Genomic DNA, 144,179 nt, shown 5'->3' with positions numbered 1-144,179 from the left:
GAGTGGCATAGAGTTGTGTAGAGTGGAGTAGTGGAGTAGAGTGGAATGACATACACTGATGTAGAGTGAAGCGGTGGAGTGGGGTGGCATAGAGGGGGTCACGCTGAGCTTTCTAGAGTGTTGTAGAGTGGCATATATGAGTGGAGGGGCATAAAGCGGTGTAAAGTGTTGTAGAGTAACATAGAGTAGAACAAAGTGTCTGACTGCAGTGGTGTGGAGTTAAAGTGGAGTAGTGTAACACAGAGTAGAGTGGCTTGCAGTAAAGTGTCATAGAGTGGAGTGGCATAGTGTGGCGTGGAGGGGCATAGAATTGGGAGCATCGAATTGAGTGAAGTAGAGTGTCATAGAGTGAAATAGAGTGTAATGGGGTAGAGTATCAGATGTATCGTGGAGTGGAGTGTTGTAGGGTGGAGTAGAGTGCCTAGAGTGAAGTGGCATAGACTGCAGTGATGTTGAGTAGACTGGCGTAGAGTGCAGTGGTGTACAGTACATTGGTTTTGAAGAAAGTAGCATGGAATGCATTGGCTTAGAGTGCTGTGGCATAGGCTAGAGTTGTATAGAGTACAATGGAATGACAGAGTAGAGTGGTGTAGCGTATATTGGTGTACAGTGCAGTGACAGAGTGCATTGGTTTTGAGTAAAGTGATGTAGAGTGCATGGGGGAGAGTATAGTGGTGTAAACTGCAGTAGTTTAGAGTAGAGTGGTGCAGGGTGCAGTGACATAGAGTGATGCAGAGTAGAGTAGCATGGAATTTAGTGATGTACAGTGGAGTGACTCTGAGTTCACTAGGGTGGCATAGAGTGCAGTGTTGTAGAGTGCAGTGGTGTACAGTAGATTGGTTCAGAGAAGAGATAAGTAGCATAGAGGCGATTGGTGCAGGGTAGAATGGAGTAGTGCAAGGTAGAGCCCAGTGGTGTAGAGAAGAGTGGTGTAGACTGCAGGGGCGTGCAGAAGTGTAGAGCACAGTGTCATAGGATGCAGGGGTATAAAGTAGAGAAGTTTAGAGTGGTTTGACCTAGAGTCCAGTGGTGTGGAGTGCCATGGCACATAGTGTAGTGATGCAAAGTAAAGTGGTGCAGAATAGAGTGCAGTGGCATACAGTGCAGTAATGCAGATAATGCAGAGTTCAATAGCTAACTAATGTACATGGAAAATCATTTTGTAGAAAGAGAATTCAGCATAATTTTACCCATATTTTCGTTGGGGTATAGGTACGCACCACAATCCTCTAAATCTAAAAGTGCCTGCACAAATAGCTCATTGAATTATTTCTGCCTCAGCTTCCTGAATTGCAAACATAATTCCCTTTGTGTCCCCAGTTTTGGCAGACCACAGAACTAAAGATTGAAGAGATATATTAACTTGCAAGGATTGCAAAGATAAGAGTCAGCATTTTATATTCAGGTTTCAAGGGCTCCCTACCTACTAGGCTATATCTCATCTCAATCAGACTATGCATCTTAAGTAGTGCTGTGCAAATGTTACCTCATCAGGCTGCATTGTTGCTTGAAGGAGAACTAGACTACCTCTTTGAACCCAGGACTACCAGAAGTGACTCTAAGGGCTAGCTGGCTGGATTCTTTTGTGAGCTACATGGAAATAACAAGCTCCTGAGGCCTCCAACCCTACACCTGCACTCTGATGGAGAGAGTCATAACCCCCAAAGTGGAATCCACCATGTCCTAGACCCTTGGAAATAGAGTTTATGGTACTACTCCTGCCTAACACTAAAACTTGAGACTTAGACATGGTTCATCAAAAACTTCCAGGAGAACCAACTGAAGACATGACCCTACCTGTAAGCCTATCTGCCCCAGGTGCATCTCCAGTTGGCCTGACTTTCCAGTAGCTCCCGTTACTTTCATCAATGCCCGTGCAAATTTGTTTCAGAGGGACCTCTCAGTGATAATATCGAGCCTCCTTAAGTGCAGTTCAGCTACAGACTGCAGCTTTATTCTGATGGAGGTTTTTGACTTCCACAATTGTCAACAACTTCACTGAGACTTTATTCAGTGGCTCTCTGGCAATAATGGCTCCTCTACAGACATAGCCTACTGCCTTGCCCCGCGCTACTCTGTCTTCCTTATGACTTTTCTTCAGAACTGTTTTTAATTTGAAAGGTAAGATGACACCAGGCCCAATCTACCCCTTGTATCAAACACATGGTCCATTATGGTCAACCTTAACTTTTGACTTTGCCCCAGTCTGCATGATTAGATACCTGTGTTTGGTGCTTTAATCTTTAAAAATGGAGAACTCCAGTTCTACAGATTGGATTTTGGTGTCATTTTATAGTGTCAGTTCATTAAAATATTCTCTATTTTTCTAAACTGGTTTGTGTAAGAATTTGGTTTGTTGTTTGACCAAGGTGTGAGCCCTAGTCAAGTAACAACCACAATCCTTGTTGGGGTGAGTTACAAGCCAACCCTGAATTAACCTGTCCTAAACCCTGTTGTAGCTTGGCACAGAACAGTCCAGCTTAATTTAGAGGCAATGCATGAAGTATTAGTGCAACACTGTAGACAGCAACACAGTGAAAAAACACCACCAAAAGATCCCACACCAGTTTGGAAAAATGAAGCAAAACTGAATAAATAAATTAAGACCAATATTTTAAAAATCCAAATGGTACTATAGGAGTTATGAGTTTTTGGAGCTGTAAGTGTACAATAGCTCCAAAAAGCACAAACCGGGTCAAAGTCTCACTTTCAGGCCGACCACGATAGACAAAGTGTCAGCTACGGTCACCCGGTAAGGCACACTGAACTTTACCTTTCCAGATTTGTGCCAAGCATCCCGTTTATGATGCAGAGGGCCACAAGGAGCAAGAAGAGAAATACAGTAGGCTACTAGAGTAGGCTGAAAAGCATGTGAGGTGTTGAGGGTAGGAGTTGCTGAAACTTTGCAGTGACAGATCCCGGTACCAGTCGATGCCACAGCACGAATAGGCAGCTGAAAGAGCTAAACATGCACAGTAAAGTCTGGAAATCAGCCTTCTCCAGTCTGTGTCAGGAATAAGGCCATGCATGGTGCAGGTCTCGCCTGAAACTCCACTGCGTGGCTCTGCGGCGCTTTATGCGTACCACTTGTCATCCCCTCTTGTTCCAAGGGCGGCCATCAGCATCTTATGCCCTGTGGCAAAGTTCATAGAGCTGCAGGTTCAGGACATTAGTGTACAAGATGCACTTATCAGTGCTTTGCCATGATGGGACTAAAATTCCCATGTTTTTAGAGGCAGCAGCCATCTTGGGGTGTGGCAGGCCTATAAAGCCCAGCCAGACCCAAGTACGTTGCTCACTATTTTGAAGACTTCGATGCAGTCAGACCTCGTGGGGGTTTCTCTGAAGAAGAGCAGAGTTCCTGAATGGCAGAGCGACATACAACCGAAGTATTCTTGTTTCCATGGTGCATTCAAAAACAAGTAGGTCGCACTCGTAGCGGTAAGGCCTTGATGAATCCAATTTTGGGGGAAGTCATTACTTACAAAGGTAAAGCGCCCCTTAGCACAACGAGCAAAGCGTTTTCAGTTTCCAGAGTACAGCTTCCTTGGCGCAAAGATCAAAGGCGTTTCAGTTCACAGGTGTAAAGCGTTCTTTGCACAGCAATTCAAGCGTTTCAGTTCAGAGAGGTAAATCGCTCTAGGCACAGCAATTCAAGTGCTTCAGTTCATAGATGTAAAGCGCTTTTGGCACGGCAATTCAAGCGCTTCAGTTCACAGATGTAAAGCACTCTTGGCACGGCAATTCAAGTGCTTCAGTTCACAGATGTGAAGCGCACTTGGCATGGCAATTCAAGCGCTTCAGTTCACAGATGTAAAGCGCTCTTGGCATGACAATTCAAGCCCTTCAGTTCACTGATGTAAAGCGCTCTTAGCACGGCAATTCAAGTGCCTCAGTTCACAGATGTAAAGCGATCTTGGCACAACAATTCAAGCGCTTCAGTTCACAGATGTAAAGCGCTTTTGGCACGGCAATTCAAGTGCTTCAGTCCACAGGTGTAAAGCGCTCTTGGCACGACAATCAAAGTACTTCAATTCACAGGAGTAAAAGGTTCTTGGCACCACAATCAAAGTGATTCAGGCCACTTGAGTAAAAGCACCCCCTTCGCATAATGAGCGTAGCCCTTTAAGGCAAGACAAGTAAAAGCGCTTCCTGGTATTATAAGTAAAGCACTTCAATTTCAATGAGTAAAAACCTTTCGGCCTTTATAGTTGTGAATGTGAAAGCATTTTTGGAGATAAGCAAATTATAGATTTCATTGTTCTTTGAAAAGCTTAAGATGTGAAAAGCATATTTAATTCTTTGAGGTTTTCTAGGTCATGATCAAAGGTTTATGTTTTGAATTCATAGATGTTACAGGATTGATATTCTGAGTATAATCATACTCCAAAGCTCTTGCCATCACTTGATTCTGAGGTCGTAGTTTACTCTTGTTCCATGTTTCAAAGAAGGGGCTTTGCCCTCATTTCAAAAGGGGACTCTATCTGATATCTCCGAGACGCATTTCGTGAAGAGTCTATTGATGAGTTACATTTCTATGAATGAGTAAATGTATATTTGTTCTAACCTTTTCTTTTCAGATCTCTCTCCCTGCTGTTCCCTACCCTAATACCCTTCGCCCCGACTGGCTAAATCATAACTCTGTGCTATAATAGCTTTCTGAGTTGATGACGCCGGATGGTGGACCTTTTGTTCAGCGACGTGCAGATCCTGATGAAAGGACACTGTGACAGTCTGTGTCCACCACTATCAAAGTTAAAGGAGGAAAACAATCTGGGGACAATGGGTAGGAGGGAACTGATGCCTTCAACATGCTGTTGAGTCATCTCAAGACAAAGAGATCCATGAAGATAGCATTTGCAAATCTAGCATCATTGGTATGAGAGAGCACTTGGCTGTTGGCTAATAGGTCCTTAAATGTATAGAGATTTTAGTGCAGAAGAGTGCATTGTACCAACTGTTCCTGAGGTTAAGGGAGATGTAGTGGATCCTGTTTAGTTTTATTGGGAACCAGGAGATAACTTCGCCATTTGGCTTGCAGACCTGTGCCCCTGTCACCTAGTGACTTTTAACCTACTTAACCTGCTCTATTTTAGTGCATTTATTGAATTATTTCTTCCAAGATGGCTGCTATGTATATAGTTGGGAATATATTTAGATTTCACATTATCAGTGCCACTCTGTGAAGATGTCGCTATCAGCGTCAAAGACAAGTGTTAGATGAAGGTATTCACATCGTGTCCCTTTCCCACTTATGCGTGACAGGAACAAAATGTACTTTTGAAGGAAACTGTTTATGTAAGTACCAGCCTAAGCATGCCTTCTTCTCTATTGCTTGGGAACATGCCTGTGTTACGGGTCCTAGAAGATCTGTATAAATACATCTCATGCAGGCAAGGTTATCAGGGGGATTCCTACCAGATGTCATCAATGCTATCTATGCTACATGTCGCCTTGATGCAGACCCATCCTTCGTCTCCCCACAGAGTCTAATCTAGAGACCTCATTCCAAGGTAACAAGGGTTGGGGGCTCTTCTCATGGACATGGTACTGGCAGATTAGATTTAACACACCTAGCTCACATTAGGTTAGAGATTAAGTTCTCCATGCTAGTGTACTAGGGCCTATTTTACATCTCATATTTATTTGAAGATGGTGGGGGTCTTTGTATGCATGACTCTCATCTTTTAAATTCTGCTTCTTGCATTGTTCATTATCCTAATCATTGCAGCTGATGTATTTTACAGTAGGTGGCATCTTCTTCATTGCCTGTGTATGACTGAGACTTATTGCTCATGTGAGAAAAGGATAATCTCTGTTTAACCACGACTCCTCTGAGATGTCGCACTCTTAAGTCAATGCATGAAGGCCTGCAAAAATCACCTTTTACTATTTGGGTTTTTGGTGAGATACTGCTTTGAGCCAGGAGGGATTGGCCGACAGTTGCAAATTGTTATAGGATTGGCCTAATCACCTACAAACAAAAGTGCTGTCATCCCTAAACCAGCAGTCTTGCCTAGAGCAAGAGTCCAACTAAGACAGAGCCTGGGACTATTAGCCAGCGGGAGAGACAGAGAGTATAATATCCCTCCCCCATGTGTTCAACTGAGTTTTCACCATGACCAGCTAGTGGGTGACAAAGTTCAGATATCAGCAGGGTCTAGTTTAATGCTGCCCAGAAACATGGACTACAAGGGAATTGGTGCTGCCTGGTATCTAGCGGGCCTGGCATATGGGAGGCAGCATCAACATGGTACCAATGATATGTGAACTGGCACTGTGCAACAAGATAGTAACGTGGAAATCAAGCACTCCAAACCTGCCTCTCCAATGTGTGCCACTTGATTCAGGGTCTGCACTCGGGCCAAATCAGCCGTAATAAGAGGCTCCGTAAGGTATCACAGAATCCAATTGTGAGGGGATAGATATATTCAAAAAGAGGTAAATAAATCAGGGAAGGACTACCATTTTAATGATAGCGATGTGCCCTTCCATCGAGAGGGTTAGGCGAAGCCACTGTTTCACCTGAGTAGACATCCTTTCCACGGCACGGCCAAAGTTTAATCAGATTGCCTGTTCCTTTTCAAAATGTAGCGTAATGCAGAGATATTTATCAGCACTGTCACACCAAGTTAGGGAGTAGTCACAGGTAATTGGGGTGGTGACATCTGTGAGTAGGAACAATTTGGATTTAGACCAATTGATGTGGAGGCCGGAGAACTCTCTGAAACAAATGATCTCACTTACAACAGGCACTAGGTTGTCCCCTGGGTGATGTAACAACAGTAGGATATCGTCTGCCTAGCCTACAGGGATATGAGCAGGGAGCTGGAGCGAACTGCAGTCCATGATGCAGGCGTTTCTCCTGCAAGTGGCAGACCTGGGGGTCTATGCCTATGATGAACAGGAGCATCCCTGCTTCAAGCCCCTAGTCATGGCAAATGTGTTCAAGAGGGAACCATTCACCCACAGTCTAGCCATGGGTTGTGAGTACAGGAGGATCACAAATGAAACAAATCCAGACGGGATCCCAAGCTTATGTAATACAGTATGTAGAAAGGCACATATAATAAACCAAACCTTTCTCTGTGTCCAACAGGATGATAGCCGCCAGGAAGGTCGGTGATGTTCTGTTCAGGACTGAGAACACGGTGCACAGATTCAAAGATGTGGATCAGTGAGGGACAAATCCTGACTGAGCCAGCAAGATAATCTGGGCCATCAAGAGTCTCAAATAGGTATCAAGGACTTCAGCAAGCATTTTGTTGTTGACATTTTGCAATGACAGTAGGTGTTATGAAGCACTGTGGCATGGATCAAGTGTAATTACCACCTCACGCAGGGAATATGGCAGGGCTCCTGACTGCCAAGCTCCAGTGTACATGTCTAGTAGGTGTGGTGCAAGTAGTTGCTTATAGGTTTTGTAAATGACCCCAGTACGTTCATCCAGGCCGGGGGCCTTAGATCCATCCATGGAATCAACCGCCTGCATTACCTTTTCAATGGAGATTGGTTTGCTCAGAAATTGTCTCTAGGCTTCAGTAAGCCAGACCATGGTGGCCACAGATACAAAATTCCACTTGCAGGATTTTATCCCCACCAGGTCATGAAAAGTATAATTTTGTATAATATGAAGGAGCTCAGCAAAGATGCCTTGGTTGTCTGTCTCCTGTCCATGAACCACCAGCTGTAACTCTAGTATACGGTTTCCAGCCGGCGGAGTGCGGAGTAGTCTTGCCAGCAAATGACCTGGGCGCTCACTCTTCCCATACCTGGGAGCGCTGGCATATTTCCCAAGGTAGGCTGTCTCACTTTCAACCAGGTCACAGTATTTGTCTATCAAGGCTGTTCACTAATATAACTGTGGCTTATAACAGCATTTTGAGTCTGGCTGTCGATATCCATAAGCTCAGTTTCAATGCACAAGAGCTTGTTACGAATATCTTGAGGCACTCCTGCGTGTTTAGAAATGCATACTTCCCACATATATGGTTTAAATGCATCCCATAGAGTAGTCTGATGGATAACTGAGTCCTCGTTAAGCTTGAAATATTCCACTATGGAGTCCTGTTTCTCAGTGTGGAACAGTGTGTTGCACATGGACATGCTCCGAAAAGGCCACTGCAGTTCCAGGCCACCATGGTAAGGTAATTCCCGTACTGAGTGTCCAAGAGAGTGGCCTGACAATGTGTGCCTAAGATTAATCACATCAGTCAGCTAGGGGGTGGAATTGATTGCCTGGAACCAGGAATCGATGCGCATCCACACATTATGTGGTGCACAATAGAAGGTATAGTCAGAGGTGGACGATTGTTTCAGGAGCCAGGCATCTTGAAAAAGATAGGTGTGGAGGATGTACCAGAAAACCAAAGTGCTCATCACCAGTGCTGCTATCCGATGCAGTGCTGGTGGAGTCTAGCAGGGACTTAAAGGTCATGTTAAGTTACGGTCCCAATCAAATAACATCAGCCTCCCAGTGGCCCAAGTGGAGGAATTGTGGGGTGCCTACATTAGGGCATAGGCGTTGATGAGGAGGAGGTGATGGCTGGCCATGTGCCTGCTACTAGGATGTACATCCCACTACCATTGATAATGCCATCAGTGTGGTGAAAGGGGAGGCTCTTATCTATATTGTTAGAAATGGGGTTTTTGGTTGGCAGTCAGGTTGCCCTCTGTCCAAGCAAGAACCCTCACTCTAGTCAGGGTAAGTCACACACAATCCAAAATCAGCCTGTGCCCACCCTCTGGTAGCTTGGCACGAGCAATCAGGCTTAACTTAGAAGGCAATGTGTAAAGCATTTGTGCAATAAATCATACAACACCATAGTATAACACCACAAAAATACACCACACAGTGTTTAGAAAAATATATAATATTTATCTGGGTATTTGCAGGTCAAAACGATCAAAGTTGCAATATGAATTTGTAAAGATATCACTGAAAAGTGATATAAAGTGTCTTAAGTCTTTAAAAAGCAAATGTCTTTCAAGCACAAAGCACCTGGTTTCTGGTGGGAAATCTCCTCAGAGGGCCACAGGAGAAGAGATACGTGGAAAAATGGTGTGTGCGTCGATTTCTCCCCAGCACACACAGGCCCTCATTCTGACCCTGGCGGTCGGTGATAAAGCGGCGGCCAACCCGCCAACAGGCCGGCGGTCCAAAATATGCAATTCTGACCCTGGCGGGAACCGCCAACACAGCCCGCCGCATTAACACTCCGCCCGCCACGGCGGAACAAACAAACAGCGCGGCGGTCCCCGCCAACAGCCAGGCGGCAGACAATGTACCGCCCACCCTATCACGACCCACCAATCCGCCACCTTTTCTGGGGCGGGAGCACCACCGATAAAAACACGGCGGAAACAGACTACGAACGGGAAAACGCTCACCTCCACATACTCCACGCGAGATTCCGGCAGTATGGAACCCGAGTTGCAGGTCATCCCCGCACTCCTATACCTGCTCCTGTACCAGGAGCACGCCCGGCGGCGCGGAAGACATCGGTGAGTACTGCACCTACGACACAGGGGAGGGAAAAGATTACCGGCACACACCCACCCACCCACACCCACTACAACACACACATCAATGCATTCCCACAGATCACTGTCACAACCCACAAACCCCCCCCTTCCGAAATAATGCAAAGACCAAAAGAAGAGATCTCAAACGGGCAGATATATTGAAAAATGGACAGCAGTAATCCAAATAAATAAATAAACTATGTACAAAATATATACAGCTACTAAATGTAGTCCAACCACTGTCCGTCCACCACAGGGGTCCTGAGCAAAGGGGCAAGGCCCAGTCCCACGACAAGAACTCCACGGAGAGAACACTGCAGGGGCATCAGAAAGAAAAAAGGACAGGCACCTCAGGGGGAAGGGAAGGGGGGCACCTCAGCCACTTGAGTACACAACGCCAGATCCACAAGGGGACTCCATGACCATTGCCCATCCTGGGGAGAGCAAAGCCACAGTCCAAACAGTCCATACAGTGGGTGGCCTGCCCACTGGGCCATCCTGGGGAGAGCAAAGCCACAGTCCAAACAGTCCATACAGTGGGTGGCCTGCCCACTGGGCCATCCTGGGGAGAGCAAAGCCACAGTCCAAACAGTCCATAACAGACTCCACTGCCACTGGAGGAGGCATGTTGGCCAGAGGACATCCTGCAGCCCTGCCCGAGACAGATCCTGCCCTGCCACGTCTGCCAAAGGGCCAGCGGTTCCTGCCTGGAAGGACCCAGTTCAGCGGTTCTTGCCTTGAAGGGCCCAGTTCAGCGGTTCTTGAGACGGCGGTCCCCAGCGGAGCGGTGCTGAAGACGGCGGGCCCAGTTCAGCGGTTCTTGCCTTGAAGGGCCCAGTTCAGCGGTTCTTGTCTTGAAGGGCCCAGTTCAGCGGTTCTTGCCTTGAAGGGCCCAGTTCAGCGGTTCTTGAGACGGCGGTCCCCAGCGGAGCGGTGCTGGAGACGGCGGGGCCCAGTTCAGCGGTTCTTGCCCTGAAGGGCCCAGTTCAGCGGTTCTTGCCTTGAAGGGCCCAGTTCAGCGGTTCTTGCCTTGAAGGGCCCAGTTCAGCGGTTCTTGAGACGGCGGTCCCCAGCGGAGCGGTGCTGGAGACGGCGGGGCCCAGTTCAGCGGTTCTTGCCTTGAAGGGCCCAGTTCAGCGGTTCTTGCCTTGAAGGGCCCAGTTCAGCGGTTCTTGAGACGGCGGTCCCCAGCGGAGCGGTGCTGGAGACGGCGGGGCCCAGTTCAGCGGTTCTTGCCTTGAAGGGCCCAGTTCAGCGGTTCTTGCCTTGAAGGGCCCAGTTCAGCGGTTCTTGAGACGGCGGTCCCCAGCGGAGCGGTGCTGGAGACGGCGGGGCCCAGTTCAGCGGTTCTTGCCTTGAAGGGCCCAGTTCAGCGGTTCTTGAGACGGCGGTCCCCAGCGGAGCGGTGCTGGAGACGGCGGCCATTCTATGGCCAACTGCTCATTGCCTGGTGGTGCCCTCCTGGGCAGCGGGGATGGTGCTCCTTCAATGCCCACCTGGGCTGTGGGTGGTGGGGCCCTCCTGGCCAGCTGGGCTGGGTCCTCCCTGGGCAGCGGCTATGGGGGTGGTGGGCTCTCCCGGGGCAGCTGTGCCGGTTCCTCCCGGGGCAGCGGCTATGGGGGTTGCGGGCTCCTCCTGGGCAGCTGTGACGGGTCCTCCATGGGCAGCAGGCCTGCTGCCTGACTTCTCCGCCTTGCTGCCCTTGCCCTCCTTAGTCGGGAGTCTGTGGCCCTTTCCTCCCTTTGGAGCTGTGGCTGTTGACGGTGGCTGGCTAGTGTCCTGGGGGGATATCGAATCCGGGCTCCGGCGGCGGCCCTTCCGCCTTCTGCTCCTCTTCCCAGGGGGTGGGCTGGCTGTCCCCTTGCTGCTGGGCGAAGATCCAGACCTGCGGGCTGGTGGGCTCCAATACCCCTGCACCCTTGTCAAGGGGGCTGCAGGGCTGGTGGTGGCTGAGGTGCTCTTTTTACCCCGACGAGAAGGAGGGGGGGGCTCAGGGTCAGGAAAGAAGGTAGCAGTAGAGAGATAGATTTTCTTGGGACAATGGAGAGTGGTAGGTACAGTGGGTATGGGAGTGGAGGGAGAGGATGTGGTTGTAGGCGAGACAAGTTTGCTGTCTTTGGGTGCAGGTGCAGGAGCGGGAGGCTGTCGTGAGGTGGATGGCTGTTGGGTGGGTGGGTGGCTGCGTTTGTGTGGTGTGGAAGAGGGGGTGACAGACACAGTGGGAGAGGACACAGGGGACGTGTAAATGGCAGTGGGGGTGGTGACTGCACGTGTGCGGACTGTAGTGGAGGGTATGCTGGTGATGGAAACACTGGCTGATGGTGAGGTGAATGAAGGTGTGAGTGTAGACGTCACAGGGAGGGAGGAGGGAGACGAGGAGGTGGGGGTCACAGAGGTGGTAGTGACTGTTGGCATGTCTGCATCGGAATGTTGCTTGTGTGAATGTCTGCGTGATCTGTGGTGCTTATGTTTGGATGAGCTGCTCTTGGGTGTTGAGATGTGTGCAGGCTGGTCTGATGGTGTGGGTGGGACAGGCAGAGGAACAGGAGACTGGGAGGAGGGAGTTAGTAGAGGGAGGTAGGAGACAGGGACAATGGCTGCCGTCAGTGCTGAGGCCAGAGCCTGGAACGATCGCTGATAGGCAGCCTGACCCGAATGAATGCCCTCCAGGTACGCATTGCTGCGATGAACCTCCCTCTCCACCCCCTGGATGGCATTCAAAAGGGTAGTCTGCCCAACAATGAGCGTTCAGGGGAGGTCAATGACCTCCTCACTGAGGGCAGCGGGGGTAACAGGGGCAGGGCCTGAGGTGCCTGGGGCGAAGGAGATGCCCGGATTCCTGGCAGAGCGGGCACGGGGCGAACGCTGAGGGGCTGCTGGGAGGGCGGAGATGGTGCGCTGGGTGGCGGCTGTACCTGTAATGGCGGGGGGCACGGATGGTGCCACCCCCGCAAGGGAGCTCCCTTCCGAGGACGTGTCCGTGTCGCTGCAGGGTCCAGTCGTCCCCGTTGTGGAGCTCCCCTCGCCCTCCGTCTCACTGGTCCAGTCAGACTCTGTGGCATGGCCCTCCTGGGCCATGTGAGATGCAGCTCCCTCCTGCCCCGATGCCACTTCTCCTCTGCCTGATGATGCTGATGCACACAAGAACAGAAAGACAAACAAAAAGGGGGGGGGGGAGAGAGAAATAAAGAGATTTTGAGTACATGGATCACTGGTACAGTTAGCGGACATGACAGACACAGATGCCCCCTGCACTAAGTTGCGCACTTGGGGTCCCCTACGCATTCCGTGGAACATGCCCTACACGCCTAGAGTTGACAACTGCACCCATGGATGACACGGCCCAGGGATGGCTGTACTGACACACTACTGAGGGTGGTGGCTGGGGACACAGGGGCTTACGGGGGTGCCCAGCCTACAGATATCGCCCTGGCCTAGGGGGACCCACAGCCCTCCTCCCCCACCCAGACACCTCCACTGCGCGACAACAGAGTAGATAATGCTTGTACTCACCCCCTTGTGTCTGCTGTGCTGCCCTCACGCGCCCATCCAAATCAGGGTAGGCCACCGCCAGGATCCGGAACATCAGGGGGGTCAGTTGACGGCAGGCACCCTGCCTACGTTGGGAGGCCATCCCCAGCAGAGACTCGGCGGTCTTCTTGGTCCCGCGGCGGATGTCCTCCCACCTCTTGCGGCAGTGGGTGCCCCGTCGATGGTGGACACCCAGGGTCCGGACTTCCTTGGCGATGGCACGCCAAATCCCGATCTTCTCATGGGCGCGGACCTATGTGACACGTACAGGGAGGGAGAAATACCACGTTCAAGTTTGTCTGCATTTTCGTTGCCAGTGGCCCAACGCCCCCCATCCCCGCCAGGCCCCCCGCCAGGCCCCCGCCAGCCCCAACATGCCCCCCATCCCCGCCAGGCCCCCCGCCAGGCCCCCTGCCAGGCCCAACATGCCCCCCATCCCCGCCAGGCCCCCCGCCAGGCCCAACATGCCCCCCATCCCCGCCAGGCCCCCCGCCAGGCCCCCCGCCAGGCCCAACATGCCCCTCATCCCCGCCAGGCCCCCCGCCAGGCCCCCCGCCAGGCCCAACATGCCCCCCATCCCCGCCAGGCCCCCCGCCAGGCCCAACATGCCCCCCATCCCCGCCAGGCCCCCCGCCAGGCCCCCCGCCAGCCCCAACACGCCCCCCATCCCCGCCAGGCCCCCCGCCAGGCCCCCAAGCCAGCCAGTGGCCCCAAATCCATATTGAATTAAACTCACTTGTTGGTCTGGAGGACCGTAGAGTAGCGCATACTGGGGGAGGACCCCATCCACAAGTTTCTCCAACTCTTCTCCAGTGAAGGCAGGGGCCCTTTCCCCAGGCGCAGCAGCCATTGTCCCTTCCAGACCGAGGTCACAGCAACACTTGCAGTATAGGTCCTCTCCTGTGAAAGTTCAAGTCGCGAGTGAATAAGTAGATAGAAAATGGCGGTCACGCCCGCGGCGGTGCGTACCGCGGCGGTGCGTACCGCCACCGCCGGCGCCCTTCGCCATTGGCTCCTGAAACCCATAGGCTTCAATGTTAACCAATGCGGCTTCGTGCCGCGGTCTTCTACCGCCGACCGCCGCGGTGTGCCACGCCAGCGCATTGACCTCACATCCCATTGTCACACTTCACAGGTCAGGCAGCCGCCATTTCGAGGGTCCACATGGCTCAATTTCAACTGCGTCACACAGGCCTAGGCCTTGCATATCCACTCAGACACGCCATTCACTGCATAGAGAATCGTTTACTGTGCAAGCTGTGAGTACGTACCTGTGGGTTGCTTGACTCTGTGCTCCATGTTGTCCTTCCTAGGCACCGTCCGCTGGGTTTGGCGAGGAGACGGATGAATCCTCGCGTGTACCGACCGCTGGTGGACCTGTCGACAATGGAAGAACGCCACATTATCCTGACCTACCGGCTTGACCGTGCCACTATACATGAACTGTGTGCCCAGCTGGAGCCCGACCTGATGTCCCCCATCCGCCAACCCACAGGGATTCCCCCTCTGGTGCAGGTCCTGTCAGTACTCCATTTCTTGGCAAGTGGGTCATTTCAGACAACAGTGGGAATTGCTTCTGGGATGTCTCAGCCCATGTTTTCGAAGGTGTTATCCAGAGTGTTGTCTGCCCTGATGAAATACGTGAGGAGCTACATCATTTTCCCTGAGGTGGGCGAATTGGCTACAGTGAAGGGTGATTTCTACGCCCTTGGACATATTCCCAACGTCATTGGTGCCATTGATGGGACCCATGTGGCTTTGGTTCCCCCAAGAGACAGGGAGCAGGTGTACAGGAACAGAAAAAGTTACCATTCCATGAACATCCAGGTGGTGTGTTTGGCTGACCAGTACATCTCGCATGTAAATGCCAAATTCCCAGGGTCAGTGCATGACGCCTACATCCTGAGGAATAGCAGCATCCCTTACGTGATGGAACAGCTAGAGAGACACCGTGTATGGCTATTGGGGGACTCTGGGTACCCCAACCTGTCGTGGCTCCTGACCCCAGTAAGGAATCCCCGGACCAGGGCAGAGGAACGGTACAATGAGGCCCATGGGCGTACTAGGAGGGTGATCGAACGCACCTTTGGCCTCCTAAAGGCCAGGTTTCGGTGCCTGCATATGACAGGGGGATCCCTAATGTACTCACCTAAGAAGGTGTGTCACATCATCGTGGCCTGCTGCATGCTTCACAACCTGGCTTTGCGCCGCCAGGTGCCTTTCCTGCAGGAGGATGGTCGAGACGGTGGTGTTGTGGCAGCTGTGGAACCTGTGGAGAGTGACGAGGAGGAAGACGACGGTGCTGAAACAGACAACAGGGACAGAATCATTGAACAGTACTTCCAATAGGACACAGGTAACAATTCAAACATAATTTAGTAAATGTGAACTACTCTCCTGCATCTCTGCTGCCTGTCTATTTGCCCCAGTGTATGATGACTGAGTTGTGGCTTTTCCCTCCCTATTTCAGATCTGGGGTCCCCACTACGAGTCCTGTGCTTCGTTTCCCCATGGACTACAGCTTTGTGGCATCTGTTTGTTGACTTCACTATGTACAAGGACATATTTGCAATGTCGTGTCAATTACAATATTTTGAAATCACAGCCAGACTCCAGATAGTTTTGTGCAAAATAGGTGTTTATTTCAGTGCTCAAAATGGGATGGGTGGTTTCAAGTGGGTGGGGGCTATGGTGAAGGAATGTCCATGGCAGAGTCCAGAGTAACAGTCACACAGGTGCATTGTCCAGAGGCCTGTGGAGAGATGGAGCATGGGCAGTTCAAGGATGGACAGGGTGACAATCTGGGACAGTGGGCTGACATCAGGTGGTATCCTTTGCTGGCGGGGGTCTTGACATCCTACTCTGTCTTCTTGCGAGATCTCAGGGCCCTCTTGCAGGGTGGTTCTTCTCCTGCAGGAGGTGGGGGTCTGGTGGGCTGCTGTTGTGCGGGGGCCTCCTGTCCACTAGCGCCGGCGGAGGTGGTTGGCTGTTCTTGGGCCAGGCTAGTGGCAGGGGCCCTTTGTTGTTGTTGAGTGTCCGTCCTGGTGTTGATGAGGTCCTGCAGCAGCCCTACCATGGTAACCAGGGTGGAGGTGAGGGCTCTGATGTCCTCCCTGTACCCCCGATAGTGTTCCTCCTGCAGTACCTGGATCTCCTGGAACCGGGCCAGTACCGTCGCCATCGTCTCCTGGGAGCGGTTGTATGCTCCCATGATGGTGGTGAGGGCCTCGTGGAGAGTGGGTTCCCTGGGCCCGTCCCCCCCTGTCGCACAGCTGCCCTCCGAGTTGCCCTGTTTCCCTGGGCCTCTGCCCCCTGGCCGGTGTGCCCACTACCACTGCCCCCAGGTCCCTGTTGTTGTTGGGGTGGTGGGTTATCCTGGGTGCCCTGTAGTGGTAGACACACCGCAGATTGACGCGCCCTGGAGACAGAGGCATGGGCCCGCTGGGTGGGAGCTGTGCTGGTGTTCCCAGAGGGGTTTGGGTCTGTAGTGGCCTGTGTGAGGGGAACCGACTGTCCAGAGGTCCCCGATGGTCCGGGCTGGTCATCAGTGTCCAGGTCGACAGAGCTGCTGTCATCGCTGACGGCCTCTTGGGTGGGGGGTGTGGAGAATTCTGGGCCCTCCGTGGCGGTGTGTTGACGGTCGGGTCCTGCAGGGGTATAGAGGTATGGTTATAGTTTCAATGTGTGGCATATGGGTGTATCTGTGGGTTCCCGTGTCCCCAAGTGCTGGCATTCGTGTGTGGGGGCTTTGGTGAGGGTGGCTTGTGGGGGGGATGTGTATATGCATTGGGCATGCTTTGGTGATGGGTGTCCATGCTTAGTGGACGCATGCAGGCCTAGGTTTTGGGATGTGTGGGTTGTGATGGTGAGACATTGGCAGGGAATAGGTGTGCTGGGGGTGGGGGTGAGGATGGTGGTGGGGGTGAGGATGGTGGTGGGGGTGAGGGTGAGGGTGGGGGTGAGGATGGGGGTGGGGGTGAGGGTGGGGTTCGAGGATGGGGGTGAGGGTTGGGGTATGATTTGGCATGCAGGTGGGGGGGAAGCAGTATTGAAGCTTCAACTTACCAGTATCCATTCCTCCGCCGACTCCTGCGAGGCCGTCAGGATGCAGGATGTTCAAGACTTCCTCCTCCCATGTTGTAAATTGTGGGGGTTGAGGTGGGGGTCCTCCGCCAGTCTTCTGCACGGCGATGTTGTACCTGGATACCATGGAACGCACCTTCCCCCGTAGGTCGTTCCATCGCTTCCTGATGTCTTCCCGATTTCTGGGGTGCTGTCCCACAGCGTTGACCCTGTCGACAATCCTCTGCCATAGCTCCGTCCTCCGGGCAATGCTGGTGTATTGGACCTGTGTGCCGAAGAGCTGGGGCTCTACCCGAACGATTTCCTCCACCATGACCCTGAGTTCTTCGTCTGAGAAGCGGGGCTGTCTTTGGGGTGCCATGGAGTGGTGTGTATGATGTGTGGGGTGGAGTATGTGTAGTTAAGTGTGTTGAGTGTGGTGGTGTGTGTTGTTTTGTGTGTGGATATTGTGTGGGTGATGGTGTAGTGTGCCTCTGTGTGATGGTATTCTGTGATCGCTGATGTGTCTCTCAGTGCTTCTTTCTGAATTTTTGGTCGTAGGGGTTTGTGGGTGATGTGGGTGTGTGTTTTATATTGTATTGTGTGTGTGGGAGTGGTGTGTGTATGTGTATCAGGTGTGTGGAATTCAAATCGGCCAATGTGGCTGAGTTTTGTTCGTTTGTGTGTATTCTGACCGCGGCGGTGTGTCCCGCCAATGGAAAACCGCGTTTGAAAGACCGCCGCGTGGATTCGTGGGTCGTAATGGCATGGGCGTATTTCTGTTGGCGTGACGGTGGAGGTTTGGTCACCTCCACTTTTCCGCCGACCGCTGGTCTGGCGGTCTGTTGTGGCTGTCGGATTTTCGGAGGTTTGGCTGCTGCGGGTCAGAATGACCGTGGCGGGTTACCGCGACCGCGGCGGAATTATGGAGGATTTCTGACCGGCGTTAGGCGCCTTTTACCGCCGAGGTCAGAATGACCACCACAGACTTGTGCCGTTATTTTCCATGCGTGGAAGTCGTGCGTCGTTTTCCGGTGCGCGGACAGTCTCTTTCTGTGGATCGCGGGGATTACCAGATGGCCCGGGTCTGTGCGTGGATTTTCCTGCTTGTTTTCTGGCTGCGCGTCGTTCTGCGGGGCTGCGCGCCGAAGTTTCGATCTCACGGCAGGCGTCGCGTCGATTTCTCCTTGGAAGTCGGGCGGCATTGTCCTTGCGAGGCCGTGCGTCGAAGTTTTGGTCTCACGGCAGGCGTCGCGTCGATTTCTCCTTGGAAGTAGAGCGGCGTTGTCCTTGCGAGGCCGTGCGTCAAAGTTTCGAGCTCACTGTAGGCGTCGCGTCGATTTCTTCTTAGAAGTCAGGCGGTGTTGTCCTTGCGAGGCCGTGCGTCAAAGTTTCGGTCGTTCCGAAGGCGTCGCGTCGGTGTGCGGTGTTTTTCTTGCCGCGGAGCAAGCTGTGCGTCGAAAATTCCAGCGCACGGAGCGTCCAAGTGAAAGCGAGAAGTCATTTTGGTCCTGAGACTTCAGGGAACAGGAGGCAAGCTCTATCCAAGCCCTTGGAGAACACTTTTACAGCCAGACAAGAGTTCAGCAAGGCAGCAGGCCAACAGCAAGGCAGCAGCCCTTTGTAGAAAAGCAGACAGGTGAGTCCTTTGAGCAGCCAGGCAGTTCAGCAAGGCAGCAGGCCAACAGCAAGGCAGCAGTCCTTTGTAGAAAAGCAGACAGGTGAGTCCTTTGAGCAGCCAGGCAGTTCTTCTTGGCAGGATGTAGTTTCTGGTTCAGGTTTCTTCTCCAGCAAGTGTCTCATGAGGTAGGGCAGAGGCCCTGTTTTATACTAAGTTATGCCTTTGAAGTGGGGGTGACTTCAAAGAGTGTCTAAGAAATGCACCAAGCCCCCTTTCAGTTCAATCCTGTCTGCCAGAGTCCCAGTAGGGGGTGTGGCAGTCCTTTGTGTGAGGGCAGGCCCTCCACCCTCCTAGCCCAGGAAGACCCGTTCAAAATGCAGATGTATGCAAGTGAGGCTGAGTACCCTGTGTTTGGAGTGTGTCTGAGTGAATGCACAAGGAGCTGTCAACTAAACCTAGCCAGACGTGGATTGAAAGGCACAACAAGGTTTTAGTGCAAAGAAATGCTCACTTTCTAAAAGTGGCATTTCTAGAATAGTAATATTAAATCCGACTTCACCAGTCAGCAGGATTCTATATTACCATTCTGGCCATACTAAATATGACCTTCCTGCTCCTTTCAGATCAGCAGCTGCCACTTCACCAATGTATGAGAGCAGCCCCAATGTTAGCCTATGAAGGGAGCAGGCCTCACAGTGGTGTAAAAACGAATTTAAGAGTTTTACAATACCAGGACATATAACCACACAAGTACATGTCCTGCCTTTTACCCACACAGCACCCTGCTCTAGGGGTTACCTAGGGCACACATTAGGGGTGACTTATGTATAGAAAAAGGGGATTTCTAGGCTTGGCAAGTACCTTTAAATGCCAAGTCGAAGTGGCAGTGAAACTGCACACACAGGCCTTGCAATGGCAGGCCTGAGACAAGGTTAAGGGGCTACTGAGGTGGGTGGCACAACCAGTGCTGCAGGCCCACTAGTAGCATTTAATCTACATGCCCTAGGCACATGTAGTGCACTCTACTAGGGACTTACAAGTAAATTAAATAGTCAATCATGGATAAACCAATCAATAGTACAATTTACACAGAGAGCATATGCACTTTAGCACTGGTTAGCAGTGGTAAAGTGCCCAGAGGTCAAAAGCCAAAGAACAAAAGGTCAAAAGTAGGGGTGCTGCCAGGAGATATATGTGTCTCTTGAAGAAATGCAATTTTAGCATCCTAGTGACTAAGGTAGGATTGTACCTGTTTCCCTTCAAAGGGATCATTAAGACCTCTAATATTCCAAGACAAGAAGGTGAGTTTAGCAGTGTGGTCCTTGCCTGTTCGTGGTGAAGTCATGTAATAGGGGGTGTGTGGGTATGCACACACATAACCATAGCACAGGTATTACTCGAGTAAGCAAACATTTCAAACATAAACAATCCCCCAACCAACCCCATCCCCTCTTCCCACCCACATTAGGTACATGATTTCCCAGTGAATCTCATAAACAACAACAAACAAATCAAAAACCCCAACATGTTCTAGGTCGGTATACACCGTAGGGCAGGAGCAACGTAGCAGCAATGAGGCCCTACTTTGGAATATAGAGCATTGACAACATAGGAATTGGGTATTGAAGGCAGGGATAATGCAAGTAAGGCAATGTCAGGGCCCCTGTATAGTTCTGCTGTGCAAGTAGAGGCATGAGGAGCAGTTCAAGCCATAAAGAGGGATTCCTGGGGATAAGACCCAGCAGTGCAATCAGTTTGGTGGGTGGAGGTCTGTATACGTTGAGGACTGTGTATCTGGGATGCAACCGCTACTTGAGAGGTGTTCCCTGACATATTTTATGCACAAGGCCATTGCATCAGCAAGCATGTTGAAGAAGCAGGCTTTCCTATTCAGCTCGACCCGGAGACAGGCCAGGTAGAGCATGCCATATTTTAAGCTGTATTAACAAAGAGGGGCTTTGGCATCTGAAAAATTGGGTTGTGCATCTTGGACTGCTATCGTATAGTCCAGATAGAAGGATACAGTAGGTCCCTGGCATTGTAGTGGACCTTTGTCTCATGTCAGGTGGAGGATTGTGTTCTGATCTTGAGATTTTAGTAGGCAAACATTGATGGGACAGGTTGGGGCACCTGGAGGTGAGTGTAGGCCCAGTCAGCGATGGGCTCTATCCATGAGGAATGTAGCTGTGAAACTGTGGAGATCAAATAGATCAGTCAGTAGTTGTTCTACTAATTGGTCCAGTCGGCACATTGCAGTGGATCCTGCTATGCCAAGTACTTGAATATTATTGTGTCGGGATCTGGACTCTAAGTCCTCATTCTTGACCACCACATCGTTGAGGAGTTTTCCAATCTTTTTGAGCCTGATATCTGCTCCTCCATGCTGTCCAGCTGGTTGTTTTGTCAATATGGGCACTCCCTCCTGTGGTCTAGTCTGCTGGTAAGTGAGTGGAAGTGGGCATCTATGAAACGTAAGCCTGTTCGTTGTTCTGCCATCATAGCTGCCATCCTGGTCAGTTGCTCCTAGTTCACATGGGTACTAGCTCTCTCCTCTGTGTCTGCCTGGATGTCCTGCTAGACCAATTTCTCGGGATACTCAAACGGGAGCTTGCATTGTTTTGTGTCACCCCACACCATTGTGAGGCAGCCCAGGGTTGTGTAGGCAGGTTAGCAAGTTTAGATGTGTAGAATCAATAAAGAGGGGACAGCGTGCCCAGGTCACAAGATTTAATGTCTCCTCCACACCCACTTGATGTTTTCACAACATTGGCAAAGTATGCCCTGCAGACACTGCTGAGGTTAAGTTTGTGTAGGGGACGTGACTGGCACAGAGCCACTCCAGCTCATGACAGGGGACAGGCACTACATCACAGATCAGTTGTGATAAGCTTAGGCCCTGATTAGGGTGCAGGGGTCCACACACACACACCAACATTCACCTCTACTGCACCATGCTATGAAAACTAGGAGGAGGTGGGTGGAGAAGCACCCATTGCCCCACCGCTCTAAGTGTGAAATATTTCAGCCTGTGGGCCACAAGGCACATGTCAATTGGGGAGACCGGCCCCTTCCTTCAGGCAAAGAGGTTGCTCCAAACGCACATTACTAGGATCTAGAGGGGAGCACTGCCGCAGAGTAAGCTAGGTGTCTGGTGACAGCAGAAGAGTAGAGTGCAGTCTCCTCCTACACGCCTCTGCTAGACAGTCATACACACGGCCAGCTTAGGCAAAGGTCTAGCCAGCACAGGCAGCTGGATCTGGGCAAAGCTGATGTCTCCCCAGGCTTCTGCCACCTCTCGAGTTATGGATCTTCTGTGGGGTGGTGCTGACGAATCAGCAAGGCCGGGCGGCCATGGACTGCAGGACCTCCAGGTTGAGTGCTGAGCCGCCAGTGATCTATCCTTTGCATATAGGATGGTGTCCCCTTCTCTCTGCGTCACATTACCACTGTAGTGGGTGTTAGGGCAGCAAAGTGGTGATGGCAAATGGTTCTGTTTTGGGCCCAATACCCACTAATTGAGGGCATGATGGGCAGGAGCTTCACTGCCAAGTGGCCACCTTGTTCACTGGTAAGGCCATGGCCCCAAGGACTTATAAGGAAATTAAATATGCCAATTGGGTATTAGCCAATCTAACATTTTAAGGAGAGAGCACACACATTTTAGCACTGGTTAGCAGTGGTAAAGTGTTCAGAGCCCTAAAGCCAGCAAAATCAAACTCAGCAAAAACAGGGGGATTGAAGGCAAAAGGTTTGGGCATAACCCTGCAGAAAGGACCGAGGGCCAGAATTAAAGAAAATTGGAGCAGCGCAGTGCTGCGCCAAAATTGGCAGTGCCGTGCTTCGTCACTTTAGAAATGCAGAGATGAGCCATATTTAAGGGAATACAGCACACCCCTGCTTTTCCCCCTGCACTGGCGCTAAATTTAGCTGCCAGCACCAACGCAGGCATCCTTGCACCATCCTGCAAGGATGTCTGTGCTAGGGGTGTGATTATTTATGTGCGGGAAGGTGTCTCTTCCTGCACATAAACAATCACTAGTGGCGCTTTGGAACTTCTGTTTGTGCTGCACAATGCAGCATACACAGAAGTGCCAAAGCGTCATTTTCAAATGATTGTTTATGTGCAGGAAGGGACACCTTCCCGCACATAAACAACAATTTCTAGTATTTTGCTTTTTCTATGCGTGCAGCAGAATGTAACACGCATAGAATACTTATACTCTCCCTCACCAAGGACCCAGCCAGCGCCAAGACCAACCTACAAGAGGGCATGAAGGACGTCGCAGATTGGATGAGGCTCAGCCGCCTAAAGCTGAACTCGGACAAAACGGAAGTCCTCATCCTCGGCAACACCCCGTCCGCTTGGGACGACTCCTGGTGGCCCATGGCCCTCAGCACCGCACCGACCCCCTCAGACCACGCCCCCAACCTCGGCTTCATATTGGACCCTCTTCTCACCATGACCAAGCAAGTCAACGCCGTGTCCTCCGCCTGCTTCCTCACCCTCCGCATGCTCCGCAAGATCTTCCGCTGGATCCCCGCCGACACTAGAAAAACCGTGACCCACGCCCTCGTCACGAGCCGCCTGGACTACGGCAACACCCTCTATGCTGGGACCACCGCTAAACTCCAAAAACGCCTGCAACGTATTCAAAACGCCTCGGCACGCCTCATCCTCGACGTACCCCGCAACAGCCACATCTCCGCACACCTGAGACACCTGCATTGGCTCCCAGTCAGCAAAAGGATCACCTTCCGACTTCTCACCCACGCACACAAAGCCATCCACAACAAGGGACCGGAATACCTCAACCGTCGCCTCAGCTTCTACGCCCCCACCCGTCTCCTCCATTCCTCTGACCTCGCGCTCGCTGCCGTCTCTCGCATCCGCCGCTCCACGGCGGGTGGGAGGTCCTTCTCCTTCCTGGCAGCCAAGACCTGGAACACCCTCCCCACCAGCCTCAGGACCACCCAGGACCACTCCGGATTCCGGAGACTCCTCAAAACCTGGCTTTTCGAGCAGCAGTAACCCCCCCCCCCTTCCCCCTAGCGCCTTGAGACCCGCACGGGTGAGTAGCGCGCTTTATAAATGTTAATGATTTGATTTGATAGAAAAAGCAAAAAGCGAGGAGGAATAAAAGTCCCCTGGGGTGGCGTTAGATTTTGGTGCTGCCTCAGGTTTACAAGATTTCATAAATCTGAGGCAGCGTCAAAATGTAATGGGTGTTGCTGAACGCCCACAACAACACCCATTCAACGCCCCTTCCACCCACAGTGCTGTGTGAGAAGGGGCCATATTTACACAGTGGCTTAATGCCACCTTGTAAATATGGCGCTGTGCTCAGCGCCACAGAAGCGTCACTAAAAGTATAACTACCGCCCCAAGTCCAACAGATGGGGATTTTCTCGTCTTGTATTTACACTTTATAATGGGTTGTGTGTTGCATAAATACTTTAAACAGTACATCTCTGCTAAGCCTGACTGCTTTTGTGCCAATTTACCAAAGGGTTAAGCACAAGTAAATGTAGTGGCTCGCTCTGGTGGTTCACCCTGACAAGGTATGTAGTTGTTCCCCAAGTGGGGCTTCCGACCGTGTGAACAAGCTGACTATCTTAAAGATCTTTTCCTTAAGGGCTGCATTTATTTAAATTTCTGTGAAATGAGGAACACATAGAGTTCAGTGCTTAATTTGTGCTTGTTGTTTCCAGTGCTGAGCACCTGCACTTATTTTTGAGGGCCGGGCCTTATTCTTATGCCTCAAGCATTTGCTGCTAGCAAAAGACACATATGGGAAAGACATAGGAAGGGAAAAACGAGAAAGCGTCATAAAGGGAGAAGGTAGAAAGCTGCAGGTTGAGCTGAAGGGGCAGGGGTGGCCGTAAATGGATTGAAGAGACCCGAGATGGCTTCAGGATTACGCTGTCTCAGTATTCAATGCTGGCAGATTTAATTACAGCAGCCTCGTGTTTAAGAGGAGGGCTTTGAGCACCGGCACCTTACAAATTAAGCCCTGATAGAGTTGGTCCCTAAACCCATAGTTCGCAAATCAACAACACCAAAATTAACTTCCAGCATGCCATATTGCCACTCTGACCGCAGAACATGTGTCAGGTAAAGGATGTTACGGTCCCCTGAAAGTACTTTACAGGGGGACGCTAAGATTCTTTAACGATTTTGGTCTCAAATATCGTTTCACCACTATTCCCCCTTGCAGTTACTAGTAGGAAATCTACAGACAATAGAATGACAGTTTTGTAAAAGTTATTTAGACCACAAAACATTAATTTGAAAAATATTTTTATCGATAATCTGACAAAAGAATGAGTGCTGCAAGTGCAGCAGGATTGGACGTCAAAAGAAAGACGTAGCGAATAGGAAGTCAGCCTGGCAAAAGTTGCAGGTGCACATCTTTACTTATTTGCTCAAGACCCCAAGACGTTCTTACAAATATTATTGCCTCTTCCTTTAGTTATACTAAAGTGAAGCCTGTGAGAAACATTCGAATGACTAATTTGCATCTCTTTTTTCCTTGATTGCCATAACACACGCATGCTATCTAATACAGAGGAGTTTCCTTTTCTTCTGCCAATCCCAGCTTCAGACGAAAGTGCGACCACTGCCCCCAGACCTTGACAGGAACAATCTACCTACCAAAACAAAAGAATGTACTGACAGTTATTAATAACTTGTTTCTCAGGTACCAATCGTAAATCCTGGAATACCAACCTTCAGATATACTAAGGGGCATATTTAAGAAAAGTGGCGCTGCACAGAGAGCCGCACCAGTTTCCTTGCACCTTTTAGCACCTCCCTACCGCCACCATGTTTGCGCCGAATTTAAAATACGGCGCATCATGGCGCAGGGATGGGGGCTATAGCATCATTTTTATTGCCGCTAGTGATGTACTCTGCAGGAGTAGCGCCAAATGATTGGTGCTACTCCTGCAGAGTACATAGGGGCCCAGTGTATTCAATGGTGTGCCCCCTTTTAACTCCTGCTCTGGGCAGGCGTTAAAAGCGCCGAAAACAAATTATGCAAGGAAATCTGTTAGATTTCTTTGCACCACTTTTTTGAACCCCCCCTAATGAAGAAATGCCCCCTTTGCATCCATTATGCCTGGCGAAGGCATAATGTTGAGTAAAGGATTACAAAGTGGCGCAATACATTCACTGCACCACTCTGTAAATATGGCGCTCGTATTTTGGTCAGCTAATGAAACATTAGCGGAAAACAAATGAAAGAAATGTGTCGAGAGATAGCTCTAGGGGCTCTTAGATATGACCCAAATTGTGCAAGGAAAGTTAATGGGAAAAAGAGGGTAATGAAGAATTTAAAAACTACTAAAGAAGACTGGAAGAAATAGCCAACAGTAAAAACTCTTGTATTGAGCAATACAGTAGTGTGCTCAGCAAATGACTATTTGCATTTAATATGGCATCTAAAACTTAAAATGCCACGGTTCCCACCTTGAGCAGAACTCATTTTATATATGGGCTTGGCTAACACTGAATTAGAAGGGTCTGAAAAGCTACCAAGAGAAATTCTAGACCATTTTCCTCCAGAAATTGGACAATGATCAGTTCTCTCAAAACTCCAAGGCCCTGATTTATACTTTTTGAAGCCAAACTGCACTAACGCAGTTTTGCCTCAATAGGTTTAAAGCTGAATAGCGCAATTTTTTAACGCCACCCGCTTGTCATATTTATACTATGACACTGGGTGGCACTAAAAATGGGTTAGAGTAATTTTTCCCGACGTTAACCATTGCGTTGTGTCGCAAGGCAAAATGACGTTAACGGAGAACAAAATGACTCTAATCTGTTCTTACAACATGTAAACTTGTTGCAAAATGGAAATGCACCATTTTTGCATACAATAGCGTCAAATACAGATGCTAATGGTGAAAACAGTGCAACGGACAGGCAAAATGGGCCCAGGAAGCCAGGAGAGACCCCAGGGAGACTCCAGTCTACCAGGAACCAGCCAGGAGGACACAGACAAGACCGAGGGAAGGGAGAAAAAAAACATAAAGTGTTGTTTCAGTGCAGAGGAGAACGAAATACTGGTGAGAGAGGTGACAGAGCATCAATATCAGCTCTTCATCGCCTCCAAATTGGCAATTGAAGGGAGAGAGGCAATTTGGCAGCAGACAGTGGATAAGATTAACAGTGTGGCAGAGGTCAGGAGAACTGTGAATGAGTGCAATAAACGCTGGCATGACTGTAAGAGGACAAACAAAAAATGGCAAGGAACAGGAAGGCAGCACTGCGGACTGGAGGTGGAAGTCCAGCACCACAAGAGGACTTGGATGAAATCGTAAAAGAAATCGCAGGACAGGACCGCGCAGACTACCAGGAAACACCACAAATGCAGGGTAGGTTGTATGGGGGAAATTTATGCTAAAATGTCATGTACAAGAAGGGGGAGGCACATAGGACTCACACAATGCATGTCAAAGGAGCGCAGAGGGACACAATGCACATTAAGCAAGTTTCACCATGCTGACGTAAGCTACACATGTACCTACGCCTTGGTAGTGCCATGCACCATAACACATACACAACCTGCACATATGTTGAACTCCAGGCCTAAAAACCTGCATGCACATATGCAGCACATGGGATGGATGGCATTTATAATCAATGTGCCACTAGTTGTGTCATCAAACATCCCTTGCATGTAGTCACATCAACACTACCAACACGACCAAGAACTCTGAGACTAGATAGTCAGCCAATATCATTCCTGGGGTAACGTCATGGTGGTGTCTCATGCAGTAACACCTTACAACTGCCTTGCTCCATTGCCCAAATGCATGTGTGATGCATCTCACAGCACACAAGTCATTGCAACTGTCCCACCAGTACCCAGACATGTGCCGGTAGGACCACCACACCGCACATTGACAACACACCCACATGAGGCAGCCACTACTCCATCATGCTGTCAGGGTGCCCCCTGGGTGCAGGGAACAATGAACTGAACAGGTGTTGGGTAGCAGGCTGATCCTATATCATTGGTAACATGCCACTACCCAGACCAACTAAGCTGCAGTAGTGTTGAACCACACATCTTGATGCTAAACTGAAATGTGCCACTACAAAATATATGTACCACAGATATCAAACAGTAGGTCACAACAGTCACAGGCTGAGCCCACAACTACACTGACACAACAAATTGGGACACATATGAATGGCGAAATGAAAACACACATACAACACATGGGTTATGACTGTGAACATAATGGCATATAATTCCACATCGATGGGCGGGGGATGGTGCATGGACAAGTCAGGCCATTGGCTCATGGGCATTCCACATTGACAACAGTTGCCACTACCACCTGTGCTGTTGGGGGTAGTCAAATAGACAATGCCAGTCAGGTGCCCATAGAACTGATGCACTTGAAATGCGGGATCAGTATGACTACATGCAGAATCACCTCAAACTAGCTTCAGGCCACTACCTAAGTACAACTCCTGTTAACTGGCTATGTCCATAGACTAATTTAGCATCAGGCACTGTCACATACATAATCATGTACACAGCAGAAATGTCATACCCATGCTGTCCATCTCTAGGTCTAACTCTCTGCTTGTGTCAAATTAGCTGCGCTGCACCATGCTGCACTCATGTATCATAGTGCACGGAGGGCTGCTTTGAGGGGGAAGACATAGGTGTGTAGGAAGGTAAACACACCTGCACAGACAGAAGATGAAATTGAACTCTGCTAGGTCCATGAGTGCTATGCAATGTAGCACACATACACAAACATCAACATGAGAATCCATCAATGGTAACAAGAGCATAGTGTCCTGGTTATGCCATTCCTGGAGTGGTGCAAGCTCTCAGCACCGCATGGGTGTATGTGAAACATGTATGAATGGGATAGGGGAAAATTGCCATGTTTGGTTCCCTGGCATGAGCACAGCAACTCCCATTGCAAGGCCTCACCATGCAAATGGATGCATATGGTGTCAAGCCACAAAAAGGATAGACATCACACCTGGAAGAAATGGCGCAGCCAATTGCGCCACATGGGCTTCCCTTCATGTGACATGCAGGTGAGGTATAGGGCTGATAGACTGCAGCCATGATGTACAGGAACAATGTTTTGGAACTAAGATGATAATGAGCTTCAAATAGCAAGTCAGTGACATGACATATCAACTGCTACAACACAGATAGACTGATTTTACATGATCTCATTGCAGAGGATGATGGCTGCGGATCTGCCTGTCCTGGAGTACCCTGATCACATGGATGACCAGCTGACAACCATCAGCCAAGAAACCCTCCAAGAAGTTCTTGTAAACCTCCAGACACCACCTCCATTCGTAAGGAGGAGTATTAATGTAGCAGCCATAACAGAGGCCCCACCTAACACCCCACTAGTCCAGCCTGCCAGCACTGACACATCTGAGGACTACGAGGACCCAGGGACCAGCTTTGAGAGGACAGTGATAGGAGTCCAGGGGGAGCTGGCCAAGGAGGTGCGGGTGGGGATGCAAACTACGGCAGCCAGCCTAGAGCATATGCGCACATGCATCGTTATGGCTATTGAACAGACTGCAGCCAACCAAGACACAGTCTCCAATGCTTGGAGTCCAACAGTGTCTGAGGGACATAGTTGCTGGCATGAGGGAGAGGCCACAACAACTGCCCTCCAAAACTGGCATCAGGGTGCTTGAGAACAAGATGGACTCCATGCACCGGGAAATGGCCTCCCTCAGGGCAGAAATGGCTGCCTAACACAGGGATGTTGCTGCTATATGAAAACATCAGCAGTTCCTCCTTACTGCAGTGATGCCATATGTTGTTCCACAGAATGCGGCTGCCGGGAATTGGGAGTCCACATCTCCAACCACTGAAATGTGCGGGGCACCCTTTACCTCCCAACTACCACCATCAAGGGCACACACATCAGAGGATGAAGATGTAGAACAGATCATCTTCACCCGTAGGAGTTCCCGGTAGCACCAGCCCATGCCACATGGGCAGTGTTTTCATTTGTCCTGTGCTTGACATCATGCCAGTGTTCGTACAGTTGGAGATATGCACTTTTAATCGACACACTGTTGACCTTTCTGCTATGGACTACAATTGTCTCACTTTTAAATTGGCAATTCATGTTATCCTGCACTGAATGACACTTTACCCAAGCATGTCCCATGACATGACCCTCAACCCTGGACTTGTGTTGTGTCACAATTCGATAAATTTCACTAATGGGGGTCACAAACCTGGACATTGTAAATATTTCACTACGGCACTTGTAAATAAGCCCCTCCTACACAAACAGCATGTCTTTGTCACGGTTTACACTGGGCTTACCATCGAAGTTGATGAGGGGTGGGGAACGACCCCGGTTCCGGCAGGTTCTGCTCTGGCCGAGGTAGGGGCGACCCCTTCCGGTAGCCACGGTGCTGTTTGACAATAGCAAGCCACTACAGTCCGTGCCCTACAGAAGGAGTCCCAGAGGAAAAACCCCAAAAGGGTAAAAAACCTCCAACAGGAACTCCCTGAAACAGAAGGAGGACACAAGGACGTTAGAACTGAAGATCCGAGAGTACAGGAATACTGGAGACGAAAGACAGGTCAAGAATAACTGGCTCCACAAGAGGAAACCAGCCGGAGCGTGACTATCACCAAAGGAGTGTTGCAACGCAATGAGCAAGAAGCTGAATTCCCCTCATATACCCCTAGACAGGAAGTAGAAAACAGGAAGTAGAAACACCACCATCTTGGATTGGGGAAGAGGTTATAAAAATGAATAAAGAACATGCGTCTAAACAAAGAGAAACAATGCATGCTGGGAAGAGAGGAAGTGAGCAGCATGCTGGGAAAGAGAAGGACATGCATAAAAGAGAATCATGTGCAAAAATCCGGCTTTTGCTTGTGTGGCCGGTAAGTGGTGGAAAAAGAGGGTTTCCTAATATACCTAATGTGCCAGAATGTTAAGCGCACTTAATGCGATATGCGCGGCAGGTTCGAGACCCAACTCGGAGTCTCATCTCCTGCCGCATCTGCCCTTGCAGTAAAAACTAAAGAAGGGGGCGCGGCGAGTGTTGCGACCCCTGGCCTGATTCTCGGCTTCCCCCGCGGCCTGCTTGCAAGCCGCGGCTTCCCCCGCGGCTTGCCTGCTGGCCACAGTGTTTGTCGAATGCCGCGGCGGCCCGTGCTTGCGGCCGCGGCGCGACAGTCTTTGTGTATTGTGACACATCTATTATGCTTAGGAACTGTGATGTGTGTAACATGTCTTTAGTCACATGAGTGCAGGAATATGGGAGCACATATCTACACACAAGGTACCTACATGATGAACTTCAATATTGGTCTCATCCCTTACAAGCAATTCACTGAGTATGTCAAAAATGTTGAACACATGTATGGTTCACCCACTACATACGGCAGGAATGGCTGTGAAACAGTTCTCTGACAATATCATCACCTGGGAGAACAGGTAGAACACATTAGTGTGAAACAGAGGTACTTAAACTCATCTGTAATTTGCACTGGTCAGTTTAGCAGTATAGATATGAAATGTAGGCTGTTGTCAGATGTCCCACAGTGTCCAACATTCCGACACAGGACCCAAACAATGACAGCTGAAATACCACACCTACCTGTCCAATACATGGTTAACATAGTCACCTTGAGTGGTGGGTACACTGGGTGGCAGATGCATAGACAAGTAGATGTGTTGTAGCTGCCAATGTGACAGCTCAGTTGTAAGAAGGTGATGACCATGTCAAGAGTGGGATCTGGAGGCAGGACGGAATCTCTAGGCCAACACACAATTTTCACTGTCCACTCATGGGAAGACCCTGAGACCCAAGCATATAACACATGAAGTAAGGGAGTACCAAAAGATTTTTTATAAGAATTAACCTAAACTAAAAAGAATGAAGAACCACTATCCTAACCTAACCTAACCTACCCTAACTATACATAACCAACAACTGACCCTAAACTATGCTACACTTACCTAACACATTTAAAACACACTCTAAACATTGGCCCCCTCACCCCCCTTATATCATGAGACACATGCAGAACAACATATACTAAACTACACATATACTACCTATATCTAAACAAATATATATATATATATATATATAGATATATATATATATATATATCTCTCTCTATATATATATATATATATTTTATACAACACATAAATGCCCCAACATTACCCCCACCCACCCACAAAGTAACATGTAAAAAGTAGAACACCCACCTCCAAACCTACTTACCCTAAATAAACTACTAACCTAATCTAACCCGACACTAACCCCCTAAAACCCACTATAAAACATAACAAAATGAGGAGGGAGGGGCCAGAACTGGGGGTAAGAGTCATTAAGCCAATTACAGATGGCCATCTGAGTTTTCGTTTTATGAACTTCAGTCTCTTAGTGTTCTTATCTACCTCCTTCTTGAGACTGTCCAACTTTTTAAAGATCAGTGTCACATCCCTCTGTAGCTCCTTTATTACATTAATGTCCATGGCACCAGGTGGGGTGGGATGTGGCAGAGATATTGAGGGTATAGCAGCTGGGCTGTAATGATGGTGGCAGCTGTGCCCCTTGCACAGCTGTGGTGCTTGGTCCTCTCTGTGTGGCCAGTGTGGGTCCCCCTTGGGTGAATGCATGCCATTTCCTGGTGGATCGCTTCCTCATCATCTGTGTCAATTTTCAATGCTACATCACCAGTAACTTGAATATGTTATTGGGAGAATGGGATGCAGTTGGGAACCATAAGGGGATCAGTGTTTATAGGTACACATGCACGCCTGATCACAATGACTGTCATCTACACTGTGAGAAACACCTCTACCTACAAATTTGTGGTTTCTTCCCCCCTGTGCCTCAGGGGGATGCCATGCAATCCATCATCTCAACTGTCCAGGTCATCCACCAAGGAGTGCCCTCTCATACATGGAGTCAGTAATGGACCATATGTTAGGAGGGCTGCCAACTAGGAAGCTGGCATCAATAGCTTTATCACATCTACATTCATGTGTCCGGGTGAAGACACCCAGGCTTGTGGTGCCCATTGAGCACCACAAGCCTCACAAGATATGATTCTCTGCTCATGCATGGGGAACCCTTAAATGGGACACAATGTCACCATCCAGCCTACTTTGATATCTGATCATTTTACAGCTCATCACTTCTAGCATTGTGTGCAACACACATGACTCACTCACACAAAACCCTCAATCACTATACAGGACAGACATTATCACACTTACTGGATACATCTAGGTCCTCAAATCTTGCCACTTTGCCGATGGTGTAGGGGGCAGGTCCACCTGTAAGATATGGATGAAAAACCATGCTTAGAGTCATATCACTGTCACTACTAGTGGACAACATAGTGTGTACTATTTTAGAGGAGTGAGCTAGTTATCCTGGTGTAAGACAGTGCAACAGACGCACCACTGCAAACTCACGATGACACTGACACTCAGATGAGTGAGAGCCACACATCTGCACACTTACACTGGGCCTGAGACTCATGTAGTGCTACACCCTGCAACAACCATATGTGGCCAATCTATAGTATGGTATGAGGGGGAGTTCAGTGACAAATAAATTACACTACCCTGGTGCTCTGCAAGACAACTGACACAGGTAGTCAGGCTTGTCCTGCAAGGCACCCAGAGGCACTTTGTGATGGACATGTGGCTTAATTTTTAGTCTGCAATGATCATGCGTTGTGTAATCCATGACTGATGTGGCAAAGTTGTCTGATGGTATCGAGTGCCCCATAGCCAGTGCCCCCTAAGGCAGGTAAGCCACCTTTGCTAACATAATGGCAGGGAACATGTGTGTGAATTGATGACAATGTAGCGCTATACATGGATTGCCCCACTTTGTTGATACAATCCAGTTAAATATGGTATGCTGGCGGTGTCTTTTACACACTTTTACACCAATTAAAAAAATATGAGTGGTGAACTCCCCAAACCAGCCATGCAGTGGCCGTGCTCTCATACTTCCCTTCACTCTATCTCTGTGTAGTAAGGGGACTGATCCGACAAAATTTGCTAGGGCTGCATTTGTCTCTCAGTCCAACCTGGCTACGACGCTGTTAATTCTGGCCTGTGACAGCGTTTTTTAGGGTCGAGCGCAAATCACTCTGTCCCTGGTGTAATCTCTCTGTGGAATTTATTACCACGCCCATCAGTTTGGGTGGTTTGCAGGTTTGCATTTAAAAATTTGCTTGATTAGTGAAAGGCATGCATACGTCATGCCTTTTCCGGTGTTTAGCCCGCCTAGAGCTCACCGGTCAGCTACTGAAAACATACAAGGCTCCATGTTTTCGGTATTGTTTTGGGACTAATTTTTCTCGTTATTTCTTAGGCACCGCAATCTCGCTGGGCAGAAGTCAAACGCATTGCATGACATCAACCCTGTTACATGGATATTTACACTTTTGCCAGTTACATGGATAACTACACTTTTGCCGGTTACATGGATAATTTCACTTTTGCAGATACACTTCACTGCAAGCGAACTTCTGTTTCCTTTCGTATGTCTGCTTTGCGCTCATGGCTGCTGTCCACTCACTTGTGTGAAACTGTTTTACTTTTACTTTTCAGTTTATGTGGCATAAAAGTCCGGTTAGGAATTTACAACGCTAATAGCTTTAACTAGAGCAAACGCGAGACCCATTGCATTGCAAATGGCTGTTTAACTTGTTTCTGCTCTGCAACATGTAAAAAAAATCGTCATTATTTGTATCCTCATCTTCAGCAGCCTGGGCACTTAAAGATAACTGAGAAAGTAGGACCGCGGCCAGACACCTGATACAAATATAGATACAAATCTGGCATTCTGTCTGCGATATAATTCAAATATAAAAGAGCTGAGACTCAAAGCCTTCCAGAAATGTGTTACTCATAGAATGGCACCGTCTGTAAACTTTGATAAGATTATGAAATATGATGCCTTGAAATATATTGCCATGTGGTGTACGCGCTACTAAACAGTTTGTGGTTATACAGGCGGCAGAAAGTGATAGAACCTTCTCACTTGCTCATATTCCTTATTTTACTGCCCGACCTACTCTTTGTGCAAATGAATATGGGGGTTATTCTAACTTTGGAGGAGGTGTTAATCCGTCCCAAAAGTGACCGAAAAGTGACGGATTTACCACCAGCCGTATTACGAGTCCATTATATCCTATGGAACTCGCAATACGGCTGGTGGTATATCCGTTACTTTACCGTCACTGTTGGGACGGATTAACACTCCTCCAAAGTTAGAATAACCCCCTATGTTTGTTGTTAAATACTATAAAAAGGTGTGGAGAGCGAGACGGAGTTTGATCAATGTTAAACTGTATTGGAGCTGCAAACTTACTACCATCTCGTAAATAATGTGTTAAGTGCTCGCCATCGTAGGCACCTTAAAGAGTTATACAGCATGAGTAACTCTACTATCAAACATGGCCGCGACCCTAGAGCATTACTGGCACCATCACAGAAAGTGCATCACAAGCAACCAGCTGATCTCTGGCACAGAGATAAGGCTTTCCAATCAGAAGCAAATGATTTGCTTTTTAAAACACATTGTCGATCTTTATGCAAAATTTGAAATGCGTTCGTGTGTTTATGGCACATTTGGGTAAAAGGCCACGTAAACGTTTTGTGCTAGTGATAGCTGTCACTGAGCACATGAAAAAGGGAAGGCAACGTGCAAGTAAATATAATGTGCCCATAAAATGCAAAGTTATCTGTACTCCCCTAACTCCACCTACCAGAGGACATACATTTAAGAGTTTGAGGGTTACTGTGAGAGAACAGGGCTGATTGCAGAGGCCCCCTAACTTTTTGCCCTCGTTTTCCCCTTTTTGCTGGTGTTTTCCTGACTCTGATGGTACCCTGGGTACTGCTAACCAGTCCCAGGGCCTGTGCTCTGTGTAAACTCAGTATGCGCATTAGGCTAATTATAATTGGCTAAGTCAACCTACCTATAAGTCCCTAGTATATGGTACGGCATGTAGGTTTAGGGACCTCAGCACAGGTAGTGCACTCATAGGTGCACTGCTGAGGTGCCCAGTGTCATTTTAAAGGCTGGCCTGCCTTGCTGGCTGCTTTTAAATTAAAGTTATATGCAAATTCGACTTTGGAATTAAAAGCAGTTCCAAAGTCTTAAATTACCTTATTTTTACATATAAGTCACCCCTAAGTTGTGCTCTATGTGCCCCTAAGGCTGGGTGCCATGTAACTATAAGCAGGGACCTTATAAAAATAGTTTTATAAGCTCTGGTGAGGTAATACAGCCACATTAGTTTTTCCCTCATTGTAGTGAAGAATGGGGAGAATTTATTTTAATTTTTAAAGTCCCCTTAAGTAACAGATACCAGAAGTTTGGTATCAAATTGATTGTTATAATAAATCCCACAACTTCCAGTTGTTGGATTTAATATACCTTGCTCAGGTAAAGAGTTTTAAACTTTACCTGAAAAGTTGCTAACTTCAGCCCTGCAGTGTTTTTGCTGCTCTGCTCTGATTGGCCAGCCTCTGGCAGCCTGGCCAGGCTCCACACAAAGAGAAATGCCTGGGGGAGGAGGTCCCCCCTCAGCAGATGGTGAAGCAGGAAGGGGGAGGGCTGCGAAACTGGACTACAAAGGCAGAGAAGGTCATTTGGAGCAACCCAGCAACACCCTCACCTCCTGCAAACCCAGACAATTAGGTGTCCCCTTGATTAGATTAGGAGAGGGCAGCAGAGGGATGTGTTTAGGATTTTTAGCCACACCAGTGGGTGGGCTCAGCCAGATGTAACCTCCAAAATCACTTTCAGCCATGATGGATTTTTGAGGAATGTTGCTCCCTGGGATTGATTTTTGCCACACTTCCCAGGAAGTGGTCATCACAGGGGGACGGACCCTGCCTCTGATTGGAGAACCAGGACCCCCCTGTTTTTCATGCAGGAGCAAGGATAAAAGTGGCAGAACTGCACCCACACCTCAGATCACTATCAGATTCCAACCAGGAAGAACTACAGGAGAAGAAGGACTGCCCTGCTGGACCTCTGACCTGCACCTGGACACTGCACTCTGGAGGACTGCACCAGCTGCACACTTGGGCTTCACCACTAAAAGGACTTTACCTGTCTTCTACTGCTTCAAGAAGGGACTCCCTATTTTCTACAGGTACAAAGGAGCTACCCAGAGTCCCCTGCATCAAGTCCTGCAAGCAAAGCCCAGCTGACCAGCGTCCAGTGGCCATTTGATGATTCTGACCAGGTGCATTCAGGGAATTGTAGTCCTAACTCCCAAGGAGCAACTCAGAGCTTCTGGAACCTTGGATCAAGTTGTGGACACTTCAAGGACACAAAATGGACCTCTGGAAGAAGATCCAGAAGTCTGGAGACGTTTGAAGCAACTCTTGAAGAGGTGCATTGTAGAGTTGTAGTCCCAGACCCCAAGAGGCACACCAGAGCCTCTGAACCCTTGGCTGGTGCTTTGGACCACTTTCCTGAATCAAACACTTCGGAAAGTAAGTGTGACAGTGTTACCCCTGTGGGCGGCCTGAACTGTGGACTTTGTTCCTTTCCAGTGTGACCTTTTTTTAACCCTTTGAGCGCTAGTTGCTTCTATGCGCTAAAAAGCATTAATTCTTTAAAAATTCATATCTCTGGTTTCCATTATCCGATTTTATTCGTTTTGGTGTCATTTTAAAGATAAAAATGTAATCTATTTTTATAAATTGATTTCAGATGTTTATACTGTTTTCTGTGTTTTATTTAATTACTGTTTTTTCATATTTGAATGCTTTACGCTTTGTCTCCTAAGTTAAGCCTTGCCGCTCGTTGCCAAGCTTCCAAGGGTTGAGCTGGGTTTAATTTACTGAGACCTAACTGGACCCAAGTGGAGGTTAGTGGCCTATTGCTAAGTGTAGGTACTTACCTGCCCTTACCAATAACCCATTTTCCAACAGTTACTCACTGCGTTGTCCTCCTTTGCACCTCCATCAAGAAGCTGGTGAACTGCACCTGGGATGCCATGCAGCCTACTGGTGCACGCTGAAGCATCCTCTCTCGCACCACACAGGAAACGGACCTGTGGAGTAAGACAGGCAGCCCCCAGCCAGGAATCCCAAAGCACAGAAGGAAGTTAAACAACACTTTGTTTACCACAAACGGAGGTGGTGAGCAAGGGAGTAGCCAGAAAATTAAAATGCCTCCCTCTTTGAAACAATGCTCTCTTATGGCACCAAGCAAAGGAAGCCAGTCATCAGGACCCTCTGCAGAAAGCTCTCTTCCATCCAAGCATTTATTAATTCATTCTTACATTCACCTACCGATATCCACAACTTCACCTTTACATTCTGTCATCCACTCCTTCCTTCATCTATCATTCAGTCTTTTGCCATTCAGTCTGTCTGCCCATCTATCTCCAAACCTATGCATCTATCGCGAAGCACCAGGCCTCACTGGGTCCCGGTATCTGGCTCCCACTTCATTGCATTTGCACTGAATTTTTAACTTTGTCCTTGTCCGCTGCCACCAGAAATCCCGGGTTGGTGTTTCATTCTTCTAAGTACTATTCCACTGTTTAATATTTGAAAATTCACAACTCAAGTTCCACTTATTGTATTTTTGTCAATTTAGTCTTTTATTTATTAAGTTAAGTTCCATTTTTTAAACTGGTGTGGAGTCTTTATGTGTGGTGTTTTCACTGTTTACTGTTTTAAGTATTGCACAAATACTTAACACACTGCCTCTAAGTTAAGCCTCACTGCTGTGTGCCAAGCTACCTAGGGTGAACACCTGTCTGTAATTTACAGGGACTGCCCATAATTTAGCCCTACTGTCCATTGCCTGTGAGGAAAGGCTTAACACACAGCATTTGTTCCTAATTTTAGCCATTCAGCTAAAAGACAATTGTATTTAGGACAATTCAGTTTCCCCAGCTGGAATGAAAGGCAGGGAGTCTTGTGTTCTCTGATCCTGGTAGAGGGGCAGACAGATAAGAAGCAGGCCTTCTTGCCAGGATGTCTCCTTCCTCAAGGAAATGCAAATGTGCCCAAATGGTAAATCTGCAAATTTAAAAGGGCTTAGAAACCTGTACTGACTTTAATCGAAGGAGTCACTTGAAGCTTTCCGATGGCAAATATATTATTTTTAGAAAGGTACTGTAAGGGTGTTCCAAGCTGAGCTGTGGAGTGGGTGGTTTTAATGGACAGTTATAAAAAAATGTTTGCACTAGGTATAAACTGTATATTATTTAAATCTGTATCTTAAAAGGAAGGACTTTTTGTTCTTTAACCTAAATGTATTTGCACATTTTGTAGCAGCCTATATTATGTTGTGTGTAAAATAAAGACTTACACATTCACAGTGCTTTCAGGGACCTCGGTACCTCATAGTACTAACAAACATTGGCAAAGTCTTGTCTATGCAAGAGTTATTGACTTTACTAATGTGTTTAAGCCATGTTATGCACCAGAGTTGCTGCTGTTCAGCATGGCTAAAAGTTAGTGGCATAGAGCAGAGTGGTGCAGAGTGTGGCAGACTGGAAAAAGAGTGCAGTATAGTGTTGTACAGTGGAGTGGTAGAGAGTGTCGTTTTTAGGAGTAGAATTCTGTGACATCACATAGCGTGGCATATAGTGGGGTAGTATGAGGTAGAGTTGACCGGTGTAGAGTCCATTGGTGAAGAGTGTTGCAGAATATAGTGGTGTAGAGTGAAGTGACATTGAATGCAGCAGCATAGAATTCAGCAGTGTACAATGTAGTGTCATTGAATGAAGAGGCATAGATTGGAGTGGTGCATAGTAGGGTGTAGGGGTGTAGAGTGGAGTGGTGCAGAGTAGAGCGGCATACAATAGGGTGGCAGAGTGTACAAAGGTGTAGAGTGGTGTATAGGACAGTGCTGCAGAGTGAAGAGTAGACTCGAGTGACAAAGAGTGATGTGGTGTACAGTGGTGCAGAGAAGAGTAGCGTAGGGTGGTGCAGCACAGAGAAGAGTATAGTGGTGTAGAGTGCAGCGGCGTAGAGTGGAGTGATGCAGAGTAGAGTGGCATAGAGTGCACTGGCATGGAGTGCAGTGGTGTAGAGTGTATTGGTATAGAATTCAGTGGTAAAGAGTAGAGTGGTGCGGTGTGCAGTGGTGTAGAGTGCTATGTTGCAGATTAGAGTGTCAGTACATTGGTGTAGAGAGGATTAGAGTGGCACAGAGAGCAGTGGCATGGAGTACAGTGGTGCAGAATAGAGGGCACTGGTGTACAGTGCAGTTGTTTAAAGTGCATTGGCGTAGAGTGCAGTGGTTTAGACTGCAGTGGTTTGGGGCAGAGTAGAGTGGCATAGAGTGCAGTGGAGTAGAGTGGCATACAATAGAGTGGAAGAGAGTGCAGTAGTTTAGAGTGGGGCAGTGGCATAAAGTGCAGAGCAGACTTGCATGGCATTGAGTGCAGTGGCGTAGAGTGGTGCAGAGTGGAGTAGTTGTCATGACCACACAAACTTGCCAAGTCAAATCAAAGAAGTGCATGAGAAAAGCAAAGAGATATCCTCAGTGGAGACAGCAAAGCCCAAACTGGAAGAAGGTTTGCAGAGTAATCTTGCGCTTATTTCAAAGGAAGAATCAAGAAGAGAAGATCCAAGATGGCCGCTGTGAGTCCTGAAGGTTAGTTACAGTTCTAGTCTTGCAATCGGTTGGATGCTAGGTTACGAGCTCTCCAGCTGGAAGCCTTGCACTTCAACTGAGGTCTGACAGGAATCAGCTGTGTGGAGAGAGAGCGCGCTTCAGAACAGAAACTCCTGTGAGGTAAAATTACATTTGAAGATTATATTACAGAAAACGGATAAATATTGTCAAGGTTTATTCGAAGAGTTTGATAGTAGACCGTTCCCGTGGAAGTCGGCAAGGCTACAGAGTTAATGTATGAATTAACCTTATGTTTACAAGGTTCTTGTTTAAGATATTAAAGTCAAAGAAAAAACGAACTTTAAAAGAGCAAGTATCTACAAATGTCAAGGTTATAAACAAAGGCCAAGTTTAAAGGAGAAACAAACTGTTAACAAATAAGCATTTACAAATTCAATGGTAATAAACCAAAATAGAGTTTAAAAGAGAAACAAACTTAAATAAACAAGCATTTACAACTACAAGTTATCGACAGATGTCGAAGTAAGGAAGGAGAAACTAACTGTAATAAACAAGCATTTACAAATACAAGTTATCAACAAATGTCGAAGTAAGAAAGGAGAAACGAACTTTAATAAACAAGCATTTACAAATACAAGTATTGACAGAAGTCACAATAAGACAGGAGAAATTAAATAACATCAGCTGATTTGAAGAACGCATTATCACCAACTATATATATATATAGCAACATAAAACCAATCTCTAACAAAGGTTGAGAAGTTCTTTCAGAATCAGTAATAAGCATTTTTTTAAGAAGAGCTATCATTTATAGAGAGAAGCAAGGCTACAGAGAACTCAGGGTGAGTGAAGAAATAATAGAATTAAAGAGAATTAAGTGTTGAGAGTAGAAAGTGAAAAATTGATGTTGTATGTCCCTAGTAATTGCGACTGTGACTCTTGCAGGTGCTGTATCCAATCTTAGATGTGAAGAGGCAGACTGAGTACTGGCGTTCATCATCTCTGTGGCAGTCTCTCTACCATCCCATTCCCCTTTCCCCCTCCGGGGTACTCAGCACGAAGGATTAATATTCGTTGTGAGTAGCTCGGGTCGGGACTGAGGAGTTATCTTCTGCTTCTGAGGAAATCGAATTGAAGTATCCTGACAGAAGTGTAGAGTGGTGCAGTGCAGAGTAGAGTATAGTGATATAGACTGCAGTGGTGTAGAGTGGAGTTATGCAGGGTAGGGTGGCATAGAGTGCAGTTGCATACAGTGTATTGGTGCAGAATGCAGTAGTACAGAGTAGAGAGTGCAGTGTTGTATAGTGGGGTAGAGTGGAGTAGAGAGCAGTGTCATAGAGTACAGTGGTGCTGAGTAGAGTGCAGTGACATATAGTGCAGTTGTTTAGAGTGCATTGACATAGAGTGCATTGAAGTAGAGTGCAGTGGCTTCAAGTGCAGTGGGGTAGAGTGGCATAGAGTGCAGTAGCATAGAGTAGATTGTTTAGGAGTAGAGTGCAGCGGCATAGAGTGGAGAGGTGCAAGGTAGAGTGTCATTGCATGGAGTGCACTGGTGAAGAGTAGATTGGAGTGATATACAGTGTATTGATGTAGAGTGCACTGGCATAGAGTTGGATGTTACAGAGTAAAGTGCACTAGCATAGAGAGTATTGGCATAGAGTGCAGTGGTGTACAGTGCAGCATTAGAGAGTGGCATAGAGTGGAGTTGTGCAGAGCAGATTGGTGTGGCCTAGACTGGAATGGTATAGCATGCAAAGGCACAGAGCGCAGTGGTGTAGAGAGGCGTGAAGTGCATTGGCATAGAGTAGAATGGTACAGAGTGGAGTAGAGAGGCGGAGTGTGAAGTGGCATAGAATGCAGAGGGAGAGAATGTAGTGGTTTAGAGTGGAGAAGAGTGCAGTGTCCCAGAGTGCAGTGGCATGGAGTGGTGTAAAGTGGAGGGGTACAGAGTAGGGTGCAGTGGTGTGGAGTGGTGCAGAATAGAGTGGAGTGGAGAAAGCATTGTGTGGTAGCACACTGTCATTTCAGACAACACGTTTTTGATTAAAAAGACCATTACATTTGCACAGACATACAGTTTTTCAATTAAAACTACACAGTACAAACACAATGATGTGTGGAAATTGCATCACCTAGTGAATGATTTGTTTTAATGATATTAAGGTTTTTGTCTACAGTACAGTACAGAATCAACAAAAAATGTGCTTCATTTGTAGTCCTAATCCTGATATATTCTGAAATCCTTGCACAGTTCATTTAAATGTTGTCATGTGATAGAAAATACTCTTTCCTACCCCCGGTATCCAGCAAAATTGTCGCACAAATTCTTTCCCTTTGAAGTCAGAGAAAGAAAAGTAAACACTAAGGCCCTCATTACAACCCTGGTGGTCGGTGTTAAAGCGGCGGTAACACCGTCAACAGGCCGGCGGTAAGAAAAATGGAATCATGACCAAGGCAGAAACTGCCAACACATACAGCCACTTTAACACTCCGACTGCCACGGCGGTAGCAACAAACACCGCGGCGGTAACTGCCAACAGCCAGGCAGAAGACAATGTACCGCCTACAGATTTACTACCCGCCAATCCGCCACTTTTTTCCGGGTCGGTACCAATGCCAGCAAAAGCACGGTGGAAACAGTACTCTGAAGGGAAACAACTCACCTCTCAACATTCAAGGAAGAACCAGGACGCCATGGTGCCCGAGCTGCAGGTCTTTCCCATGCTGTTGTGTCTACTCATGTACCAGAAGCACCAACGCCGGCGATGACGACCACAGTGAGTACTGCACCTAGCACACAAGGGAGGGTGGAGGAAAAAGGGAATGACACACACATGCATCACGCAACACCCCCACTCCCACCCTCACCCCCAACACCATGCACACAAACCCATGCAACAACATTACATAATCCCCCTAGCCCTCAGGAATAACGCAAGTACAAAAGGAATGGAGTCAAATGAGTGTAATATCACAAATACTTCGAAATACGTGTAGAAAGCACGGAAAACAGGCTGTACAATATCTACAATGTATACAAAAGGTGGGACAATGGCTACACAAAAAAACACATAGGCCAAGCCCACACTTGACTACTGCCTCAATATGGAGAGAACACTGCAGGGGCATCAGGTCGAAAACACACCGGCATCTCAGGGGGACAGGGAAGGGGGGGGCACCTCATCCAGAAGATGGGACAACGCCACTGCTCCTGGAGGGGGCTACATGCCCACTGCTTGCTCCTGGGGAGTGCAATGCCACAGTCTCTCAAGTAGGTGGTTTGCCCACTGCTTGCTCCTGGGGAGTGCAAAGCCACAGTCTCTCAAGTGGGTGCTTTGCCCACTGCTTGCTCCTGGGGAGTGTAAAGCCACAGTCTCTCAAGTGGGTGCTTTTCCCACTGCTTGCTCCTGGGGAGTGCAAAGCCACAGTCTCTCAAGTGGATGGTTTGCCCACTGCTTGCTCATGGGGAGTGCAAAGCCACAGTCTCTCCAGTGAGTGGTTTGCACACTGCTTGCTCCTGGGGAGTGCAAAGCCACAGTCTCTCAATTGGGTGGTTTGCCCACTGCTTGGTTCTGGGGAGTGCAAGGCCACAGTCTCTCAAGTAGATGCCTTCTTCCACTGGTTCTGGAGGGGGCTTTGTGCCCAGCGTGCTTCATCCTGCCAAGGATAGGGTGAGTGGATGCCTTCTTCCATTGGTTCTGGAGCGGGCTTTGTGCCCAGTGTGCTTCATCCTGCCAAGTATAGGGTGAGTAGATGTCTTCTTCCACTGGTTCTGGAGGGGGCTTTGTGCCCAGTGTGTTTCATCCTGCCAAGGATAGGGTGAGTGGATGCCGTCTTCCACTGGTTCTGGAGGGGACTATGTGCCAAGTGATGTAGCACTTGGGGAGTGTCAGGTCACAGTCCCTCACGTTGGTGTGAGACCCACGAGATTTGCAGTGGGCAGCATGCATGACACTCCATGGAGGCAGGACTACAATCCATCCGCCGGCGGCTATGGCTGCTCAGTGGTGGTAGTGCCGGTGCTGCCAGTGGTGGGGGGAGGCTCCAGCCCTTCCCCTGCAGCCTCATACGGCTGCCCACTGGGGCTGCTGCTGGCAGTGGTGCTACTTGCTGCGGTGCAGTTGGCAGTGCTTGTGGTGGTACAGTTGGCGGTGCTGGCCTTGGTGCAGGTCCTGGTGTTGCCAGTGGTGGGGGAAGGCTCCAGCCCTTCCCCTGCAGCCTCGTATGGCTGCCCACTGGGGCTGCTGCTGCTGGCAGTAGTGCTACTTGCGGACGTGGAGGTGGCGGTGCTGGCCGCGGTGCAGGTGCTGGCGGTTGTGCTGGTAGCCAACAGGCCTTCACCTGTAGCCTTGGACAGCTGAAGTTCCCTGGTTGGTGTTCTATGCCCTTTCCTGCCCTTGGCAGATGGGGGTGCTTCCTTGGGTCTGCCAGCTGGAGTATTTGACGTGGCCTTGCTGGGTGGTTGTGGCTCCTTCTCCTTGCTGGATGCTGTCCCCTTCTTGCCATTTCCAGGTGGCGGAACCTTCTTGGCTTTGGCAGGTGTTGGTGGCACACTGGCTGGGCTGACGGGTGCCTCCTTAGAGCCTCTGACAGCTGCAGAAACCACAGCAGACGTGGTCTTGGTGGCTGAGGTGAGGGGCTGGGTTCTGGGCACCCTTGCCCAAGGTGAAGGACATGGTGAATGCCCTCCAGGTATGCATTTGTTTGTTGCAAATGCCTTTCGACACCCTGGATGGCATTCAGTATGGTTGACTACCCAACAGTGAGGGATCTCAGGAGGTCAATAGCCTCCTCACTGAGGGCAGCAGGGATGACTGGGGCAGGGACTGAGGTGCGTGGGGCGAAGGAGATGTCCACCCTCCTGGGTGAGTGGGCATGGGAAACACACTGAGGGGCTGCTGGGAGGGCGGTGCTGGTACGGGGTGGCGGCTCTACCTGTTGTTGGGTGGGCACAGAGGTGTCCGCCACCACCAGGGAGCTTCCATTGGAGGAGGAGTCGCTGTCTGTAGTGTCCCCTTCACCCTCCGTCCCACTAGTGCCCTCACCGTTGGTGGATTCGGCCTCCAGGCCCACGTGGGATGCAGCTCCTTCTGTCACCGGTGCCTCTGCTCCTCCGCCAGATGATTCTAATGCTCACAAGGACAGGGTGTCAAAACAAGAAAGGGGGGAGAGAGACAGGGGATACACTTGGTCAATGCCAGCAATAACACTACCGTTTGCGTACACAACACACAGAGATCAGCCCTATGCACTAGGCCATGCACTACCAGTTACAAAGCTAATCACCAGCACATGGGATACATTGCCTAACTGCATCAGCTGCACACCTGAAACCAACAGGACCCTGCCCAGTAGTAGATGCCCACTAACACTATTGGGGTTGGAGTGCTTCAAAGCCTGCCCAACAAGGGACCTACCCCGCCATATCTGCCCTGGCCTAGCGGCACCCACAGCCCACATCCCCCACCCAGGTAAAACCTGAAAACACCCAAAGTCATGATTCAGAATCTGTTCTCACCCCCTTGTGGCTGCTGTGATGCCTTCAAGCGCCCATCCAACTCCGGATGGACCACCGCCAGGATGCAGAACATCAGGGGGGTCAGGGTACGACGGACACCCCTTCCTCGTTGGGAGGCCAGCCCCAGCTATGCTTTCGCCGTCTTCCTTGCCCAGCGGCGCAGGTCCTCCCACCGTTTGCAGCAGTGGGTGCTCCACCTGTCAAAGATCCCCAGGGTCTGCACCTCCTTGGCGATGGCACGCCAAATACCCTCTTTCTGATGGGCGCTGACCTGCAGGAAAAATACAGCAGAAAAGGGATTAGTCATACCGTCTGGAGTGTCATACTCATGGCCCACCATATCTCTCCCATCCCCTTGCGCACATACATTGACCACCATACATGCAGCACTCTGCCCAGGACCCCTTAGCCCCCCCACATGAGGCTTACACACACAGCACTCCATACATTCATGCCCTATGCATCATGTTCACAGTGTACTCACCTGTTTGTCTGGAGGACCACAGAGTAAAGTGTACTGGGGTAGGACCCCATCCAGAAGTCTCTCCAACTCCTCCAAAGTGAAGGCAGGAGCCCTTTCCCCAGACACTTAAGCCATTGTTGCTTCCAGACACAGGTCACAGCAGCACTTGCAGTGTAGGTCCTCTCCTGTTGAAGGTCAGGTAGCAAGTGAGTGAACAGATAGAAAATGGCGGTCACGTCTGAATTATCTCATTTCCACTTGTCTCTTCTCAGAGGTCTTGCAGTCGCCATTTCAGGGGGGCACAGGCCATGGCACCTAACTGCATCATAGCAGACATTGGCACATCAACTGACTCTCTAATTCACATACTGTTTCTTTAAAGGAAGAGATGCATTTTTGTTACAACATATGTGTGAATATGACCCTCTGCTCATCGTTTTTCTCTCTAGACATCACCCACTGAGGATGAATAGGAGATGGAGACATCCCCCATGTACAGACCCCTGGTGGGCCTGGCAACAATGGAGGACCGACACATTATCCTGACCTACAGACTTGATAGGGCCACAATCCAAGAACTGTGTGCCCAATTGGAGCCAGACCTGATTTCAGCTATCCATCAGCCCACAGGTATCATCCCCTCTCTTGTGCAGGTCCTGTCAGTGCTCCATTTCCTGGCAAGTGGTTCCTACCAAGCGACAGTGACCATGGCATCGGGGATGTCACAGCCTATGTTCTCATATGTGTTGACCAGAGTGTTGCCTGCCCTGCTGAAACACATGCACAGCTACATCGTATTACCCAGATGGAGGAGTTGGCCACAGTGAAAGCTGACTTCTATGCCCTGGGACATATCTCCAACATCGTTGGTGCCATTGATGGTACACAAATAGCATTTGTCCCCCCGGAGGAAAGAATGTGCAGATGGTGTGTTTGGCAGACCAGTACATCTCCCATGAGAATGCCAAGTATCCTGGCTCTGTGCATGATGCCTTTATCTTGAGGAATAACAGCATTCTACATGTGATGTCTCAACTCCAGAGGTGCCTAGTGTGGCTAATAGGTGAAGCCATGGTCCCCACACAGTTGATGTAGGTATTAGGGTGTGGAATTGTCCCTAAGGGTGAGTGTCTGTCTAACAGCTGTCCCTCAAATATTTGCAGGTGACTCTGGTTACCACAACCTCTCATGGCTACTGACCCGAGTGAGGAATGCCAGGACAAGGGCAGTGGAACGTTACAATGAGGCACATGGGTGAACAAGGAGGATAATAGAAAGAACCTTTGTCCTCCTAAAAGCCGGATTATGGTGCTTCCTTCTGACAGGTGGATCCCTGTACTACTCACCCAAGAAGGTGTGCCAGATCATCGCTGCATGTTGCACAACCTAGCCTTGAGACGCCAGCTGCCTTTTCTGTATGAAGATGAGCCTGGAGATGATCTTGTGGCAGCGGTGGAGCCTGTGGACAGTGAGGAAGAGGAGGCAGAGGAAGAAGATGTGGACACCAGAAGTTCACTCATTCAACAGTACTTCCAGTGACACACAGGTAAGACAGTAGAACTTCACTTTCCATTGCAGTTTGGTGTTAGACATTGTACATGGCAGCCTGATTTTCCATAATCTATGGCCACTTACTGTACCCTTTGGCATCTCTATTTTCAGATCTCTGTGCCCCACTCTGGCTCCTGGTGTGTTTACTGCTGCCCACTACAGGTCACACCTATGTATACGTGATGGTACATTTGAATTGCAATGTTTACAGCTTGATAACGAATACATATTTGAATCAATTGACAGACTGCATACTTGTGTTTGTTCCAAGGGTGTTTATTTATGTGCTAATAAGTGGAGGGGTGTTAGAAATGGGGTCTTTGGTTGACAGTCAGGTTACCCCCTGTTCAAGCAAGGACCCTCACTCTAGTCAGGGTAAAAGAGAATCACCCTCAGCTAACCCCTGCTTACCCCCTTGGTAGCTTGGCAGAGCAGTAGGCTTAACTTCAGAGTGCTAGGTGTAAAGTATTTGTACCAACGCACACAGTAACTTAATGAAAACACTACAAAATGACACAACACCAGTTTAGAAAAATAGGAAATATTTATCTAGACAAAACAAGACCGAAACGACAAAAATACGACATACACAAGTCAAGTTATTAATTTTTAAAGTTTAAACTCAAAAATAGCGATTAGAAACAAAAATGCTTCGATGAGATGTTAACACGGCGTCGTGACGGAGTCGTTCCCAACAAGCACATCGGCGCCGTCGATTTCCTTGGATTTCCACCAGCTTTCCTTTCAAGGGCCTACGGACTGGGTAGGGCACCACTTGTTAGAGCAGGAGTCTCTCCAGAGACTCCAGGTGCTGGCAGAGAGAAGTCTTTGCTGTCCCTGAGATTTCAAACAACAGGAGGCAAGCTCAATCTCAAGCCCTTGGAGATTTCTTCACAAGATGGAAAGGTACACAAAGTCCAGTCTTTGCCCTCTTCCTCTGGCAGAAGCAGCATTGCAGGAAAGCTCCACAAAGCACAGTCACAGGCAGGGCAGCACTTCTTCCTCAGCTATCAGCTCTTCTCCAGGCAGAGGTTCCTCCTGGTTCCAGAAGTGTTTCTCAATTCTGTAGATTTGGGTGCCCTTCTTATACCCATTTTAGTTTTTGAAGTCACCTTTCTTCAAAGGGGACTCACACCTACTTGTGAAATCCTGCCTTGCCCAGGCAAGACCTCAGACACACACCAGGGGGTTGGAGTCTGCATTGTCAGAGGCAGGCACAGTCCTTTCAGATGAGAGTGACCACTCCACCCCTCCCTCCTAGCAGAGATGGCTAATCAGGAAATGCAGGTTACACCCCAGCTCCCTTTGTGTCACTGTCTAGTGAGAGGTGAAAAACAACCCAACTGTCACAGAATGGTTTAAGCAAGAAAATGCTCACTTTCTAAAAGTGGCATTTTCAAACGCACAATCTCAAAATCAACTTTACTAAAAGATGTATTTTTAAATTGTGAGTTCAGGGACCCCAAACTCCACATGTCCATCTACTCTCTAGGGGAATCTACACTTTAATCATATTTTAAAGGTAGCCCCCATATTATCCTATGAGAGAGACAGGCCTTGCAACAGTGAAAAACGAAATTGGCAGTATTTCACTGTCAGGACATACAAACCACATTACTATATGTCCTGCCTTATCCATACACTGCACCCTGCCCTTGGGGCTACCGAGGGCCTACCTTAGGGGTGCCTTACATGTAAGAAAAGGGAAGGTTTAGGCCTGGCAAGTGGGTACACTTGCTAAGTCGGATTTACAGTGTAACAATTCACACATAGACACTGCAGTGGCAGGTCTGAGACATGATTACAGCGTTACTTGTGTGGGAGGCACAACATGTGCTGCAGGCTCACTAGTAACATTTGATTTACAGGCCCTGGGCACCTCTAGTGCACTTTACTAGGGACTTAAAAGTAAAACAAACATGCCAATCATGGAGAACCAATTACATACACATTTTGTAAAGGAGCACTTGCACTTTAGCACTGGTTAGCAGTGGTAAAGTGCCCAGAGTAACAAAAACAGTAAAATCAGAGTCCAGCACACATCAACAGCCTGGGGAACAAAGGCAACAAGTTAAGGGAGACCACGCCAAGGATGAAAAGTCTAACAAGGGGGTATTGCAATGGGCAGGGTTGCTGATGGAGGAAATTCCAGGGTAGAGTCCAGTCTATTGGTATCACAGGTGCATTGTCCAATGGGGCACAGGAAGTGGAGCAATAGCAGTTCAAGGTGAGTAGGGTAACGGAGTGGGACAGAAGGGTGACAACCAGGAGAGTCTTATTTCCTGGCTTCTGCCTGGATCGCATGGTGGTTCTCCTTCTGCAGGGGGTGGGGTGCTGGTGGCCTGTTGGTCCTGTGGCAGGGTCTCCTGTGCACTAGCTCCGGCTGAGGTGGAGGGCTGTTCATCAGTGTGGCTAGTGTCAGGGGCCCTACCTCCCTCATGGTGTTGACCATGTCTGCCAGCACCCCCGCAATGATGACCAGGATGGTGTGGATGTGTTTGAGGTCCTCCCTGATCCCCAGGTACTCTCCCTTCTGCAGCCGCTGGGTCTCCTGCAACTTGTACATTATCTAGCCCATAGTTTCCTGGGAATGGTGGTATGCTCCCAGGATCCCTGCAAGTGCCTCGTGGAGAGTGGGTTCCCTGGGCCTGTCCTCCCCTATTGCACAGCAGTCCTCCCAGCTTCCCTGTTGTCCTGTCCCTCTGTCCCCTGATCCATGTGCCCACTGACTCCAGGTCTCTGATTGTCTTGGGTTTGTGAGGTTGGCTGGGGTCCCTGTAGTGGTGGGCACACTGCTGATTGACGTGTCCTGGGGACAGAGATATGGGCCCGCTGGGTGCGTGCTGTGCTGGTGTTTCCTGAAGGGTGAGGCTTTGTGGAGGGTTGGGACTGTGGCATGGTAACCAACTGTCCAGAGATCCCTGATGGGCCAGGTTGATCATCGTGATCCAGGCGTGCAGAGCTGCTGTCATCACTGTGGACCTCTTTTGTGGCGGGACTGGATATTGGTGGCACCTCCTCTCTGGTGAGGTTGAGTGGGGGTCCTGTGGGGATAAAATGCAGTGTTATTGTATCTGGGTGTGCCATCTTGTGCATGGGTATGTTTCGATCTATGGTTGTTATTAGCAAGGCAGCGTTGGCTTCTCTGAGTTGTGATTCAGTTGGCTAAGTGATGGTCACTAGTGTGCATGCTGTGGTGATGGGTGTCAATGCAGGTCTGTAATGGGTGTCCATGCATTGTTGTTGCATGCAGGGCTTGGTATTCAGATGGGTGGGTTGTGATGGTGGGGTATGTGTGAGTTGGTGGAGTGATGGGGTGAGGGTAGGAATTTGTGATGGCATGCAGGTAGGGTGGGGGATATAGTAGTAAAGATTTGACTTACCAGAGTCCAGTCCTCCTGCTACTTCTGCGAGGCCCTCAGGATGCATGATCACCATGAGTTGCTCCTCCCATGTTGTTAGTTGTGGGTGAGGAGGTGGGAGTCCACTGCCAGTCCTCTGTACGGCTACCTGGTGTCTTGCAACCACGGAACGTACCTTCCCCCGTAGGTCGTTCCACCTCTTCCTGATGTCATCCCTTGTTCTTGGGTGCTGTCCCACGGCGTTGACCCTGTCTACGACTCTCCACCATAGCTCCATCTTCCTTGCAATGGACATCTGCTGCACATGTGATCCGAATAGCTGTGGCTCTACTCGGATGATTTCCTCTACCATGACCCTCTGAGAACCTGGGGTGTCTTTGTGGTGCCATGGGTGTAGTGTGAGTGGTATTTTTGAGGGTGTGTGGGGTGATGTTTTGCAGTGTGTGATGTGAGGTGCGTGGATGGTGTATGGGTGATGGTGTTATGTGGCTCAGATTAAGTAGGTGCTCCTGGCTTGTCTCTCTCTTAGTTGGCAATATATTTTTTTCATCATGAAGGGTTGTGGGGAATGTGGGTGTGTGTTTTATATTGGAATGGGTGTGTGGGTGTGTATGTGTGTATGTGTGTTGGGTGCATGTAGTTTGAATTGTCCAATGTGGTGTTGTTTTGTTAGTGTGTGTGTATTTTGAGTGCGGCGGTGTGTACCGCCAATGGATTTCCGCGATTGAATGACCGCTACGGTGATTCGTGTGTCCTGATGCTGTAGGCGTATTTCTGTTGGCGTAACAGTGTGGGTTTTGATACCACCAGTTTATCACTGACGTTTGGTCTGGTGGACTTGTGTGGGTGTCTGTATAGTGGCGGATTTCTATGTGTGAGTCATAATACCCGTAACGGTATACCACCACGGTCACGGTATGTTGGCGGCCGTCAGCACGGCGGTTGGCGGCATTTATCACCAGGGTTGTAATGAGGGCCTAAGTTCTCACCAAAACAAAGTCTGCCATTTGACCTTATTCTTTGAATGCACAGCAAATGTGATGAGATAAGAACAAGATTTACAGGCCTGTTTACAGAAAGGGAGCACTTGAAATAATATTGTAAATAAGGCTTGGGCAAGGGAAGGGACGGACTCAAGCTGGACAGCCTAAAACAAATAAAGCAGCAATTTTAAAGCAGCAAAATTTGAGTTACAAACCACAAAGCCAATGGTAAGCAATGGGCAGAATGCATTCCCAAGGAAGATCTATGAATGTACTTAAAATGGCAGCCATGGGATACTTTGTGGGGAAAGTCCAGTATTTTAGTCCAGTCTATATCTTTCAGAGGTTTGGCCACATCACTCTACCAGGTAGTATGACAAGAAGCCCTGGCGTGGTCTCCATGATGCAGGAAAGGTCTGTATACCCATCTTATCAGTTTTCAGTTTATAGAGCTTCTGGCACTCCTCATGTTGGGTTAGAGCTAGGTGACAGTCATGAAATAGGCATTTCATGACTGTTTAGGGTGTTTGTAAGTAAGGAGTGGACCGGGGTGAGGATGATAGTCTGCCACAAGGGTTTGGAAATCTAGTAGTTCCCCATCCAGAAACAAACCCTCCAATTGTAAGACACCTGTAGCATGCCACCGATGGAGTTGCTCTGAGCACATCCATCCTGTAAGAGTGGGAAGACCTAGCAAAGGTAGTATCAATGTGTTTACAGGTTCTAGGAAGGCAAGAGAAAGCTGTGCTTGATAACCCCGAATGGTGTTCAGTAGAATGGTCAGTAGGAAACAATGAGTAGTGCAGTAAGACCTCCTTAATGTCAGTACGGATAAACCCCATCTCATGAAAGGGGGCAAGCATACAGCCAGCAGGCCACCAATTGGACTTGTGTAGCTAAATAATAGTGTTCTAAGTCCAGAAGGCCTAATTCACTCGCAGAAAGGGGTAGTTTTAGAGTGGAAATAGCTACCCAATGGCGCCCCAGTGACCAAATCTGATGTGCAGTGGCACCCGTCGCGTATTTCAGTGTCTGCAAGGCAGACACTGAAATACTTTGCGGGGCCCTCTTACGGGGGCCCCTGCCGTGCCCATGCCATTGGCATGGGCACGGCAGGGGCCCCCAGGGGCCCCGCGACCCCCCTACCGCCATCCTGTTCATGGCAGCTTTCCCGCCATGAACAGGATGGCGGTAGGGGGGGTCAGAATCCTCATGGCTGCGGAGCGCGCTCCGCAGCCATGGAGGATTCACACGAGCAGCGGAAAGTCAGCGGGAGACCGCTGACTTTCCGCTTCTGACCGCGGCTGAACCGCCGCGGTCAGAATGCTCGTTGGAGCACCGCCAGCCTGTTGGCGGTGCTCCCGTGGTCGGTGGCCCTGGCGGCCACCGGCTGCCAGGGTCAGAATGACCCTCTCTATGTACTATATGTTAAAGAAATACTAATTACTTTTTTTTATCGTTCTCATGTTTTTACATTTTGTTTGTGTAATTTACATCCCCTATATTTTAAAGAATCTATGCACTTGATACTTAGGGGTATGCCAGATCACTGGTATGGCTTTTACCCAATTGCAAAACAATTTTGAGACATGGACGTAGTGGGCAATTGCCTTGCACAATCTTGCAAGGGGTGGACCACTGCATCAGAAGAGTTTGCCAGGGGGGATTGGTGCTGCTTGTTCAACTACTTGACAGTGCCTCTTCTGTTTCTCTCCTCTCTGCAGAGAAAACTCACTAGGTATGCAATACCTTCTGATAGTCTTTGTGAGCCCATCGTGGCTGATTTTAGGACTTGTCCTACCCTGTTCTTCTCTTCCTTATGTATCCATTTCTTAGCAACAACCCTTTGAAAACGTTGCTCTGGATCTCCCGTTTGATCTCGATTTTATCCTCCTCTTTTATTATTTTTGATTGGTAGTCTGTGCTCCCAGCTCTGAAATAAATGATTCACTTTAAGGCAGTGAGACTACAGACAAGTTGTGGGTACCTCACATCCTGACATTAGGTGTGAGACTGTTGCTCGCACCATCTGCTCTACCTCATTAATTTGTTTTTAGGTTAAAAGTCCATTTATGTAGATTTATATAGGGCAGCTTATCACCCGTGAGGGTCTCAAGGCACTGTCTGTGGGCATGAGGAGATTAAGGGGGTCATTACAACATTGGCGGTAAAAGCCGCTTACCGCCGTGCAGAAGACTGCTAACACACTGCTGCGGCCGCGGAATTCCACCACGGTTATTATGACCCACAGCTCGGAATCCGCCAAAATCCAGACACCCACACAAGTCCGCCACACCAAAGGTCAGTGATAAAGTGGCGATAACAAAACCTCCACCGTCACGCCAACAAGAATACGCCAACACCATCACGACCCACAAATCCACGCGGCGGTCTTTCAACCGCGGTATTCCATTGGCGGTACACGCCGCCGCGCTCAAAATACACAGACATTTACAAAACACATTGGACAAATCAAAATACACACACCTGATACACATACACACACCCCTCCCACACATCCAATACAATATAAAACACACACCCACATCACCCTCAAACCCTTACGTCAACAATTGCGACAGAAGGCCAGAGAGAGACACCACCAGAAAGAACAATAGCATCCACAGGCTCCCTACACCATCACTCACACAACATCCAAGCACCTCACACAACAGACCTCTAAATATCACCCCACACATCACAACACACACCACCCCACACATCACCCACACCACCCCATTGCCCCGCAAAGACACTCCAGGTTCTCTGAGAAGGAGCTCAGGGTCATGGTGGAGGAAATCATTCGGGTAGAGCCGCAGCTATTCGGATCACAGGTGCAGCACACCACCATAGCTAGGAAGATGGAGCTATGGCGAAGGAAGAATCGTGGACAGGGTCAATGCAGTGGGACAGCACCCAAGAACACGGGACGACATCAGGAAGAGGTGGAACGACCTACGGGGGAAGGTGCGTTCCGTGGTCTCAAGACACCACCTTGCAGTTCAGAGGACTGGCGGCGGACCCCCACCTCCTCCCCCAGAACTCACTACATGGGAGGAGCAGGTCTTGGCTACACTGCATCCTGAGGGCCTCGCAGGAGTAGCTGGAGGAATGGACTCTGGTAAGGCAAATCTTTCACTACTTTATCCCCCACCCACCTGCATGCTATCACATACCCCCACCCTCGCCCTCACCCCCATCACTCTGATAACGCGTCCTTCTATGTTAATTTATACACATTAGGACTCGTTTTAGGCCGATGAATCTTTTGACCCAGTGGTGAGACACCGTAAGACGAGGTAACTGATCAATATGTCAAGCAATATATCAATAATATCATCAACATATACCACCACAATATATTTCAGTTTAGACATTGGTTAAAACTGTTGACGCAACCATGACCTTTCAGTCATGAATAACCACACCTTTATGGGAGTTTTGTGAATTTTATTCCCTATTGATTACAATCTAATAGCAAGAGTATTAATCTCAAAACCATGAAGCAAAGAGCATAGTCACGATATGACAACTGTGATAAGATTTTAACAACGCAAAGATCACAACATAAAACACCGATATAAGAGACGCATAGATCAGAATGCATGGAACATCATATACGCCTTAGTTCAACATAGCACAATGTCAGTCACGTCTGTTGGCATCAGTCAAGGTGAATGCCTAATCTAACCACTAATTGGCATCAGCATGTTGGACTTCATGCAAAACAATTTAGAACACGAATTTGGAAAACATCTAACTAAGGTCTCTAACCAAAAATACAGCAGTTGGTACCTAGAAAGGAAAAGCAAATAGACAAATTACAAGAGCAACTGTCATAATTACCCTCCTCGGAATGAGTCAGCATACAGGATCAGTCTTCGTCTTCAGGACATCAGTTAGATCATCATCAGTCTATCTCGTCTAGAGGCTGGGGACACTTCCCTCATAAGGAGGAAAGTGTAATGGGGCAGTCTATGGATGAGGATGGTTTTGTCTAAGTCTCAAATCACCAAATAGAGTGACAGAGTTTCTGGATGCAATCGATATCATTCCCTACCTAATTTCCTCGAGTCTCCTGTGTCATGGGTTTTTATCCCCTTTTCGCAATACCTTCCCCCAAAATTCTATTGGATAGTCGCTTCAACCCACTATCTTCAACCTATCAAATTATACATTAATAATGCATTTGTCATTTCATGATAATTTATAACACTTTGATTGGTCTTCATAATTGACGTTTTCGTAGGTGGCACATCCGGGGTTACTTCATTCTCTGGCACATTCTTCGGGTCAAAAGTTCTCTTTTCCATGGTTGAATGTCCTTGAATGTTTCAGTAAATGTTGCAAAAACGTATAAAACTTATACTAAAGCAGCTAGCAAGCGGATGGGAATATGACTAGCATTGTTACATAAAGCGGAGAAAAGAACAAATGCTAGGTCATGGCCTTTTGCGAGTCAGCACACTGGAGAAACAGAAAAATATGCTTTAATATGAGAGCTACACAGCTAATTCTTCGACTCACGCTAACTTAAGGCTTATGGGTTCTAATACAAATGCAATCTTCATAGATGTTAATGTATTCAATTAATCATAATACAAGCAATCATTTCTTATAGTTGACATTAGTATATGCATACAATAATTCTTCACGTTTATAATACGTTTCAATGAATAATATTTTATTAATGCAGCATTGTTAAGTATAAGCATTTCCACATCTAAAATAGGTAATGTTTAGATTACGCTCTCTCAACTCCAACTCCTCATGTATGTCCCAATATCACAAACCACACATCCCAAACCCAAGTCCTGCATGTAACACCAAAGCATGGACATCCATCACCAAAGCATGTCCACTGCACATACCCATACACCCCCTAAACCATTATCACACAAGGTCCTACACAGGAATGCAAGAATGGGGTACAGGGTCACCCACCCATTGCACACCATGTCACATACAGATGCAATAATCATGCCTTTACAGCCCTGCAGTACCCTTACCCAACGTCACCGGACAGAAGGGTCCAGACATGTCCACTCCACACACAGGAGAGGCCCACAGTGATGACAGCAGCTCTGTCCAACTGGATCTAGATGACCAGCCCGGCCCATTTGGGACCTTGGGACAGTCGGTACCCCTCACACTGGCACAGGCCACTACAGAGCTTCCCCCCTCTGGAAACACCAGCACAGCACCCACCCAGCGGGCCCATCCCTCTGCCCCCAGGACACGTCAATCAGCAGTGTGTCCACCACTAGAGGGAACCCAGGCTAACCCACCACCCCAACAACACCATGGACCTGGGGGCAGTGACAGTGGGTACACGGTTCAGGGGACAGAGGCCCAGGAACACAGGGGTACTGGGAGGGCTGCTGTGTGACAGGGGGAGGACAGTCCCAGGGAAATCCCTCTCCACAAGGCCCTCTCCAACATCATGGGAGCCTACCACCATTCCCAGGAGACGATGGCAACGGTACTGGCCAAGTTTAAGGAGACCCAGCAGCTGCAGGAGGAACAGTATCTGGGCTTCAGGGAAGAACTAAAATCCATCAATTCCACCCTGGGCACCATTGTAGGGGTGCTGAAGGAACTCGTCAACACCAGGAGGGACACTGTGGCACAACAAGGGGCCCCTGACACTAGCCTGGATGATGAACTGCCCAGGCAGAGAACAATGCCAAGACCCCCGCCAAGAAATGAGACCACCCTGAATGTCATCCTTCTGTCCCACTTTGTCACCCTGTCTATACTTAAACTGCCCAAGCTCCACTTCCTATGCCCCTTTGGACAATGCACCGGTAAGACCAATAGACTGGACTCTGCCATGGACATTCCTCCACCATCACCCCTAACCATTTTACAACCCCCTACACTATTTAGCACTTCAATAAGCACCCTTAAATCACAAAACAATCTGGAGTCAGACTGTGCTTTCACAGTTGTGTATTTGCAATAACTGAGGGAAATAGCAATGTCCATTGTATTGTCAACATAACTATGTCACACAGCTCTAGTCCATGCGGAAACAAAGCAGATGTCACACAGTGGGACCCACATCTGTGAAATCGTAAGGGAAAGTGACAACTCAGTGACCATACACTGGGTGAAAATGACAGACAGATGAGAGGTAGTAGAATTAAATCAGATGTAGCAGGCAGTGTTGTCTTCTTACCTGTGTCTCACTGAAAGTATTGGTGGATCACCGTGTTCCTGTTGTCTATGTCCTCTTCTTCTGCTTCCTCGTCTTCACTGTCCACAGGCTCCACAGCTGCCACAACACCTCCATCTGGACCATCCTCCTGCAGAAAAGGCACCTGTTGTCGCAAAGCCAAGTTGTGAAGCATACAGCAGGCCACGATGATTTGGCATACCTTCTTTGGTGAGTAGAATAGGGAACCACCTGTCATACGGAGGCACCGGAACCTGGCCTTCAGGAGGCCGAAGGTTCTCTCTATAATCCACCTAGTTCGCCCATGGGCCTCATTGTAGCGTTCCTCTGCCCTTATCCTGGGATTCCTCATAGGGGTCAGTAGCCATGACAGGTTGGGGTAACCAGAGTCACCTGCAAATGGTGAGGGACAACTGTTAGACACACAATAACTCATAGGGACATCCCCAGACACCTATTCACACTATAGGGTCCATGTACTCACCTAATAGCCACACACGGTGCCTCTGGAGTTGCCCCATCACATAAGGGATGCTGCCATTCCTCAGAATGTAAGCGTCATGCACTGAGCCAGGAAATTTGGCATTCACATGGGGGATGTACTGGTCGGCCAAACACACCATCTGCACATTCATCGAATGGTAGCTCTTCCGGTTTCTGTACACCTGTTCACTCCTGCATGGGGGGACAAAGGCCACATGTGTCCCATCAATGGAACCTACTATGTTGGGGATATGTCCCAGGGCATAGAAGTCACCTTTCACTGTAGGCAAATCCTCCACCTGAGGGAAAACGATGTAGCTCCGCATTTGTTTCAGCAGGGCAGACAACACTCTGGACAACACGTTGGAAAACATAGGCTGGGACATCCCTGATGCTATGGCCACAGTTGTTTGAAAAGACCCACTTGCTAGGAAATGGAGTATTGACAGCACATGCACTAGAGGGGGGATTCCTGTGGGATGGCGGATAGTTGACATCAGGTCTGGCTCCAATTGGGCACACAGTTCCAGGATTGTGGTACGATCACGTCTGTAGGTGATGATCACATGTCACTCCTCCATTGTCGACAGGTCCACCAGCGGTCTGTACACCGGAGGATTCCGCCATCTCCTCACCTGCCCCAGCGGACGTTGCCTATGGAGGAGAACAGCAAGCAGAGAGTCAACCAACTCTGAGGTACGTAAACACAACTTAATCGTAAAATGTTTGCAAATCAACATATGGCTATATTAGTGTTTAAGCAAGGCCTAGATATGTGTGACACAGTCCAAAATAATGCCATGTGGGCCCCTGAAATTGCGGCTGCCTGACCTGTAAAGTGGGACAAGGGGATATGAGGTAACTGCGCTGGCATTGTACACCGTCGTGGTAGGCGGTCGAGGACCGCGGCGCAATCCTGCATTGGTTAACATTGGACCCTATGGGTCCCAGGAGCCAATGACGATGTACACTGGCGGTGACGGTACGCACCGCCGTGGACGTGACCGCCATTTTCTGTCTGTTCAATCACTTGATACCTGATCTTCGACAGGAGAGGACATACACTGCAAGTGCTGCTGTGACCTCAGTCTGGAAGATACAATGGCTCGCGTATCTGGGGAAAGGGCCCCTGCCTTCAGCATGGAGGAGTTGGAGAAACTAGTGGAAGGGGTCCTCCCCCAGTACACCCTACTCTACGGTCCTCCAGACAAACAGGTGAGTACACTGTGAGCATGCTGAATGGGCAATGGCTGTTTGGAGTGGTGTGGATGAAAGATAGGGGGGGAGAATGAGGCATGCATGAAACGACGGTGAGAGCATGTGCATCATGGCAAGGGTAGGGATGCGGGCCAATGACTGTGACGGTGCGGACGGTTATATCTTCTCCTTTTCCCCTGTACTATTCCTGTAGGTCATTGCCCACCATAAGATGGTTATTTGGCGTGCCATCACCAAGGAAGTCCGGACCCTGGGGGTCTACCACAGACGGAGCACCCACTGCCGGAAAAGATGGGAGGACATTCGCCGCTGGAGCAAGAAGACGGCGGAGGCCCAGCTGGGGATGGTCTCCCAACGTGGGTGGGGTGCCCGTCGCACCATGACCCCCCTAATGTCCCGGAATCTGGCGGTGGCGTACCTAGAGTTGGATGGGCGCTTGAGGGCATCACAGCAGCCACAAGGGGGTGAGTACACTCTCATTCAGCTGATTCAGCGCGCATTGTAGGTGTCAGGGTGGGGGAGGTGGGCTGTGGGTTCCCCTAGGCCAGGGCAAGTTTAGTAGGCAAGGTCCCTTCTGAAGGCAGGCCCTGTGGCACCCCACCCCACTTGTGTACAGAGCCAACTACACCTAGTCAGGCTCTTGTGACATTCATGTGTGCAGCAATCGGGCATAGCCTTGTAACCCATGTCCCTCTGATTGATTAGGGAACTCCAAGTGCACAGCGTAGTGCAGGGGGCTTCTGTGTCTGTAGTGTCCGCCAACAGTAGCGGTATTGCATGCACTCAACATGTCTTTCTACTTTCTCCCCCCCTTTTTGTGTTCTCCCTGTTCTTGTGTGCATTAGCATCTTCAGGCGGAGGAGCAGTGGCAACAGAGCAGGAAGGAGCTGCATCCCACATGGCCCTGGAGGGTGACACAACGGAGTCAGAATTCACCAGTGGGACGGAGGGCAAGGGGAGCTCCACGGTGGGGACAGGAGCTGAGACCAGCGATACAGAATCCTCCTTTGATGTGAGCTGCCTTGCAGTGGCGGGCCCATCTGTGCCCCCTGCATCTACAGGTACAGCCGCAACCCCCCTACCCGCACCACCTTCCCAGCAGCCCCTCAGCATTTTCCCCGTGGCCGCTCACCCAGGAGGGTGGGCATCTCCTTCGCCCCAGGCACCTCAGCCCCTGCCCCGTCACCCCTGCTGCCCTCAGTGAGGAGGCCATTGACCTCCTCAGGTCGCTCACTGTTGAGCAGTCTATCATTTTGAATGCCATCCAGGGTGTAGAGAGGCAGTTGCAACAAACCAATGCATACCTGGAGGGCATTCATTCTGGTCAGGCAGCCCAACAGCGAGCTTTTCAGACTCTGGCCTCAGCACTGATGGCAGCCATTGTCCCTGTCTCTAGCCTCCCCCCTCCAACTTCCTCCACCCAGACCCAAACCCCTGTAACTCAGCCTATCCCAAGCACACCATCAGATCAGCATGCACACACGTCAACACACAAGGGAAGCTCAGGCAAACAATAGCACCACACATCCCACAGGCACTCATGCAAGCATCATACACATGCAGACATACCAACATCCACTGCCTCCACTGTGTCCCCCTCCTCCTCGTCTTATTCCTCCCTCCCCGTCTCGTCTCCACTCACACCTGCATGCACTACATCGTCAGCCACTACCTCCATCACCAGCACACCCACTACCACACCCCGCTCATGTGCACTCACCACCCCACTACCATTCACACATCCCCTGTGTCCTCTCCCAGTGTGTCTGTGAGCCCACCTCCCAAGGTACACAAACGCAGCCACACACCCACCCAACAGCCATCCACCTCACGACAGCCTCCAGCCCATGCACCTTCACCCAAAGTCAGCAAACGTACACCTCCTACAACCACTAGCTCTTCCTCCACTCCCAAACACCCTCCATCCACCTGTCCCAGTGTGCCCAAAAAACTTTTCCTGTCCAACCTTGACCTCTTTACCTCACCTCCACCCCCCTTCAGTCTCCTAGGGCCCGCCTCTCTAGGTCCCAACCCAGCGCCTCAGCCACATCTGTGGGAACAGTGGTGCCAGTAGTAACCGGCTTCTAGAGTGTGCCAGGCAGCAGGGCAGCCATTGTGGCAAGGAGCCAGAGCACGGACAGTCCCCCCCTCAAAAGCATAAAAAGTTGGCCAGTGCCCGGCGGGAGAGAGGAAAAGAATCTGCCACCAAAGCCGCTCCCAGGGGTACAGTTGGGAGTGTGGAGACAGCTGCGCCACCATCCAAGGTGGGGAAAGGGCACAGTAAAACCGGCAAGTCTGGAAAACCCTGCACAGTGGACAAGACCGCAGCAAGCACCGATGCCAAGGACACCGCCGCCACCAGCACCGCTGCCAAGGACACCGCCGCCACCAGCACCGCTGAACAGGACACCGCTTCCACCAGCACTGCTGCCAAGGACACCACCGCCACCAGCACCGCTGCCAAGGACACCGCCGCCACCAGCACCGCTGGACAGGACACTGCTGCCACCAGCACCACTGCCAAGGACACCGCCGCCACCAGCACCGCTGCTCAGGACACCGCCGCCACCAGCACCGTTTGCCAAGGACACCGCCGCCACCAGCACCGCTGAACAGGACACCCACGCAACAAGCACCGCTGCCAAGGACACCGCCGCCACCAGCACCGCTGAACAGGACACCGCCGCAACAAGCACCACAGGCCAGTGAGCGCAAAAGATTCCAACGCTACTGAGGCCGCCACGAGCAGGATGGAGCACTCTGGGCACAAAGCCCCGTCCAGAACCAGTGGAGAAAGGCATCCACTACCTCAGTCCTTGGCAGGATGAAGCACTCTGGGCACAAAGCCCCCTCCAGAACCAGTGGAGAGATACATCCACTACCTCAGTCCTTGGCAGGATGAAGCACTCTGGGCACAAAGCCCCCTCCAGAACCAGTGGAGACTGTTATACACTTGAGAGACTGTGGCTTTGCACTCCCCAGGATAAGGCAGTGGGTAAACCACCCACTGGAGAGACTTGAGTGACTGTGTCTTTGCACTCCCCAGGATGCAGCAGTGGGCAACCCACCCACTGTAGAGACTTGAGAGACTGTGGCTTTGCACTCCCCAGGATAAAGCAGTGGGCAACTCACCCACTGTAGAGACTTGAGAGACTGTGGCTTTGCACTCCCCAGGATAAAGCAGTGGGCATGGAGCCCCCTCGTGGATCTGGCGTCGTGCACTCATCCGGCTGAGGTGCCCCCTCTTCCCTTCCCCCTGAGGTGCCTGTCTTATTTCCATCTGATGCCCCAGCAGTGTTCTCTCCGTCCACGGACTATGATGGTGGAATCCCTTGGACTTGTATTCTTTGTGTATATATTTGTTTATAGTGTGAATATCTTTATATATGTATATATTTTTGATTCATGTATTTGAATATATTACAATCATTTGACTCATTTCCTTTTTTCCTTGCATTCTTCCAGGGGGGGTTGGGGGGTGTAACTGTAATGTATCATGATGTATTAGTGTGTTTGTTGTCGTGGGTGAGGGTGGGGGTGGGGGTGTTCCGTGTGTGTGTCACTCTCTTTTCCCTCGCCGCTTCCCTGTGTTGTATGTGCAGTACTCACTGTGGTCTTCACCACCGTCTTGTTGAAGCAGGAAGATAACGGCTGGCAGTATCTGGAGCTCGGGTTCCATGGTGTCCTGATTCCTCGTGGGGTGTGTAGAGGTGAGCGTTTTCCCTTCCAAGTCCTGTTTCCGCCGTGTTTTTGTTCACGGTGAACCCGCCCCTGAAAAGGTGGCAGATTGGACTGTTGTAATTCTGTGGGCCGTACATTATCCTCTGCCTGTTGGCGGTTACTGCTGCGGTGTTTGTTTGTACCACCTTGGCGGTCGGAGTGTGAAAGTGGCTGTCCATGTTGGCAGTTTCCTCCACGGTCGTGAATCCAATTTTGTTTTTACCGGCCTGTTGACAGTTTTACCGCCGCTTTAACACTGACCGCCAGGGTTGTAATGACCACCTAAGTGATTTGCCCAGAATCAAAGGATGTTGCACCAGTGCAAAGGCTCGAACCCAGATCTCCAGCTCCAAGGCAATCGCTCTGAATTCTGTGCTACACAAGCCAGATGTTTTTGTTCAACTTGTTTACACTAGCATAAGGTTCTTACCAGATGTTTTTGTTCAACTTGTTTAAACTAGCATAAGGTTAGTTACCTTAATGTTTTCCCAATTGTTTGCCATCGTTTTTAAATGTTATGAGCATAATCAAAATGTTGCTGTGGCTTTCTCTCCAAGAAAGATTGGGTAGATTTGGGTAGGAGTGATGCCTTGACACAGTGTTGAAGGACATTAAATTACTAGTGAACAAGGTTGCAAAGTGACACCTGAATGTAGCATACCAGGAGGCAATCACAAAAAGTCCACAGTGAATACATAATACTATGTAAAAAACTGTAAATAAATGCACTGATGATGTAATAGGGTATGGACTCTTTAGGATGTGTCTGTAAAACTGATACCTGTTGTTGAATTTTTGTCCTGTATTTTGACTCTTTGTCCTGAAGTTTTAACAAATCCGTCCAGAATTTGCCTCAATGCCAGGTGGTCACACTAAAGCTACGAGAGGGATGAGCAAAGGTTAAATTAGAGTTTGCATGACACTTATTCTGACAAAAATTGTGGTTGTTGCTTGACTAAGGTTAACTCCTCAGTCAAGCAACAACCTAATTTCTAACACAGTCCAACACTAAAGGTCACAACTAGCTACATACTATGACTGCTTCTTTACATCTCACATTGATAATTATACATGGAATGATTGCAATGAAATCCATCTGAACAGATCACTGCACCATTTCATTCTCCAAGAATGGCTACTCCGGACTACGAACCTCCAAATATCTCCAGTGCAATAACCAGCTGATTCGACTATGGTAGTAAGAAATACATTAAATAGAGCTGCTCAAAGCTGCCCGCTTTCTGAAACCACAACCTGAGCACCTGTCTCACACTTGATCTAACATGCTGCTAAGCTCAATGTCCCATAACACAAAAACCTCACAGTGTTAATCATCATGTACATACAGGATAGAAAAAACACCACCCTTCCATACATACCCTGTATGGTATGCTGCAAATGAAGGCAAATGCTTCAGTCCCCCACATAGGGGTAGAAAGTGCTCTGTAAACTCTGCAATACAAAGCAATACTTGTTGATTTTCTTTGTATTTTTTTCTTATTGTTTGTGGTCTGAAATCAGGCATTCCAGCACTACAGAACAGTGAACAAGATCAAGACTGTGAGAACGTGTTCTGAAGAGCAGCAGTATTGTGTCGGGTTGAAAGGGCATTAGAGCAGCTAAAGAGAAAGTCTCTTTTCCACATTGGTTTGAATATTATAGATCACCTTTTATACAATATAGAAGCACGTATTCTTGTCTAGTTTGCTTTTATTCAACTCTTTATTTTGTGCAGCATATGCCTTTATTAATAGAATCTGAATACACAATATTTACACATATTCCTTAGTAGATTGTGGTGTTAACCTGGTAAATAGTATGCATTCTGATGTTTTTAAAAAGTGTATGCTACACTACTACCACATTACCACCACCATTACTTAGTAACCACTGGCATTACCACCAACACTATTACAAGTACTATTACTACCACCAGTAAAGTAGCCAGAATATTACAATATCTCCCACTTTCATCAACCTTCAATTACACACACCATATACAGCAAGCAAACCTGCCTGTTCCTCTCTATATATTGATTAATTGATATGTCAATCTTAACCTTTCCACCCATCCTGTACATAAGTGCCCTTTTAGAATAGTCATCCCCCACCTTTTGCTCTAGATAATGTTGGTTACAACTCTGAAGTTCACTGGAGCCTGCTAACCAGGCACCAGAGCTATGGGTGCCAAGGCTTGTTGGTGGCCAGTCTGATCAGCACCACATTTATTCAGTGCTACAGCTTGAGAGCACACTGCAACATCTTCATACGATGTCACCTGTGGCTCCATTGTTGAGTTTTTTCATCTGTTTCCTCAGCTGCACTATTTCAGTTGTAAAACCAGCAACGCAGCTCCCCTTCAGCACCAAGGATAGTCAAACACACCTCTGCACCTGAGATGCCGAGACTAAGTGGAGTTGTTCTGCCTGGTGAATTCTGGTGCAGGGGCCCACCCAAGCTTAACCCCCTGTGTTCTCCCACAAACTTGACCTGCAAGTGACCGAGTGTCACAAGTACCACTTTTCCCATTGACTATCATGGTGAGATTTGACAGTTTGTAAATGCACTAATTTTATTTCTGCTTTAAAATCCGTTACTCCAGTTATACATAACTGATTTGCTTTGTTTTGGTGTCTAAGATTATATAAAATTCTGCTCTATTTTCATAAATTGGTGCCATATTTATTTTGAGTCATGTCAATTACTTATCATCCATATTGGTAATATGAAATGCTTAACACTCGTTCCTCTCATAAAGCCTGACTGCTCTTTGCCACACTTCCAGGACTGAGCTAAGAATTTATTACTGTGCCTTCATTGGACTATCCTTAGGGTACTGTGAGAGTATTACATAGTGAAGCCTAACCAGCCTCACTGCATAATACTCCACTTCCTACACACCCATTCTGCACAACAATACTATCCCATCCACCCATTTACCTTATCATATATACATCCATCCCTTAATTTATCAATATGTCCATGAATTCATCCAGCCATCCAACCTTTCATTCTTTCTTTCTCCATCCTTTCGCCTCCTTGCCAATTATTCCATCCTTCCATTCCTATACTCTTTCACCTAGAAACCTTTTCACTCTTCCAACCATCCTTTCACCCTTCCATCTGTTCATCCTTTCACCCTTCCAACCATTCATTCCTACAGCCATTCTCCCCTTTACGCTCCCATTTATCTTTGCTTATGCTTTTCCTTTCACATTTCCTAACTTTCTCCCTCTGTTCTTACTTTCCGTCTAGCCATGTCTTTTCTATTTGATCACCTGTGTATTTTTCTACAATTCTCAGCATTCTTCTTTCTTTCTTCCCTTCACTGTGCATACAATCCCACAGTCCTTATACCTCTGTCACTGTTTTACATAACAATGAAACTTGTGAACATTTTGTCTATCCATAAAAGACATCCACCAAAAAGTATTCATGTTGTAGTAGGACACAGTTCACCAGGTCATCAGGCTAAGAGGCAGCACCAGCTTAAGATGCTACAGAGGAGGGTTCAGTACACCAATGACTACCACCACAAGCACCATTGCCATCAACACTTTCACACCGCATCACACAACATAACAATGACCACTACTATCACCATCAGAAGAAGTATTATTACCACCACTCAGACCACCATCATGTATTTGTGTATATGTGTGTGTGTGTACATAAGAGCATTCTGTCCTGTGCAGTGTGTGAGTTAAAGAATATGTGCTGTGGTCATGTGAGTGAAAGCCTTTGAGTGCAGCATCAGTTTAGCCATACTTATGCCTTTGACATATGTGCTGTGGTTGCAGTGTTTAAAAGCCAATGGTACCTCTTCTTTTCATCAGTAATAATCTTAATTCCCAGTGATGTGCATTAAATATAAATAGGGTTTCTAGAGGTGTGCACCTGCCTCTGAGGGAGCTCCTATACTGTTTTTAAAATAGCAATATTTATTTATTAATTGCCACATCTGAATGCAACATATTTTCTTCATTTTATTTATCTTTTTTGAGGGGCATTTGCTTCCAAAAATGAATTTTAGCCAGGTTTTGCTTTCAATTTTGCCAGATTTATGGCGGTGCAACATGGTGCCATCCACAAATTGGCAAACTCAAGGAGGTGCCCTTTGCACTACAGACTTAGGCAAGAAAAGAGAAGCCTACAGAGATACAGCATTTTTCGGGCTATGTATGGCCTGATAACTCTGGTGGTTAATGCACTTAAAATAGAGATCTGTGATTTCATTATCTCATGCTAAAGTATTAGAGCGGGTTAATGTTCCCACTGCAAAGCAGAACTTCTAACAGGCAGATGACATATGTGTATTTAATGTAGATCAGTGAGTTACAGTTTTTATCAAAGAGATCCTCTTTTTAATTGTAGTTGAAAAGTTAAAATTCTTCTAACATAACATTTTCAGCAATCACCTGCATCAAAGCACTACAAGCAAACTGCCAGCAAAGCAATGGTTTAAATCTTATTGTTCCTTTCCTCAATCTTTCATTATTCTAAGATTGCTAACAAGGACTTCTTTGGGGGTCGTAATACAATCTTATTAACACAACACCACTAATCACTGCATTGTGTTATGTTTCACATCCTGAGTGTATGCAGCAGATCAATACCACTTTGTGCCTGGTTTTTATTCCAACAGTACCACAAACCTATGTTCTTTGAGGCTTACTTTCCAGCACAAGTTCTGAATTGCGTTGGAAAGTAGCCCTGAAGTAATGTAAAGTAGCACTGTGAACTACTTCGATTCAAGGAGGTATACCATGATTTGTACATGGATGTTCCATGCACCCACTCATGTATTTCTACACTAATTCTTATCTAATGACTTTCGTAGAAAGGGATTTGCATAAAAAAGAATCCTCTTTGAGCCAAGTCTAAAGTTAAAGAAGATATTTATTTTCTAAACCTTTCCAACATTGCATGTGTGCTGCATTGTGCAACACACATACAAAGTGGCATAGTGTTAAACTTTGTCAAAGCATAGAATTTGGTACTGGAAAGGTGTCTTCCTAGTATAAAACCTATGGTTGACCTCACACACACACACACACACCCTTAAACTATAGTGCAAGGGTGTGTGCATTGGTGCAAGGAAGCCTATGGTACACCAGCACTAGAGGCCTGCACATTTGCACCATACATTAAAAGATTTAGGCCCTCATTATGTACATGGCAGGATGCCCAGCCACCAACCATGCCGGCGGTCAACAAAAGACCACCAGTGGCGGCGGTGAGAATCCAGCCAAATAATGACATATGGCACCTCACCGCCAGTGATGAGGCCCACCATACGCCATGCTGGTGGTCGTTGGTGGGGTGGATGCTGCTCCACCCTCACCGCCACGTCACTCCCTACACTGCCACACCTATAATGAAGCAGTTATAGGTGTGGCGGTGTATGGAGAGGCAGGGCTGGTGGCGAAGCAGCACCCAGGGAGCCCGTTCCCTCCTGGACCAGTGCGATGGAAAAAGGAAGTGCTGTTCGAGAGGGAAGGGGTGTGTGTGTGTGAGTGTGTGAGTGCATGGGGTTGTGCGTGGGTGTCTGTGGGGAGATGTGTGTCTGAGTGAATGCAATCATGTGTGCATGTCAGTGATGGGTGAATTTGGATTTGGGGGCTTGGGGGGCCTGTATTTAGGGGTGGGGGATAGGGGGTGGTGAGGGTCAGGGTGCGGGGACCTGCATGGGGTTTTGGGGAAGGAGGGCTGGGGGGTTGATTTTCAGGGTTCGGGTGGGGGCTGTTATAGGGACTTGGGGGTGGGTAGGGATTGTGGAAAGGGGGGAGGGGCCAGGCATGTTACATACAGGTGACAGGAATAATTATTCCTGTCACCCGTATGCTTTCTGCCAGGGATTACCTGGCGGGGTAACTCGCCAGGGAATCCCTGGCGGAAATGGGATCATAATCCCACCACCTGTCCTGCCTCCACAGCCGGGCCGAATGTGCTCACAGATGGCCCGGCGGTGGACTGTAGCCTGGCGGTGGGTGGCAGTGAACTGGCTGCTCTGCAGCCAGTTCACTACTATGTTCAGAATATGGTGGTAATGACCGCCACCGCTGGCGTGGTGTGCCAGACCGCCATGTTCATAATGAGGGCCATAGTGCTGTTGTGCTTTTCCCCTTCTCATGCAACACAGCACTCAATTTTGGTTACTATGCTGCCTGAAAATGAAGAAAATCCTACCTTTTCATTTGTCCAGAACAGCACTCATAACATTTAATGCTTATCAGTATGGATAATGCGTAACTCCTACACCTTGTAGTCCTCGTCTTAAGTGACATTTCCGGTGCATTGATTTCCATGCTTGTATAGCTTACTATCTCTGTGTAATATGTTTTTGATGTGCAGCGCTCTGACACCCTACATTGGGATGTAGTGCTATAATATAAATAAATGTGATAGAGGGTCTAAGGAGAGATGAAGGCACTATTGGAGTATGGTAGTGAGAGAATGCAAGATTGAGGTCAATGGGGTGGCGTTAACAAAGATTGTCGTACAGGGTGCTACCAGAGCTGAAGGTGGCACTGATTTCAGCCAATATTTCAGGAGCAGGGAATAGAAACAGGCCCACATGTTTAAGCAGGAAACACCACAGGTCCCTTAGCGATCCATAGATTTTATTGTGCTGGAATAACTTTCCCTTTCTGTTTGTGTACCCTTTGAAAGAATCCCAGCTGCTAAAAGTCCAGAAGGTGCTCCATTTGCTCTCTTGAATAATGGTGTGTGATATGAGAAAAGTTGTGAACAGGTCTGTGCCAATGTCAGTGGCTGCAGTTCCACAAGCTGGATCTGTGCCACTGCCAGCAGAAATCGGCTCCCATCTTTAACTAATGACTGCAACATATAAACCTCTGGATGAAAAGCATTAAACGGTAAGTTATGCCCCTATTCTTGGTATGTATTTTCCTCTATTTATTATTTGTCTCTAATGCATTTAGTTTCGAAACAAAAAGCAGTGATATAAATATGACTAGTAAAAATAAAATGGAAACAATGGGCGAGAGTAGTAATAGTTTTCTTAAAATCATTGTCATGACGGAAATTCTCCTGTTGACCAGTAACACATGTTGCTTTGAAGGGCCAACTTGGGTATATAGTGAATTTTTAATATATATATATATATATATATATATATATATATATATATATATATACACACACACATATACACATACATATATATATATATATATATATATATATATATATATATATAGTTGTATAATTCAAATTATATTTTTGTTTCTGTATATACAGTGGGGCTTGTCATTGTAGCCTGCTTCTTTGAACACCTTTTGCGTTGTCTGTTCACAAAGTTTAAAAAATATTAACCAATTCTCATAATGTTTTAACCAACTCACTTTGCAGGAGTGTTCTCAACTCCGCACCTATTTTCTGAACATATTTGCAAATAATGATCCGCCACAATCACCAATATTATGAGATGCCCAAAAATCTTTGCTGTGTCACTTTTCTAACAATGATAGAGGCACCATAATGCTTTGATCTGGAAAAATATTTGGTGCTTGCTGGCTTCTCTTAAAGCGATTCAGGGCACTGCAACTACACCTTGCCCGGTGGTTCATTCTTCTAAAGTCACTGGTGGCACGAGGAGCCCTGCAGTGCACACCTTCAGGACCTTACTGCAAATTCTCATTTTCAAGTCTGACCCTTTCTGTGTTTTTTGTCAGTATTCCTTGCACTTTGTTGATGGAGGAATAGCTCAGCTGATTTAATGTTGAAGAAACCTGTGTAATAGGTATGTAGTCACAATTGCAAATCCTCTCTCTCACTTGTTGTACTACTATTTGCAAACCCCCAGAAGGCAATGTTCTATGTAGTGTGTGCCATGTACATAACATACATATTTAGTGCATATAAACTTACACTTTTATAATTAGTGGTGTGTGCTATATACTTGCCAAACAGATTTTGGGCCACATGTACAAAATAGAGGTTTTGCGACTTGCAAATTGCGAGTCAGAGCGACTCGCAATTTGCGAGTCGCAAAACCTTATGTACAACAGTGTCAATGACACTGTTTGCGATTTGCAATGGGGACACAAATGACCTACCTCATGAATATTCATGAGGTAGGTCGCAATTTGCGACCCCATTGGAAATGGACACCCTCACAGGGATGGTGGCCTGCTGGAGAGAACAGACCACCATATCTGTGACTGCTTTTAAATAAAGCATTTTTTTTTTAAATGCAGCCCATTTTCCTTAAAGGAAAACAAGATGTATTTGCCTGCTCTGAAAAAATATTTGTGCTGCCATTCACAAAGGGGAAGGGGTCCTGTGGGGACCCCTTCCCGTTTGCGAATGGGTTAGCACCAGTTTGAAACTGGTGCTAACTGCGATTGTTTTGCCACCACATTCACGGTCACAAAACAATCATACATGGGACTGCAACTCGCAATTAGGAAGGGAACACCCCTTCCTAATTGTGATTTGCAAACCCTTTTTTGATTCGTAAATAGATTACCAAATCGCAAAAATGGGTCTGTACATCCCAAATTAGATTTTTCAAGTCGCAATATGGCCGATTCGCCGTTTGAGACTTGAAAAATGCTTCGTACATGTGGCCCTTTGTGTATCTCAAACCATACTAACATAATTATCTGTAAATTTGTATGTATATGTGTTAGACCTGGCAGCTTCTGATGTGGGTTCCCTGTACTGTTTGCTTCTGACGTCTTGTTTTTGGATCCTGGACTGTAAGTTGTTTTTGGTGGTTATGATATTCTGGGCACTTTACCACTGCTAACCAGTGTTAAAGTGCAAGTGCTCTCTGTCTAAAGCATATTGGTAATTGATTTTCCATGAGTGGCACATTTGATTTACTAGTCAGTCCCTAGTATAGTGCAACATGTGTGCCCGGGGCCTGTAAATCAAATGCTACTACTGGGCCTGAAGCACTGATTGTGGCCCTCACATGAGGAGCCTTGTAAACATGTCTCAGACCTGCCATTGCAGTGTCTGGGTGTGCAGTATTGTACTGTCAGTTCAACCTGGCAAGTGCGCCCACTTGGCAGGCCCAAACCTTCCCTTTTAGTACATGGAAGGTACCCATAAGGTAGGCCCTAGGTAGCCCCAAGGGTAGGGTGCAGTGTAGTTAGAATCTGGGACATGTGCTGGTGTGTTTTACATGTCGTGATAGTAGAATACTGCCAAATTTGGGTTTTACTGTTGCAAGGCCTGTCTCTCCCATCGGTTAACATAGGGATTGCCTTTAAATCTCTCTTTAAGTGCAGTTTCTCATTGGGAGCAGATAGAGGTTTGGAGTTTGGGGTCTCTTCACTCACAATTTAAAAATGCATCCTTTGGTAAAGTTGTTTTTTAGATTGTCTGTTCAACCTGTTTTGGAAAGGACCTGCCACTCTGCCTGTTGTTTTGCTGTGCTGGCCTGCTGCTGCTGCTTCTGCCTTGAGAGGAAAATAACTGGATTTTGCCTTCTGAAATCCTTCTTGTGAAGTTTCTCCAAGGGCTTGGCCATAGCTTGCCTCCTGTTAAGAAGCCTCAGGGACATCAAAAACTTCACCTGCCAGCACCTGGGTACTACTCCTGAGGACCCTGACTTTCCAAATGGTGCCAATCCAGTTCCTGGGCCCTTCGGAGTGAAAGCTGGTCTGAAACCAAGAAAAAACAGGCACACAGACTCTGGACGGCTCCAGAACTGGCACCGCTGCATGACTCCACTCTGGTGCCTACAACTCGAAGCCATGGTCCCCGTCTGAGCTCAATGACCCCAATCGATGCTGCAGGCCCGATGCCGCAGCAACCTCACTGAAGTCCTGAGACACTGTGAGTCCAGATTGCTGTGTCATCGATGTCCATGACACGAGACTCTGCTACAGCACCTGTAGGCCTGTGGCATGACCCCGAGAGGTCGTCCTACTGTGTCTTGACCTGCCCGATTCATCGACCCCACCAGATCGTAAGGAACCAACGCCTCACCCCGACAACGCATCATCTCCCCTGTTCTGCAGTACCGACACCACACCAGATCCAGCGACGCCTCACCTCTGCGAATCCATGCATCGGCTTGTTTTCCTTGCTACCAAAGGTATTGACTTGGGGATCCATGCGACTGGTGCCACCCTCCCCGCGAGTGGCGTCGGACTGTTCAGCACGATTCCATCAACAACATTGTGATATCTCCAGTTGGAGCTATTGTGTTTCTGAGTGTTTTTATTGGGATTTAGCCTTTTAACCCCTTTGCTGCCAGGCCTTTTCCCCCTCCTTTGCCAGGCCTATTTTTGCCTATTTGGGGCAGTTCGTTCTTAGGCCCTCATAACTTTTTGTCCACATAAGCTAACAAAGCCAAATTTGCGTCCTTTTTTTTCCAACATCCTAGGGATTCTAGGGGTACCCAGACTTTGTGGGTTCTCCAGAAGGAGGCCAAGAAATAGCCAAAATACAGTGAAAATTTCGTTTTTTTGAAAAAAATGGGAAAAAGTGGCTGCAAAAGAAGGCTTGTTTTTTTTCACCTGAAAATGGCATCAACAAAGGGTTTGTGGTGCTAAACTCAGCAGCTTCCCAGCTTTCAGGAACTTGAATCAGAAAACCCAATTTTTCAACACAATTTTGGCATTTTATTGGGAAATACCCCATTTTTGCAATTTTTTGTGCTTTCAGCTTCCTTCCAGTCAGTGACAGAAATGGGCATGACACCAATGCTGGATCCCAGGAACCTAAACATTTCTGTAAAGTAGACAAAATTCTGAATTCAGCAAGGGGTCATTTGTGTAGATCCTACAAGGGTTTCCTACAGAAAATAACAACTGAAAAAGAAAAATATTGAACTTGAGGTGAAAAAAACATCAATTTTTTTCTACGTTTTACTCTGTAACTTTGTCCTGCAATGTCAGATTATCGAAAGCAATATACCGTTACGTCTGCTGGACTCCTCTGGTTGCGAGGATATATAGGGCTTGTAGGTTCATCAAGAATCCTAGGTACCCAGAGCCAATAAATGAGCTGCACCCTGTAGTGCGTTTTCATTCTATACCGGGTATACAGCAATTCATTTGCTGAAATATAAAGAGTAAAAAATAGCTATCAAGAAAACCTTTGTATTTCCAAAAAGGGCACAAGATAAGGTGTTCAGGAGCAGTGGTTATTTGCACATCTCTGAATTCCGGGGTGACCATACTAGCATGTGAATTACAGGGCATTTCTCAAATAGATGTCTTTTTTACACACTCTCCTATATTTGGAAGGAACAAATGTAGAGAAAGACAAGGGGCAATAACACTTGTTTTGGTAATCTATGTTCCCCCAAGTCTCTCGATAAAAATGATACCTCACTTGTGTGGGTAGGCCTAGCGCCCACGACAGGAAACTCCCCAAAACGCAACGTGGACACATCCCATTTTTTTTAAAGAAAACAGAGGTGTTTTTTGCAAAGTGCCTACCTGTAGATTTTGGCCTCTAGCTCAGCCGGCACCTAGGGAAACCTACCAAACCTGTGCATTTCTGAAAACTAGAGACCTAGGGGTATCCAAGATGGGGAGACTTGTGGGGCTCTGACCAGGTTCTGTTACCCAGAATCCTTTGCAAACCTCAAAATTTGGCTAAAAAAACCACATGTTCCTCACATTTCTGTGGCAGAAAGTTCTGGAATCTGAGAGGAGGCACAAATTTCCTTCCATCCAGCGTTCCCCCAAGTCTCCAGATAAAAATGATACCTCACTTGTGTGGGTAGGCCTAGCGCCCGCGACAGGATATGCCCCAAAGCACAACATGGACACATCCCATTTTTTGACAGAAAACAGAGCTGTTTTTTGCAAAGTGCCTACCAGTAGATTTTGGCCTCTAGCTCAGCCGGCACCTAGGGAAACCTACCAAACCTGTGCATTTCTGAAAACTAGAGACCTAGGGGAATCCAAGATGGGGTGACTTGTGGGGCTCTGACCAGGTTCTGTTACCCAGAATCCTTTGCAAACCTCAAAATTTGGCTAAAAAAACACATGTTCCTCACATTTCTGTGGCAGAAAGTTCTGGAATCTGAGAGGAGGCACAAATGTCCTTCCACCCAGCGTTCCCCCAAGTCTCCCGATAAAAATGATACCTCAGTTGTGTGGGTAGGCCTAGCACCCACGAAAGGAAATGGCCCAAAACACAACGTGGACACATCAAATTTTTTCACAGAAAACAGTGCCTACCTGTGGATCTTGGCCTGTAGCTCAGCCAGCACCTGTGAAAACCTAGCAAACCAACACATTTTTGAAAACTAGAAACCCAGGGGAATCCAAGATGGGCGGACTTGTTGGGCTCTGACCAGGTTTTGTTATCCAGAATCCTTTGCAAACCTCAAAATTTGGCTAAAAAAAACACATTTCCCTCACATTTTGGTGACAGAAAGTTCTGGAATCTGAGAGGAGCCACAAATTTCCTTCCACCAAGCGTTCCCCTAAGTCTCTTGATAAAAATGGTACCTCACTTCTCTGGATAGGCCTAGAACCCACAAAAGGAAATGGCCCAAAACACAACGTGGGCACAACATATTTTTTCACAGAAAACAGAGGTGTTTTTTGCAAAGTGCCTACCTGTGGATTTTGGCCTCTAGCTCAGCCGGCCCCGGGGGGGGGGCAGAAATGGCCTAAAATAAATCCCCCCCCCACGGGGTCGCTCCCCCTTGGTGCCAAAAAACAAATCCCCGGTGCCTAGTGGTTTCTGCCCCCTTGGGGGCAGATTGACCTAAAATCGGCCAATCTGCCCCCAAGGGGGGCAGAAATGGTCTAAATACAATTTGCCCCCCAGGGCAGCGACCCTTGCCTGATGGGTCGCTCCCTATCTCTAAAAAAACAACAAAAAAAAATGTGCCCTGGCACCTATAGGTTTCTGCCCCCCCGGGGGCGGAAATGGCCTAAAATAAATTTGACCCCCCCCCCCCCGGAGCGACCCTTGCCTACGGGGTCGCTCCCCCTGCGTGACATTGGCGCCAAAAAACAAATCCCCGGTGCCTAGTGGTTTCTGCCCCCTTGGGGGCAGATTGACCTAAAATCGGCCAATCTGCCCCCAAGGGGGGGCAGAAATGGTCTAAATACAATTTGCCCCCCAGGGCAGCGACCCTTGACTGATGGGTCGCTCCCTATCTCTAAGAAAACAAACAAACCAAAAAAAAAACACAAAAAAAAAAATTGCCCTGGCGCCTAGAGGTTTCTGCCCCCGGGGGGCAGAAATAGCCTAAAATAAATTTGCCCCCCCGGGAGCGATCCTTGCCTACGGGGTCTCTCCCCCTGCGTGACATTGGCGCCAAAAAACAAATCCCCGGTGCCTAGTGGTTTCTGCCCCTTGGGGGCAGATTGACCTAAAATCGGCCAATCTGCCACCAAGGGGTGCAGAAATGGTCTAAATACAATTTGCCCCCCAGGGGAGCGACCCTTGCCTAATGGGTCGCTCACCACCTCTAAAAAAACAAACAAACAAAAAAAAAACACACAAAAAAAATTGCAGAAATGGCCTAAAATAATGTCCCCCGCCCACCCCCAGGGAGCGACCCTTGCCTATGGGGTCGCTCCCCTTGTGTGAAATTCATGCAAAGAAAAAACTCCCTGGTGTCTAATAGTTTCTGCACCCCTTGGGGGCAGATTGGCTTTATCAAAATATGCCAATCTGCCCCCAAGGGGGGCAGAAATGGCCTAAATATAATTTGCCCCCTAGGGGAGCGACCTTTGCCTAAGGGGTCGCTCCCCACCTAAAAAGAAAAAAAAACATAAAAAAAAAAAATGATCCCTGGTGCCTAAATAGGCCGATCTGCCCCCAGGGGGGGGGCAGAAAAGGCCTTCCCGAAAAATGCCCCCCTCTGGGAGCGACCCTTGCCCAATGGGTCGCTCCCTTATGTCAATTTCTGAAGAAAAAAAAATCCCTGGTGTCTAGTGGGGTTTCAAAAGCCGGATTGCAAGCAATCCGGCTTTTGAAACCCTGGGAGAGACTTCAAAGGGAAGGAAATACATTTCCTTCCCTTTGAAGCCCATCCGGGCCTCCCCCAGTGATTGAAAGAGAAATGCTGAGCATTTCTCTTTCAATCGCGCTGAAAGCAGAGCTTCCAGTGCGATGGGGGAGTCCCTGTGACAAATCAGCGCGTGCTGATGTCACAGGGGGGGGGTGGGGTGGTCGGGGTGGAAGGTCTTCCCCTTCCATCCCCGCCTTGGGGGGGAGGGATGTGCACGGGGGGCGCGCTAGCGCTCCCCCAAGTTCCCGTGTGCCTTGGACGAGGTGACCTCGTCCAAGGCACACGGGAACTGTAGCCTTGGACAAGGTCACCTCGTCCAAGGCACAGAACGGGTTAAAATGTATATCTATGCTTGTGTATGTTGAATTCTTGTTTGATTTAGATAAATATTGGCCATTTTTCTAAACTGGTGTGTATCATTTTGGGGTGTTTACACTGTGTTAGGGTGTGTGTTTATAAAAATACTTGGCACATTGCCTCTGAGATAAGCCTGACTGCTTGTGTCAAGATACCAAGTGGGTGAGTAGGAATTGTCTGAGCTGGGTATCACACATACCCTGACTAGAGTGAGGATCCCTACTTGGACAGGGTGTAAATTGAATGCCAACTAGAGACCCCATTTTTAACAATACGCCGTACAAATCAGGGATCAAACAATCCATGATGACACTCGAATAGACACACCAGTTTCTTGAGCACACACTTAGGGCCAGATTTATGAGAGCTGATGCATGGCTGCAGAAAAAGAAAGATTTGCACTGCATTACGACAGTTTGAAGCAACATGGATGTGCCGTATTTACATAAAGTGGATGCTAATCAAGTATGTTTGTCATTAAAAATGTTAATGGCAACATCATCATCATAAAAACAAAAGTTATTCATTGCAGATGAACACCGCCTCCTATGCAACAGTCAGTCCTAGATGACCAACCTGTTGGTGATGAGTTCCTGCCCCCCTTGGACTATGGCACCTTCCAGCAACTTCTGGGATCCATAAATTCTCCTTCTCCAGACCTGACCAAAGGGGTGACAGCATTGCAGGGTCTACAGATGCTCCGCTACCCATAGAAAATGCCACATCTGCCAGTCCAAGGCCAACTGTGGACTTTGAGGGCACCCATGTTGTCTTCCAATGGTTAACGGTCAGAGTCCAGCAGTTCATGAGGTGTGGGAAGGGATGGAGACCACAGCGGGCACCCTGGAAGGAGTCTGTAGGTATCTCAGTCCTAATAAGGATGTGTTTGAGGCAATAAAAGGCACCTACACTTGTCTGCATAGTAGTTGTGAGTCTCTAAGCTGACATTGCCAGTGTCATGAGGCAGAGGCAAGAACAACAGGCCCCAACATTCAACACCAGTGAGGTTGCCAGCAAGCTGGGGACCATCATTAACATCATGGCATCTATGGAGCGCATGTTGAACTCCTACATAGCAACAGCAGGTGTCCTCCATAGAGACATTGTTGAATTGCTGGGAAGCCATCTGATCCTTGTCAGTGCTGTGCTGTCTTTCCTGCTAGCACAAATGCTGCCGGGGACAGGGGATCCACATCTGATGTATATTTGCCTCAAATGCCTCTCACATAAACACCACCAACTGCAACTGAGGCACAACACACTTCAGAGGAGGAAGATGTGGACCCTGCCAGTTTTCATTGGCCAACTGCCAGGTAACATTTTCCTGTGCCCCCTGGACAGTTCTCCAGTGGGCCATTGTCTATCATCTTGCCACTTCTTTTGTTACCCAGAAATGCCACTTTTTATTTGTGCACCTGTTAATCTTACCCAACTCTGGCCTTGTGAAGTGGCCTACCTTCCCTAATCACAATTTGTATCTCCTTACTGAAATTCTCATCACCTCTACATGTTGCATGACATATCTCCTAAATGGATTCTGTCTGGACATCCTTTTGGTCACTATCAATTTTGGTGTTGTTAGCTCAAGCAAAGTAAAAATGCTCATAGTGATTAAGCCACCCATGCACGTAAATTCACTTATATAAACTTGAGGGTTGTATGTCTGTTCCAGAAAGGAACACCTATACCATGGTTTATGTGTACATACAGAACCAACTTTTTTGGCATCTCAATGACATTGAGTTAAAGTAGCTATCACCTGCTCTTGTTGTATATGTCCAAACATCATGTACATCCACTGCCATAGCATTGTGCGGAATGTCTTGTCTACCAATTGAAAGTCAAGTTGTGATAATAAGCTTCAGCTATTGGACTGGCACACAGTGAAAAGGCCTTACTAAACACACATATGCCTACCTGCCTAAAATGGGGCCTTGGAGGCATGTGAGTCAGTGACAATGTTTCACTCATCCACAAATTTGTAGCTTAGTGAACATGACACCATGATCAAGCACATAAGATTACCTCAATGCTTACACTGAACAGCCCCTAAAATACTACAATTATGCTTGCACTGATAATATGCAGATGTCCATGCTCATACTCCTTCTGAATTAGCATCATACCTATGCCGCACAATGATGTACAAGGTCAGTCCAACACCTTGGATGTCACTATGCATGAAATCTAACAACTTATTTTTTCCGGTCCAGTTTCAAACGATAAATGGTGTAGTAAGGCCACATAGGGTAAATGTGTTCCTCTGTCCTTGAGAGGCCTCACATGTATTCAGTGTGAGTGTACCCACACATGACATCTATTGTACAATATACACACATATCACTGATTAGGAACCGGAGCACAAAGCCAGGATGAAACAACACCTACCTAGTCAAAGTAAATTGGAGAAATATGTGTTTCAAACTGTGCAAGTACTATCACAAAGTAATATGCATAAAGTGCTACACTTAGGAACTGGGTCAATGTCAATGATGATGGAGGTTCTTCAAGTAGATGTGGACGTATTCTTGATTTCAAGTGCATACAATCTTCTACTAGCACAATGGTGCAATGGTATGTGGGATAGAGGCAGGCATCAGTGTGCGTCCCTACACAACCCCAAATCTGCTATCTGTACTGACAAATTCCTAATACAGCTGCCCTATCACTTTCACACTGCATGCAATAGTATGCTACTTGTATTGTGTAGTGAGTAACAATATAAAACGGTGCCTACTTCCAGATCCTAATATAGGAACATGCACCACACTCGACTCAGATATCAGGTAGATGAACATCTCCGCTTATGCCTCAAACAAAGCAACATTTAACTACAAAGACTGCAGGTAAATATGTACATCAGGTTCTCAACTTACCTCACTTGACACTACCAACTCATAATTATTCTCATGTTGACCAAATTCTTAAATTTCAACAAAATACATTCTATACAAACTATCTGACCTAGTTACACCTACCTAGTCTACACTACCTAAGCTTAAAAGAACCTTACAGTAGCTTACTTAATCTTACACTATCTCATAGATAACATCACCTCTAGCCTACACTGTCTTAACATATCTAAATATATCCTAAACATATCCTACCTACTAAACACAAATGATAATTTAAACATCAAACCTGTCCTCCCTTACACATAGGTCAGCACAATACATACAACATCCATACCCTAAACAAACATTACCTTAGCATGCATTCATAAACAAATATATTTCTTTCTATTTATATATATAAACTAAGGAAACTGTGGAAGTGATATATATATTTTACATAAAAAACAAAGGTTACAGGGACATTATAGTCTCACATTTCAAATGTGCGAAACCATAGAAATTCTCCAGTTATATTTACAGTTAGCGCAAGCAACAATAACTCGTGCCCTAAGGTAACTATAACTCATGCACCCGCCATGCACAGTTTTTTCATCAAAACTTTTACTGCAAATACTACATTGATATTATCAATGATGTTGTCAAAGATGTTATGAGTGCCATCATTTGTGGGGTCATTAGCAGTGCATGGCGAAGGTGCGAGTTAAAGTTACTTGAGGTAATTCTTACTCTAACTGGTGAATTTCTATGGTTTCATACGTTTTAAATGTGAGCCTAACTATAACGTCCATGTAATCTTTGTTTTTTAAGTGAAGTTCTATGGTCTTTAAAAATGTTATTTCTTAACTATAACGTCCTTGTAACCTTTGTTTTTTTCAATGAATTTCAAAGGTTTTTTTAACGTATACTAATTTTCATTACTGTACGTTAATCCAACCACGGCCCTGCAGGGCCTTCGCCTGTGCCCAGTGGCAGTTGACCACAGGGTCTGGCCGAACGCCTTATATGCACTCAACCTTGCAACCTGCATGGCCTTCACCCGTGCGCATGGGAGGTTGCCCAGCAAGACCTGGCCTGCAGTCGGACTCTGTGTCCAACCCCCCATAACCAGGTGTAAAAGGGTGTATCTGGGGTGAGAGTGGCTGTCAGATTGTCTGTCTGGGTGTAAGAGTCAATACATCAGTATGTTAGTGGGTGCGTCAGTGTGTATGCAGGTCAGGGAGTGGGTGCATGCGGGTGTCAGTGGGTCTGTGAGTGGGTAGGTGACAGTCTGAGTGGATCTGTGAGTGGGTGCGTGATGGTCTGACTGGGGCTGTGAGTGGGTGCACGAGGGTCTGACTGGGCCTGTGAATGGGTGCTTAAGTACCTGAGTGGGTGTGTGAGTGGGAGAAATTGATTGAAAGAGAGACAGAGAGAGAAAGAGAAAGAAAGTGAGAGGGAGAGATAGAGTTCTTGAGGCTTTAATGTATGATATACTTAGAATGAGATATTTCTGTACAATTTAAAAGAAAAAATGTATCTGTCATTTTTAAAAATGAAAGTAGGTTGTACTTTTTTTTTTTAAAAGGAGACGCTAGTCTGGCTGGACTCAAACCCTGAGTGCTCAGGGTGAAGGTCTGCGACCTTCACACTAAACTATTGCTTTCTCTCTCTTTTTATTTTAGCCCTTTATGGGCTATATGGGACTACGAGGAAGCCCTCAAGGGCTCCTCTGTGTTCCCTACACATTTGTATATTTATTTATTTTTTATTTTGCAAAATGCTCTTTAAGTCTATCTGGCACTGCGGGGTAAGCCTCAAGGCTCACCTCGTCATGCCATTGCTTCAGCAAGCAAGGAGATGTGTTTAACAGTAGCCCCCTGCTCGCTGAAGCATTTCATCTCTGTTCCCTGCAAGCGTACAGGAGACATAGATGAAAGCTTTGGTTTTTGACAGCAGGAATTGTCAAAAATGTTTTGCTGTGGCATGGATGCAGCTGCAAAGCTGTACCCAAGCCAAAGCAAACAGCTTTGTCCCGGAGGTGGGCATCCCGGGACATAGCAGGAGCTGGCCCTTGGGGGTGGTGGTCTCCTGGGCCATCAGTGGCTCCATGAGTGCAGCCCACCTCCAACATGATATAGGCCCGGGGAGTTGGTGATTGCCAGGGCAGTGGGAGGCACGTGGCACCCCTGCACTAAATACTAATAAAGTCCCAGGGAAGTGGTGCCCCGGGGGTGTGGGGAAGGACCGGGCCCACACCTATTTCTTTTATATAGCCTCAGGGAGGTGGTGATCCCCAGGACAGCAGGGGATGCCGTATAGCTCCCCGCTTCTTAACTAATAAAAGCCCCGATGAGGTGGTGGTTCCCGGGGGCTGAGAGGAAGACTGATGGGCCTCCCTCATGGCTAAAAAGACCTTTGCCCTGGGGAGGTGGTGATCCCGAGGGTGCAGGGACAGGAGCCTCCACCCCGCAATCAAAAAAGGATGCCCCCGGGACTTGGCCCACCCAGGGGCATACTAAACACGAAGCGCTGAAGCCCGCACTTCGTTTTTTTAAATATTTTCACTGGATCTACGGATCTGCAGGCAAAAAAAAAAAGAAATAATACTTTTAGTCCTGGGGTTGTCCCTCTGGGACCCCACCACCAGAGCTAAGGGGTCAGGGTGTCTGTATCCTGGTCACTTTTGTTTTCTTTACATTTTTTTCTGGGACAAGATGGCTGCCAACACTGCTTGGTTGAAGTGTTGACATCTAATCAGATGTCTGGACAAGATCAGGAGGGGACACAAATCCTTCATGTCCCTATATATACATTTTTCCCCCTTAATTTTGCAAAAACTACTGAACAGATTTACACCAATACAAAAAAGTTGCTTTCTGGACTTGGACCTCCCTTTCTACCAAACTTGGTGTCCCTCTGTCCAGTAGTTTCAGTGCTATCGCTGTTCAAAAGCCCTATTGAAAACTTAATGGGGAAGAAAGTTTCATTAAGATTCGTCAAGTGCTGCCAAAGATATAAGCAAGTAAAAAAACAAGTTTTATATAGGAACTGGGTCCTAACTATAACTACCCATATATATATATATATATATATATATATATATATATATATATATATATACATACATATATATAAATATATATGTATGTATATATATGTATTTTTTTTAAAACACAGTATATTTTACCCCACCAACTTAAAAAAGTAATGCCACAAAAATATACTTAAATATAGCTACGCTATTAATAACATATGCAAAAACGTATCTCTATACTGCACTAAACCTATTCTAAATCCTAACTAACACTATGCCTATAGTTATAAAATTAAGTTAAAAAAAGCTTCTCTGCGGGGAAGGAGGACTGTGCAAGGCTGGTAATGAACTTGTGCGCTTATGTGGTCCGAAGTATTCCTAATTTGCACAAGCATAGCATGCAGGCTTCTCTTCATTTTCTATTGTCTGCATGCAAGTCCTTTCGATCCTAGGTCCAAAATAGTGGGTCATTTTCAGGCTTGTCTGCATTAGCTGATGAACTGCCAAATGAGAGCCTCACGATGTTCCAGGAATCGGATGGCTAGTGTTTAGCTGCTGTTGGCTTCCTACCTGTTGTGCAGGGCCACTGGATCTGCCTGTGTGTGCCCTCCTCTCCTGCATGCTAGGCACCCACCGACTTTGCCTTCTCATATTGCGCACCCAACTTGCAAAAAGCTTTGCTAACATGCCTGATGTGGCAGTAGCGCTCAAGTCACAGGCAGTATTGATTGTCCTCTTCTGCTGTCATGTTATCTAGAAAGGTAAAACATAGCGGATCCAGCTTAAAATGTACATGATCTCTACAAGACTTCGCTTTTACTGTCATACAATTATGTGGCAGCCCAGACCAACTACAAATATGGCAAAAGGTATCTGGACAATGTACTGTTTTAACAAGTAAAACTCAAATTCAAGCAACACAAACTGACTCAAGTGCTAGCAGGGTAGGTCTATGATATAGATATGTAGTCTCACATTTTTACAATTGCGTACCATTCATTACAGTGATTAGCAATCAAGATGATGTGTACATAGGGATTAGGACACATGATCCGGTTCTGGACGTTTGGCTGTTTGTAATGAATCATGCAAATGGGTTTGTAATTTGCCCATGACCATATGTGAAATGTGTTAAGTTCAGCAAGTCTAGGTAGCATGCCTGTGCATTGCATTACTCATCTGGAGTAACCTAATGCAACACGTTTTGATTTACTCAGTGTCAGATGCATATACATAGATGGAGGGAGGTTGGCTACCTCCTGCAAAACATACCTTTAGTACATCATAACAATTGAGCCTTAGGCTAATCACAGGGAATCTGACAAATAGCTTCAGGTATGGAGTTGTAGCAATACCACGGTGAGCAAAAACTTTAAAAATGTCTGTAACACATTGTCCGAAGGCTGCTTTCCATCCTAAACATGTGGGGCATATTTATACCGCATTTGCGCTGAATTTGCATCAATTTTTTTAACGCAAATTCTGCGCAAAACTAACTCCATATTCATATTTTGATGTTAGACCGATTTAACGTCAAAATATTGGAGTTTGCACCATTTTTTAACACCTGGGTCAGACCAGGCGTTAAGGGACCTGTGGACCCATTTCCATGGTTAAACACCATGGAATGGGTCAGCCGGTGCCCTCCTCAAGCCCCAGGAACACCCCCACCGACACCAGAGGGACACTGGAGGATGGGGGACCCCATCCCAGGTAAGCGGGTGAAGTATTGGTAAGCCATTTGTTTTTTAATTAAAGTGCCATTGGGGGCCCAACCTGGGGCTCCTTGCATGGCACAGGGTGCAATGGCCATACCCAGGGGACACTGAGGTGGTGGGCATGACTCCTTTTCTAAGACAGGAGCCATGTGGTATGGATGGTTTTGCATCAAAATGAATCTAGGCTGGTTAGAGTCAATTTTTTTTACTCTAACCAGCCTAACGTCATTTTTGGGTGCAAAACCCCCTTCTCCCATTCTGCCAGCCCCAATCGGCTAATGTTATTTTTTACGATAGCCTACCCTTTGCACCGACTTGCACCATTCCATAACAATGGCACCCGGCTGGTGGTCAGGAATGGCGCAAGCCAGTGCTACACCTTTTGGTGCAAAACTTCATTAGTGCAGTTTTGCACCAAAAAGTCTAAATATGCCCCTTTATGTTTCCCAGAGCATTTCTAAAATGTGTGCATATATGCTGGTGAACAATATGGCATATTTGATGCAGGCACCTGTGCACCATGACGCAAGGCTGACTGCATTGTTGCTAGCCAGTACTAGTTACCCCACCAGTATTTGAGCAATGTAACAGACTGTATGCTGCTGACACTGGACATCCATGCATGTGATTTTTTATACAGTGCATCAACATCGCTACACACCATGCAAAGTTGAATGCCTCTAAACAATGGTATATAGGGTAAATAAGGCAATGATTTAGTCATTACAATGTAAATGCATGTGCAGACAAATCACCTTTGCACACTGAATCCCATATTATTGGAGGTAGGAAATCTGTCATCCTCATATGACCTGGCAAGCCATGTGTCCATAACCGAGCCATTTGGACATCTACCTTCATTATGTGAATCAGTCAGGCAGTGTGGTAATGTTTTGTCCAACACCATGATCAATAACAGTATCAGTCCTACATCCTTACAGCCTCCAGTACATCTGTGTTACTGTCCCTCTGTCACTTCTATTCACATAACAATGACATGTATGGCTCAGAAGGTTCATCAACTTCCCAAAGGCTAGCTTTCAGAAGCCATAATGTGTGTATAGCTAAGTAAATGATTTGATCAATATACTACTCATAAGATACTCACACCCTTACAGACACACATGTTGATATGTCTTATGTCCTCTGTCATAATTCACATCTATTATTATGAACATAATGCCAACATGGTATTACTAGATTTAACAAATTGTAATGTTATTTTACACACATATACACAATCAGATATGTGTTACCAGACATTTTCTGTGGTTTTCTACATGAATGTCGGACCACAAATATATTCGCCCAAAATGCATGATAGATGTAACATATGCAGCATGTATGTGCATAGTATGATCGAAAATGACACAATATATGTTGCATTCAGACACACACTTAATGTATAGCATATATCCTGAGATGATATTGTTTTAACACTTGGTAACGCTCTCGAGGTAACACGTTACAACTCATCAGCACAAGTGTTTAACTCAAGTATGGATGTGGGTTGTTAAACCGTGCCCATGCAATCCTAGCCTAGCTCTTTCTACTTTTATGCAACACCTATTGTAACATTGTATGTAAGGTCTATGCCACATGTCTGCAGTTAAATTTGGATTGTGTTTTCCATCTACTAATTAAGGGCCAGATGATGGAACATGTGCCATAAGCATCAAAACTTTGCTTAAGGAAACATCACTAAAACTGTTAAACATGCATGCTACCTGTGTGCCTTCATACATTGTCCCTACATGCACATTGTCATCTGTCCTTAGCATTTTACCATTTATGTGTCAAGGAGTCCGGATCCTCAGGGTTTGCGCCTGTTCCCAATATGTCCACCTCTTGGCAGCTCCAAACTCAACTAGCCGTTATAGCACAGAGTTAAAGATTGGCCAAGTGGGGGAGGGGTTTTAGGTTGGGAACAGCGGGGAAGGAGACCTGTGGAAGGAAAAGTTAAGAACACAATAATCAGATTATACACATTGACTTTCATAAGCTTTGTTCAGGATAGCTATGGACGGATACTATGAATGATCAAGAGCCTTCATACATCACAACTTTATTAGCTCTGAGTACCTGGAAAATAAATAAGAATTATGAAAGCTTTGATATGAGCGTTTCTTTAGAATACAATCTGAGGCTCTGAACCTTGAACTGACTCAAGTTATTCTTTGAATAGAAACTACTTAATAACAGTGATCAATAAACGCATTAGTTTTTAGGAATAAACAGCGTTAGGCTCATGAATGATACTGCAAAGGCACATTATAACAGTAATCAATGAACACATTGGTTTGTTGAAATAAACTGTGATAAACTCATGAATGATACTGTAAGGAAACACTTTGTCTAGATCTTCAAGATTCAATTGCTTAAGAATTATTATACACTTTAAATATCAAAACTGTGCATCAAGATTTCAATGTCTAGAAATGATCGCGCTTTCCGCCGATCTGAAACACATGGGTTAAATGCCAAGAATGACTTTCGCACTCTGACATTGATTCAACCATCAGGATCTAAATGTCAAAATACGATCACGCACTCGACCGGTCTGAGTTGCAAGTTTTAATTGCCAAAAATGAATTGCGCACACTGCTGCCGATTCGATCATCAAAGTTCAAATGTCAAAACATGATCGCACACACTGCCAATCCGAACTGTGAAAGTTAAATGCCAAGAATGAATCGCGCACACTGCTGACGATTCAACCATCTAGGTTTAAATGCCAGGATACGATTGCGCACACTGCCGATCCGAACTGTGAAAGTTAAATGCCAAGAATGAATTGCGCACACTGCTGCCGATTCAACCATCAAGGTTTAAATGCCAGGATATGATCGCAAACCCTGCCGATCCGAACTGTGAAAGTTAAATGCCAAGAATGAATCGTGCACACTGTTGCCGATTCAGCCATCAAGGTTTAAATGCCAGGATACTATTGCGCACACTGCCGATCCGAACTGTGAAAGTTAAATGCCTAGAAAACCATTGCACATGCGATGTTACCAAAAGGCCCAAAACTAGAGTACTTCTGAAAATGGAGTTGGGGGCCTAACCCGACCTCCGCCTTACCACCCTGCTTGAAGATCACAAAGGAAATTAAGACAGGGCCTGGAAATCCTGGGCAAGCCTTCAGAACAGGAGCTCAGGAAAATGCTGCTGCTCTGCACCGGGACCTCTGAATAGTGAGCACGTGGAGCTGGGCCGGGTCCCTTAAATAGACCCAGGCCCGCCCACCTGCCACACCCAGCCAGGCTGCAGGAAGGAATTCCAGAAGGGCTTAGAAGAGGGACCACACCCTAACCACGCCCTGTAATACTGCAGCAAAGCCTTGAAAATGAGCAATACATTACAAACAGCATTAATGATGTTTCAACATGAGTCTCTGCAATGTAAAAGGTTAACATACTGCATTAACATACAATGAATTATTACATTTCATAAGAGCTGGTTTCTTGCATTACGTCGCCCGTAGAGCGCGCCCTGTCTTGATGTTGACATTATATACTTAGAGGTTCAGTTCTGTTGGTACACTCAGTGTAAATATTTGGCAGGTGATTGATGCCTCCACCTACAATCACAAAGTTATCACTATCATTAGCACACTTAGCAGTAGCGGTAGCATCCTGGAAGATTTTTTGACATTCAAAACCACCCAAAGTTGCTTTGTGTGTCTTGACATATCAGACTTAGGGATTTGCATTACACATGTACCATGATCCATGCCGCAAGTTTAAATCACAGCCCTCATACAAATGGCCCTAGCTCCATTGACAGACACAGAGATGGCTATTCTGTCATAAATTTCTACATTTTAGTTGGTGTATTGTATACTTCAGATTTACTTACCAACATGAAGGCCATTCCCATATCTTCTATTCTGTGATTCTTGTTTATGATGCTGTGCTTGAAGATGAATGCATCATGTGTGTTTCCTGATGTTTTTGCAAGCACATTGGTGAACTGCCCCAGATGATTCACAATTTTTTTTATTTTTATTTCTAAGAGTTTTCTATAGCGCTAGCAAGACCGAGAGGGTAACAGAGCGCTTTACAGCAGAACAGGAAATAAACATAAGAATAAACATAAGAGACACACAAGTCAAAAGTCATTTTGTACAATGAGGGTACATATGGGTTCTCAAGAATAGAAAGGTGGCAATTCGAGGAAGGGGGGAGGAGAGGGAGAGACCCTTATTAATGAGAGGGGTGATTTAGGAGGAATTCTTTGAGTATTTTCTTGAAGGTCATGTGGGAGGTGTTAGATCTGATGTGGATGGGTAAGGAATTCCATATTCTCGGAGCGTTGTTGGAGAAGGAGCATGATCGAGTTTTTTGCTTGTTGGGTTTCGGAAGGAGGAGGAGGAGGGAGTTTGTGCTTCTCAAAGATCTGGTTTGACCAGCTTTCACTAGCTTGTTAGCGAGGTATTCAGGTTTCCCAGTGTGAAGGGCTTTGTGTGTCAGGCAGGCAGTGCGGAACAGGCAGCGGGCCTCAATCGAGAGCCAGTTCAGGGTCTTCAGGGCTGGGGAGATGTGGTCAAATTTTTTAGTTCCTGTCACTAGTCTAGCTGCTGCATGAAGAGTGGACCTCATAGGGGCGAGTCGGGATTTGGCCGTGCCAGTGAGGATAGAGATCCCATAGTCTAGTCTTGAGAGTGCCAGTGCTTGAGTGGCCTGTTTGAGGTCGTCTTGGCGTATGAAGGATTTGATTTTGTGAAGAAGTTTAAGGCTGCGGAAGGCATTATTAGCGTTTGACTTAATATGGTCCTGCAAGGTCAGGTTGGAGTCCAGAGAGATTCCCAGGGATTTGACCATGGTAGATGGGGAGAGAGTACATTTGAGGGTGTCAATAGATTTTAGCCATTCTTGCAGTTGAGGAAGCTGGTTAGATTTCGAGAGGAGGAGTATTTCCGTCTTGTCATGATTGAGTTTGAGGTGGTTATGTGAGAGCCAGCAAAGGGCTTCTTTAAGGGTATTGTTCAGACGGTGGATGTCATCTAAGGAAGATAGTTCAATATAGAGTTGTGTGTCATCAGCATAGAGGTGGAAAGGGATATTAGCTCGAGTGAGGATAGTGGTAAGAGGGTCCATGTAGATGTTGAAGAGGGATGGAGAGAGGACAGAACCCTGGGGGACCCCTCTGGTGATGGGGGAGGTGGGCGAGGTCGAGTTTAGAAGTTTTACTAGTTGTGTACGGTTTTGTAGGAAGGAGGAAAACCAGCGGAGGACAGTGCCTTCAATGCCTACTCTCTTTTGGAGGGAGTCGAGAAGGAGTTTGTGGTCGACAGTGTCAAAGGCTGCTGTAAGATCAAGGAGAATGAGTAGGCAGGGTCTGTCAGAGTCAAGAGAGATGAGGAGGTCATCTACAATGTTGAGGATGGCGGATTCAGTGCTGCAGCCTTTCCGGAAACCAGATTGAAGAGGGTTTAGGAGGCTGTTGGAATCAATGTGTTGGGTTAATTGTTGGAGAGCACATTTTTCGAGAATTTTGGCCAGGAAGGGAAGGTTGGAGTCAGGTCTGCAGTTGTGGAGGTTGTTCGGGTCTGCTCCTGGTTTCTTCAAAATTGGCGTGATTTGGCCTAGTTTTAGGCAGTCCGGGAACACGCCGGACTGAAGGGAGCTATTGATGATCACTGTCCAAGTAGAGGAGAGGGACTGGTGGAGTTTTTTTGCCAAGGAGGAAGGGAGGGGGTCAGCTAGGTGGGAGGAGGTTTTGGAGGAGGACATGAGTTTGGAGATGTCCGATACCAGGAGGAGTTGGAAAGAACTACAGATGGCAGAGGCCGGCCGATGCGTCCGGGAGGGGAGAGTGATTTCGGTTAGGAGGGGAGAGTTGTCGGAGAGGTATAGAGTGGGGGTAAGATTGACAGTGGATGGGAGGAGGGGCACAATGTTGAGGGGAGAGTCCCTTGCTAAAGAACGTTCAATCTCAGTGATTTTATCGTTGAAGAAATTGGCAAAGTTAACACAGGTGGCCTCAGTGGTGGGTAAGGGGTTGGGAGTTGGTTTGGTCGTTTGTTGTTTAATGATGTTAAAGAGCTCTTTCGGGCGGTTTATGGCTCTGTCAAGGGTATTCTGGAAGAAGGATCTTTTTTCATTATATATGTGTTTTTTGTAACTTCTCCGTGCACTTCTGAGCTGATCTAAGTGGGTAGAGGAGGGGTCAGATCTCCAAAGTCTTTCCATGGCTCTGAGTTGTCTTCTCTCTGGATGGGATGTTTCGCAGTCTTTTCAGTTTTAGAGGGGCAAGCTGATCCAATATGGTAGTTATAGTTGAGTTGTAGTGGGTGGTTAAGTCTGTCGTGGAGAGGATGGTCGAAGGGGGGGGAAGAAGAGAGGTGATTTTTTCTTCAAAGGTAGATAGGGGGATTTGGCTGACATTTCTTTTCCAACTAAAGGATTTTTGGGGATGGGGAGTGAGTTGGGGGATATAGTTGAGATGGAAAAGGATGATATGATGTCCTGGATGTTGATGGAGTACTCATATTTTCTATTCCAGAACAGGTGTGCTGTTTCTGCTGGGGGAACCAATTGCATATGTGTACAATCCATAGCACTCATGACATGTGGAAACTCTGTAATGGCATGTGAGCTTTGTTTAGTCTCCATCTGTTTTTTGTTGTGTCTTGGTCTGGTGTGAGGTGAATGATGGCCTCCAGGACAGTGTGCAAGAAGGGAGAAAAAGATGCCTGGGACATTCCTACCATTGTTGCTGTTGTGAGTTAGAGTGACCTAGAGGACAGCATTTGTAGCACAGTCATCAGTTTCATCTGGTGAGAAATGTTGGTGGGCCTGGCAATTGGAAGCAGCAGATGTGGCCCAATCTTATGAAGCAATTCTATGATAGACTTTCTCCTGAGCCAATAGAATGTTATCACCTCAGCCTCCCTGAGGTTGATAAGGGAGATGTGCTGGAGGAACACACACTCTCTCCTCCTTCACTTTGTACGTGGTGGTGGTCCCCTTGCTACATCAAGCTGCAGGATCACTACCTCAATGGTGTAGTTGAGCTTGCCAAAGTGTTTTTAGATGTTCAGGTCTATATAGCACAACCACTGCATCATTTGCTATGCTTTAGTTACCAATGTGAATACATTTTAGCACATTTCAGGGTTTTTCATACTGCATCCATATAATGCGTCACACATTGTCAAAGCCATAAATATCACTGTCACATTTTTGGGGGGAATGTCCACCTTGCATTTATTAACTTCTGTGTGGCACAGCTGGATTAGGTGCAGCTTCTAACTGACACAAATAAAAAAAAAATGATGTACTTGGGCAAATGCCTTGTCTCATAGATTTGGAGTAGTGCTTGCGCCGCTGATGTGTCAATAATTTTGGCACAACTTCAGCGCAAGCCTCCAGTTAATATGACCCTTAGGGCCATATTTATACTTTTTGACGCAAAACTGCGCTGACGCAGTTTTGAATCAAAAAGTTTAACGCTGGCTAAAGCCATTTCTTAGTGCCACCTGGGCATCAAATTTATACTTTGACGTTTCGTGGCGCAAACTATGGGTTTGAATATTTTTTTTTTACTCAAACCATTGCGCCACGTCTTAAAAACATTGTTAACGCAGCAAAAATTACTTTAATCTGTTTTACGACATCGCAAACCAGATACGCACCTATTTTTTACCACAATATCGTCAAAAAGCGGCGCACAATGTGCAAAGAAGCCCCAAAATGGAGCCCAGAAGCCATGAGAGACCCCAGGAAGACTGCAACTGACCAGGAACCAGCCAGGAGGATCCAGGCAAGACCCAGGAAAGGGAGAGGAAGAAAAGGAAGTGTCGGTACAGTGCAGAGGAGCACACAATACTGGTGAAAGAGGTGACAGAACACCAGCATCAACCTTTTGTCATCTCAAAATTGGCAATTGGGAAGAGAGAGGCAATTTGGCAGCAAATTGTCGATAAAATCAACAGTGTGGCAGAAGTACGGAGAACAGTCACAGAGTGCAGGAAACGCTGGCATGACTGCAAGTGCAGGACCAAAGAAAAGATGGCAAGGAACAGGAAAGCAGCACTGCAGACTGGAGGTGGGAGTCCAGCATCCCAGGAGGCCCTGGACCACATGGAGGAGATGGTGGCAGCCATCATCCCTGAGGAGATCGTCACAGGGGTTTCAAGGACAGGACAGCACAGACTACCAGGATACAACAAAGATGCAGGGTAAGTGTCATGGGGGACAAAAAGGCCTAATTGTTAACTGCAAGCAGGGGGGGGCATACCTACTAGACAATGCCTGTCAGCCATGATAAGCAGGTAGTGGAAAGGGCAAAGGGGCATGGCACTGGTGCATGGGCTGTGCAGGGGAAACCTGGGGCACAGCACAACACTACACCAACAACCTTTGCATGGGGGTACTATGCCATGCCAAGGATGTTGGAAATGTAAAGCCAGTCCAGGAAGGTAGGGTACAACGTAAAACTGGCCTGCTGTCACATTACAGCTGGTATTGTCGCTACATGAACTAGGGCTCAATTTCCAGTCTCAGGCAATGTCCGCAAGTGGTATTTACCATTGACAACAGTTGCCACAACCACCTGTGCTGTGTGTGCAGGTCAAGTAGCCAATGGCAGTTATGTGCCCATGGATCAAACACACCCAAAATAGAGGGTTCAGGGTGACGATGTTATCAATTCCCTGTAATTACAAAAAATTTGCAAATCCTGTCAAATGCTCATGTCTATAGGCGCTATAAACATCAAGTATTGTAATTAACACTATGAGGTACACAGCAGTAATGTCATACCCATGCTGCACATTTCAGGGTCTTCCCTGTGCCTGTGTTACAATAGCTGTAATGCCACCATGCAACATCTCAAGTGTCATAGTGCTAAGACAACAGCATTGAGGGGGAGGACATATGTGTCTAGCTAGTGAAACACACCCGCACAGTCATAAGAGGAAATGGAACACTGCTGGGACCATCAGTGCAATCCAATGTAGCACACATTCCCCAACATCAGCAGTACACACTACCAATACTGACACTTGTATCGTGCCATGCGAATGCTATACATAGTATATGCTAGGTCTCAGCAACATATAGGTGGCTGTGAAATATCAGAGACTGGGTCAGTTCCAGATTGTTAAGTGTGGTGCAAGTGCCATCAGAACACCCACAGCCAGTGCAATGCCACACCATGATAATGGAAGTAGACGGAAGGTTGAGTAGTACAATAAGGTGTCAACATACAATTTGGACAGAACCTACACCTAGAAGATGTGAGGCAGACATTCCCCCAAACTGCCCACACTACATGTGACATGCAGGTGGGGCATAGGCCTGTGAGACTGCTAATCTTAATGACAGGAACAATGAACAGGAATCAAGATCCCAATGTTCAACTAATAGGAAGTCAGGAATGTCACATTACAAATGCCACAACAAAGACACACTAATTGCACAATATCTCATTGCAGGGGACAAAGGCTCTCCTGGGGATATGCCTGTCCTGGACCTCCCTGATGACATGGATGACGAGCTGACAAAAATTAGCCAGCAGGCCCTCCAAGATGTCCTTTGAACCCTCCAGACCCCACCTTCAGTCGCAAGGAGGAGCACAGAAGTAGCAGCCATCACAGAGAAAGAATAGTACAACCTGCCAGCTCCAACCCAGTTGAGGACTCTGAGGACACTGGTACCACCTTTGGGAGGACTGTAGTTGGAGTACAGCGGGAGCTGGCCAAGGAGGTGTGGGTGGGAATGCAAAATGTGACAGCCAGCCTAGAGGGGATGCATTTGTGCATGGACTACAACAATGTGTTAGCGAATTCACCACTGCAATAAGGGAGTTACCACAACACCTGGCACCCCAAACCTTCCACTGTGTGTAACAATGCAATCATGACACCCTCAGGGCCAACCAGGATGCCTACCACAGTGATGTAGCTGCTATACTCAAGAACCAGCAGCTCCTCCTTGTTGCAGTACTGCCCTTCATAGCCCCACAGTTGGCAGCTACTGGGATTTCTGACTCCACGTCTTCATACACTGAAGTATGTGTTGCCCCTTTAAACCCACCACCACCAAGGGCAGAGGAGATGACACACACATCAGAAAATGAAGACGTGGAACAGATCACCTTCACACGTAGGAGTACCCGGTAGCACAACTCCATGCCAATGGGCACTGATATCCTAGGTCCTGTGCTTGTTAACATGCCAGTCTTGCAACAGTTAGTCACATGCACTGTTTTCCAACACACTGTTTACCTTGACACTATGCTCTGTGCTTGTCTCTCACTACCTCATTGGCAATTCATGTTCCTCTGCTCTGTATGACACTTCGCCCCGGCATGTCCAATGACATGTCCCATTGGACTTGTGTAGCATCACAATAGAAGGCGTCACACTAATGGACACAATTGTGGACTATGTAATTATTGCACTACAGCACTTTAAAATAAATAGCACTTACACAACCACTTTGTCTCTGTGTAATGTGACACATCAACTGTGTAGGACATTAGTGATGTATGTCACATGTCAATGGCCATAGAATGTCAATACAACTGCATTGAAAGATTGTGGGCTGATAACTATGCACTGGGGTCTGGATAGCATCATCATCTGTGCTTCCTGAGGCTTTTCTGAAGTAAATTGTAAACTAGCAGTATAATGCTGTGCTGGACTGAAAACGTCCGCTTCAAGGTATGTATAAGCTGAAAATCAATGTGTCCAACATTCCCTTCAAGACAATCTTTATGTATGTGACTTCTGACTATAAGCTTTCATCACACACACACCCCATACAGCAGGAATGGATGTGTACCAGTGTATGGACAATTATGTAACCTGGGAGTACAAAGTAAGAAACAATAGGTGTGATTTATGTACACAATACTACATAAGATTATAACATCATTCAGCTTATCAGGGTTGACATGAACATCAGGCTGCAGGCAGACGTACCACAGTGCCCAAGATTCCAAATCAGGTCTCAAACGATGACAGATTGAAAAACACATCCAAACTTCACAACACATTGGGAACCACAGTAACCTTGAGTGGTGGGTGCAATGGATGGCAGATGCATTTAGAAGTAGCTTTGGTGTAGCTGCCAAAGTGACTGCACAATTGTGAATAACCATGTCAATAATGAGATTCGGATGCAGGATGGAACACAAATGCAAATACTAAATTGACACTGTTCACCCACGCCAAGGCCCTGATCCCCAAGCATATGACACATACTGTAAAGGAGTACCTAAATATTTATTTAACAGTAAAGAAAAGGATACTAAAACTAGGGGAAACACCTTAACTAACCTGACCTATCCTAACTATACATTACCCACAACTGGCTCTAACTACCCTAATCTAAACTTACCTATCACATTCAATTAAACACTCTAAACATCAACCCCCCACCGCCCTTATATGACAGGACATATGTAGGACAACATATACTAACCTAAACACATACTATCTTTTTTATTTTCTTTATACACATAAACCTCAAGATCATCCCCCACCCACAAAAAACACATGTAATAATATAACCCCCTCCACCCCCAACCCACTTATACTAACTAAACTAACAGCCTACTCTAAGCTAACACTAATACCCCTAAACCCACTAAAGATAAGAACCAGGAAAGAGGAGGGAGGGGAGGGAATCATGGCTGAGGGTCCAACAGTCATAAATTTGCCCGCAGGATCTTCTTTATACCCCGCAGTCTCCTGCTATTGCGGAACACCTCCTGCTGCAGCCTGTCCATCCTGCGCAACATCCGTTGCATGTCACGCCTCATAGACTGAAATTTAGCATTGTCTATCACTGCAGCTGGGGTTGTCTCTGTGCCAATAGTGGATGGCACTGCTGGTACCGGTGCCGTGCTTGGAGGGGGAGGTGCAGGAGCTGCTGTCTGTGGTCCTGGAGCTGATGAGGTTGACGGACCTGCAACAGTGGCTGTCATCCTTTTGGTGACTGTGGTCTGAGCGGTTGTGCTCGTGGTGGTGGCTGTTGTGGGCAAGGATGGCCCCCCCCTTGGGCAAATGCCCACCAGACCCCTGTGGCTCTCTGTGAGAGAACAGGGCTGATTGCAGAGGCCCCCTAACTTTTTGCCCCCATTTTTCACTTTTTGCTGGTGTTTTCATGACTCTGACGGTGCCCTGGGTACTGCTAACCAGTCCCAGGGCCTGTGCTCGGTGTAAAATCAGTATGCAAATTAGGCTAATTATAATCGGCTAAGTCAACCTACCTATAAGTCCCTAGTATATGGTAGGGCATGTAGGTTTAGGGACCCCAGCATAGGTAGTGCACCCATAGGTGCACTGCTGAGGTGCCCAGTGACATTTTAAAGGCAGGCCTGCCTTGCTGGCTGCTTTTAAATTAAAGTTATATGCAAATTCGACTTTGGAATTAAAAGCAGTTCCAAAGTCTTAAACTACCTTATTTTTACATATAAGTCACCCATAAGTTGTGCCCTATGTGCCCCTAGGCCTGGGTGCCATGTAACTATAAGCAGGGACCTTATACAAATAGTTTTATAAGCCCTGGTGAGGTACAAACAGCCAAATTCGTTTTTCCCTCATTGTAGTGAATGGCCTTCATAGGCTAGAATGGGGAGACTTTATTTTAATTTTAAAAGTCCCCTTAAATGACAGATAAAAAGAGTTTGGTATCAAAGTAATTGTTATAATAAATCCCACAACTTCCAGTTGTTGGATTTAATATAACTTGTTCAGGTAAAGAGTTTTAAACTAAAGTTTTAAAGTTGCCAATTTCAGCCCTCCATTGTTTTTGCTGCTGTGCTGTGATTGGCCAGCCTCTGGCAGTCTGGCCAGGCTGCCTTGATGAGGTGTGAAGTGGCCTGGCTTCACACAAAAAGATATGCCTGTGGGAGGGGATCTCCCCTCAGCAGATGGTGAGGCAAGAAGGGGGAGGTCTGCCAAACTGGTCTTCAGAGGCAGAGAAGGACATTTGGAGCAACCCAGCAACACCCCCACATCCTGCAACCCCAGACAACTAGGTGCCCCCTTGATTAGATTAGGAGAGGGCAGGAGAGGGGTGTGTTTATGATTTTTAGCCACACCAGTGGTTGGGCTCAGCGAGACGTAACCTCCAAAAATCACTTTCAGCCATGATGGATTTTTGAGGAATGTTGCCTCCTGGGATTGATTTTAGCCACACTTCCCAGGAAGTGGTCATCACAGGGGGAAGGACCCTGCATCTGATTGGAGAATCAGGACCCCCCTGTTTTTCACCCAGGAGCAAGGATAAAACTGGCCGACCTGCACCCACACCTCAGTTCCCTACCACATCCCTATCAGGAAGAACTACAGAAGAAGAAGGACTGCCCTGCTGGACCCCTGGCCTGCACATGGACCCTGCACTCTGAAGGACTGCACCAGCTGCACACTTGGGCTTCACAACAAGAAGGACTTTGCCTGGCTTCAACTGGTTCAAGGAGTGCCTCCCTGTTTGCTACAGGTGAACAATTGCAAACCAGAGTCCCCTGCACCAACTCCTGAAGAAATCAACCAGCTGACCACTGTCCAGTGGCTAAAAAGGAGTTTGCGCCAGGTGCATTCTGGGAGTTGTAGTCCACACCCCCAAGGATCATCTCAGAGCTTCTGGAACCTTGGGGTGAGTTGTGGACCCCAAAAGAACCTTAAAAGAACATCTGGGAGAAGATCCAGAAGTTTGGAGATCTTTTGAAATAAAGCTCCATAGAGGGACCGACCCACTGCGGCAACTCTAGCCGGCTAGCCTCAACTGCGACCCGGCCTGATTTGCAGGTTTGTCCCGGTGAAGAAAATCTCCAAAACAGAGACTAAGGGGGTCATTTCAACCTCAGCAGTCTTTTCACAAGACCGCCGAGGGTCCGCTGTGCAGAAGACCGCCAGTTCTGGTGGTTTTCCACTCGGCAAATTATAACTGCTGGCAGCCCTCCGTCCTTTTCCGGACAGAGAGCCGCCTGTAGCCATAATGGCGATTGGCGGGGAAATGGAGGTTGCTCCACCTCCACCGCCCCATCTACAGAACACCGCCCACCGAATCACGTTACATGATTCAGCGTGGTGGTGTTCTGTTGACGGGGTGCTGGCGGCAGAGCAGCCCCCATGGATCCCGTCCCCTCCTGGAGGATCAACGGACCAGGTAAGTTGATCGTCCGTTAGGGGAGGAGGCGAGGGGGTGTTGTGTGTTATGTGCGTGCATGGGGGTGTGCATGTGAGTATGAAGAAGGGCTGTGTGAGTGTGTGTATGCATGCGGGGTGTAGTGTGTTTGGAAATGTGTGCGTGTCAGCCAGTATGGATGTGTGCGTGTATGTCTGAATGGGGGGGGGTGTGTATGACTGTGTGTGTCTGTTGGCATGTTTGTTCGTGTGTGCACGGGTATGTGTGTTGGTGGTGTCTGCATGCGTGTCGGGTGTGTGTCTGTATAGTGATGTCGGGTTGGGGGTCGGGATGGGGGTCCTGCCACCTTTGGTAGGTGGCAGGGGGGTGCGGGGTGTTGGGGAAGGACTCGGGGGTGGGGGTGGGTTGTTAGACCCCTATCAGTGCCAGGGAAGGGATTCCCTGGCACTGATAGTGCTTACCACCATGGATTTCATGGCGGTGCCCAACCCCATGAAATCCATGACGGTCAGCAGGGTCATGATACCGCCGGAGGACTTGTGACGGCCGCTGAGCTGGAGACCCAAGTCTCCAGCCCAGCGGTCGTCTCTGCCATAGCAGTCGGTTCGGAGAAGTGGCGGATGACCATGGCAGTAACCGCCATGGTCACCCTGTTGGCGGTAAGACCGCCAAGTCTCCTCCAACCGCCAGGGTTGTAACAAGGGCCTAAGTCCGAACGTACAAAGTTGACTGGGACTTCCCAGCAAGCGTATCAGAGGAAGGCTCCAAGGACGTTGGATGAAGATCCAGGTTTACCCCGGTTGAAGGATTTTCACCTCGAAAAAAACGACTAAGTCCGAAGGTAAAAATCTCCACCGAGGATTCACGTGACGCGTATCTGGGGAAGAGTTCCAGGAGGACGGATTGGACTGGCAGGTTCGTCCCGCTGAAGAAAATCTTCAGAAAAACGACTAAGTGTGAAGGTAAACTTTTGACCGAGGCCTCCCGCGGCCTGTAGCCGAGCTGGGCTCCATAGCAGTTGGCCTTAAACTTTGACTTTCCCCGGTTGAGGTGCAACCAGATGACCTGATTGGCGCTTTTTGTTTCTAGGCACAAAAAAAACAATAATTCTTTAAAAATTCATATCTCCGGTTCCCCTTATCCGATTTTATTCATTTTTGTGTCATTTTAAAGATAAAGATATAATCTATTTTTATAAACTGGTTTTAGATTTTTAAACTGTTTCCTGTGTTTTAGTTAATTACTGTTTTGTGATATTTGAATGCATTACACTCTGGGGGTCATTCTAAGTCTGGCGGGCGGCAGAGGCCGCCCGCCAGACTTCCCCCCTCCAAAATACCGCTCCGCGGTCTCAAGACCGCTGAGGGTATTTTGGCTTTTGCACTGGGCTGGCGGGCGACCGCCAAAAGGCCGCCCGCCAGCCCAGTGCAAAAACCCTTCCCACGAGGACGCCGGCTCAGAATTGAGCCGGCGGAGTGGGAAGGTGCGACGGGTGCAGTTGCACCCGTCGCGAATTTCACTGTCTGCAATGCAGACAGTGAAATTCAAAGTGGGGCCCTGTTATGGGGGCCCCTGCAGTGCCCATGCCATTGGCATGGGCACTGCAGGGGCCCCCAGGGGCCCCACGACACCCCATACCGCCATCCTGTTGCTGGCGGGCGAACCGCCAGGAACAGGATGGCGGTATGGGGTGTCTGAATCCCCATGGCGGCGCAGCGAGCTGCGCCGCCATGGAGGATTCAGAAGGGCAGCGGAAAACCGGCGGGAGACCGCCGGTTTTCCTCTTCTGACCGCGGCTGAACCGCCGCGGTCAGAATGCCCTGCGGGGCACCGCCAGCCTGTTGGCGGTGCTCCCGCCAACCCTGGCCCCGGCGGTCTAGTACCGCCGGGGTCAGAATCACCCCCTCTGTCTCCTAAGTTAAGCCTTGTCACTCGTTGCCAAGCTAAGTGTAGGTACCTACCTGCCCTTACCACTAACCCATTTTCCAACACTCTCTCATGGCAATAACGCCGTGCCATATTGCAGAACCCAGACTCCACATCTAGTATGAACGGTAACGCATTGTCCGCCTCTGGAATTTCCTGATCTCCTGGGCATTCATGTTGGCAGCTGTAAAAATAGAGAAAGCCAAACATTAGTGACATCATTGTGTGATACATCTAAGATGATATTGTAACACTTCCTCAAAAATAGCTGAAACAGTCCAAATCACAGTACAGATCATAGAATGTCCCTGAGGAATGACAGGCCAACACAGCCTACACATCTACTGTCTAACAGCACAGCAATCCTCAAAAAGGTGTGTACATACTTAAATGACCTGTGCATCGTTGTACTGCTATTAGTCACATAACAAATGCTGCAAGTACTCCACATCTGACAGGCCAACTAATGACTATCTTCTGGAAGACAATCAAGGCCCACAAGATCAGTGATTTGTAAATGGAATTGCCTGGACGGTATGCAGTTGCTAATCATGAGGGGGTATCCCAGGTTATACATATGAATGTTGGAATTACATGTCTGTCTTCTACACTCGGATCCTCACACCTAGGTACACATATTTCATAACCCTAACCCTGTGCCTCAGGGTGTGATGGACATGCAACACATACTTTCAAACATCAAGGACAGCCAGGAAGCTTTGGACAGCTGTCCCTGGGTTTAGTCAGTCCACCACAGGAAAGGAGGGCTGCCAACTAGGATTGACTCAAACATTGGACAATCACATCCACATTCATGTTCCTAATTGCGGACAATTGTCAACATCATTTGATCTCACTAATACCTTTCCAAAAAGAAGCACATAGATGCAAGCACCCATCTGGGCGTGAGTTGCATGCACACCTATGATATTCTACTCAAGTACCACATAAACGTAGCAGAACATGTGGAGCTAGATGCTGCTAGGAAGTCAAACATACAGTCCAACATGTTCATTAGTTAACAGGGAGGCTCAAGTCTGTGGGTAATACTTTGGCATCACTGGTCTGTATGAATCAGGGTATGACTTGCTGACTAAATCATGAAAATGGCCACCTCCAACTTTTTCATTGGCATAAATGTAGCTACGAATATCACACTGTTCACTTGCCCATGCCTATAGCAGAGCACTAGAATCCCAAAATATGACTCTCTGCCACTGATTGTCCAACTCAAACATGGAACAAAATGTCAAACTCCAGGCAAGTCACATATCAGATCATGTGCCAGCACATTATACCTTGCAATGCGTCCAACACACAGGAGTCAATCACACAACAGCTGCAAACACAACACAGAACTAACATATCAACACTTACTGGATATGTCTGGGTCCGCAAATCGAGTCACTCCTCAAATTGTGTAGGGGCTGGTCCACCTGTTAAACGTGGAAGAGTGAAATGTGCTCAGTGTCTGCTCACTGTACAAAACTTGGAACCACAAATCACTGTGTGTGACATTTTATATGATAGAGCAGCACCTCAGGCATGTACACACCCCAACAGACATACTACTGCAAACATGTATTGACCCTGTCACTTCAGTGAGTGATAGACACACATATGCACACATGCACTGGCCCTAACAATCATGCAGTGCCAAAAATGATTATTCAATTTTGTGCAGAATTATTTCTAGAGGGTACTCCATTTCTTAATTTGTTGTTATGAGAGAAATGCAAACCCACATTCCTGGTGCACTGCAATGCCAGTCACTCAGGTATTGTGGCTTGTGCATCAAGGGACAATGAAATATTGTGTAATGCTCATGTGGGTTGAGTTTAGTTCAGGAATTATTGTGCTTTCTATGGTCCATTATATGTGTGACTGTGTTGTATATAGGTTACATATGCCACATTGGCAGTGTACCCGGTGCCGTATATGCCCCCTATGATACCATCATGGCTGGAATCCTGTGTGTTACTTGATGACAATGTTACGATAAACATGTATTGGCCATTTATCTAAATCAAAAAAACAAGAAATATATGCTGACAGTGTCTAATTTGATCATCCGTGACAGAATGCATGGGTACAGGTGTACTCATTGCACCTGAAATGTGTTACTCAGAGCCCTGTGTACCTATATTAGGTATTGTAGATCACAGTTAGCCACATTCATTATCTTACATTTGCCAATTTGGGTGATCAGTGGTTATACAACGAACAGACACTGTCCCCTAATTGAAACATGGTTTAGCAAATGTCCTACTTTGGCACTCTTGATGAGCTAGGTCACAATTTGTATGCACCTTGGGAATTGCAGCAATTACAGGAATGCTGGCCTGCTGATCCTAGCATACACCCATGTCTGTGATAGTCTTCATGCTGAGAACTCAACAATTCTACATATGCTGCACTAGATCAGCAGGGGTGTACCAAACGTAAACTAGAAAACTATTTTGTCACTTTAAATGTATGATGGAAGCAGTCAGGGGTCCCTTGCACAACATCATGCAAATAAATAATTTGTGACCATGCGTTCACAAAGTTCAGGGATCCCATGATGACCCATTAACTTTAGAAAATTGCTTGGCTAGAAAGTGACACAGATGGCAAATGCATCAGCTCTGTACCAGCAATTGTGCCAAAGGCAAAATAAAACACACAGTAACAATGAACTTAGGGTCAGATCTTTTGTTTTGTATGTGTACCATTTGCTTAATTTGTTTACACTACAGCTATGGAAAGTAACACAAAACTTTTAGATATTATCAAGTATGCATTACTTTGGCATCCATAATAAATGGAAATGATGCACAAACCAAGTCAAAATATCAGCCTGAGATATTGCTAGAGGTTAGGAAGTTCTTTGTACGTATGGCCATGAATACATTTCAGACATGAATTCAAAATAATTGGGCACTACATTCATTCCTTGCATTAGCATGTGAAATACATCTCATTCCTGGTCACAGGCCATGTAAAATACTTTGTTTGTGCTACATTAGCATCCACTATTGACGTCAAAGCGGCACTAATTTACAAGATCAAGTTGTCAGTTTGTGCAGCTATTGCGTCAACAAATGACTGTAATGTGTAGCAAATATTGTATAAATCAGGGCCACTGTATGTTCAACTTGCATTCCACATGTCCACAAACAATGCATGCAGCATGTCACAAAATCTGCTACTGTCACTACAGAGCATTATACTGTACACATTAGTCTGATTTGTACTCACCAACAGGGACACCAATCACCACACCCAGGTGGTCCAGCAGGTCTTGCTTCCTGGCCACAAGGTCAACCCTGCGATACTTTAGTTGGTGGTCGTTGCGTTGGCTGTTGAACACTCTCTCTAGGTGGAACAGCACCTTGGACCATCTGAGCCTCCTCGTCTCGGTGTGATACCCCTGTATTACCCTGCCACCAGCTTCTAACATCAAGTGGAGGGAGGAAGTGGCACACCAGCCAAATGAAAGCCCCCAGCTCCTCCTCACCCATTCTCCCCAGACGTGGCCTTCCCAACATCACAAAAATAATAGGGATAGGAAAGGGAAAACAGGGAAATACAGGGAAAGGAGGAATGAAAATGAAACTTAAAGAACCCACAAACAACCCAACAATACCCCAACTAACAATACCCACTACACACGCCCAACGGTACACAGACAAAATTAGACACAAAAAATGACAAAAACACACTTGCACTGATTTACAGAGACAATTACAAAAACAACAGATGACAATTGAAATGTCACACAGGAGACAAAGACTAAGATAATTTGGATAGAAACAACTCTCAACACAGCCACACAGTCTAGAAAAATCACAGACTGCAAAGTGAAAGTAAAAGTTAAAGTACACCCACTGTACCATTTCTGTAAACAGGATATCATATTACATCACTTCCTGTTTCAAATGCGGTGCGTTTTTATTATGATGCGTGTAATTTTATGACGCTTACGGGCTTTGCGGCAATATTTTTTGACAGATACGCTTAAAAATTCTCCCGCATTCAAGGATCAATATATTTTTCATTGATAACCTATTTCTTGGGGTGCAGTGTTGGAATAAACACTAGGGACCAATCAATGTATAATGGCAGTGAGCGTCATTTTTTAACGCATATGCAGCATATTTTGACGCATATGCGTCTTTTTTTATGATTTTGCGTTAAAATATCTGCCTTTAACTGTGTTTGTGTCATTTTTCTTATTTTTTACATACATGAAAGGTATAACTATACAAAGATAGGCTGTTGGGGCCTGCTGTTGTGTTCTAGTGTTCGGGCACATGTGGCAGACCACACTACTGTGGACCATAATACTCATATTGTTGTGCCGGATTAGCACTCTTAACTGCCGCAACAGCAACCCAAACATTTGGAATTAAAATTGGTAATCCCTAGTTTGAGCAGGTGGTGCATCAATAAAGGATAGCAAAGCTACACAACTTAAAAAGTTCACTCATGGCCTGTGTGTTTATGTCTGTGAATTGGCTATTTCTATTGTTGTTGGGCCTCTGTGTGAACGCACAAGACGTGTTTTGCATAATGTGCTTATATACATGTGATGTAATTGTGTATAACCATCAGATGCCATTCATTGAGGTACATCAGTCATGATATGTGTTTGTCATATCTGTTGCGTCTTATGCTGTGTGAACTTCCCTGACTTTGGGGACAAAACATCTCCTATGACAAACTATACACAGGATAGAGAGAGGACTGTTGATAATAGCAATGTTACAAATGTAAACCATCACATGTAATGGAATGTTGGGTACCACTTCATGGTCACTTGTGTGTATACTACCCATAAGTCAGGCATTTGAACATGCTAGGTAGGTACAGTGATTGTGACACAGAGTCCCAACTCCAATCCAAGAAAGTCATGTTAAATCACAGTTTGAGTCATGTAAATGACCTATGTTTCTCCTGTGGCTGTGGAGGACCAGCAGACTATGCTGCATGTGTTCACATATTTCCAGTGGTTCAGTGCACAAAGGTGTCCAGTTCAAGTGTGTGGCCAGGTGTACCCTGTGTCAGTATATGCCTCCATGTTGTCACAGGTACGTGCAGGTCTAGTCATGAGTCTGTGGGGCCATTCCCTGAATTAACATAGTATCCTTCAAAGCAGATTTTAACTAAAGACAAAGAACAACTAACGACACACATGGGGATAGTCCAGCTATGGCACTGTAGAACTCTAATAAGGCTGACGACAGGGCAACCTTTATGTGCTTAAAAACCTTATGGATCAGTAATAGCAAACATAGAGGTTTCATCACAACATTTGTACACAGGATGGTCTATAAAACTTCCCACTGCAACAGGGAACATCAGTGCCTCTGTGCTGATTAATCTCACAGCTAGTCATCACGCAAGCACCATCAAAAGGTGGCAGCAGAAGTGAATCTGTGTGTAGACCGTCAGGGCACAAACATGTTCGGTCCTTACATACACATTGGCAACCCTTGTTTGTTGTGCTGGAGGCACTGTACTAAATCCATACATGCAGCCATAGCATACTGTCACTGTTTGGCACTAATGAATACATGCAAAACCAGACATGGGATGGGGGCTGGATTAGGCAATTTGAATAAATGTCCCATAACAGGATACGATAAGGAAACTGATTAAACTATACTATATATTTGAGGATTCATGGTAGACCTACCAGACACAATACCCCAGGAGGAAAGAGAGGGCATGGAAAGCAACTATGAGACAAATGTAGCCTCAGGGAACCTCTATGGTTAATGCAAAGACAGGAACCAGTCAGGCTAACAGGATACAGGCTCTGTCAGGAACTAACGTGAACATGGCAAATACACACTGAGCAGACTCTGACTGAGAAAAGCTGGAACAACACTGTGGGAACTAAAAACTGGTTTTGTGCTGTTATCTGCAACATTACACAATCCCCCAAGGGCTCTGTTACACAAGTGATTTGTACACCTATGCGCAACAAGGAGATTCAGAAAATTGCAGTTTCTAAGCAGTTCCAGGCAGCAGCAATGGCAGGGCAGGTTCAAATGGCTTCAGTCTCTCACAAGCCCTGAATTTGAGAATCAAGTTCACAGGGCCAACTGGACCTTTCACATAGAATGCAATGGACAGCTGCTTACAGGTCCTACCGACTGCCAGGCAGTGCGTTATCAGACCTGAAGTCCATGCTGACTGATGAACTATGACTATGGCATGCCATACTGAAGAGGGAAGCACACAGGAGTCAGAATGGGAGTCTGGGTGTGTGCAGATGAAGATTCTCAGGGTACAGATAGTCCATTTACAGGGTCCCCTAGAGAAGGGTGGGCAGAGACTGAAAACAAGGCAGTGGCAGGACTCATTATCTGGGATGGACTGCGCAGGGCATGTCTTGTGAGCAATGCTTGTCATACCTTGGGCACTAGTGCTATCCATTTTCTGCTTAGATGGACTACTTGTCATACATGCTCATTGCAAAGATAGCTGATGTCACACTTACTGCTGTCAAGGGTCTGGCCATACATTCCTGTTACCAATGCAATAGCACATCCACTGCCTCATGTATGAAACACTTTTTTACCTTATGATTGATGGTGTCTCAGTTGTGTGTCATGTGCTCAATGGACCATGTTGGCAACCTGAATGTGTGTAATAGCTGTAATCCTCTGATATTGCCCTTCACATGTGAAATAGACAGGATATATGTCATTTACACTGTGTGTGGTGTTGGGTGTACATTCATACCCATCAAATGTGATGTGGCTTTTTCAGTATCCTAATCTGTATTTCTGCAATGCTCCATGAAGATAAACTCTGATTATGATTCCTAGGGATCACAGGAGGCATAAATATTACCCAGAGCATGATTGAGTGATGAAGGTAGGTGTTTAATGACATATGATAACAAAGTGGTGATGGTGACTATAGTTAGAAGAAGGTTTGTACAATGTGTTGTCTCTGACACAATCCTGCTGCAGTGTTTGGATGGTCCCCCTCATTTTCACAAACACCATCCTCCTCCTCCTCCTCTTCAGGCATTTGTGGGTCTGGTTCATAGAGGGGAATGTTCCTCCTTACACAAATGTTGTGCAGGATGGCACAGGTCAAAATTATCTTGCAGACCATTTCAGGTGAATATAGGAGGCTGCCTCCAGTGATGTCGAGGCACCGGAATCTGGACTTCAAGATGCCAAAAGTCCTCCCTACTATGGTGCGTGTCCTTTGAAGTGCCTCATTATAGGCAGGCTCTGATGCTGTGCTTTGGTTGGCAAATCAGGTAAATATGGCTAGAACCCTGATCAGCTGAAAGAGAAAATGAGTGTAAATATTCGGATGTTGGTTGCACCTTGATTATCACTTTGCATGGCAGTTGTTATCTTGTGTCATCTGTGACTCATCTGTGCTTGTATTATAGTGTGGGATCCTAGGCTTCTAAGATGTTCTTTCTGCATTGGGTTGTTTAATTATCAAAATTGGTGTTTGGCTGATTGACCTGATATCAGCGGTATATTTGTAAACTGGCAGTTCATTGTGTATCTCCCATGTATGTAATGTGAAAGAAGTGTCCATGTGCCTTCACTGGAGGTGACATGATACTTCCACACACATAATCGATTCCACTGTGATGGTAACACGTTTGCACTATATGGCCTGAACATCCCATCCAATTCAACATATGTAATAGCATGTGAAAAACAACAGTGAGGCCCTTTGATTTGGTTAGGTGACAATGTACAACACATCTCTATAAGTTGGCAGCACTGAAGTGTTCACAATTGACAATGCTCAAATATCCCATGTGTGACACGTTCCAGGCAAACCTATTTTGTGCCCTCGCCGAGTTGGATCATGTGAAAACGTGTACCTACAGTACTGAACCTGCTCCAGGTAATCTGGCTAACTTGGTTGTCGGGGTGAAGGTTTAAGTATTAGAAGGTCCATGTGCCTGCACATTTGTTATGTATTTGTGTGTTTGTCTCAATCCGTATGTATAGCAGCATGCATTTTGCATTATTGTCACATCAATATGTGTTCATAGCACAGTCCACTTCCTTATTGCTAGTGGGCAATGTCACCCCAGGAGTGATGTCAGATGTTGGTACTGTCTCAATGATTCCATGTCCCCTTCATTAGAGTCAGCATCATCATGCTCTGTGTCTCACGGTGTTTGACCTGCAGCGAAACACATTACACACCCCTTACACAGTACGTATTGCTTGGAAGGGTGTGTGATTGGGTGTAATTGATGTGACATTGGAAGATCCATCTTCCAAGTTATACTGCCAGTTAAGGCCATGTCATTGTCACTGTGTGGTTTTAAATTGGTCCCTTGTGGCTCTGGAGTGGCATCTGTTGTTATTTGCATCTGTCATTTGTCCATAGGAATGTATCCCATTGGGTCAGGATTTCAAACATGACTAGCAGTGTCACAACCTCAGTGTCTTCCTGGCCACGTGTCAATGTAATGGTGCATGTGTTGTGTGTCCTACAGGGTTGCTGTGCAGTGTGTATATAACTAGGTTTCTGTACTTACCAACAAGTAAGCCATTTCCATATCGTCCATCCTGGAAGTGTTGATCGATGGTGCTGTGGAGGAAGGTGAATGAATCATGTACACTCCCAGGATACTTTACCACAATGTTGGTGATCAATTCCCGGTGATCCACAATGGTCTGCACATTGATGGAGTGTGTGTGCTTCCTGTTGTGGTACAGATGCTCGGTTGCAGCAGGTGGCACAATCCATACATGTGTGCAGTCAATGGCACCAAGCACGTGTGGGAAGCCATTGATTTGATAGAAGCCCTGTTTGGTCTCCTGCTGCTTCTGCTGTGTGTTGGGAAAGCTGATGTGAGGGAGATGATGGCATCCAGTACCTTGGGAAGGAAGGCAGAGAATGAGAGCTGTGAGACCCTACGACCAGGGCACCAGTGGTTTGAAAAGAGCCACTTGCCAACATGTGCAGAAAAGCTAGCAGCTTGGTCTCTGGTGGAATGGTGTGGGGTGTCTGCAAGCTGGGTGTCAACTGTGGCTCAATGTGGCGCAGCAGCTGCTATCTATCTATCTATCTATCTATCTATCTATCTATCTATCTATCTATCTATCTATCTATCTATCTATCTATCTATCTATCTATCTATCTATCTATCTATCTATCTATCTATCTATCTATCTATCTACCTATCTGGACAGATAGATAGATAGATAGATAGATAGATAGATAGATAGATAGATAGATAGATAGATAGATAGATAGATAGATAGATAGATAGATAGATAGATAGATAGATAGATAGATAGATAGATAGACAGATAGACAGATAGATAGACAGACAGACAGATAGACAGATAGACAGATAGACAGTTAGATAGATAGACAGATAGATAGATAGATAGATAGATAGATAGATAGATAGATAGATAGATAGATAGATAGATAGATAGATAGATAGATAGATAGATAGATAGATAGATAGATAGATAGATAGATAGATAGATAGATTGATAGACAGACAGATAGATAGATAGATAGATAGATAGATAGATAGATAGATAGATAGATAGATAGATAGATAGATAGATAGATAGATAGATAGATAGATAGATAAATAAATAGATAGATAGATAGATAGATAGATAGATAGATTGAAAGACAGATAGATAGATAGATAGATAGATAGATAGATAGATAGATAGATAGATAGATAGATAGATAGATAGATAGATAGATAGATAGATAGATAGATAGTGGGAAGAAAGGGCAGAGACTAAAAGCCCACTTTATCTGCCATTAGCACCCCATTTGAAAGGGTGGGCATCACCACTGTTTGGCCTATATATCCCCAGACTGCTTCCGGTGACAGGTTTATCCTGATTCTGACACATCATGACACTCCTTACTCAGATGCGATCCCTCTGTGGACTACCACTGCACCTGTGGTGGCCTTGATGGGGAATTTTACTTGAGTGAGTTTCCCCATGAAAGCGTTGCCTGACAGGGGCACCAACTTCATGTCGGCATATATGTAAGCCTTGGTGGAGTTTGCAGAGTTTGACTATGCAGAATTTTGCAAACCACAACATCTCCACCGGAGCTCCACGAGCAGCGGAGCTTCGGTAAGTTGCGTTATTCGTGCAGAATTTCAGCACCAGGAGTTTCTCCTGTGTTGTAAAATCAGCACGAACGGCATCACGCAGAGTGCAAAAGGGTGCTAGCTTCTTTCTGCCACTCAAGTAGATTTTCTAATTGAGTTACAGCTTCCTCAAAGTGAGTGGCAGATTTCTCTTTGTGAGCAGTAGCGACCTGTTGCAACCACCTGCATTCAGAAATCTCTCTTGACAACTTAGCGATTTCTCTCGCTCACACTTGCCAACTTAATGTTAACAAGCCACCCAAGAGTTTTTCAGAACTTCTTCCACCTCTACATATATGCAGCCTGTGTGGAAAGAGTGTGAAGGAACTTACAAGCTCTCCACCCCTTACAGCCCCAAACCAATGGGTTTGTTGAGAGGTTCAACAAGACCCTGAAAGGCAGAAATCTGCCTGAGGGACTGAGAAAACGTGTGATGTCTTCTTTGCCTGTTTGCCTACAGGGAGGTACCACAGAAGGGAGTGGGCTTCAGCCCCTTTAAGTTTCTGTACGTGCACCATATCAGAGGACCTCTCAGTTTGGTGGAGGGAAGTGGGTACAAGCTCCTAAAAAAGTTCCCCAGGATGTAGTGAGCTACATGTTGGCCTTCCATAGCCAAATGGCTATGTTGTGAAAGCAAACTTCTGAGAACTTAGAAGCCATTCAGGCTGTGATGAAGGAGTGGTTTAGCCAAAATTCTACCACTGTGGAGTTATAGCCTGGGCAGAAAGAGTGGTCATGGAACCCGTGGAGCCAAGTGTCCTTCAGGACTGCTGGACTGGGCCTTATAAGGTAATTGAGAAAAATGGTAAGGCAACCTATGTGGTGGACCTTAAGACTCCCAGGCAACCCCACAGGACGTTCACATCAATTGCCTCAAACCAGAGGTCTGAGCTCACCATGCTGTTGGTGACAGATGGAGCAGAAGAAGAGGAGGGTGAACCTCTCCCTGGCATCTTAGACTCCAAGGAGAAGGGTAGGTTTTGTGGAAGGAGTAATCTTCTCCCCCGCTTTGACTCCTGAACAGCAGTGCTGTTACCAAGTGTTGGAGCAGTACTCTTCTCCCTTACTCCTGATATTAGTCACCTATGTACCCATGATGTGGACACAGGGGACAAACACCCTGTCAAGAATAAATCTTACAGGTTGTCAGATAAGGTGAGGGCCAACGTCAAGAGCAAAGTCTCTAAGATGATAGAGTTGGGGGTGATAGAACTCTCCAATAGCCCCTGGCCAGTCCTATGTTTCTGGTACCAAAAGCTATTCCACCGGGCACCAAATCTGAAATTATTTTGTCTGGATTAGTGCTAAACTCTGTCACAAAAACTGACCCTCATCCCATTCCCCAGACAAATGAGCTCATTGATAGTTTAGGGGCTGCCCTCTACTTAAATACATTTGATTTTGCATCAGGATATTGGCAGATTTCCCTAACAGAAGGAGTCAATAAGTGTTCAGCCCTCTCCACTCCAGAGCGCCATTATCAGTTTAGGGTGATGCCCTTTGGATTAAACAACACTCATGTCACCTGCCAGAGGTTGGTGAGCCAGGTTCTTGCAGGATTGGAGGCCTTCTCATCTTCCTACCTGGATGACATAGCTGTATTCAGTAGCAGCTGGGAAGACCACCTATTTCACCTCTGGGAAGTGCTTCAGGCCTTGCAATGGGGAGGCTTAACTATCAAGGCCAGTAAGTGCCAGATGGGGAAGGGGTCTGTAGTGCACTTGAGACACCTGATGGGCAGAGGTACCCCCTCCGGGCCACAATTGAAATTATCAAGACCTGGAAGCCCCCTATCACCCAGACTGAGGTCAGAGCATTCTTGGGCCTCAATGGGTACTATAGGAGGTTTGTCAAGGGATATGCCACCATTGCTGCCCCCTTGACTGACTGGCTTCTAAGAAGCAGCCTAGAAATATGATTTGGGCAGAGGCATGCCAAAAAGCATTGACTCTGTTGCTTGAATGTGAGTTTACATAGAAAAAGTAAAAGAAAATCGCTGCATGGAGAGTCCAGAGCAAGGCCAAGAACTCGTTGAAGTTTGCCCAAATGATGGTAATCAACTGGGTTGGCTGGTTCTGATGAAACCTTTCCCTCTTCTACTCAGCACCATCTGATGCTTTGCAATCTGTCGGACTTTGTGCTTGTGCTTTTGGACATTCTGGGGTCTTCACTATCCCAAGTGCATGGTAACCCCGGCTACCGGCACTGAAGGGCAACTTCGTTTTGGAACTAAATAGGGGCATCCAATTGACTGGAGGCCGCTAGTTTTCTGGGGGAACTATTGCTGTGGGGCTACATGGCATAGAGAAATTTCAGACCCTGGATGGGTGCCCGATAATGGGTACCTTTCAACTTGGTGATTACAACCCGTCCCAGTTGTTTCGGGGTGCTGGCTTTAAGCACTGGTCAGGGAGCTGCTCCATCCCCCTTCATCAGACTGCCCGCCCCAGGGTGTGGCAAACCAATCCCACACAAGGGGATCAGCAGCAGAGTGGGGCCTAAGCTCCTGCAGGCACCCTGAAAGGCAGGCCCTAGTGAGGATACCCGATCAACAGAACATGCACAGCAGCCCTGAGTTTCCTGAAAGCAAGGAAAGGCTTGAGTCCCTAATGTTGTTTAGTTGGTCCTTCTTTAGAGTTTAAGTTACAATGAATTTTGAGGTGTGCGTGAAATAGATGCTTCTCACTGGGTATTTTTACTTACTGCACATTTGGGTTCTGCATTTGTAAGAAGGCATTGATTCCCCAGCTACTCCTCCATGCGTGGTTGTGGCCCCGGTCCTTGTTGTGCTGGGTTTCTGTCTGTGGTTGCTGTTGCCATGGGTTTGTCCAAATACCTGACCCCTATTGCGGTGGTGCTGCAGTGGACTGAATTCCCTGTGGCTCAGTGAAAGGTGCAGTTGGGATTCCTTGGGCTTGATATTGTGGATGGAAATTTTGCAGGGACTGGCCTGGCTCATCGGCCTCTGTTCATGATATGCCTTTACCTGGCATCTGATGGCCATGTGGCAGCTTCTGTGGTTATAGTAACATTCTGTCAATTCTGTCTGCTGCCATCCTCCCTTGTGTTTGTCATTATAGCTAGGTTGAAACGCTCTGGGGTTTTGGGGTGGGCTCCCTTCAGAACTGGTGCCATTTGCATGCTCGTGGCCAATGCAACCCGCTCAAGGGTGGCCTTGTTCAATTTTACTTTTGACATTGCCTATCGCTAGGTTTTTTCCATTGGTGTTCTTCTCAAAACATGAGGTTGGTTTTCCTGCCTTACCCAACAATGGTGGAAACTTTGTCCTTAGCCCTTCTTTAGCCATCTAAGCCCATGGCACATAGATGGTTACTGATGTACCGTTCTGCAGTCGTGGACATATGTGGGCTTTGGGTAGATCCACTGGTCTCTCCCTAGCATAGCACTGCCATCTTATTAGGCAATCCTGCATGAAGGGGACGTTCGACTTGGGATCACCCCTTCCATGTGGACTCAATCTTCTACAATGGCTATGTCCTCTGGTTTGAAGGATCCCTCCTCCGGCCAGGGTGTAGAGTACTGTTCACTTCCCTCATTCCATCCGACTAATAGGAGACAAAATCATCACCTAAGTATCTTGCCTTCCTCTCGCGCCACTCTCTCTCTTGGAGTTAGTTTGTCTGTCCGGCACGTTCAGGAGGAGTAGAGGATATCTTTGTTGCTGCTCTCCTCGTGCACACACAGTGGTGCCATCTTGGTTCTCCTGCGTGTAGGTTTAGTTTTTACCAGGCTACCTTGATCTCTTATTTCCCGGTCAGGCCCTCTCCTAAGTTGGCAATCTGCTGAGGATCGGACAACAGCTAAAAGCCTCTCCTTTAGTACTATCTCAGACTCTTCCTCAAATGGACGTCTGTACCTACCCCACCTCTCCTCAGGTGGAGGGTGCACTACTTTACTCTCTTGTTGTGCTTCCAGTGCTTCCAGTGTGTAAGGTCTCTCTCTCTCTCCCTCCTTAGGTTGTGCCTTTCCTCTAAATCCTTCAATCTGAGCTATGCAATGTTCTTTTTGGTTGGAATCTGACCTCAAGCTCTCTTCAGCTACGTGAGCAAACCCTGTGGCTCCCCCCTCATCATTGGATCCCAGAGGACTAGGAACCCTTTCCTCACCCCCGCTGGATGTCTCACTGTCCAGAACCTCTATGAATCCCCCTGTCACTTGAGTGTGCTCACTGGAACCAGTGGGAGTGTGTGTTCTCTGTGCCATGGGGTTCGATGGGCTTCATGCAATGGGTGGGGAGTCAAACTTCTGGGAGCTTTAGCGCTGGACTGAAGTGGCACTGGGATTGCCTGGGCCTGCTGGCCTGTTAGTCTGTCATGCCTGGACCTAATAGTTGTAGTTCGGTAGGGGACCCTCCAGCTCTCTCAACAGGCCGATTGTGTTAACCCAATGTGGGGATAGCAGGCATTGGGGTGAGCACCTCCATTCCTGCATATGTAGGGGGAATTGCAGATGCCTTGCTTTCTATTAGTGTTATTGTTCTGGGCCTTCTCGAAGATTGCCCAAAAGTCTAATAATGCTTCGCTCCTGTTCTTCTTTTGCCCTTCATATTTTGTCATGAGCCCTAATCATGGGATCACTATAGTTATGTCTCATTTTTTTGACCTCTACAAATCATGATGTCTTTGCTTTGCACTGTTGTACATTGCACATTTTAACTTTCATGCCATTGTTTTGAAACACACAGTAATGTCACTTGTTCTGCATCCACTTGCCTGGGATTATGTTTATACATTCTCCGACTGCTCATTGGGCACAGGAAGTGATAGGTGTTGTTTTCTGTCCGTCCAGCAATTGTTCACAGGCTCCTACAAACATAACATAGTAGCTTTTTACTGTATCAAGCTAACGTTATAAATTAGGTCTCAAAATGTTTATTTTTTGTGAGGAGGATTCTAGCACAGCTGACTTGTCCATGGAACAGATGCCCTCCAGGACAGGCAACCTGTATACACTGGGTTTACACTCCCCTATGAGGACTGCTTGACTATGCAGAGGTATGGGGTTTTTCTCTGCCAGAGATCACAGATAATAATAACAATCTTCCTGCACATAAAATTACAAGATAGGCTGAGGCCACTAGATTTCCAGCATGGTAGCATTATTTGTGTTATACAGTTTTCTAACTGCTATTATGATGTTTTATAATTATTGCCAGTATTTTAATCACATCTAATTTGCTTCATAATAGACTACTTTAGTTACAATACATGTATTGTGTACTTTCATTGTGTCTTTTTTATTGTTGCTATGGATATGTCTGAGCAAGATAATGTACGAAACGGACTGACCTGTTTTTCTACTGCTCCCTGAGAGGGCGCTAAAGTGTCATGCCTTTTGGGCTGCCACAAATACTTGCCATGTTGTAAAGTTAGGAGGGCAAGTAAGGTACCATGAGCTAGTCATTTATTTTGGTGTGACAGTACTGATTTGGCAGAAGTGGCGCAGCCCCTGCATTCTGACGTTCTGTTGGCCCATGGCACAGTTCTGCAAAAATAGATTCCCTGCGACAATTTTGTCTACATGTGTGCCCTCATGTGTTCAATTATGTTAGTATCAAAGGTTCCCCCTTTGGCCAGGGAAATATGTGTGTCTTAGCGTGTGTGTGCAATTCATGGTCAAACTTGTTAACCTTTTTAGCCTGTGTGGGGAACCTGGTTTGTATATGCTTTAGTGGTGATTCCATGAGAAGTTGGGTCGTTTTTAAGGGACAGATACACTTCTATCCTTTGTGATTTGTAGGGAATCTTAAGTTTTACTCTGGTAGTAGGGAGATATATACAGGGGGTCACTAGATCTAATCTGGCAATAAAGAAATATACACACAGGGATTGCTATATCTACTGAGCCCAATGTTCTTAACAGATGCATCCCCATGAAAATTTTGACTACATAAATAAAAATGTGTATGAAGGGTCACAACCTAAAAGAAAGTGTACTTATTAATTCAAAAAATCATGAAATCTGGCAGCAAAGTACTAAACTCTACCTTCAATTCGTGAAATTTAGCAATGTCTTCATGTAGAACATTGAGTCATCGACAAAACACACTACTCAAGACAAAACACAGTTTAAAAAGTTTACTAACCCCACAATTTCACAAAGTCATCATTTTCAACCGGCAGAAAGAAAAACTGACAAAGCACAAAGCAGTGATGACTTTGTCAAAAATGCCCTAGCCTGCTACTAACATATGCTATCCAGTGAACAGGGGAAACTGTACACAGGATTAAGTGAGCCTGATAATCTTGTTAATATCAGCTCTGGGGAAAAGATAACAACGATTTTAAGCAGAGAAAAAATGATAAGCTCAACAACCATAGGTCCTTCTTGGCCAACCTACGCCTAATCTCCTAGATCCAAAACTTTTTCTTTCCTGATGTCCAAATCACACTGTGTGTCACACTTAGAGGCCACGCGTACCATCTGTCAGGCCCAACAGTCCAAGTGATAAACACCTCGCAAAATTGAGTATCATCTGTGTCATGCCCAGTGGTCCAATCAGTCAACCATGTGCCACACTCAGGGGACGAGCATACCCTGCCTAGGGGTCCACGCAATAGACACCTCTCAAATTGAGGTACTGGCCCTATTATCTGTGTCACGCCCATCAGATAAAAAAAAAAACTAACAACAATTACCTTTCTACCATGCTGACTATCTTAAAAAAGGTGACTTCTGCAGATTCCGCAAAACTTCCAATCAATTGTGGCATCTGCTCATATTCCTTGTTGTGTAAGATGTGAATCCGTCTGGACGGGGTCCCCTTCCTTCTCCTGGCCTGCTCGTCAAAATGTAGCGTGAATGTGAACTTACCTTGAAAAAACTAAAGACAAACGGCATTTGGCAAAACAGGAACAGATTTCCGGACAGGGCACCTCCGATTCACGCAGTTTTGCAATGACTTTGACTCCCAGCGACAATGCGTGAGATGCAGATGATGGCCCTCATTTTTACCTCGGCGGTCTTTTTCAAAGACCGCGGACGAACCGCCGTGCTGAAGACCGCCAGTGCAGGCGGTTTTCCGCGTGGCGTATTATGACTGCTGGCAGCCCTCTGTCCTTTTTCGGACGGAGAGCTGCCAGCAGCCATACTGGCTGTCGGTGGGGAAGTGGAGGTTGCTCCACCTCTACCGCCCGTCATCCGAACACTGCCCACCGAATCACGTCCCATGATTCGGTTTGGCGGTGTTCTGGTGATGGGGAGCTGGTGGTGGAGCAGCCCCCATGTTCCCGTCCCCTCCTGGAGGATCAACGGACAAGGTAAGTTGATCGTCCATTAAGGGAGGGGGTGGAGGGGTGTTGTGTGTTGTGTGTGTGCATGGGGGTGTGCGTGTGAGTATGTAGAGGGGGTGTGTGTATGCATGCGGGGGATGTTTTGTGTATGGGATATGTGTGCGGGTCGGTCTGTGTGCATGTCTGTTTGTATGTATGCGGGTAAGTGTTGTTGCAGTGTATGTGTGCCTGTAGGGGTGTGTGTCTGTGCATGTTGGGGGTGGGGTGTGTGTCTGTGCATGTTTGGGGTAGGGGTGGGAGGGGGGTCCTGCCACCTTTAGGGGGTTGCAGGAGGTGGGGATTGTGGGGGGAGGACTCAGGGGTGGGGGAGACCCCTATTAGTGCCAGGGAAGGAATTCCCTGGCACTGATAGTGCCTACTGCCATGGATTTCATGGCGGTTCCAAACCACCCGAAATCCATGGAGGTATGCAGGGTCGTGATACCTCCGGCGGCCTGCTGATGGCCGCTGGGCTGGAGACCGAAGTCTCCAGCCTAGCGGTCATCACCGCCCTGGCGGTCGGAGTGGAGAAGTGGCGAATGACCATGGCGGTAACCGCCATGGTAATAATTCCATTTTTTTTCCACCGGCCTGTTGGTGGTATTACCGCCACTTCTCCCCCGTCCGCCAGGGTTGTAATGAGGGCTGATGAGTTGAAATCAGCCACGAGGTGGGTGGTGCATAATTTTTCAGCTGCGTTGCAGGTAGTGCATCAAAATTGTGCCCCCCCATAGCTCCTTGCGCGTGGATTTCCATCCTTGGTCTACTAGCTTCACCTTTCAAGGGCCCAGGGACTGGATAGGGCACCACTTGGCAGGGCAGGACTCTCAGCAGAGAGTCCAAGTGCTGGCAGAGGAAGACTTTGATGGCCTTGAGACTTCAAAACAGGAGAAAAGCTCAGTTCAGTTGGAGATTCTTCACAAGCATGAATATACCACAAAGTTGAGTCTTCGTCCCCTTCCTAAGGCAGAAGCAGCAAAGCAGGATAGCCCAACAAAGCACAGTCACAAGGAGGGGCAGCACTTCTCCTCAGCTCTTTTCCTTGACAAAGGTCCCTCTTGGTTCCAGAAGTAAATCTAAAAATGTGGGGTTTTGGGTCCACTACCTATACCCATTTCTGCCTTTGAAGAAGGGAGACTTCAAAGGAAAGTCTATGTTATTCACAGGTTCCTGCCTTGCCCAGGCATAGCCCCAGACACACACGAGGAGTTTGTGCATTGTATAAGGGTAGGCACAGCCTATTCAGGTGTAAGTGACCATTCCTCCCTCCACTCTAGCTCATATGGCTCATCAGGATATGCAGGCTACATTCACAAACATCCCAACTGTCAATATGACCCAGACAGAGAATACACAAGCATGCAGAGTAACAGAATGGTTTAATCAAGAAAATGCCCACTTTTTAAAAGTGGTATATTCAAACAGAAAATGTTAAAAACAACTTTACCAAAAGATGTATTTTTTAATTGTGAGTCCAGAGACCCCAAACTCAATTTTTCCATCTGCCCTCAAAGGGAAACTGCACTTCATGGATATTTAAAGGCAGCCCCCATGTTAGCTTACGAGAGAGAAAGGCCTTGCAACAGTGAAAACTGAATTTGGCAGTATTTCACTGTTAGGGCATGTAAAACACATCAGTACATGTCCAACCTTTAACATACACTACACCCTGCCCATGGGGCTACCTAGGGCACACCTTAGGGATGCCTTACATGTACAAAAAGGAAAGGTTTGGGTCTGACAAGTGGGTACACTTCCCAAGTCGAATTGGCAGGTTAAAACTCCACACACAGACACTGCAGTGGCAGGTCTGAGCCATGTTTGCAGGGCTACTCATGTGGGTGGCACAACCAGTGCTGCAGGCCCACTAGCAGCCTTTGATTTACAGGCCCTGGGCACCTCTAGTGCACTTTACTAGGGAATTACTAGTAAATCAAATATGCCAATCAGGGATAAACCAATATAATTTACACAGAAAGCATATGCACTTTAGCACTAGATGAGACTGGGTTGCCTGGGAGATGCCCACAAGGTCACAGGTGACCCGCTGAAATGACCCTGTAGCAAAGAAATGGAGAGCTGTGATGGTGTGGGAGTGGCAGGTCACAGAGTCATGATCCAGCTCCCATTCACAAACCATCTCCAAGATGATACCAGGGGTAAAACGGTGTTTGGCAATGACACCTTGGCTGGACATCCCAAAGAGGTTTATGCTTTGACTGAAGATCCTCTCTATTCTCCTCCTCCTTATCTTCAAACAATCCTGTTGCATAGCAAGGGGAAAACCAACAAACACATTCAGCAACATGTTGAAAAGTCTGAAAGGGTTTGTTTGTGGCAGCTTTGCTTTTATGTGTGCAGCAAGGCTGGGATTGAGTGTGGGCTGAGGAGTTTCAGCTGGAGCTGGATGGGGGATGGTAGGCACTTACACAGGTGTGTCATTTTGCATTTTTGCCTCATCCGGCCCAAGTGCGGATGATCTGGCCCGAGTGCAGATGATGCGGCCCCAGTACAGATGATATGATCCACCCCAAGTGTGATCATAAAGATACTACTTGTAGCTTACCTTTGTGAATACCTAGAACTTAGACCAAAAACATAAGTTTACGTTTGTGAATAGGGCCCAGTGTCTTTAGGTCACTTAATTACATCACACAAAGACCAGCTGTAAAAACGATCTTGTGCATGTTTTTAGTCAAGCACCTGTACCACCCAATAAATATCAGATTCAATCATTTGTAGGTTTACAGGAATAGTATGCTCATTTTATTGATTTTGTTCTAGGATTCCTTTGGTAAATTGACTATTTAAAAGGCTCTTTCACAAAGGTGTTGTGTGTGAGTGAGGAGATTCAGAAATCAAGGCTTTTGAGAATGTCAAATAATTAATGCACCTGCATTTTAAACTTAAATCCTTTTAAAGATTATATGATAATTATATATTTAGTGGTTTTAGCACAGTTTTAATACAATTGAGAAGGGTACATTAGCCTGTGTTTGTGCTGTAAAATATTTGAAATCCTTTATACAGCGAATGTTCTTGGATATGTATTTCATCTCAGACTTCCAAATTTCACATTAGGCAAAAATGGTATAGGCGAAACAAGTCCTAAGTGGCCCAATTGCTATCTTGTTCTAATATTTCATTTTGAAATACATCATATATTTGGTGCAAAGAATCTGAGGGCTGATATCTTATCAAGAATTCCATTATCTTCAGATAGTGAAAGTGTGTTAGACTATGGAATTTAATGATGTGTGCTTGGTGTGGCATATGTCATCAATAAATTAGCCAAGACTGTGTTAGTAGAGCAATTGAAAGAAACAGGGAAAGAGAGTATGGAATTTAATGAAATAGTGGGATCCATCTTAATGATTGTTCAGATTTGAGGAAATTGTCATATGCATTACGTTTTTGGAGTAAAATTCAAGGTGAGCTTATCATTGAAGTGGACATTATTATGAGAGGTACCGGAATTCTTTCACAGTCTGTTGTTAGACAGCAAGTGGTGGAGTTGTCCCAGTTGGGACATTCTGGCTAACCTCCAAGGTGAAAAGATGAAAACGTTGTTGTTTGGGGCCTGCTTTAGACAGTTTTGTCAATCCTATTATTAGAACACACAAAAGTTGATGGGAGAAATACTCAGTGACACAGTGAGCCAGTGACCAAAGTGACATGTAATTGGAACACAAACAACCCAAGGCCGGTTTGGGTTGGGCACAGATTGGTTGGATGCAGATCCCATCACATTTTATGTGCTTGATGTAAAGCCCAAAGTGGCACGGTATTCCTAGCATAGGTCCAGTGCTCACTGTGCCACTAGAGGCAAGCTACACCCAATTGTCGAGCCCCCATCAATGTGAAACGTGTTTTGGGATGCTTATGTTCTGTTTCAGAGAGGTCCTGACTTGGCGGTTCAGGCTGGACTGTTCCTATTTGAGCAGGACAAAGACCTAATTGTATATGACTGAGTCTAACCTGAGGACACATGATGGCAAAAGGACAATGGGTTCAAATGGTACAGCAAGCAATTGACAGTGGTTAGACTTATTGCAAGCATTAATTCCATTAACATTTGTGTGTTTGATCCTTTTATTGTCTCATGTAATGCTTGCCACTCAGAGGATAGGCAATTCCCATCTTGTCTGGTAGAATTTTCAGAGTGTCCATGCAAGACACGATCAACTGATTTCATAGGTCCAAATAATGATTTCACTAATGGGTGAAGAGTTTAGTTGGCTTGTTTTGTTTAGAGGAGGTAGACATTAAATATTTGGCAGTTTCTCTTTATAATCATCAATCATGTAGTGGTGGAGAGAGCAAATAGGTTGTTCAAGGAATGCATTAAACTCACAGTCAGTTGAAGGTGTATGTTTTGAAGATGCAATTCATAAGAAGATTTGGAATTATCATTTGGCACGACGTTCAGTCGTTGGTGTAATGCTGTTCCTACTTTTTAGAGGCTTTCAGAATCAGGCACTAAACTACTTCCTTGGTGGTTATAATCTGGTGAAAATGCACAGAATCTGGATTGGATGTTGTTAGTGAAACATAAGTTCAAAATGGTGCAGAGAAGAGAAAAAGCTATCATGACAGTAGGAATATAACACTTGAGTGTGAATTTAAAATTGATGATTTTTTTGAAAATAGTTGGCCTGGATTGATTAAAAAAAGCTCATTCCATGATTTAGACAGCAACACACATTATTGATGTGTCAGGAGGTTCCTTTAAGCATGCATACGACATGAGGTGGACATAGTGCTGTGCAAGTGCAACTATTGAACTCACCGTTTAACAATTCCAACACTAAAGGTGTGGAAGCATTAAGTGGTGATGGGGATTCAGGTAATGCAGATTGTTCTGGTTGGAGTAATTATAGTGGACATGGATTGTTAGATGTTGGCAATTGTGTGAAGTCTGATTAAATATTGATGCTTGATAGTATTGATTTGTCTTCAGTCTCTTACGTAAGCAGCTCTTCAGACATTCTAAAGTGAGCTGGTTTTGACTGTGTTCAAAGTGAAGGTGCCAATATCTATCTTTCAAATTCTGGTTTGAACTATACAGATTTTTAACCATATTTTTAGAGTTCTTCGGAGGTTGAAAATGAGATACTACAGAGTGCATAACAAAATCAAATGACCCATATACCAATTGACACCAATTGACTTACAGACTTATGTAATAGAGTGAATCTGTGTTAGACCTGGCCCTCTCTGCAGGATCACTAACAAACCTTTTGTCTTCATCCCTCCTTTTTTCTGATTCCACATTTATTGCCCTTAGAACTCTCCACACTTTACTACTAGTAGTCAGTGCAAAAATGGTTGTGCTCTCTCCTCTTAACATGGTAACATTGGCTTACACCCAATTGGACTATTTGATTTACGTGTATGTCCCTAGGAAAGTGGTACTACAGGTACCTAAAGGCTATACATTAAAAGCTACCGGTGGGCCCACAGTAATTGTTGTGCTACCCACTTAACTAGCCTTTCAAAACATGTCTCAGGCCTGCCATTGCAGCCTGTGTGTGCTGTCTTAAACTGCCATTTTGACCTGGCTGAATAGCCCTTTTGCCATGCCCAAACCTTCCTTTTTAATACACACGTCACCCCATTAGAAGGCCTTACACAGTCCATAGAGTAGGGTGCATTGTAATTAAAAAACTGGATATGTATATTTAAGTATTACATGTCCTGGCAGTAAAAATCACTCAAATTCATTTTTCACTATTGGAAGGCCTACCTCTCCCATAGGATAACACTGGGCTACCTTAGTATATTTAATAAGGGAAAATCTTTGTTTGGAAGCAAGTAGGAATATTATGTTTGGTGTCTGAGAAACTTTAATGGTAATGTCAAATTTTAAGTAAAAATGTTCAAATACCACTTTTAGAAAGTTGGTATTTTCTTGTCTTAACAATGTGGTGCATGCAGCATGTTTCCTGGGTCACATGACTAGATGCAGTTAGCCTTTGTGTATTCCGCCCAGAGAGCCACACAATAGAAGGTTTGGGTGTTGGCAGGATGGGACTCAATGAGAGGGGCAGAGCTTCAACCTGTCACACTTGCACTTCAAAGGCACTGTCTCACCTCACACAAAAGACTTCATACTAACCTTTTGTGCCTACTTACTGGGCCCAGGGCCAGGAGGCAGGAAAATCCAGACACTTTTCTAGGGAAAAATCTCCAGGAGATTCTTTCACCTCAAAGTGGCCATGAGGTACAACAAAGGGACACTCTGACCCACTCTTCAGTACACTCTTGGACATGTGGATACTACAATAGAAGGACTGTCCTTCTGCCGGAGAAATGCCCTGCTGTTTAACATCTGCTCTGCTGTCTGACAGGGAGGACTGGGCATGCAACCTTCATCCCAGGCTTAAGTGACTCCAAGGGTGAACTGGCTAACAGCCTGTTCTGAGCTACTGGGACACACCAAGTGCCAGAGGCCTCACTCCAACTGCCCTTCTGACCTTCTGCACTGGACCTGCAGCTGGACCCGCTTGATCCCTGCTGGATTCTGCTGGAAGGAGTTTCTGATCCCAAATAGGTACCTCCCAAGCCCTGCACCCTTAGTGTGGCATCAGGTGTGCTACTTGTAGAAGAAAAGGAAAAGTCCTGACATTTTTGGCTCCACACAACTGTAAACAGGCCAGCTCATGCCCAGATCTTGCCACCCGCACCGACTGCTAAGGTGAAGCTCTGGTAAACCCAACTATTGACTCTACAGCAACCGCATGAGAAGACCGACAACACAAGATCTGCATTTTGAACTACACTATCGACAACCCACTGTGACCATCAACACGAAGCTCTAGCAACACCCAGCTGCATCTTTGCTGTACAGTGACGACTGTCGGCACACCTAGGGCCTCATTATGACCCTGGCGGTAGAGAACCGCCAGGGCCAACGGGGGCGGGAGCACCGCCGACAGGCCGGCGGTGCTCCCTTGGGCATTCTGACCGCGGCACTTTGGCCGCGGTCAGAACGGGAAAACCGGCGGTCTCCCGCCGGTTTTCCACTGCCCCTAAGAATCCTCCAAGGCGGCGCAGCTCGCTGCGCCGCCGAGGGGATTCTGACAATCCTTACCGCCATCCTGTTCCTGCTGGCTCGCCCGCCAGGGACAGGATGGCGGTAAGGATTGTCGTGGGGCCCCTGGGGGCCCCTGCAGTGCCCATGCCAATGGCATGGGCACTGCAGGGGCCCCCGTAAGAGGGCTCCGCTAGTATTTCACTGTCTGCGTAGCAGACAGTGAAATACGCGAGGGGTGCAGTAGCACCCGTCGCACCTTCCCACTCCGCCGGCTCGATTACGAGCCGGCATCCTCGTGGGAAGGGAGTTTTTCCCTGGGCTGGCGGGCGGTCTTTTGGAGACCGCCCGCCAGCTCATGGAAAAACTCATAATACCCTCCGCGGTCTTCTGACCGCGGAGCGGTATTATGGAGGGCGGCATCCTGGCGGGCGGCCTCCGCCGCCCGCCAGGGTCATAATGAGGCCCCTAGTCTGCTCTTCAAGCTTCAGTGGCAACCATCTGCAATGCTCTCCCTACTCCTCGTGGCCTCCTCCTCTGCTGCGAACTGGACTCGTCGAGCTGGACTTTGGAAGATAAGTGTTTCAGTGGGAAACATGGTCCCTGTATGAGGTACATGCTTCATCGTGGTCGGCGCAAACTTGTGACTTTATCCTAGTCCATCACCATCAGATACCCTCAACCCCTGCTGTCCGATTTTTGGTGCTACTTTTATCTAAATCTTTAAAGTTACATATCTCCAGGCTTACTGACTGGATTTTTGTCATTTTGGTGTCAAATAATTTATTACATTTTACTCTACTTTCCCAAATCAGTGTGGGATGTTTCTAGTGTTGTTTTTTCACTTTATTACTGTTTAAGCATTGCATAAATACTTTACATATTGCCTCTGAATTAAGCCTGAATTATTTAATGCCAAGCTACCAGAGGGTTTAGCATATGTTAATTTACTGACTTTTGTGGTTCACCTTGACAAAGATTGTGGCTATTGCTTGAGAAGAGCTCAAACATCCCTCACCTACCAACCCAATTTCTCACAGTGTGTCTACCTGGGAAAATATTGTGAGGTTTGGGAGTAGACATTGCCCAGATTTAGTCATAGGCTATATTTGCTATTAAATCTTGTTTTCTTGTTATTCAAAGAGGGTGAGGTGTTGTGTCTATTTTACGAGTATGGATTTAAGGGAATTGTTTAGATAATTGCAATGTCTATTCATTGTTCATACCTAGACGAGTGTCTCACTCTCCTGGGTGATCACGAGTATTCATTGTGATGGGCTGTGCATCTTCAAGCTCTGAGATTCCAAGGCACAGCAGTTATGGTCTCCAAATCAAGGGAAGAGAGGATGCTGTGAATCCTCTTGCCTTGATCCTCTATCAATAAACTCAGTGTTCATTGAAAACCCATATACTGCCATCCTTAACACAATTGCCCTTCAGAAGCCAGCATATCACCAGACTGAAGGCAGAGAGATGCAAGGTGGCAAAAATAAACAGCATGTTTTCTCCATCTGTGCTGCCAGGATATGGAACCAAAACCCCATCAAAATCAGTACTGCTTTGACCATCCTGCAATTCAGAAAGAACCTGAAGACAAATCCCTTTGAGGCGTTTTTCTTCCCTCTTCGCACATTAGTCCTTACCAGTTCCAAACCTTCGTTATGGTACCCAATCTCAATCATACTGTAGCAGTCTTGCCCTTGTTCAGCACTATGATCATTTTGTGCTACGTTCATGATTTAGAGGTACTGATGCACACCTATATGCATGCAGAAGATGAAGATGAATTTGAGAGTGCCCACTAAAGTAAATACATAAGCTGACGTGGGAGAAAATGGAACAATGGGGTTGCCTATGAGAGTTAATATAGAAAAAACGGTTGGGAGATTAAGCAATGCTTTGAATTCAAAACTAAGGAATAATATTAACTGACTATGAGTGAGATGCTAGGATGACAAATGAAAGAATATCCACATAAGATTTCCTATTAACTTGGTTAATAGTTCATAAAGTTGCTAATGACTAATGAAAGAGGAGCAAACATGTCATATAATGTGTTGAGTGCATAAGGCAATGCATGCCACTCTAATAATGGCGGCGGGATCACTTAGATCATAAAATAAGTCATAAATAATGAGAGACCAATGTTTGAGAAAGTCATCAAATACTGGAACTATTTGACATCAAATAGTGGAACTATTTAACTTTCGTAAACCAGGCAAAGGATGGTGGGCTCCAGTCTGTCAGGACACAGTATTACCCAAATCATGAGATGTTATCCAGATTTACAGATCTATGAGTCAACAATAATGAATTGTTTTTTTTTTGATATTTCGCCTGCATTATTGCCCATTAAAAGTAACACATTTATTTATTTACAATACATGTATGTCTGATTTTTTAATTTAAGCCAGACGTGTTCTTTTAGGAAACAGTAGGAAAAACCTGGTGCTTTTTAAGAGACAGTCAGCAGTTCTCCAATAACTACCAGCATTGTCATATAACAAAGAAAAGGATAGAAAGTGACACACTTTTGTCCATTTGGGATTCAATATACATGACACGTCCAAATGACCAGCACAAAATATAATTTCCCTATTGTGCACACCATACCTGAATATTTACTTTTCACCCATTAAGTGTTCAGGCTTCCACCTGCACTGAGAGCTTTTTTGACATTTTAGGCATTTAATGCTTAAGTCTTCATGACTTTTCCCTACAAAAACTAACCAAGTCAAATGTGTGTCTATTTTCCCACTTGTTGGGGATTTTGAAGGTACCCAGGGTTTGTGGATTCCACTTGAAACAACTATTAAATAGAGGCACTAGTCATGTTTTAATGTGAAGAAAGTGCTGTGCAAGATGGTGTGTGTTTTTGAAATATAGAAACTGCATCAACAAAGGTTCTGCTGTGCTAAGATTGCCCTCTACCCAGCTTTCAGAAGCAACTAATGATACTTATTATATTTGTGTTTTCTACCTGCTTACAGTGTGTGGGGGAAAGAGGTGTGAATCACGAGTGAAACCTGAAAGTACTGCATTTTTTAACAATAGCAAACATTCTGAATTCAGCAAGAGGTCATTTTTATAGATCACATCTGATTCTCCTAGAGAAACTAACCATTAAATTAAAACAATTGTGAATTTTTTTATAGCAACATCTCATTAATAAGCAAAATTCATTCATTTAACAATATAATTTGGCCCTTATCACCAAGGCATTTCATGGTACTGACTAAATGAGATGTGTCAGAAGAGACAGCAAAACACATCTCGGCTGACTATAATAGTTGTGTCAGATTTCTTCTGCTTCCCTAATATTTCCAACCATGCCATGGATGTGCTGTATTTAGAATATAGAGCTCTATGGTGCATGTTTTCACAGACGTGTCAGAAATTCTGACGCATCTATTGGTGCTAAACACACACATTGCTGGAGGAGCCTTGTTAAACTGACGCAACTCCAGCAATCCGATGAGTCCCCCATGAAGAAAAGCCCTGCGTCAATTAAACGTCTGGTCTGAGCAGGCAGTAAAATTTTGATGCAGTGAAGTTGCAGAATGATGCAGTAAAATGTTGTAAATTTCACTGTGTCAGTTCTGCGTGCTTTTTCTGTGGGAACGCCTACCCTGCATACAGTGAACATGGTGCAGGTATTATGTTACTCAGGGCTTCACAAATGGATGCATTGGGCCCAATGCATCAGTTTGTAAATATGGAGCAGTGTAGTGCACTGCTGAAGCCACCACTGGGTCAAACAAAATGACACAGCAGTGGCGCAAATGGTTTGTAAATGAGTCCTTTAGAGTTTTATCAATGCTGCACTCGAACTTCAGTGCATGGATCTTATGGAAACCAATGCTAATCAGTACTTCACCCAGGTCCTTCCTGTCACCCATTCATTCATAGACAAATTGTAAGGTGCCACTGGGGATAAAGAAAAACAAATAGCCAGCAGGATTAAGCCTCACTGCAGGACATAAAGTGACAAAGGACAATAATTAATTTAAACTTCTTGATACTACATTTTATGAGTATTATCGAAATATACCTATCAACATCACATCGTAAAATACGTACTCCTTGTCTTGGCTATTCATAACCTAATGAAAACATATTTTCATACTTTCAGAACACATGCGATAGAGCACTTCAGGATGTCAGTCTTAACAATTAATTTGTATATGTAAATCATTATTTGACATATATTCTAATTGTTCTTGGGTGTCATAATAACTGTGGAACCATAAATTTAACTTTCTCATCAGTTCCTTAGAATTAGTCTATTAAATGTTGCAATGAATAGAAATATAGGACAATCCAAAGTAAAGTTCCACAACATAATTAACTTTAGGTCACTTCATTACTAGTACTTAATTGTAAAGAATATGCGATTGAAAGACTAGCTTTTTTTAAACTGTATTAGGTTTTATAAGTCTAAAGCCACAAAAGTACATCTTGATAATCAGTAATACAATTTTGTTTAAAACATGAAGAAATAAGTAAACGGGTTTTACAGTAATGATAAAACCGGGGCTAGATTACAATAAAAACAATGCACTGTGCATAATGAATACATTATAGTAACGTCTCATTAATAAGCTAAATTCATTCATTTACCAATAAAATCTGCCCCTCATCACCGAGACGTTTCATGGTACTGAATAAATGACGTATATAAGGAGAGACAGCAAAACACATCTCGGCTGATTATAATTGCTTAAAAAAGTATTGAAGGGGCGCGGTTTCTGAACAGGTTTTTCCAGCGTAGGGGTTAAAAAAGTGACTCTATGCACATTATAAAAAGTTCAAGAAAAAAAGTGAAATGTGTCTTTAGTAGAGCAATTGTCACGTGGCCATTTGGCCAGAGTTCTCGACCAATCATTACATCGGGGAATTATGGACTGTAACCATACGATGTACCAAATTTGGTCTAAGGGGGTCATTCTGACTCCCGCCGGCCGCGGTCAGAAGACCGGTGCGGTTATTCTGGGTTTCCCGCTGGGCTGGCGGGCGACCGCCAGAAGGCCGCCCGCCAGCCCAGCGGGAAACACCCTTCCATGAGGATGCCGACTCCGAATGGAGCCGGCGGAGTGGAAGGGGTGCGACGGGTGCAGTAGCACCCGTCGCGATTTTCAGTGTCTGCATGGCAGACACTGAAAATCTTTGTTGGGCCCTGTTAGGGGGCCCCTGCAGTGCCCATGCCATTGGCATGGGCACTGCAGGGGCCCCCAGGGGCCCCACGACACCCCATACCGCCATCCTGTTCCTGGCGGCCGAAACCGCCAGGAACAGGATGGCGGTGTGGGGGTCGGAATCCCCATGGCGGCGCAGCAAGCTGCGCCGCCATGGAGGATTCCCCAGGGCAGCGGAAAACCGGCGGTACACCGCTGGTTTTCCGTTTCTGACCGCGGCTGTACCGCCGCGGTCAGAATGCCCATGGGAGCACCGCCAGCCTGTTGGCGGTGCTCCCGCGGTCCCCAACCCTGGCGGTCTCGGACCGCCAGGGTTGGAATGACCGCCTAAATCTCGTGAATACATATCTTTTTTGGGAGCCCAGAATAAAAACAAGGCATGGGTCTACATACACCGACAGTATAGTGAATCTGGATGCAAATTAATTAATGTCTTAGATTTAGCTAAATACGCCTATTTCTGCAAACACACGTGATTCCGCTCGAACGTGCATATTGCGGCTAGAGATGATAGCTTATCAAACATTTCGGATTTCTTCGGCTTATCTGTTAAAGTCTTACTAGTCATTGTCTACCTACTATCTATGTTCATTTCATACCTTCTAGAACCAATGGTGTATGTGTCCATGAAGGTGTAGGGGAAAGGCTTATTCGATTTGGGAATATCCACCTTCGAAGCTATCATTAGTGCAGCAAGTTTAGTTGCATTGGGCAACATAGTGTGTGGGGCTTCCGGTCCTGATCTTCAATCGAGACTGCTTTACTCCATCCCACTGAGCAGCAGGGGCCCATTTTCCTTGCTTGCATTTGGGCTCATGATACCCTCCTCACGTAACAGGAGATCGCCTTGTTTCCAAATTACCTTCGCACAAGTAAGGTGTCAAAGTAAATTCAACAAGCCCCTCACATCAAGCAAGTGTAACTCGGACTCTAAAGCAGAAAGTGAAGAGACAACACATACCAAATAGACTAAATGTGGTTTGCTTTTCATATAGGTAGACTCAATGGGCCAAGAAATTCTTCAATGTAGACACAAGTTTGCATGAGTCATGTGGTCCTCACGTGTCGCAGGACTAAAACCTCATAGACCTCCTTAGCCTGACATGTGTCTCTACTAAAGCCACAACGATCATCGTAGCTATATGTTTGTATCGTAGTTCATTTAAGTGATGCTTCATACTACTAATGAGGATCTGAAGCCAATTAGTAGCTGAGATCCATACTACACCCTTAGAGAGTGCTTGGTTGGAAGAGCTTTGGAAATACAGTGAGGCCTTTGTGGGGGGTGTTTTGAAGTTGTGCATGAGTGACCAGAGTGGTGATCTTTTCTTGTATTAGGTCACTGCATCTAGGTTTGTAATAGTAGAAAGAAGTGTGAGCGATACAGCACGTGCTTTATATTAATTGTGCCTCCCTGACAATTCCTGGCTATGCAGGTCTTTGGGATTCATCCTTGGGTGGGTAGAGGTGGCCATGGTATGCATTTGCCTTAATGAGGAAAGACAGCCAATCATGGTAGTGGATGATATCAGGCAAAGTGAAGCTTGCACTACATAGAGCAGCCATGATGTTAGTTCTATATAGTCCCTCATAGGAGAGGAGTACAGCATCCGCAGTCTTGGTCTGCAAAGGCCAGCTGTAGTAGATGGCTCTAAGAATCCATTCTATAAGTACAAGCAGATGAGAGACACATCCTTATTGGGCGCATATTACAATCCACTCAGACTTTAGTGAAGTGGTACACAGAGGTTATCTCTCCTGCTCAGATGAGGAAGAAAGCAGAGTTTAGAGTTGCCGAGAAATGGAACTATAATGCAGGTTGTCTTTGAAAATTTTGAAACGATAGAGGTTCAGAAGATTTCCTGATCATCTATATTTAGCCACGATCTGTAGGGAAAACTGGCATGTTTACTTTCTGTCTAATATGCTATAGTTAATGGTCACGTCTGGGTGCCTCTGCGGTTGTGCCTTCACGAGCCACAACTGTAATCCATGAAGGTCACTGGTAAGGTGCTTTTATTGTGCAGTAATGGATGAAGACAGAACAATTACCGACTACACTGGGAATACAGCATTGGGCTGTGTTTTCCCCATTACAAGAGAAATCCATTACTGATTTAACAAACAAAGAGAAGGCGAGTCTGAAGAACGACATAATTCACTACAAAATCTATCACATTGGTTTCGCTCTCATTGGAGCTCGTCAGGAAGGTGTAACTGCATCTCAATGGTACAGTCAGATTACCTGGTCTTTACAGACGTACCATAACACTGGGTAGACCAAAAATAAAAGACATGCCGTCGTACATACATAGCAGGAAAATACATATTTATCATTGGGGCTATGGCTTTATTTGATCTTTTTCCTGAGTCGTCTTCTAAGGGCAGGCTTTTATTGATTTTACAGAAACTTTGCACTGCTGCTAGAACACACGAAACATCCATTTGCTCCATTTTTGCTGCCTGTGTAATGTAGTAAGGAGAAAGCAGCAAAAACATTTGCCACCAGTCCATATTACCGAAAGAAGTTTGAACTAAGAAATAAAGGCAGGGACCAGACTGTAAAACATGTGTATCAAATATACTGCATATTTATAATATATTAAATGAGTAATGGACCTTTTTTATTAAATAGTCCATGTAAACCCTATTTTGTATAAAGAACAATCTAATTATGCGTTACATTTTACCAGGGCTGGACTTAGCACTGGTGGCGCCCTGTGAATCAGTGTATGCTGGCACCCTCAAATGACCACCTCCTCCATGGATTCTCTCACTACCACCCTTTAAAGGCGCCCCTCAAGTCTCCATAACCAGTCTCTCTCAGATGATTTTAATTAGTTTCATTGCGCCACTCAGAACAGTGTAGGGTGTCAGAGCACTTTATATTGCACACAGGTTACACAGAGACAATCAATCATATGTATGTAAATCAGAGTATAAGAAATGTTACATAAGACAGAGGACTACAAGGTGTAGTCATCCATACTGGTAAGCTGTATATAAGAGTGCTTGGTCTGGTGAAGCACAAACTCAGAATTTAAAATATAACACCATGGTTGAGAGTTCTCTTTAAAAATAATAATTAATTTCTACCCAAATGAACCCTTTTTGCAACATTAAGATAATGAAAGTCTGGAGAAAAAAAAACCTACCACTCAAATCCATACCTTACTGTACGCATGCAGTTCTTTGATGACAGCTAATTTCTTACTGTTCTGTATTAGAATTTTAACTTATAAACTGCATGTAACAAAAGGACCTCTCTGACAAAAGGAGTAACCCACTAACCTATTTGCATTATTTGCACTTTGTGATCTGCATGGTACACATTCTTTGCTGCAGGAATATTAACCCTCTGCACTACCCTAAAACGTCCACTGAAGATAACTCTGATCTTTCTCCAGGCATAACAGTGTTATCTTGACACATTTATTGTTGCCTGAAAATTCGTGAGGCAAGTAATGCTGCAGCAGGTGTTTTTAAAACCATAATATACCTGCAAACAGACCACCTCACCCAAAGTCCACACCCGGTGCGGTGACACCGGTCGCACCGCCCTAGAGCCGTACCTGCATTTTACCTACTGATGCAAAACAAACATAACTTATTTTAAACAAAACATACACTTTCAGATTTGAAAAGTGGAGAAAAAGTATTTTCTTCATTTCATGTTTTTTTCACAAAGCAAAAATAGTTTGGCTCTTTGTTGATTCCGATGCCAGAAGAGTTTGTTGCATTCCCTATTACATAAACCGGGAAAACGGTGCAAATGTATTTTTACTGTTTGAGTACTAACGTGTATATTTTTGGCGCCAATTGTTGGAAAGTAATATCCATGTTTACTGTATCTCAACAAAACGGGGTATGGTAGCTGAAAATAATAACAATTGCATGTTCTTTGTATAGTGCGGACAGCTACGATTGCATTGTTTCATAGCATTAGGAACAAAAGGTGTCATGGATTTAGTCTTATTTTATTGACCTAAGAACTATGAAAGTTTGTGTCAGACAAAACCTTATTTGCAATTGTGGATCTCTCCATTAGGAGCAGATTGAAGCAGGAGGGGCTTAACGAAGTCATTTGACCTATATAATGTGATGATAATTGAAATCTCGGCATCTAACTTTACAAAGCTTTTAGTTCAATCATGTAAAGAAACCCATGGTCAATGCAGTGTGAGTTAACACTCTACTCAAGCATCGTCTATTTTACATTATCTAAAGACAACTTGTAGAAGTAAAGTTGGAAAGTTACAATATGAGCACCATAGTCACCACAGGACAAGGCCTTTTGTTCGCATGTTAAGGTTTGGCCCAAGTCCATGACGTTCATGAGACTACAATGCCCTCCCAACCTCAAAGTATTATGATACAAGACCTATATGTGCTCTCCAGGTCCCCCACATATTATTTTTTATGAGCAACCCCTAGTTTGGTATCCTTGTGTTGCAATGATCATTAAGTAATTTAAACCTTGTACCCACTTTTCCAGGTCAGGAGGTTCTGTGGCATGCAATATGGCAACATTTAGTTCAATATTTTAGAAAAGTTTGAGTGTACCTATTGGCATCCAGGTCTTATAAATAGTTTAGTAGGGCAGTTTTGGCCAGAAGTTCCTCCTCACCATGTCATTTAAGGAATGAAACTCTCCCTTCCGGAGGACTGTAAAGCTCAGCAGTACCAAGTTGTGTGGATAAAGTCTTTCTCTGCATCCCCACATCTCAAACATGTTGCAGAGGTGTCTCTATTCATAGTCCAAAGGTTGTTATGTGGCAGATAATCTCAATGGAGAGATTTGAACAGAAGCAGCCTTAATTGGGTCAGCACTGCAAAGTCTATTAAAGCTATCAAGCCACTACACCACTATTCTGCCACCAGGGTGTCAAAGCCTACGTCCCAGGCCTCCTGTAGTGCCAAGGAGGTGTCTGGAGTATTGATCACAAATGGGTGGTAAAGTAGTGAGATCCTATGTTTACCCACATCTTTTATCAGGTGTTTGACATTGAGTAGGTTAAACTCTCATACTCTATCCAGGATTCTCACGTATAGAGATCAGACATGGTAAAGCCACAGGTGTCTAGAGAATTGTTGTTTATGTGGGCCAAGCTCAATTCAGGAAACAGTGGCCCTCAAGAGCTTGATGCACTCCAGAGCACCCAACGCCCCCTGCCCTCATAACATCTTCAAATTGGGCCAGAAGGAAATCAGAGACGTCCTCACTCCCATCCTCAACACATCAATCAGAACAGCCTCTATCCTCAATGCCTGGAAACAAGCTGAAGTCAAGCCACTCCTCATGAAACCAAACGCAGAACCCAGCAAGCTAAAAAATTACTGTCCTCTCTCATTACTCCCATTTCCAGCTAAAACTCTGGTAATAGCCATCAACAAACAGCTCTGCAAACACTTGGAACAACACATTCTACTGGACACCTCCCAATGCAGTTTCCACTCCAACCACGGCACTAAGACCGCCCTTATCGCCACCACAGATGACATTCGGTCCCTCCTCAACCGAGGAGAGAAGCCTGCATTCATCCTACCTGACCTTTCTGTAGCATTTCACACCATCTCCCACTACACCCTTATCTCCAGGCTCCACCACATCGGAATCAGAAGCAACGCCCTCAAATGGATCCATGCCTTCATCACCGGACGCACATAGAGATTCTGCCTCCCACATTATACCTCAGAACCAAAGAGCACCATATACGGAGCCGCACAGGGTTCCTCTCTCAGTTCCCCCCTATTCAACACCAACGCAACACCTCTGGCTGAGAGTGTGCACTCCGACGACACTCAACTCATTCTCTCTCTTGCAGAAGACCACTCCTCACCAAGAGACAAATTCAGTAAAGACATGAGCAGTGTTGCCGATTGGATGAAATCCAACTGCCTAAAACTGAACACCGACAAAGCAGAAGTGAACATCTCTGGAAACAACTCCTCCCCCTGGAACAACTCGTGGTGGCCCTCCGCACTAGGACAGCTCCTGACCCCTACCTAATACGCCCGAAACCTTGGCTTCATCGTAGACAACAAACTCACCTTCAAGTGACAGATAAACACCATAGCCACATCCTGCTTCCACTAACCCTGCATGCTATGCAAGATTTTCAAATGGATCCTAAATGAAACCAGAAAGACAGTTACTCAGCCCACCATCACCAGCAGACTGGACTACAGAAACACCCTCTACCTTGGTCTCTCTGCCCAACTCCTTCACCGACTCCAGATCATCCAGAAGGTGGCCGCAAGACTCATCCTGGATCTACCCAGACAGACCTACATGACCCCCCCACCTCCAAGACCTAAACTGGCTGTCAGTGCACAAGAGATGCAAGTTCAAGGTCCTCACCATCGTCTTCAAAGCCCTCCACAACATCAGACCCAACCTCATCAACCATGACTCTCCTTCCACCTATCTGCTAGAAATCTCTGATCTAAATACCATGGCCTCAACTAAATCCTGAGAATCCGACACAGCCGTAATGGAGGTCGTACCTTCTCCTACCTTGCTTCCAAGACATGGATTGACCTATCTGCGCACACCCTCACAGAATTCGGGGGGAAACTCAAAACATGGCTCTCTGAGGAATGGCTTTCCAGCCCACAGCACCTAAACTCTTAGTACCTGGACAATCCCCGGAGTGATAAGCTGTGCTCTATAAATCAATTTGGATTTGGATTTGGAATGGCTAAGTCCTGTGGTTTTAGTGAAAAAACAAGATAGCAAAATTCGTAGGTACATAAACCTCAGAGATGTTAGCAAGTTAATTTGGTTTTCTTATATAAATGAAATGTTATCAGCAACTGGAGAGGGCAAATTGTTTACAGCTCTTAATCTGTCCCAAGCATATCATCAGAGAACATCATGCACATCATCTCAACACTTAACATTTTTTATATAGCCGGAGAGCTTGTAAAGGTTTGAACCAATGCCATTTGGACTTACTTCTGCTTCAGCAGTACTTCAGCAGTACTCCAAAGGATTATGCACAATATTTGGTAATGAATCTAATGTAAAATATCCCCAAGATGATATTCTGGTGTGGAGTAAGGTTTTATATGAGAATGATGCAGTGTTGAAGAAGATGTTGACACTACTTCGACTGAATGATGTGAAGTTGATAATAAGTTTGAGTAAATGTGGATTTGCATAGGAACACCTGCATTATTTGGGGCATACCATTTCCAAAAGCAGTGTGAGCCATCATGCATTTTTCTGATATAACCAACAAACTACAGGAGCATATAAAGAACGCCGACAAAATGGAAGTGAACAGTGAAGTTTGAGTGGACCTAGGACTGTGAAAGTGCTTTTAAATGAATCAAATGAATGTGGTGAATTTGAAGCCCTTTAGTGTGAATGATTGTTCAGTTTTGGTGACAGATGCTAGCTTGTTGGTTTTGGTGCAGCCCTACTGCAAGAAAGGAACCAAAGTGAGACGTTAGTAGCATTTGCTTCCCATTCTGTTAAGGGGAACAGAGAAAACATAAGCCCAGAAATACGAGAAAGTGGCGCAATGAAGTGCAGCACTGCATCACTTAGAAAGGGTGTATTTAAGGAATACAGCACATTCCTGTCCTTTCCTCCTGTGATGGCCCACAATGGGCTGCCTTGCACCAATGCAGGGCAGCCTTTCTGCTCACAGAAAATCCCTGAGGCATTTTCTTCTTTCAATGTGTGCTGCAGAATGTTATTTATTTATTTTTTTGAATAAGGAAAAGGGATATGTTGTGTTTAGAATCTTTTATCGATGGGTTGGAATGATGGGATGGAAGCACAATAATGGAAAGTTCTGGCCAGTGGCAGTTGCTGCTGGCTGGGACAGCTTGAGGACACACATTTGTATCTCATTAAACTTACCTTCAGTACTTGATGTTGCATTTAGGTCTTGTTACCTTGCACCAAATAGGTCAAGAGTAAGAGTGGTGGAGTTCTGTGACACTGTTTTCTGTCTTATATCATTCCCCTTTTTTTCTCTGATGTAACTGGCCACATATTCCAGTGTATGTGGTCACCATGGGAGGTGGTCAGAGATGTAAAGGTGCATCAGTCTTTGTTGGATTTTATCCACAAAGTTTAATGTATCCTGAATTTTTCACTGCACCACTACCAACCATTCCTGATGCACTACTCAGTCTTTGAAAAGCCCTTGATTGGTGACATGGCCTAGGTCCTACACTTCCAGGTTGTAGAAATAAAGGGCCAAACAAGCTAAGGGTCATGTCCTAGTTACCCGTTTTTGGCCTTTTTTTAATACATTTTCATGTCTCTTCGGATATGCTGATGCACAGTATCATTGCCCCGTCATTCCTAACGTTATGCTTTTTCATATATATACTCATCATAGTCAATGGCACTCCATCAATGCACGGTCATTACCATCTTACTTGCAAACATTTCACGCCATCCCTCTGAACTGCCATCACTTTGCTCTCAAAACCCCTCATCAAACTTAGTGATCATCACTGTGGGACATTTCAGGGCCCAAGTCACAAACATTTGGATGAGCAACAACACTGGAAGGTTCACACATTAAGGGGGCCATCCATTGCAGAGAATAAAAAAAAATATTATATTGTCCAGCCTGGTCCCCTAGTAATAACCAACAGTAGGCACTGTAAATTGCTTCTTTATTTGATGATTTTTTTTTTAAAGTACTGTCATACCATCCCATGGATGACCACTTCACCACAAACATATTCTGGGACAGAGAAACGCTAATTCTTGGATTGAGATGCCCTGACTCTGGGACATACAGTATACTGTGATAGTATATACTTTGGGTTAGAAGCACTCAGACAATGATACTGGGGTAGAGAAACATGTATACTGAAAGCCTTTGATTGAACTCATCTGCAGTTATCCTATCACATTGGAGCACACAGCCTGCTAGCCTCACAATGGTCTTAGAGCTGATTGGATAACCTCCTTGCCCCTAAATGGCATGTGGCAATAAGTGCTATAAGAGATGGATTCTCCACACATGCCTACGGTTTCAAATTACACTTCCCTCATACTCCATGTGCGAGGTTACTAGGAAGGGCCAAAATGCTCACCAACCCTATGGGAAACCCATAAAGAGTAAATGCCATTCATGTCATGTTATGTTATGCAATTTTAAGGCACTGCAAAATACCTCAAGAGGTGTTCTGGCACTTAACAGAGGATAGATTGGCAGCACAAGTGTAAGGTACAAGCTATTTCCTGAAAAGCCAGGTCTTCAAAGCTTTCCTGAAGACTAATAATAATACTAATCTTAAAGAGAGTCCATGAACAAGCAAGGTATCATTATTATCGAGAGACCGAGGGGTACGCTGGGTGGTAGGAAACTTGTTTTTTTTTCTGTTTTTGGAAGAAGGTGGCACAGAAATGCAAGGAAAGTGTGTGATTTTAGTCACATTTTATGGTTTGAGGGACATTGTGGGTAAGAAAATGTTTTAGATCCATGAAGGGCACACAACTCTGTATTGCCCTGGGAGGATAGTTTTTGAACATATCTAGAGTTGGTAGATTTTTCCTGGACACAAAGCGAGCATGCTATTGAGCCTTTTACTTCTGTGATGTCACAAACACTCAAATTGTGAAAAAAACACCCTTAGATTTTGTTAAAAAGACACCACACCCACCAATTGTCATTGGGGTCCCACCCAAGACACCTAGGCCCTCATTCTGACCCTGGCGGTCGGTGATAAAGCGGCGGCCAAGCCGCCAACAGGCCGGCGGTCTAAAATATGCAATTTTGACCCTGGCGGGAACCGCCAACACAGCCCGCCAACTTAACACTCCGTACGCCACAGCGGTACAAACAAACAGCGCGGCGGTTCCCGCCAACAGCCAGGCGGCAGACAATGTACCGCCCACCCTATTACGACCCACCAATCTGCCACCTTTTCCGGGGCGGGAGCACCGCCGATAAGAACACGGCGGAAACAGACTACGAACGGGAAAACGCTCACCTCTACGCACTCCACGCGAGATTCCGGCAGTATGGAACCAGAGTTGCAGGTCATCCCCGCACTCCTATTCCTGCTCATATACCAGGGCACGCCCGGCGGCGCGGAAGACATCGGTGAGTACTGCACCTACGACACAGGGGAGGGAAAAGATTACCGGCACACACCCACCCACCCACACCCACTACAACACACACATCAATGCATTCCCACAGATCACTGTCACAACCCACAAACCACCCCCCTCCGAAATAATGCAAAGACCAAAAGAAGAGATCATAAACGGGCAGATATATTGAAATATGGACACCAGTAATCCCAATAAATAAATAAACTATGTACAAAATATATACAGCTACTAAATGTAGTCCAACCACTGTCCGTGGATCACAGGGGTCCTGTGCATAGGGGCAAGGCCCAGTCCCACGACAAGAACTCCACGGAGAGAACACTGCAGGGGCATCAGAAAGAAAATAGGACAGGCACCTCAGGGGGAAGGGAAGGGGGGGCACCTCAGCCACTTGAGTACATGACGCCAGATCCACGAGGGGACTCCATGACCACTGGGCCATCCTGGGGAGAGCAAAGCCACAGTCCAAACAGTCCATACAGTGGGTGGCCTGCCCACTGGGCCATCCTGGGGAGAGCAAAGCCACAGTCCATACAGTCCATACAGTGGGTGGCCTGCCCACTGGGCCATCCTGGGGAGAGCAAAGCCACAGTCCAAACAGTCCATACAGTGGGTGGCCTGCCCACTGGGCCATCCTGGGGAGAGCAAAGCCACAGTCCATACAGTCCATACAGTGGGTGGCCTGCCCACTGGGCCATCCTGGGGAGAGCAAAGCCACAGTCCAAACAGTCCATACAGTGGGTGGCCTGCCCACTGGGCCATCCTGGGGAGAGCAAAGCCACAGTCCATACAGTCCATAACAGACCCCACTGCCACTGGAGGAGGCAAGTTGGCCAGAGGACATCCTGCAGCCCTGCCCGAGATAGATCCTGCCCTGCCACGTCTGCCAAAGGGCCAGCGGTTCTTGCCTTGAAGGGCCCAGTTCAGCGGTTCCTGAGACGGCGGGGCCCAGCGGAGCGGTGCTTGAGACGGTGGGGCCCAGTTCAGCGGTTCTTGAGACGGCGGGGCCCAGTTAAGCGGTTCTTGAGACGGCGGGGCCCAGCGGAGCGGTGCTTGAGACGGCGGGCCCAGTTCAGCGGTTCTTGAGACGGCGGGGCCCAGTTAAGCGGTGCGTGAGACGGCGGGGCCCAGCGGAGCGGTGCTTGAGACGGCGGGGCCCAGTTCAGCAGTCCTTGAGACGGCGGGGCCCAGTTAAGCGGTGCGTGAGACGGCGGGGCCCAGCGGAGCGGTGCTTGAGACGGCGGGGCCCAGTTCAGCGCTCCTTGCCTTGAAGGGCCCAGTTCAGCGGTTCTTGAGACGGCGGGGCCCAGTTCAGCGCTCCTTGCCTTGAAGGGCCCAGTTCAGCGGTTCTTGAGACGGCGGGGCCCAGTTAAGCGGTGCGTGAGACGGCGGGGCCCAGCGGAGCGGTGCTTGAGACGGCGGGGCCCAGTTCAGCGGTCCTTGAGACGGCGGGGCCCAGTTCAGCGGTTCTTGAGACGGCGGGGCCCAGCGGAGCGGTGCTTGAGACGGCGGGGCCCAGTTCAGCGGTTCTTGAGACGGCGGGGCCCAGTTAAGCGGTGCGTGAGACGGCGGGGCCCAGCGGAGCGGTGCTTGAGACGGCGGGGCCCAGTTCAGCGGTCCTTGCCCTGAAGGGCCCAGTTCAGCGGTTCTTGAGACGGCGGGGCCCAGTTCAGCGCTCCTTGCCTTGAAGGGCCCAGTTCAGCGGTTCTTGAGACGGCGGGGCCCAGTTCAGCGCTCCTTGCCTTGAAGGGCCCAGTTCAGCGGTTCTTGAGACGGCGGGGCCCAGTTAAGCGGTGCGTGAGACGGCGGGGCCCAGCGGAGCGGTGCTTGAGACGGCGGGGCCCAGTTCAGCGGTCCTTGCCCTGAAGGGCCCAGTTCAGCGGTTCTTGAGACGGCGGGGCCCAGTTCAGCGCTCCTTGCCTTGAAGGGCCCAGTTCAGCGGTTCTTGAGACGGCGGGGCCCAGTTAAGCGGTGAGTGAGACGGCGGGGCCCAGCGGAGCGGTGCTTGAGACGGCGGGGCCCAGTTCAGCGGTCCTTGCCCTGAAGGGCCCAGTTCAGCGGTTCTTGAGACGGCGGGGCCCAGTTCAGCGCTCCTTGCCTTGAAGGGCCCAGTTCAGCGGTTCTTGAGACGGCGGGGCCCAGTTCAGCGCTCCTTGCCTTGAAGGGCCCAGTTCAGCGGTTCTTGAGACGGCGGGGCCCAGTTAAGCGGTGCGTGAGACGGCGGGGCCCAGCGGAGCGGTGCTTGAGACGGCAGGGCCCAGTTCAGCGGTCCTTGAGACGGCGGGCCCAGTTCAGCGGTTCTTGAGACGGCGGGGCCCAGCGGAGCGGTGCTTGAGACGGCGGGGCCCAGTTCAGCTGTTCTTGAGACGGCGGGGCCCAGTTAAGCGGTGCGTGAGACGGCGGGGCCCAGCGGAGCGGTGCTTGAGACGGCGGGGCCCAGTTCAGCGGTCCTTAAGACGGCGGGGCCCAGTTAAGCGGTGCGTGAGACGGCGGGGCCCAGCGGAGCGGTGCTTGAGACGGCGGGGCCCAGTTCAGCGGTCCTTGCCCTGAAGGGCCCAGTTCAGCGGTTCTTGAGACGGCGGGGCCCAGTTCAGCGCTCCTTGCCCTGAAGGGCCCAGTTCAGCGGTTCTTGAGACGGCGGGGCCCAG

The sequence above is a fragment of the Pleurodeles waltl genome, chromosome 3_1 (genome assembly GCF_031143425.1).
Source record: "Pleurodeles waltl isolate 20211129_DDA chromosome 3_1, aPleWal1.hap1.20221129, whole genome shotgun sequence".
NCBI lineage: Eukaryota > Metazoa > Chordata > Amphibia > Caudata > Salamandridae > Pleurodeles > Pleurodeles waltl.
Note: the sequence above shows the minus strand (reverse complement) of the source record.